We start from the raw sequence: 128654 nt of genomic DNA, 5'->3' as shown, positions 1-128654 counted from the left end.
GGGGGACAGACACACAGAGAGAACGTAAATAAGAAGATTGTGTCCTCCCACAAGTCAAATCCTCTTGCATCACGGTCGGTCATACATGTGCCACCTTACTCTCATGTTTCCTCGGCTTGTCACGCAAGATAAAGACCATTAATATCACCCCGGGCTTTTATTTAAAGGACCGCAAAAATGTACTTTCACTTACTTAGTGTCTGGCCGTGTAAAGAGATATTAATGGTATTTTCTATTTAGATAGAGGAGTTATAAAAAAAATGGCACAAAAAAGAGAGAGCTTGGGAATATTATGCAGCAGAAGTGCAGCAGGTCAGGCGTCAACACATGAACTTGTGTGATTATTTTTGTTTGCGAAAAATCTCATCGTTTTTCAATTAATTCTTTAATCTTTCAGCCTGAAAAAAAATGTCAGAAACTAGTAAAACCTTTCCATCAAGTTCTACACTGTAAAACATCCTGCAGGAAATTTTGTGGGATCAATTCATCTTTTCCTGTTATGTTCTTTCCACTGACGGCCACCACGGTTTGTCTCTAATAGACTCCCATTCAAAAAATGTCCAACACGTCGTCTTTAAGGTGTCATTCGCTAAATTCACTCTTTCTGACAAGTGTTCTGAAAATGAGAATTATTTAGATATTAGGCCTCAAAGAGAGGCATGTGTGAGGGCTTGCCTGGTTTGATTGACATGCCTGGGGTGCAATCAGGTGGGCACTATAGGTGGGCGGAGCATAATGTCAATTAGATCTACCCCTTTGCTCCTCCCCTTTTTGTGCAAATATGGCAACTTCTGGCTCCAAAACACTAAAATGGCAACTGCCAGACTGGAGGCCTCAAAACGGCAGCTCATAACGGTAGTTTATAACTGCCTGGACACTTGTAGTTTGTGGTGAACTTCAGCTTGGTTTGTACTGATAGTAGTTGTTGATAGTAGTTGATAGTAGTCCTTGGTGTCGCCATGTGTGACTGCATGTGGAAGTTATCCAAAATGTCATTATTTATCTTACCGCTCATTTAACATCAATATTTTAAAAAATTGTTTTAAGTTAATTGAGCTTGAAATATCTACTTTTCATTTTCAGACCACTTCAGAACTTATAAACAGGAAGTCTTCTGACTTCATGAGGAGTTAAATAAGTGCTTGTTAAATTCAAGAATATTAGCAGACTTCCCAGCATGCTGTTCCCACCTGTGAAACCTCATCTGTTTTGCATTTTAAAGAAAATATATATTATGGAATTTTTATCATTGTTTCTTCTTCGTAAAATCTTTTGAATTCAGTCACTTTACTCACTCTGGGAAAATGTAAATGGAATCAGATCCGTCTGTAATCGTCTTGTTTTAGGAACTGGGTGCATGTCAGACATGTTTTCTTTTGGCTCAGTCAAAAGGCCCACATGTGTATTAAACATATCTCAAAACCACATAAATCAAATTTTTATTAACGAGGTGAACTGTTCCCTTTTTAAAAAGGAAAACATCTGAAATGTTTTTGCATGTTTAAAGTGTCGTTGCTGCCAGCTAATAGAGACAAATATCAAATTTCATCTCCTGGTTATTTGACTCACTTTCAAGCTTTCATATCAGAGCAGCAAGAACTAAATCTGAACATTTAAAACTGTTTGCTTTGACTGGAAAACCCCAGGCTTTTATTGGCTCCGAGGGAGAGCTTCTGATTGTGGGAGAGAGGGAATGAGGGAGTGATAAAGAGGCAGAGGCATCGAGCTGAAGGCCCCCCGTATACCTTTCTCCGAGTTATAGCAATGAATAATTAATGCGGCCGGGCTGCACGCTGGGAGCTGCTGATGGCGCTGAGTGGGTCAGTGGAGGGAGGAAGAAGAAGAAGATGCTCTGCTTTTACTTCCATCCGCCCCGAGAGAAACCTGCCACTGCTGAATAATTTACACCAGCTCTGAAGTCCCAGCTCACACACACATACACACACACACACACACACACACACACACACACACACACACACTGAACCTCTGTGTGTGACCTCTGTGAAACCAAAGTCACGCCCAAATCCAGTGGATGTCCTGGAGATGGGACGACTCTTACATCTCTTGCAAGTTAATGTGGGACATTTTCAGGAGGGAAAGTTTGAGTTTCTGCGGGTGCCGCTGATGTGGCAGAAGTTAATCCGTTATTGGCTTCCTTTATTTTGTTTGCAGGAGTTGCAATCAAAGCTGCTGAGATATTAACCCTAAAATCCTTAATCTAGAGGTGATGATATTGTAAGACTTGCTTAGAATACTGTATTCCTCACAACCGGGGACATCGCTTAAATTTTGAGATACTTATTCCTCGAAGGGACTTTAAAGCTTTACCAGTTTATAATTCTTATACAAATATTTATTAGTGGCAGATCAACACACATTTGGCACGTTACTTTATATTTACAGCGGCAGGATGGTGTGTGTGTGTGTGTGGGATTGACTCAAAAATAAACTAGAGTGCCCAGCAGTGCTCCTACAGTCTATAGATGGAAATTAGGTTTTTAGGTTTTATAAGAGTTTTCCTTAGCCTTAGCCTGAGAACGGCAGTTTACAAACTGATGGGTGACGTCATGGTTGATTGCCACGTGCTTGAAATGTGTGTGTAATTGCAACCCGTCTTTAAATGTAACATACGTTGTAAAAAAAAAAAAAAATGTCTTAATTCGCAGTACATGCATTGTCCAAGCAATAAGATGCGTCTTGTGCTCGTGTTATTTTTTTGTTTTTTGGCTTAAGTTTCCTGTTAAGATGTTCAGTGACTGTTAAGACATCTGCAATAGTGAGCACCAAATCCACATGTATTTTGAGGAAAATGTAAAAAAAAAAAAAAAAAAGATTTATTTTCTTACAAATGTTCACACGGCACCAATGGCGCTAATTTTATGCTGCTGTCTAGTACTCTTCTCGTGGAAAAAACAAAACAAACATTTTCTAGTTGAATAAAGGATAAAACGAAAGTGTCTCTCGTTGAACTCGGAAGAAAGTTTCTAGTTTAATGCCATCACCTCCTTCTCAATATAAAATACTCCTACATCAAGCTACCTTTCAGTTTTGCACAGTGATATAAAAACAGGATTTCTGTTGTTGTTGTGACTGACATCTTACGTCACCTCACTGTTTATTCCATCTCTGAAAATGACACATTACTTTACAAAGTCACCTGAAACTGTTTCAATTCACTGATAAGAAAAATAAATTGGTACATTAAAGAGGACACTGATTGAGGACATTTTAGGACACAAATAGCTGTTGATCCAAAGTGATTATCGCGTCATTGACAGATAAGTCACTGTTTTAATTATAAATAAAACGGTGAGCCTGTAAAACTCAGAGGGTCATCTGAAAAACACCTGTTGCAAATCAAACCTAATTTCAGTAGAAAAATACTGACAGATTCATCAATATAAATTTGTATTTTTTTTCCGGCCAAAACGGCATTGACGAATAGTTCAGGCAGCCTTTTCTGAAGTCTACTGTGTTAAGCTGTGAATGTGTATTAAACCACCTTTTTAAATGAAGCTGCATTTGAATATTTGCTCTGACATTTGACAGTGATTTGGAAAACAAAATAAAACCAAAACAGCCACGCCTTCCTCTCCGGCTCTGATGAATAATACAGCGGTGGCTGTCTGGCCGTCTCTGTCAGATTGTTTACAGCTTTTCGCCCTCATGTACCCACATATCTGTGCGTTTGATTAAACAGATGAGATGAGCCTCCTCGTTTGCTCTCTTTGCCTTGGTTTGTTGAGTTTTGTTGCCGATGTCTGAGGACTGGGCTCACAGTTTTAAAGGTACAGGATTGAACATTAAACTCTTTGGCTCCACTTTTCATTGCATTTGCTCATCTTCGCACATTTCAGATTAAAAAAAAGAAAAAGTTGATTTCTCAAGGTTCGCTTATTTGTCTTTTTTTTCTGGCGCTTCCAACCGTCTCCTTCACCTGATGGAGTTTGCAGAGTTGTCATGGAAACACCAGTAAGATTTACTGAAGACTTCTTTTTATATTCTTCTTTTATGAAACTGCTGCTTTCAAGGTCAAGAACTTGAACTTTCACACTCAAATGCTACTACTGTCTAATACAGTGTGCTTCATGAGGGTTTATAAGTTAATCAATCATTTGCTTATTGTATATAGATCAGGAAGTTTTAGTTTTGAAACTTTTTTCATCAGCAGAAGAAAACAAATGACTTCTTCACCTCTTGCCAAACTCCAATTAAAAATGTATTTCTGATCAATAAATATTTATAAATCCTTTATTAACATTTAATAAACCAAACGTTGCAACTTGGGGCACTTTTTGTAAAATATTTTACCAACATTTTTCAGAACACATTAATGTTGGGGTCTTTTTTCACTGTTCAAATCTATTCCAATCAAAGTGACCTGCTGTTCTGCGTGTACAGTCTGATAAGAATAAAAGACACATTTTAATCAAGTTTACTAAACAGCCTCCGTTCTCCGTGCGTCCCGCTGGCAGCATTAACCTTTCCGAGGGCTCCACGCTGCTTCGTTCGGCGTGCAATCTGTCAGAAATTGGGCCCTAAATTGCACATGCCTGCAGCTGTGGGCGAAGGCCTCAAACAGACAATGAGCGACACAATGGGCCTGGCTGTGCCATTAGCGGGGAGGTTGTCATGCCAACGATACAAAAAGCCTCGCGCTCGGCGCGGGCAAAAAGCTTTTTGGCCCCGAGGAGATTTCATAGTGAGCGAGAGATTTGCTTGGAGGCCCTTCCCTTTGCCTCAGTGTTACGTCATTATTCATCCCGGGGTTCCCGTCGAGGCCCGCGCACCAGAGCGGTGGCAGCTACTAGTGTGTTCAAGCTGGGGAGGCAGCGTGGCAGTGGCTGGCTGTCAAGTTTTCTTTTTGGGGAGGGGGGCTTTAGCTCCACAAGCAATGCACTATTGTAGGAATAGACAGACAGCTCCTTTGTGTGAAGGAGTGTGACGACCGTTTGAACCCTGAACCAAACCAGCGGGGCCGTCGCTCAGGCTGGCGAAGAATCAGAAGCAATATGTCGAGCAAAGATAACATTTTACAGAAAACCAGCCCTCAACATGAGATGAAGAGAAACACCGACAGAATAAATAAGCTGTTGTAAAATGAACGACTCTACAATCTCAAAATATTACACTTCAAAGTAAAAGTGTCGTGACGTTCCCCGCTGGTTTGTGAACTGCCGTTTGCGAAGTCTCTACGCTGACATTTTGTCTGTCGCCCTTTCAGAGAAAGAAATGACCATATTTGGACGAGAGGGTGGAGCTAACTGAGAAAAATTGACATTATGCCCCGCCCACCTATACTCAAAACTTGACATGACAATCAAACCAGACACTTCCCCAAACATACCTCTCTTTGAGGCCTAATATCTAATCGATAATGTGATTATTTTCTGAAGAACCACCAGAACTCTGATCAGAAGGAGTGAATATAGCGAATGACACCATAATGGAAAATGTTCGTCCAGTAAACAAACGTTCTCTTAACTCCACACAGTTGGACATTGTAGTCTTCAGGTCCAACTGTTGCTAACAGAAGTAGCATAACTCGAAGCACTTTATCAGATTGGGAGGTTTCTTTCAATTATTTGCACATGTAATAATACTCCTGCAACACCTGTACAAACACGTTATGTGTAACAATTAGATCTTTTTTTAATTTTTTAATTTTTAATTTTAAAGCATCACATGCCAAGCATGTTGTTTTACCATTTAACATTTACGTTGTATTTTATTCATGAACCCTTTAAAATCTTAAGCTGATCACTAGTTGCTATTACAGTTAGATAGATTTTGGTGAATAAAAGGAACAATATTTGTCTTTAATGTCACAGAAAATGGAAATACTGAAGTAAAAGTTTCTTTAAAATGTTACTTTTTTTGTGTTACTTCAGAAAAAGGTACTTACTTGACACATTTTCTGAACCTTCTGTCTGAAAGCTTTCTAACTGCATCGAGCAGGCGTTCAGTCGACCCTCCGTCAGGTTATCTGAATGCCTCCTCCTCAACGTACACTTTGAAATGAAAAATGTACCAACGGGCTTCGAGTTCAGTTGGACCATCTGTCTTTTGAAGAAACAAAAACAAAAAGACGCCATTCATTCGGCGCCTCCTTGATTCTTCTTTTGTCTGTGTAATTTGCTTTGGATGTGCCCAGTCTTCCTCATGGCACTGGCACAAACACACACACAACACAACACAACACACACACACACACACACACACACACACACACACACACACAACACACACACACACACGCACACACACACACACACACACACACACACACACACACACACACACACACACACACTGCTCACATCTTTGTGTCTCTCGCAGCAGGCCTCTGTCTCTACACACGGCTCGGACGTATAACGATGAAGCCTTCGGGTCACACAGCATCTCGGGAAGAGTGAGTCTCTGTCTGAGTCGCGATGCCACAACAACAATAACAACAATGACGGAGGATTCGGGGCCGTTATCCTCAGAGTTACATAATATTTGGATAAAAGCATGTACATTTTAAAAGTTAAAATACATTTACAATTTTCCATATGTTCTGTGTTTTTGTTCAGTTACTTTCACTTTTATTTTTTGCATGTTTTTTTTTTTTTGTTACTTGGGAGGACATTTCAGTAGAACAGTCAAATTTACAAAGCAATGAATTAAATGTCAGTCGGAAAAAAAAAATGCATACAATACAAACCTTTGAGAAGGAAGTAACCCTCATTTCTATTTTTCTGTTATCTAGAGACAGATGGTGCTCAGGGCAGCGCAGACATCACAACATTGCAAAACACCCCCAAAAAAACTCCATGTTTTAGATGCAGGAGAGGTTTATTAATAATTCATTAATAATTCAGTCGCTGTCGTTTGGAGGTCGACGTGCTGCTGCCTGTTAGGCCGACTGTCACTCTGTCAGACTGCTCTGTCAGCACCATCCAGATCCTCCTCTCAGCTTTTAAAGGCGCAGTTTGTGAAATTTAATCTCCTTAAATCGGTTAGAAACACAAAACGGCTGCGTGTGTGAGACTGATGCATGAGGACGGTATTTGATTGTAACAAACAGAACAATGATCTGAAATCTGTGTTCTTCTGCTTTCTGAGAGAAAGATGCTGACCTGTTTTTGATTACATGCTGTTATCTTTTGACATTAGACACGATGGTCCTGAATCTAAAAGGGTGCTGCAGTCTTATCATCGTTGTGGTTTAAATTTTTGATACTCGATTTTGGTTGGTTTGTCATTTTAGATTTTTCTCGTCTCTTTACCAACTTTTCAAGACTAAAATTCAGAAAGTGAAGAATGGATTTCATACTTTTCGGCATTAAAGTGGGCAAATATCATGATACTGCACACCGAACCAACCACAGGCCTGAAAGTGATCCAGTTTGGGTCAAAATAGCACAAACCGAACTTTTTGGATTAGGTGTCGCAGTGTTAGTGTAGTCTTGTTTTTAATTTTATTTTTTTTCAATTATGCCTTCAGGCCATAAAGTCTCAAGCAGTGGCATTATGTTTTCAGGTAGTCTCTCCGTCCTATGCCTGAGGACGCAATATTTTGCTTTGAGGGAATTTCTTCAAAACTTTTAGAAACGTCCACCTCGTGGCAAAGATGAACTATGTTTTTGGAATGTATAGCTTCTTTGCAGCAACATACATATTTGAAGAATTGTGTGCTGTCAATCATCCCGTATAAACATCCCTTCAAAGTCTTCAGTGCATATATTATTACTGCAACTTGACCGGTTGCAGTCAACATATTCGGCCTGGTGTTGACAGATTGTCGATTGTGATGACAGATGGGTTGCATGCGTGCTTACATTTCTTTATATTATTGAGAATTCTCAGAAATTGTTTGTTTTTATTAGTTTAAGAAATCACGAGGTTGACTAAATGTGTAAAAACCTGGAGCGCCTGCTGCGGGTTACAAAACATCTGCAGACTGCTGCTGGGACCGGAGGGAGAAGGAAAAGGAGGGTGGGTTTGGGGGGAGTCGAAGGAGTGGTGGTGGTGGAGGAGGAGAGGTTGTCATGGTAACCACTCCTCCTTTTGCTGTGGGTGATGATGTAACATTGCTCGTTACCCCCCTCCCCCCTCTCCACCCCCTCCTCCTCCCAAAACCCACCAACCCCCACCAACCCCCACACCGACCTGCACGCTCGCCACATCGCCTGCGTGCGTGTGACACGGGAGTGGCGGTGGAGGAGACTAACGAGCGAGAGACATGCATGACCCGACATCAGCAGGGAGAGAAGGGAGCAGCCCCGCTGTGCTACTTTTATAACAACCTGCTGCGATCTAATCTCTTTAAAAAAAACAAAAAAACTTAAAAAAAACCAAAAACCTGATTACTAAACCTTTTCTGTCCTTTTCAAGACAACTGATGCTTGTAGTTTCAAAAGAATCCCCTGCTCCTCAGATAAAACGGCACCCTCTTTTCTTTTTGGTCTCCCGTAATCGCTGCTCCCCGCTGCACAGATCACATCATCAAAGCTGTGGGAGTCTGTGTGCTCCGTGCATCACCAGACCACAAAAGGTGGAAAGCCTCAGCAGCAGCTTGCAGAGCGTGATTCCTGCCACATGAGGGCGGCGATCAGCTGCTGTGCTCCAAGGAGAAAGAACAAAAGGAGCAGACGGATAAAAGACTTTATTCTCGGAGCATAGAAACGTATCACAGATTTAAAATATACACGGGTGGAAAAGAAGCTGTACAAAGTTGATTTTTCTACTTCAAGATTCAAAAAGAGAAGAAATGTTAACTTCTTTCTTGAACAATATGAGACATAAAAGGCTTTTACAAGAACTGTGTGTGACATTTTGGCCCGAACACAAACAAACCAGCAGCCCCGTATCAATACATCTGCCTCTGACATTTCAGTTCTGTTTTTGTTTTCCTCCACACACACAAAAAAAAAAAAAAGAAAAAAAGAATCCAAACGACTCAATGTCAGCTGTATAATTTTCTGATCCCGGCCCCGTCATTCAATCCCAAAGAGTGCACACAAATGCTCAGATGCTGGTCCAGAACCAGCAGTTTGTGATTGGCTTTATCTGTATTGTTGCATAGTTAGAGGAAAGTTAAAGATCGAGGTGTTTGTTCAGGCTGCAGCTTCACATCTCTGGCTGAACAGCTCCTCCACCACTTTGGGGTCGGCCAGCGTGGAGAGGTCGCCCAGGTCCTTCTCGTTGCGGGCGATCTGCCGGAGGATTCGCCTCATGATCTTCCCTGAAGAGGAAGAGGAGGCAAGTGTTAGTGACGAGGAGGGCAGAGGAAGGGGACGCCGGGTTAAATAGGTGTTAAGTCGTTACCTGAGCGAGTTTTCGGGAGCGCTGGGGCATTTTGAATAAAATCTGGAGTGGCGATTGGTCCAATTTTCTCCCTCACTAAGAGGAGAGGACAGAAATCAGTGCAGAATAACGTTTGTCTGGGCTGAAATCCAAAGATAACTTCTTTACATAACTTTACATATTTCACCGACAAAAAAAAAACTGTCTGCTTCCATACAAAGATGATTAAAAGGGCATGTCCTTTTGTGAATGATGGGGAGCTTCTAGCTTTATTTTTCATAGCTGTGTGTGTGTGTGTAGAGTTATACACAAATCATTCACATTATAAATATAGTATGATATTACAGAACTGTGGCTGTAATAGCAAAACCTGAATCTATTTGATCTCATTGTTGAAGTATTAAATGGGTAGCAGAAAGTAAAAAAATAAAATAAAAGGAAGATATGAGATAAAACAAAACATTAAAAGACTTTAAAGAAAATCCAAGTGCCCTATTTATCCCACGTGTCTTTTAGCTGCATTGAATTCTGGTCTTTTGAAGCATCTGCAGTTGATGATAATGTTTTCTCTTCTCTGAGTTTTATTTTCTGATAAAGTTGAATATCGGTGCAAAAAGTTTTTAAAAAGCCAATGTTTTAGGATTCATGTTCATAGCACACAATGGTTCATCTTAGAGGTACGTTGCTGAGTTGTTGCTCCCCTCTAAGCCCGAGTGAGTCCCGGCTCAGGACTGAAGGTGGCCCGGCTTTTACCGCCCACGCCTCTCGGCCCTGAAACTCCCTGCCGGAGAATCGGAGGCTCACAGGATCAGTGACGCTCGCCGTGTGATAGTTTGACTCTGAGGACAATCGGTGTCCAGCTGATATGCTGATGTGTTGTGTTTTAAATCATGTAAATATTGAAAACGAAAGCATTTTTACTTTTAAAGATGTGATGGCCCTTCATTCAACCAATGACTTTCTTGTACGCAAAGGTTTTCTGAAGCTTCTTTAATATAATGCTGCTCTATTATCTATTTTGGATTTTTCTATGAAAATAAGAACGTTTCCTGTCAGGCTGCATGATGAACTACAGACTTCACTCGAAGCTGTTTTTAACTGCGAGTCAACTGAGACACACAAACACAAAAATGTACAATTAAATTACACAGTGAAGAATCCTCAAAATAAGTCCTTTTTTTTAAGTGGATTTTTCCTTTGAGCTCTGAAGCGTGGCAGCCTCACCCTTTCTCTTGAGCTCCTCCACCAGTGTGCGGTTGAACTCCCTGCTGTGTTTCAGGGTCACAAAGCAGTAGAGACACTCTCCCTTCACCTTGTGAGGTCGGCTCACCACGGCAGCCTCCGCCACAGCCGGGTGCTCCGTCAGAGCCGCCTCCACCTCCGCTGTGCTCATCAAGTGGCCTGGAGGACAGAATAAAACCTCCAAAGTCATGAACGACAAAATGATGAATGAACACAAGATTTCTGGAGAGGAAAACTGACGACAGAAATGTGTTTGAGACGTTACATGCGGGACCATTTGATTTTATTCGTTTAAAATTATGTAACAGAATACAAATAACTCAGTTTGGTGTTGTTATAACTTTCTTTTTTTTCTTTTTTTTTGTGGAGGTTTTGAGAGGCAGCAGACCTCCCAGCACAGTACCTGACACATTCAGCATGTCGTCTATCCTCCCTGTGATCCAGTAATAGCCGTCTTTATCCCGCCGGCAGCCTGAGAGGGAAGACAAAACAAGTTACATAACCCCCAAGAGAGTTTGTACAGCATCTTATGCTCTCCCTCAAGAGGCACTTTGCTACTTTAGTGAGAAATCAAGACGTAAACGGTGAGTCCTGAGCGACACGTATTCTGAGTGATAGCGGGTGGAAGCTGATTTTTGTGTCTCACCGTCACCGGTCACATAAAAGCCCGGGAACTTCTTGAAGTAGGTGTTCTCAAAGCGTTCGTGGTTTCTGTACACGGTGCGCATTATTCCAGGCCAGGGCCTCCTGAACACCTGCAACAGAGGTGTTACTGCTACTACTGTCTGCTGCTGTTGATAATGATAAGCTTTATTTACTCTGCAAGTTTCAAAACAAAGTACTATACAAGAGTTAAGCACTACGATTAAATCAAATCATGCAAGTAAAAGGGATACATGTGAAAACGCGACAATTAAATAAAACTGTATATATATTAGCATTAAAAATCTGACAGTAAAAGTATAAAATAAGAAAAATGATGCCAGAAAGCAGGAGGAGATACAAAAAATAATCAAACAGAAACGAACAAAAAACAAAGATGTTTACGTACATTTAGATAATAAAACTGATGTTATAGTTGATGAATAAAAGTCGAAACTGCATTTTTCTTTTTCCTTTCCACTGCGTGTATATCTGTTGATCTGCATTAGCTAGCTGCTGCACACCGTTGGTCTTGCAGAGAAAAATGAGGTTGCGTTGAATTAAACCTCACCAGATAACCCTCCGCCTCGCCCTCCAGTTCCTCCCCGTGTTCGTTGAGGATGGTCGGCTCCACCCCGAAGAAGGGAAAGGTCTGAAATATGAATCAAGGACTTAATGCATCTCACAACTGTAATCTTCAATTTAAAACCTCTTGTGTTACTGCAGTGATCTTTAAGCTAAACACAGAAAAGCAGGCAGTGTTTCCTGCTCTGATTTTGTTAAAAAAAAAAAAAAAATATATATATATATATATATTCTGTATGGAAATGTCAGTATGAAGGAGATGCCGTCACTCACAGCTGAGCCTGGTTTCAGCGGTGTAGCAGCAGGAAGTGGCGTCAAGACATGACCTCCCTGCAGAGATATAAGAAAAGAACATTATGTTTACTGGTAAAGTGAACGCCCTAAAGTCCAGAAAACGTTGTCTGAAACTTAATCCGACCTCCAACAAACCTCCTGAGTGTAGCATCGATTGTTAATTACCGTCTCTGTCTGCCAGAAAGTGTCGACCACGGGACATCTGCCCTGACCGACCGCCTCGTGGTACCACTGCCACGCCTCCGGATTGATGGGCTCGCCCACCGTACCCAGAATCCTCAGGCTGGAGAGGTCGTACCTGACAAATCAAAGACGACACGGCTCACGTGTGCACCACTATGTGGTACTCATCATTGTTCAAGGGAAAGGTGGGCTGCAAAGGCATGAAGTCAACATGTTTGCTTTGCTTCCGTCACATCACTATTTATCAACATTTTCTCTGCTTCACAAATGATCTTAAGATGTAAGCAAAGCGATGAAGGTCTTTTGAAAATCAAAGGTGGATATTTTCATACACAAAGGCAGGAAAATCATAAACTCCTCCTGAAGCTTCTGGATTAACATTGTCCAAATATTATATATTTCTCTGAGCTGCAAGATGCATTCACTCACTTCTGCAGCGGTTCACGCCCGTACTTCATTAGTAGGCGGATGGCTGTAGGAGCCGTGTAGAACTTGTTCACTTTGTACTTCTCGATCACTTCCCAGAACCGGCCGACGTGAGGGTGAACAGGGATACCTTCAAACTAGGATAACACACACGTGTACACACACACACACACACACACACACACACACACACACACACACACACACACACACACACACACACAAACGGGGGTGAATCGGGGGACAATAATGCTCCTTAAATGTTGTTTCCTCGTGACACACCGTGCTGATTTGACTCACCAGGACACTCGTGGCACCGTTAGCGAGGGGGCCGTAGGTGATGTAGGAGTGGCCGGTGATCCAGCCGATGTCGGCCGTGCACCAGTACACGTCGTCATGGTGATGGTCGAAAACATATTTGAAGGTCAGCGACGTGTAGAGCAGATAGCCGGCGACGGTGTGGAGAACACCCTGTGCCGCACACAGAGGAGGGGGGGGGGAGGGGGAATGAGGGGTGAAGAGATTATCGGTCGGCACAGGACGCAGACAGAAAAATACGGGGCAGAAGAGACATGCGTGCATTTTTATTACTCATATTGTGGGCACATAAATATTTCATTTTGTAGGACTTGATATCCTCTTAGGGACAAAAAGTTCCAACAATCTAACTCATTAATTTTCATGGAGATGTTAGGTTTATGCCCTTTTAAGTGATGAGATCATGTCGGAGAGATTATTTCATATTATTTGATGCTCTGAGTGCTGTGGTTTGTACAATAACACACCCAAATATAAAAACACAAATGCAATTATAGTGCTTGCAGAGGACGGATAACTTTCTAGGATTTCACTTGTGCCCTTTAGCTAAACCATTAATTATTCCTATTCCACAGCAGATTTTGTAAAAGCCAGCACACTTAATGTCATTACAGGCTTATCAGAATAGAAAATAGACGCTGCGATTTGTTGAAAAGATAAAAGTTTCCTAGAGAATTTACGAGCCAAAACGCAAACATTGTTGTTGGTTTTTTTTCCCCTCTGTCCTTGTGTTTCTGCCATAAAACTCATCTCTATGTGGACCTGCGTCTCACCTTGGGTTTACCAGTGGAGCCGCTGGTGTAGAGGATGAAGAGCGGGTCCTCAGCGTCCAGCCACTCGGGCTCGCACTCGTCAGGAGAGTCTCTCATCGCCTCATCCCACCACACATCGCACTCAGAGTCCCAGGGGGTCTGAACGCAAGCAGAGCAACAGGACATAAGCCTCGTCATCACATCTGCTCACATCGTGTGCCAAATGCACCGGCAGCAACGCAACATGCCAATTTCAAGTGTAAATCGCCGCCCTTTGGAGACATATTCTGGATATTTGGGGAAAACTGTTTTTTTTGGTGATCCACTGAAAAAGTTTAAAACAAGATTAAAAAAAAAGCTCAAGTGTTTATCTTAGTTTGTGAAATGTAGGAGACACAAGGGACTGCAGTGATTTCAATAGAGTTCATGACATAAATCAATGAACAGTATCAGCCCCCCAAAAAGAGCCAAATCAAATGACTTCTAACCTGCAGTGTTTTTGCAAAGACATAAAAGGGAGCTTCATTTAAACATGCAATGATATTATGTCATACATGTTGCCCTAATTAATTTTGTACCTTAGCTGCTGTTGTTTTCCTATTTTATGACAATGCACTTTTAGAAAGTCCAGTATTTTTCGAATTACTTATGTAACATGAAAAGCTGCAGAACTTTACACAACCATTGTGAAACCTGAGAAAACATTTAAAATGCCTGAATTAAAACAAATCAAACCAACAAATGAAGTGACGTATAACACACAGCGTTATATGTGGTTAAAGTGAAGAAGTAAATTGTACCTACATTTTTTTTTTATTTGATTTAAGTGTGACATGAAAAATGTATATTATAATGGAAAACAATTTACTCAAGAAAAGCCAAATCATTGTCCTTAAACATAGACTCACTTTATTTATGATCTAACATAAAAAAAAAAAAAATCCCTCAGGGATTAATAAAGTACCTATCTACCTACCTACCTACCTACCTGTAATTTGTTGCATGCAGCTCCACTTTTCGTCCTCAGTGCATGGTGCTTGACGATGAGGCATTTGGTGACACTGGATGATGCTCTGTGAGGAAATAAAATAAAAGGTCTGAGAGGTAGTAAAAGCATAAAGTCGTTGTTTAATGGATATTGAGTGCGTGAGTTGCTCTTCTTTCAAATAATTTAAGGCGTTTGGATCATTTCTTTGCATTAGTATGTTTTATTCCTATTCCTTTTCCCATTAATCTTACATTTTATGAGAATAATTTCAATTATTTTATCCTATATCATCTTTTTTCAAATGTTTCTCAAATACAGTTTTTAATTATATATATTTTTCATCTGTATATCAGTAGCAGTAGTATGACTGCATAAGTCAAATATGGAGAAAATCAATGATGTTATTGACCAAAGAAATACATAAAATGACAAAAGTCATATAAAACTTGTAATGTTTAACAAACAATTTCACTGTATCTATTTCTTTTCAAATGATACCGCCTAACACACATGCATATCTGTACCCCTGATACTTTGGCCCCCCCCAAAGATAACCCTTCCCAGCAAGCTCACATCCCTCCCTGGCTCCCGTTGCCCGGGAGACGAGCAGTTTGGGCTTCCCTGATGACTCTAAGTGCTCCATGTTTCCCGGCAACCTCGTAATGTAAAAGCCCAGCAGTGTGTTCTTTCAACATCTCTGATAACAGCTGTTTGCACTGTTTTTGTGTGTGTGTGTGTGTGTGTGTGTGTGTGTGTGTGTGTGTGTGTGTGTGTGTGTGTGTGTGTGTGTGTGTGTGTGTGTGTGCGTGTGTGTGTGTCTCCAGTGACTCATATTCCATTACCAGCAGCAGCTCGTGTAAATACGGGCGGCTGCTGACAATTGTGAAACTGTTGGCCTTTTATTCACAACGTACTTATCCCTGCACTTCTGCAGAGCCTCGTCTGCGATCTGCTTCAAGTTGATCAGCTTCTCTCCTCTGTAAACCCCATCTGTATGTTACAAAAAGGATAGAGGGGCACACAGGGAGGTACAGGTGGATGGAGAGACATGGGATGGGGTATCTCTACAGCCGCTGGTGCTACAACACATCACATCCTGGGGCTGCTGTGTTGAAACAGTGTGGTAAAATGCTTGGCTGCTGGCCCTACCTGCGGTCACCAGAACGTTGCTCTGGGCATCCATGATCCTCTCATACAGAGACTCAGAGGAGAAACCTGCAAACTGAAAAGAGAGGAAAATTATGGAAGGAGTTATAGCACTCATTTTAAAGGATTTATAACAGTTAGGATTTACTGAGATTTTGTCTCGTTGCTTAAAAGAGGTCTGAGACACATGCAGGTTTTTCTGGTTTCCCTTTTTTTTGTCTTTTTTTTTTTTTTTACATCCATGAAATGGTTTAAATGATATTACTTACAACAAAAGGTGGCTAATAAATAAAAAAAATTGTATCCACTTGGAGACAGCATAAAAGAGTTCAAAACAAAAATCCTTTCCAAGGTGAACCATATTTATAACATCCAGCAGACATGGAGCAGCATGAGCATTTATTGGGAGCCATGTTTCTGGCCATCTGATGTGCTGTGTTCCAAATAACATACTTCCCTTAGTACACTAACAAATAGTGATTTTACTTGTTCGGACTAGTACTTGTATAGAGCAGCAATTTTGACAGAGTAGCATTATTTCAAATCGCACACTATTGTTCTACACTGACTGTAATTGACCTCAGCATGTGAACACATCACCCGTCAAAATATCTGGAGCTTTAATTATTTTACCCAGAATTGATCATGTTTTTGTGTCCTCTGTTTAACACACTCAATAAACACTGATTCTTCCGTCCAGCAGCAGCAGTGAAAAGGAAACACTTTGGTTCAGTGTTCAGGAACAGTGGCAGCTTTAAAAAAAATTCAGTGAATTATGCTTTTGAAATGTTTAAGTTTGAGTCAGAGGCCGCTGGGCTTTGACCCAACTAGCGTATGTTGCTTCAACCATAACGAGCCAGAATATTTAAGGCTGGTAGATAAAAGTATGCATCTCTGTTCGCAATCCGAGCTGTGGTGTCTTTGATATGACTGTTAAAAATGCAGCAGACACTGGGGTGCACGTTATTCCCTCTCAACACCATTCATAGATGAGTAACCTTGTTTAATCGTAACGAACCAGACGTCCATTAGTTGCTCTTTTATATGATTGCCATTGCTGCGTCCCCGGCCAGATGCTTGTTTTCCCGGCCAAGGTTAATAGTTCACAGAGCATAAAGTTTCAGTGTTGATGACAGCATTATAAATCAGGTCACTGAGGACTCAGCAAAATGTCACGGCGTGAGTGGCGTTGGCCGTCTAGCCCGGCTCCATCTATGATTGAATTGTATGCCAAGTTAATTCATGATTAATATTAACAGTCACATGAGAACCCAAATGGCTGGCTCTTTACCGAAGATCGTCATGTTCCTGAGTTGCATAATATAATAAAAACTCAAAGTTAGGAAATACAAACAATGACAAAGCACAAGACAAGGTCACTTACACTCACAGTCTGCCAACAACAGGCCATAAAAACAACCTCCAGCCGGGAGATATATTTAACAGGGCTGCTAACCTTTGCGTGGAAGGGGAAGGTTAAATATCTAAAATAGCGTTGGCTTGCTTGCCAAATTGCTGCCTTCCCGAACTGGAAACAGCCAGCAAATATCTGACCCATATACTGAGTGCAGGTGCTGTCAGTGCAGCGTTCACACACAAGACAGCTGCTAACTACTGGAGCTGGGCAGTCAGCCCTGACAGAAGCAAGAGGGCAGAACCTGCCCTCTCGCTGAACCAGCTAGTGTTTTCTTGTGGAAATGAGGTCAGAGCAGAAAACGTTGACAAACTACATGTTGATTGTCTGCAAAATGAGAAAAAAAATTAGGGCGACATTTCTGCCACACAGATGAGAACTCATCAGATATGGGTCAAACAGTTCTAGAAAACGATGTGGATGACTCTTGTGGTGATTCTCAATGTGTTGTTCTTGTTTTATTCATGCACCTTGTGAGAACTTGGTACATGAAAATTTAAATTTATGAGCTTGATTTTTTTTTTTTGCCCTATTTCATCTTTTCCAATGTTTCTCAACTACAATTTTTTTTTTATTGATTTTTTTTTTTATCAATAGCAGTAGATGATTGCATAAGTGAAATATGGAGAAAATCAACAATGTTATTGAGAAGAACAATATGAGATTAGGTCACTAGTAGCTCGGGTTAGGGTTACGTAATTTTAGGTGAAGTGTTTGGGAAAAAACGAAAATGTAGATTGATTTTTCACATAAGGCTTATAAAGTAAAATTTTTTTTTTTTTTATAAATTTTAACAATTAAAAAATAAGTATTTCTTTTTATATTCTATGCTATAGTTGTTTTGGACAAAAAAAGTAAACTGTTAATCCTGTTAAGATTGTGAATCAATAACAGAATCAGATTTATTGGCCAGGTGTGTTTACACATACAAGAAATTTTAATCTGATGGTAACTTGCTCACAATGTACTCACACACACACACAAAAAAGGACAGAAATAGATATATAGATATATACAGCTAAAAGTGGTGCAATTGTGCATAGTGCACATATAGGGTGCTTCATCAGCACTTACCACAATAGAGTGAACAGCACCTATCCTGGCACAGGCCAGCATCGTGTAGACGAGCTCAGGGATCATGGGAAGGTAGATGGACACCCTGTCTCCCTTTTTGACGCCTTAATAAAAGAAACAAACACAAATGATTTAATATTTTTAGAAAGGTTAAATTTCAGAAGGAGACACGTCTGGTCAACGGCTCAGCTCAGGTCCAACAACGACAGGGATGCTGGATACGAGCCAGACAATGTACTGTATGTCTGCAACTAGGGCACCGACACACTTACATGTTGAGTTGTGACAAGCATTATTATCATGAGCTAAATGACAACGCTATTATTACACTGTTCATGGGCATATCCTTGACTTTTGATGACGCACTTTTGCACTTGATATATGAAAGATATAGATTGCTGTTTTGTGGGTTTATCACAGTCTGCGATACAGTCTATACGTATACCGGTAATAATCTATAAACGAAAACATTATTGACTTATTTGTGAATAAATAGAAGTCATAACTATTCCGTGTTGCTTTTCTCTGACTTCTGACTGTTAAATATAAATAGGAATGATTTAGTCACATCTGTGTTTGAGCTACTAAACAAGTAATGTTTAAGAAGAAATGCTAAAACGTTTAATAATCTGTAGCTCAATAAAGACTTCTGCTTCTCACCCATTTGTTTGAGCACATTAGCGCAGCGGCAGACATGGCTCAGCAGCTGGCGGTAGGTGATGGTCATGTGATGGTCAGGTGAGTTTCCCTCCCTGAGGAGACAATACACAAAATCAGAAATACATACATGTAAATCTGTTACTGGGTTGCAAAACCTACCTGAGCGTCTATGTCTATGTGTTGTTCACAAACTTCATGTTTTTCAAAGTACTTCCTCGGACAATATGAAGTTGTCCTGTGAGATCTGAGTTCACAGGGGAGATAACCTGTTCCTGTTTTCTGCTAGGTCTATATTAGGTTTGGATGCTTGTCAGGACAGTTATTTGGACAACCATGCAGCACTGTGATTGACAGATCAGCAGCCAGCGGGGCAGAAAATCCTTTGGTGCAGGACACAAGCCAAAAGACTGGAACAACCCAACATCAACCTTATCGCCAGATGGGGAAATGGTGAAATAAGTGATTGCAGTGATGAAACTCTGCAATCATAGATGCAACGTCTATTGATTAAATGACCTGCAGATCATTGACGATGTGATAGCGAATGCTAAATTCGTTAGAATGCTGTTTTATGAGAAATATCCCTCCGACTTGTCTTTACGGTTTACCTACTTCTTTGAGTCTTTTGGGAAACGTGTATCAGAGGAACCGTAAGTGTGGACTTCCTCAGGGGTCAATCATTGGTCCTCTTTAATTCAACATGTTTGCATGTTTCTATTTGCTGAAATTATATAATAACAGCAGTTTCTGTCAAGCGTTTGCACTCAAAGTTCCAAAGAGCCACTGATAAAGCGCATTGAGAAAATCAATGATTCAGCATGTAAACAATCCAGCATTGATTAAAGATGGTTTTATGTGCTATATAAGAATTTACAGCAGAACTTATTATCTGTTGCTGAAAATGAAAATCCAAGTGAGATATCTTGGCATCGTGAAATCAGGCCTAAGTTTTAACAGAGATAATAACGTAGTAGCTGAAGAAGCACTAACAAACAAGATAATACAACTAATCAATGCCTTTGACAGCTGATACTCGTTCAGAACAATGTTGCTTTAGGTCCAAAGAAAGAAGCTGAGCACGTTCCTGCACTTCTCAGCCTCTGCACTGTCTGTCAAAGGATTGGTTCCTTTAATGGTTTAGGACCAAAATACTTCTGAAGCTCTGAGGTCAACTGCCATTAAATCCAAACGGCTGTTTTTAGCTGCAAGGCTGCAGATACTGTTTTAGAAACACATTTTAGAATATCTAAGACTCCTCGCTTAATAGTAGTTAATTGTAAACCAAAGCTGAAAATAGAATGCATGTTCATACTGCTTTACTTTAACTTTGTTTTGTAAACTTTTCAGTCTTTTTAACCCCTCCCTTTTTTTTTTCTTTTTTTTTAGATTAATTTACTGGTCTGCACAATGGGAGATGTTTTGCTTTCCCTTGCCTAAATGGGTAAAGTAAGATCACACTGAGATATATTTATTATGTCTGAAACTAACAGTTATAACAGATAATGCAAACCCATAAGAATATAACGTTGGTGCTAGCTTTAGCAATTCAAATCTGCCTTTTGCAGAAGATGATCATTTATTTTTTATCTAGTAATACTTCAGTTAATATCAAATACCTAAATACATAATGGTTCTCTCACTTTCATTCACACACACAAAAAACATGCTGTTGAGTATATTTAAAATTCAAAGTATATCTTACTTGTATATAATGGTTGGAACATGAAATATAGTATGTAGTATATTAAACCAGATAATAAGAATTCTTTCATGTTAAAGCAATACTAATAAATTGAAATAGAAGCACAACGATGTACCTCTCTGCAGTAACAGTTATCTAAGCATTGTGGAAGGCTTTACTTTTATGTTGTTCCCTATTTATTGTTGGCTTGTTTGTTAAATGAGTGAAATCAGTTAAAAGTTAAAATGCAGACATCTGACATCTGGCATCACTCGTGGCTGCAAAAAAAAAAATAGATGCTGTAACAAGTATGCAAACACATTTGATGATAAAACAGTTTGTTTTTTATCTCCACCTGCCATTCAGTTTTGCAAATTATGTTTGGGCAAGGCTTCAACTAAAGTTATATAAGTGTTTAACTATGGTGTGGTCATTGGTAACGAGCACATCAACACAGCTGAAAGACTATATCCTGATATGGTGCCCTCAAAATGTCATGGAAAACACCTGAGCAGCTACATTACATAACAGAAGTATGTGGTGCAAACAGTGAGACACTCATATGGGTGATCTCCAGTTCCTTTGAACCCCCATGCAGCTGAGCTGGCAGAACAACTTTTTGTTGTTTGCTAAGCTAATTCAGTTGACACAGCAAATGCATGACATAATATGATGTCAAAACAAGATCAAGTATAACTTTTATGATGAATTGTGAATTATATGAATTATTGACAGTCAGTCAATGAGGTTTTACTGTAAGCAGCAAAAACCAGGAAGTTGAAAATAATTTTAATACTTTAGAAGAAACTCAAAAAGATCAAATATTCCACAATATAGCAACTAAATTGAGCTCTTATTGGAGTTTTCTTACTGGAAGATTCAAATAGAAACTGGCTTTTGTATTATAACAAGATACATTAAAAAAAAAGTTGTTGGATTCAAATTGCATGAAATTTGGAGAAATTTAACAAAACGTCCTGGTAAATGTTCAGTATTGATTCCAACAGGAGGAGGATTGAAGCACTGACAGTGTGCTGCCTTCACTGAGGTTTGTTTTGGTGCACTGGAGTCGGCACAAGTGACAGAGCAAGTTATTACTGACTAGAATACCTGACACAACTCCAGCTGGTATTTCCCATCAAAGCCATTATTCCCTCTGGGGAGCATGTTGTTGCTTACCAGTAATAGGCAACCTTTTCACCGAGGTTTCCCTCCCTCACATGCCTGTCCAGGACGTTATAGCACATGTTGGTTTTGGCCCCTTCCATGCATTTGATATATATGTTTCCCTTTGTCACGTCAAAGTTGTACTGCAGCATCGATCCTGTTGCTGGCTTTTTCCAAAAGAACTCATCAGCAATCTCCTTCCAGAAAGCTTAAACAAAGTGATAGTTGTTGTCAGCGTTGCAGGTTGCAGAGTGGGCAGAAGAGCACAGAGAGATACTGTACACAGACAAGCTAGGAGAGATGTGATTGCAAGGAAAATCTGCAAGCATTGCACTAAAAAATACAGACATGTCTGACCTACCTTCTGGATTCTCCATAGACTTCCTGTACAGTGCCAGATAAGAGTTAAAATCAGGCACATGAGCATCCCTCTGCAAGTCATTAGGAGGGTAGTACATTTTGTCCTGAGAGTCAGGGACAACCATCGTGGAAGGACAGATGCAGGCAGGCCTATATCATCTGAGGGCGAGTCAGAAAATGGGTTAATCTGCAGTCACTGCTGATCTGTCTGGATCCTCCCGGGTAAGGTAAGAACACGACAAGGCCTCCTGTACTGAGGCAACACAATTCAGCAAGACCCACCCATAATCCCGATCTGCAGGCTCTGCTCAGTCTGCTTAGTGTCAGGGCAGCCAATCGGCTTACAGGGAGCGGCACTCCCACTTTTTCATTGGATGAGCCCTGCCTGGTCTGCTGATCATATTATGTGTGGATTCAGGCATGCAGAAAGAGGTTTGATCTGAGAGGGAGGTTGATGGGTGCATTCAGAAAAAAATAAAACATAACAGAGGCAGGAATCAACAGTTGTTCACTTAGAGCCAGCAAACAAAATCCCTGTTCGTCAAGGTATTTCTACTATGGGATATTGTACTATAACTTTATTTACATATATTTTCATATTTCATAAGTTTTTATTAATTTAATGTGCATAATTTTTTGTGATTGTTCTTTTGCGCAAGATTCTTGCACAACCCCTGCTTTATTTTAATTTTTTGACTGTAATAACATGACACCACAATTAGTGTAACACTTTTGGACCAGCTTTGTTTTGCATCTCACTACTTTAAAAAAAAAAAAAGTCCATGGTAATGATAAGAAAAATGTATTCACTTGCAAAAAAAACCCTCCAAAATTAACCATAAGAAGGTATAAAAAAAATAAAACACAAAATAATATTTGCCCTTTACAAATTGAATTAAATTATAATGCATCATATAATGTATCAGTCCTAGAAAAATAAACAATGCTATTTCTTGCAACTTTATAATGTTCACTGAAATATATCTATATTCTGACTGCACTGTGTTGATTTTATGTTAATTAGCATGTCGTTTTCAACTCTTGCAATTTCAATTTTATCCATAATTTACAGAGAAGGACCTTTTTGTGTAAAAGCTAAATTATTTCAGCTATCAGGCTATTATTACATTTCATAACTACACTATGTAAAAAAAAAAAAAAAAAAAAAATTTAAAATATAGATGAATTTACCAATATGGAATCTGAATCTGTCACTTGAAAACGGTAGGTCACATACAAAAGCTCAAATGTCCAGATGGCTGTTGGTGTCAGATCATCTGGTTGTTGTTTTTTTTCTTCCAAATCTGAATCTGGGATCGATTCAGTGGCGCAGCGACTGACGTACGGGGAGGCGTGCGTCGTACGTCAGACATTGCTAATCGAACGTGAGCGAACTCGCTTTGTGTTGCCGTCCCGTCCATTTGCTAAACGCGCCGGGACCAAACTTCAAGCCCCCCCGAGATGTTTCTGACGGCGGCTGTTCGCTCCGCAGCGTCGCAGGCGGTATGGTTGGGGTGTTTTGTACGGTCCAGGGTACAGATTTAAACGCCGTAATGACTAATTTGGAGATAAAACGCCGTGACTCTTGACAAGGGCACGTAGCGGAGGCCGCTAAGCTAACTGATATTGGGTAGCAGCAGCATTGCGAACTAACTCGGCCTGCTGCTGTCAAACGTTTACAAGGTGATTTCTGGAGAAATGAGCAATGTAAAGATGACTGTGACTTTTGATATTTGATGGCTATAGTACAGGAAAGCTTTGGCATTTGAATCACTGGCACTGTTGAGTGCATATACGGCAGCATTTGCATAAAAGTATAAATCAAAACACTGGATATTTTACTTTGTCGTATATCACGCTCAAGTTTTATTTATGTGTTTTGAGTTGCAACCAAAACTTGGTTTATTATTCTTCCTAAATATACCTCCCAAGAATTAAGCCTTAGTTATTTAACATGGAGGACTTCAGTCTCTGGGACTTTTCATGTCCTTTCAGGTAGTTTCCAAAAGTCTTACCTTTTCAAAGTGTCACTTCTTCAAAAAAAAAAAAATTGGGGGGGGGGGGGGGGGGGGGGAATAATTTCAAATTAAAATGTTAAAATTGATATTAGATAACTTGGTTCAACACTGCAATCAGTTTGCTCTCATCAGGTCAGCAGGTATTTGACCTGTAACCTTCTGTGTTTGCAGGTCAGGGGTCTGCACCTGTCCGCTGCACGCGCCGGAGCCGGCGGCATCTTTGTGGTAAGTCACAGTTTCTTCAGTTTCGGGCATGAAGTGTGCGGAAGATGTCAAAGAAAGAGGAGCTGCCGATGCTGTGCGTGATCAGCCGTAACATTTCAACCGCTGACAGGTGAAGCATAAAGTAAAACCAGTTCAGTCTGATTGTGAAGTTCAGATTTTTATTTTTTTTTATGGTCATTTTGGAGACTGTAAAATGCGGTGCTGTTCAACTGGACTGGGTTCTATTCAGAGGTGAACGCCTCGCAATTCGGTTTCGGCGTTGAACACAACATTGTGGGTTTCAGTGGATCATCAGTTTATCGGAACAGTTGTCCATTATTTAGTTTTTTTGTGGCCTCTGCGAGTGGGATATGTTTTTTTTTTTTTTGTGTGCAATAGTTCCCAAAACATTTGGGTTATCTGCCCATTTAACTTCGTGATTGTTCATGAAACAAGTTTTGTTTTACTCCCGTGTTTATATAAAATACCAATTTAAAAAAAAAAATCCACAACTATTCATTTTAGTCAGTTGAGTTTTATAAACTGTATTTACCCTTATTGCATGACAATATTGTTTGAAGTAGTTTTAGAATTCATTAGCTAATAATACTAATGTGAAATTTTGACCAATGCGTAATTATGCAGTATGTTTATGTTCTTGTTGGAGTAATCCCGAAGGTATTTGTTTTCCAAAAACTCTTAATTTATCCAGGGAGCTACCTTTAGAGCCTGTTGGACCCACGCGACAACATCACATTCTCGTGCAATGGAAACACGCTATGGTTTCAGAGTCCCTTGATAGTAAACGTGTTTTTGGCCTGTGTTTAGACGAATTTAAAAAAAAAAAAAAAAAAAATCTTCTGGCACTCTTCTTCAATCAGGAATCTTTGACATTTTTTAAGGTCAAACACCATTACATTTTAAGTTGTTCTTGTTCTTAATTGCACTAAGGATGTTTGCTGCTCACAAGGGGGCAGTGTGTGCAGAAGCAGAAATAATAATCATGTGTGTTGAGTTTCTTCTACAGTCGGTTTGTAGCACCTGTTTCCCTTCGGGGCTTACATGGCGGCTTATCAATATTTCATCAGATACTGTTAGCCGCTCATAAACCTGCTACTTGTTGTTAATTAAAGCTTCGAGGTTTTAATAGCTTGTGAACAGGATTTGATGTACGTCTGCTAATAAATTTTAATTGGAGATGAATTGGGGCAATTATATATTCGGTGCAAACCAATGTTAACGTTCCTTTAACGTGATGCTGTTTGCGTTTCAGCACAGAGACACTCCCGACAACAACCCTGATATCCCGTTTGAGTTCACTGAGGAGAACAAAAAGGTGGGCTTGACAGCTGTGTTCAACTGTACTTTTGACTGATGTGGTTTTTCTTTTCTTTTAAGTAGCAATATCTGATATTTTCCCACTTGTACATGTAACCTTTAATTTACATTTTTGAGTGAATCTTAATCCTTTCAGAGATGCCCTTATTAGGTGAATTGCTCTTAGGATGATAATAATTGTATTTTGTTTTGACCCTCTCTACCTTTGTTTGAGCGTGGCAATATTTTGTCTAAGTGTTTTTTTATTTATTTATAAAGAGCTCAAAGATGATACTGTCTACTTAGCACTGTACAGGAAAATGCTGACACTCACAAAGAGTTTTCTTAAAATTATGCAATTTTTCTTGCATTGTAAATGTCTGTGCAGGGAAACATTTTCTATTAACATTGTTCCAGAGTTTTAAATTGGTCTGACTTAGATTACAACAGAGAAATTTGGATCCTGAACTGCACAGTCATCGTAAAATATCTTTTTATTTTATCTGCAGAGGATTGAGGCCATCATTTCTATGTACCCCACTGGACACAAGCAGGCGGCGACCATCCCAGTCTTGGATTTAGCCCAGAGGCAGCACGGATGGCTCCCCATCTTCGTCATGAACAAGGCACAGTGATTTTTCTCCGATTTGTTGTCCAGCAGTGTGATGCCAGTGTTTTTTTTCCTACAACTAAAATCACATGTTTATGAATTCTCATACACCAGAACGTTGTTGGCATCATTTAAGTGAGCCTTAAATATTCTGTAACTGTATTAATTCAGGTTGCCGAGGTGGTGGAAGTCCCTCCAATGAGAGTGTATGAAGTAGCCACTTTCTATACGATGTTCCTGCGTCAGCCTGTGGGAAAATACTTCATTCAGATCTGCACAACAACACCGTGCATGCTCTGCAACTCCGACAGCATCCTGGAGGCCCTCCAAAACAAACTGGGTAAGAGAGTCATTTTCCATCTAACGCTGAGAAACCAATGAAGAGATGGAAACGAAGATGGAATTTTTTTTTTTTTTTTATTGTGTATGTTTGAGATAAACAGAAATCGGGAACAAGCATGTAAATATACAGTTGTCGGTGGTATTCAAACAACAGCGAGTTGTAGCAGCAAACAAGAAAACACACAACACTGAAATGAAGCCGGGAAACTGTTAACATACTTCAGCCCGTGAGACATTTAACAGAAGACGCTCATTTGTTTGTTCTTTCAATCAGGCAAATCGTGAGGTTTTACTTTTCGTCGTACCTCGCCTATAGTGTTGCAGCTGTGTCGCGTCGGGCGCGACTGCTCGAGCTGAAAATATTTGTTCTTTCTGTAACACGATCTGTAGATTGTCAGAAGGGATCAGTTGAACATAAAGCTTTTCTTCATTTGTTTCTCCGCAGGTATCAAGGTTGGAGAAACCACTCCGGACAAGATGTTCACGCTAATAGAAGTGGAATGTCTGGGTGCCTGTGTGAATGCGCCGATGGTCCAGATCAATGACAACTATTATGTGAGTGTCTGACTACTCTAAGCAGGTGGCTTCCCGACTGAACGTTGTAACTACGTTAACAAAATTAGGTTAAAGCCCTGAAATGGGTTTTGTGAAGAATGTCTGCAGAGAATACATCTCTCAGCCCTATTTCTGGAGTGTTATATATACATTTTTTTGTCCTTTAAAAGCCACTGCAGGTGTGGCACGATCTACACAAAGACATGAACGGGGTCGACATTGAAGACTGTGTCAGAAATATAACCAGCCTTACATTAATAATAATAATATGACTGGAATAACAAGTGATGTCTCGTCTATGAATTCGGTTTGGGGGGTTGGGGGGGGGGGGGGGGGGGGGATCGATTTCATGAGCCAAATGTGATGTGAAAAGTTTTCTTTTTGGATTTGTGGTGAAACGTTACGTGGAACTACTTCTACTACTACTTCTGCCCTCAATGACAAGTTACAGTTACTGCGAGCTTTGCACGAGTGAATGACCCAATTACAGCAAACATAGGAGGAATTCTCTGCAACACCTCAAACTGCTGAGGCGTGATCGTCACAGCGAGACAAGTTCGACGTGTTAACACCGAGAGTAAAGCAGCGCTGGCTTCAGCATTTCACGTGAATAATTAGCACACAGAAACGCACACAGTCTTTGGATATTGGATTAATTCAGTCATTATTACATGCATTTAGTTTAATTCGAGATGATACCGTTCGCGAATAAGCGCTCGTATGTGTGTCAGGACATTCAGGGCTTTTAAATCTGGAGGTAGAAGCTTAGGAGGAGCTCTGAGGCGGCATTAGCGTGGCTGCACAGATACGCCTGTTGAACACCCTGGAATAGAAAAGCCTTTATACACGTTACGAGATGCAAAACAATGCAATAATTGAAGCCCCTTTTTAACACGAATGTTGTCGGATGAGAGTCGACATTAATTAGGAATTTAAAACGTCGTCACAAATTCGGTTGGGTGTGAAATGTTGTTTCCGCTCTGTCATAAGGTTGATGGGCTACAACTTTAGTTGCCTGTTAAAAACAACTTAAATATACAGTATTGGACTCGGTTTTAACCTCTTTAGCACCGACTAGGATTAAAACAAAACCTGCCAAGGAGGGTTTGAACTGCGCTGACAATTAAAGCCAACTTTTTATTACCTTTTATATGGAGAACTGTCAAAAAAAAAAGTGGATCGGATAACAACCGACTGCTGCTATAAGTGATGCAGCTTTTGGAATAAATTATTGACGGCGCCGAATCATCTGCTGCTGTATGGTGACATTGCATTAGAGATGAGAGTGCAAAGCCCTGCATGTCCTATTGTCACTGACAAATTATGTTGAAATTTGAAGAAAAAAAAGATTATTTAAGGCGATTTGTTCATTTTTGTCTGCCAGTGTCAATCCTACATTCACGTCTGGATAACAATACCTTTTTTTTTTGTTTGTTTTAAATGAGCTATAATCATCGTAACCTGCTTTCATTGCAAAAGTAGCATTTTGACTCTGAAACTTCCCACTTTTTCTTTAGATAAAAAAAAAAAAAAAAAAAAGGTTTTTATACAGCTTGAAGGATGTGAAAATCATAGCGTGAGACCTGGCAGCGCACTATTCTGCTTTCTCCTCATGTATGCTGCTCTCTTCTTGTTTCTAGGAGGACCTGACACCAAAGGATATGGACGATATTATTGACGAACTTAAAGCAGGCCGAATCCCACCACCAGGACCCAGGTACATGCAAAACGTGCACAGTAGATGAATTTGTGTATTTTTCAGCTGATAAGAGTTTGGAATTTCCAGTCGTACAGTATGTACTCCCGATTGCAAATGACAACATGTTTTCTTTTTCCACAGGGGCGGCCGTTTCTCCTGCGAGCCCGCAGGTGGATTGACTTCTCTGACAGAGCCGCCCACCGGACCAGGGTTCGGCGTAAGATCGGACCTGTAGACATGTTCGGGCCGCCCTCTGCTTGTTACGAAAGCGAGTTGTCCCCGAAGCCATTGTGTTTAACTCAAACACGTTGTGTAAATAAACTGTTCATGAACCTGTTCCCTAGGTGTCAGTGTGTCACTTCCAGGGATTCCAACAAAAAGACAAGATCATAATTTTAAACAGATCTGTTGTAAAGACGATGCATCTGCTTTTAACGGTAAATAGCTACCCCTCTTCTTCTGGGGGGGAATTGACCATTTGGTCGGCTATCACAAACCTTTAGCTCATATGTGCTGCGGAAGAAGGAAAGGTTACAACACAGTTTCCATTAACAATGCCAAGTAGCTTTTCTTAAATTCTTTGTCTCTGTCTTGAGCAAGTACGGGACATGAAATGGTTCCCTACCCGTTTATCTTCCAACAGAGAAATTCTTGATAATAATTTCACACAAAATAGATTTAATATTAGTCCTAAACGCTACACGCAATGTCACAGATTACATGCAGACATTTCATCCAATATTAGCTCAACTGAATTCATATGATGGTCAAACCTTTTGCAATTTATTATTTCTGAATATTATAGTTTTAAGCATCCAAAAGCAAATTAAGATTGTTTAATTGTTGAAATGATTACAATTCAAGTAACACAGGTATATTTAGTTTTGACTTGTGTAAATAAAAACATATACGTATACACACAATTGGTATACTTAAAACTAGATTGTGGCTATCATTTAAGGGAACATGGTGGCAAATTATAGGCTTTTAAATTAAAACTTTGACCAGTCAAAATGTAATTACAGCCTTCTTCATTTAAAAAAGGTTTTGACTAGTCACGTTAATACGTTCAAGCTGTTCTACGATAAACCTTCTCGCCATCGCCTTCAACAACACGGGCCCCCCCCCCCCCCACACACACACACCCCCCCTTTCCTACAACCGCTCCTGTCATTTCATTTCCATCCCGCCCCGGTGGCGTTTTCGTGTCTAGCCGGTGCCCCTCCCCCCAACTTTCAACCCTGCTCCGCAACATAGAACATTATGCACCGTGACGCATGCGCACAAAAAAAAAAAATCCACCACCATGATGCAAATGTCACTGCGCAACCGATTTCTATGGCCGGCTCGTAAAGGAAGAAATTGGCGCGCACTTAAGGGCAAAGCAACGCGGTCGGTGCGTCGCCGAAAATGCGCCTGAAATTATGCAGCCACGCTCACGAGAAAAGTAAGGAGCCGCCATTGCTGTTGTTTAACACCCCCCCCCCCCCCCCCCCCCCTCCAACCCGAGCCACGATGTTCGAGAAAGTTCCCACTGACCGCAACACAGCAGCGGAAAAGATGACGTCAAGCGGCCATTCCTGTTCTCCCTCTCCATTCCTTTCGGTCCAAACTCGCACGCTAAAAAAAAAAAAAAAAAAAAAAAAAAAAAAGCCCCCCCGTTCAGTTGGTTAAAAAAAAATATATAATAAAAAAAACAAAAACGCCACCGACTCGCGACGGGCACAACGAATAACTCTTTAACGTTAAATTTTTTTTTTTTTTTAAATAAAAAAGTGCCGGTTTACTCACAGCTTCGGTTAATATATATATAAAAGTTAAATCGTTTTTTTTGTTGTTTTTTTTAAACACGTTACCCGTCTACGGTCTTTATCCAGCGGAACGGGAGAACCCTTATAAGCTCGGCGGAGCTTCGGGTCCGTCACGTGACTCCCCCCTCGACCAATGAGAGCGGCGCTTGCATGTTTTGCTTTCGGGCTTTTCTCGGAGAGGACGAGCGACGAACGGCTGCGATGTTTTCAAACCTCAGCGATGAACGTCACGCAGCCGTAGGCTACGGTTTAACGTCCACTATTTAGGAAATAACTCGTTAAATATCGCGCAATATTCACGTATAGCAAAGGAACCCGAATGAGTCGGTTGTGTGTGTGGGGGGGGGGGGGACGTGTGACCCGGTTTAAAGGTGAGTGCAAAACAAAAACGACAAAAAACAAAAAAACGAGGCTTGTTGTTTGAGTGCTTCGGATCATGATGATGATGAAGAAAAAAAAAAAATCCCTGTGAACGTTAGCCATCCGGCTAACTGCGAGCAGGCTAATGTTGAGCTAACGACGTGAACTGCGTGCGAAAATTGAATGTTGTGTGTTTTTTTTTTTTTTTTTTTTTTTTCCTTCCGCGTGAGCTTCGCTTATTAGTTTGTGTGCCACGTGCGTTTTACACACAATCGAGTTAAGTTTTATCTCCGCTTAACGGAGAAAGAAGAAGAAGAAAAAAAAAATGTCGTATCTGCTTTTGATAAAACTCGTCGCTTTTTTTTTTTTTTTTTTTCCTTCTCTTTTTCTTTTTTTTTTTTTTTTTTTCTTTTTTTGTGGAGCGAAGGTACAAGAAAGCCGATTGGGAAAAAAAAAAAAAAAAAAAAAAAAAAATGTCGGGGCGAAGCGAGAGTGAGCTTGGGTTAGCCCCAACCAGCCAGCCGAAGGCAGCCAGGGAAGCGAGCGAGCTAGCTAGCTCGATTTAAACGCTGGGGAGGTGTGGGAAGGGGGGGGGGGACGTTGAGGGCAGCGGAGGGGCTGCAGTGGGCTTTTGTCTCGGGCTGTGCTGTGCTCGGTTATTGCCATTAAATGGTGTGAACTTGAATTTTTATTTATTTATTTATTTTGGGGGAGGAGGAGGGGGGCACACGGTAGGAATAAACAAAATGATTTACCCCCGTCACGCGTTTTCAAGGATTTTTAGATTGATCATATATTGGCTCATTTTTTATTATTATTATTTTTTTTTTAATGTTTACTATCTAAAAACAACTTGACTTTTTTTTTTATTATTTTTTGTAGCGCTCAACAACATTTGCTTTCTGTGTTTATTGGAAGGAAAGCACGAGCGGCATTACCGCGAGGTGGGTGGTGTTGTCTGCAATGATCTTGCCAACGCCACCTTTTTTATATATATATATATATTGAGAAGCAACACAGTTCTGGGAATAATAGCTATCAAATCTAGAGTAAAAAAAAAAATATATATATATAGTTGTGATTTGCTTCATGCACGCAAGGAACTAGCATAGCTTAAATAACCAGGAGCCTCCCAGCCAGGGACTGTGACATCTTGGGGGTGTGTTGCCTGATACAAAAGCTGCCTGTTTTTTTTTTTTTTTTTTTTTTAGATGGCTGTCTGTGCAAACGACCGATCTGAATCAACCAAACGTTAATCTGAAATTCAAAATACATTAATGGTTTAAGAGCCGCGTTGCATTTAGGGCGATTATATATTTTAGGTTAACCTAATAAAAACAAAAGCACTACCAAAATTCCCATTATTCAAATGTTATTTGTCTCTTTACGTATATATTTGTGTGCTGTTAATTTTAGGTAATGAGTAATGATGCGTTTGTAGACAGTGCGTGAACAATATGGTTATCAAAAGGACATACAAAGGGTCTTTTATTCAAGTGGGATTCAAAATACAGCTGCATCAAATGTAAGATGTATTTCATGCCTTTCTGCAGGGGAGATAGAGCTTAAATGTGGATGACTGCCAGTGTAGTTCTTTCTTCTGTTTACAAAATAATTATTTTGTAATGTTAACGTAACAATTTTCCATCTTTGCAAAAAAAAAACAAATACAAAATAAATTGTGATCGCGGGACCGTTTGACTTTCTGTTGCTGAACACTCTTGAGGATTACAACATAATTACCCTCAAGAGTAGAACGCTTATATCAACAACACGAAGTAAAACGTGCCACAGTTGTTTAATGATTATTTCATCAACTAAATGAACTGAAGAAGTCGCTTACAGTTAAACATCGAAAATGAAATAACAAGAAGGCAACGATCAAAAGCACACACTCTCCGTGGCCCTTTTTATTCGGAGTGATCTGCATTTTTAGTGACATGGGGAATTGAATTTGGTCAGTCTCCGGGATACTTCGGAGTGAAAACTTAGCACTCGCCGAAGCCAACCTGTATTTGTCCGTTTCCTAATGCTAAATTCATCCCATAGTGTGAAAACGTCATGTTAGCATCAGTCTGCGTTTTCCTCTTATGAGGTTGGGTTGTCAAACAAAATACCCGGCTGGAATGCATTTAACATTTTCGATTAAAACTAAAAACTACACTTGCTCATTTCGTTCACCGTCAAACCTTAAAACAAAGAAAAGGAGCTAGTTGATCAAATTGTGGTGGTTTGCTTGACGACAACCATAAATCTAATCTTCCATGACGCATCATGTTTTCTCATTACCAAAGCTCGGTTCTGCCTACCCATCAAATTTAGTCCCTGATGATGAAAAATGCACGCGGGCTATAATAACAAAGTACTTTTAGGAGTAATCTCGTTAATTTGATATATTTACTGTTTCCAAAACTCTACAGCAATTTAGATGTTTGGGGGAGAACAAAGCTTCAATTTATGCCATGTCATGCCATGTCATGCCATAAAGGGGGTAAATATGGCTGTAATTTATTTGTTATGACATGCATGATATTTGTTAGGGGGAGCATTTTATTTTAAGTAGGTTAGTTAATCCATTATTTACTGGTTTGGTTTTTTTTTTAATCTTTTTTAGTATCCTTTTATATAGACACTACAGTAAACATGTTAATCACTGCCATGGCTGTGCAGAAACTTGACTGTTTTTATGAATAGAGCTTAGTTTTCTCATATTAGGGTAATAGTGCTTCAGGTGTGAGCATCGTGTCTGCTGCCAGGGTTTACAGTCTTCATTGCCATTTTGTAGTTAATTGCGCGTGGTGGGATTAGCAGGCTTTCCGTTAGCGTACCAGCGTAATCAGATTCATCCACTTTGCCGAACACGTTTTTGGGGTCGTTCTCAGTACGAATTCTTTTGGTGTCCGTAATGAGTTCGCGCTAATATCTCAGTACTCCACTGGCAACGGCGGAGGCATCAGATGGTGATTTGGCTGAAAATGAATGAGATATCCCGCAGTGCTAAAGGTTGTGCGACTACAGGTGGGACAGATAATTGATATTGCAGTATATCGCCGTACTGTTTCATGGGCATCCTGGCACCAGTGCCGTTGCGCTTTGGAAGCCGAGGTGTATACGTGCAGTCTCTCAATGTTTTTCTTCCTGGTAGTCTGCAATTTCCAGTTTAATGCAAATAAATACAAACCACGCGATGGTGACTAATATTTGTCATCAACTCTGGAAAAAGGGAAAAAAAAAAATTGTACGGACAGCTTTCGTTCAGTTGTATGACTGAAATGATCGTTAAAAACAACCAAAGTCAATTTTGTTATGACGGACGACAATTTTATTTAGTGAAGCGGTCGATTGTTATACGGTGGTTTTATACATAAATTGCCATGGGTGTTTATGTTTAAACGCTGTAGTAAATATGCACTCATTCACTTTGTGACGAGAAAAAGTAGAAACCTGTACAAATGTAATGCAGTGCGACACAAAAGCTGTGTGCTGACTTCAAATGTTCTGCTTTTTCGTTGAAACTACCCACTTAAATTGTTTAGTCGAAGACATGGCGCACATCAACACATCAGGATAGACCACTGTCCTCTTTCCTTTTGTGAAGTGTCGGCGGCGCCGCCGCCGGTTGCTGTACCTTGACCGCTTTTGCCGTTTGTGTGGTTCTAGTCCAAACATTTGATTTCCAACGGGGTCGCACAGCACCAAAACCCGACTCCGAAGACCCCGCCAGGTCAATTTCCTTGATGGCTGTCGCATAAACGATAAGCAAATGAACTCGTTGTCTGTGACCACTGCAAACGATATCTTCTAAATATGCGCCTTTTAATTATGATAGTCATCTGACTAACGCCATCATCAAATTTCTATGCACACCACATTTATAGGGGGAGCAGCCAATGGCCAAATATTGGTTGACCTTTAACTTGATGACTGTTAATGTCACAAGCCAGCTGGCAAGTCTTGTATTTGTCCAAAAAGTTCCCACAACAGAATATGTTATTGTCAGAACTGGCTTTGGACACGTTCATTTCCTGGTTCTCATCGTTTCTACCGGGGTTTCCTCGACTGACTCATTTATAGGTTTTTGCTGCTCCTCCAGAGCCTTTTCCTTCCACTGTTAGCCATCCTTATTTTTCTCCGACAATAGATGTGTTTGTATTGCTTATCCATGTAGCCTGCGCACAGGTTTTCATACAGTCTAACGCAGTCTGGTCTTTTGATGGTGCGTGTTGGAAAGAAACTGTGAGCCTTGGCTCTGATGGATGGATGTCCCCATTCGCGACATGTTAAACAGTTGTGAAGCCACTGGGTACCGACTCATGTTTCTTGGTGATATGATGTCATATAAGCTTTGTGGTACTTTGAGGAAATGAGCAAACCACTGGGTGGTTACTTGTGCGATTAGAAAAACAAATAAATACGTCAATTGAAAGTAATGGCTATTAACAAAGTCAAAGATATTTAAAGGTCACTGCTTCAAGTCGTTTGCGTTCTACTTGAATAGTTCAGTTTTTAGCTGCTAAGTCAGATTACATCATTTTGAGAGCATTTTATTTATGCTCTTTGCCTTTATAATAGTACTTGATATAATGTTAAAATGATTAGCCTAATAGTGGTTTGTTGCAGTCCTGATGTGGTGCTGGTCTGAAGAATTTGATCACATTCACCAAGGAGTAGATTTACTCTGGTTGAAATATTATTTTCTCTGGCTGTCTTGGCAACATCTAATGGCAGCATTCATCCTCTGATCGCACCCGGACGCATTGAGTGACAGGTCTGGATTCTCAAAAATCGTATTCTCCTCCTATTTCTGCCAGATCATGAAAATCAGTTGAGGGAGGATCTGCAGTCACATCAGTTTTACACGTGCAGTCCAGGCAAATCTTTATACGAGCACATAGAGAGGGAGAGGGTTCGCCAAAAGCAGTGCAGACCCACGTAACGAAAAACGGCCACAAAGAGGCCAATAATGGACAGTTTGATTATAAGTATATACAGTTAACGCTGTATTTACAACCTGATTGCAGATTTGGTAAATTAGTTTGAAACCTTTTCAGGATTTCCATGCTTAATGAACATAAGCACATGGAGGATTTAGTGTGTAACTGGGATACCATACCACGGCCCTTCTACAGTATAGCCTTTGCAAACAACTATAAGCCTCTTAGAGAATAGGGTATTGACCAAGGTGCTGTAATGCAGGATCAATTATACAAGAACGTACAGTATTCCCTCCCTGCAGCGTGCTGCTTTCAGAATTTGCAATGAATTTGATTTGGATTTATAGGATGGGTAAGACAACATGTTTTTCTGTCTCATTTATATTTATTTGCTTTTGCGTAAAAGAAAAAAAAAAAAAAAAAGATATTACCAGTTTTTATATTTGTTTTTAGGATTTTTCTGAATATCTTAACAAACCAGTGGGTGTATCCATCCAAAGGTATAGTGCAGTATGCATTTTCTTTGAATGGTATCCGTAGTAATTTAAGAAAAGGACAAATAAGAGGTGACAGAGTAGAGACGTGACCTTCACATGGAGGTGGTGGGGCGTAAATGCAGATCAGTGGAATGGAAAAGAAAGTCGTAGGCAATTTAGCAGTCATTGTTCTGGTAAAGAAGAAAGAACTGAAGGTTTTGGAGGAAAGGAAATTAAGGTCTCCAATGGTTTCTGAATGTTTGGGCTCTGTTAGTTTGAATCGTAAGAGGAGCCTTTATGAGTCCTAAAGGCTCAGACTTTCTTTGATATATTTGGGCCTCTGTTTTTTGTCTTCTCGGCCTAACCTTTATGTCATCACGCAGCGTTTCACCAGCAACACAACGCAGGTATGAATTCTGCCTGCAATGAAACTGTTTTACTCAGATAACACTCTGAATGCACTTCCCCTTTTTTTTTTTTTTTTTTTTTTTTTTTGAGTGATCACGTCAGGGCCATATCTTCAGGGAAACCCCCCCCCCCCCCCTAAACGGTTAGAAGGTTTGTTTTAGTCTCTCCTCCAGCGCACGTTAAGTGTTGTTGAACTGCTATTAATGGTCATCGAAGGCTGCTGAAGCCCTCCTGTCACTCCAACCGGGCCGTGTTGAAGTTAGATCAGCCTCGAAGGACGAGTGACATTCGAAAAGTTTGTAAGAAATAGGACAAAAAACAAAAGCGACCTCAAACACAAAGAGCCAAAGGCAGAAATCATCTTGTTTCCTGTATTCCATGCAGCTTGAAATTCGTCTCTCTTATTACTTTCACTTCAAGTTGTCGACTGCGTTTATTGTGTTGCAGTTGAAACGAGGCTGTGAAAGAACCAGCAGCGTTTATGATACGACGTGCTTCCAGCCCGGCCAGAGCCTTTCTGCAGTTGGCTCCATCAGCCGAGTATCTGCGTCTTCGAGAGGCCCAGCGTGTGCGTGTGTGTGTGTGTGTGTGTGTGTATCTATCTATGTGTGAAGAGGGTGGAGCCTCGTGGTTACACAACATGTGCTGGCCTTTGCCAGCAGCTGAATGTGTGCAGAGCGTTGTTTTTGTTTGGTACGTTGAGTGCAGTACCACGGTGTGTAACGGCTTGATAATCCACGATTGGCTTTTAAAGACCCACAACTTGAGAGCCCGTGACCTTCCTGCAGGACTCCGGACACGGCACGATGACACAGGAGGATGGGTAAACTGGGTTGTAATATTACAGCGTCGTAGGGGTTTCAATTATTAACGAGCCCTTAAAGTTTTCCTTTTCTGAACGAGCAGCGAGGGAGACGACGGTGTGCGCTGATAGTTTCGGGGGTGGAAAAAGACAATTTGACAAAGGGCGTGTGGTTTGCATTCTTCGTTGCTGTGCTGCTTTCACTTTACAGATGCCAAAGAAAGCGGTTGTATCCGATTTACTCTGGCTCTATTAGTGACCGGGCTTGCGGAAGACTCCCCTGCCGCAAAATAGGCTGATGAGAGTTTCATTCACAGGACGATTTCTGCGGATGTGTATTGATTGTTAGAATTAGACGTGCCGTTAATCTGACTCTGAACTTTCTGTTTTGGTGGTGAGGTGATCAGATGTGATTAATCACCAACAGTAGCCTGTTGAACTATTCGTGCTGCTCTGATACGATGCATGTCTGCGCTCGTTTCCATTTTAAATGGGTTCAAAACTAAGATATAAACAGCGCAGCCACATTCATGAAATGTTACATTTTTCAGATCAATTACATACATTATCCAGAAAATGATCTGCAGCACACAAAATCACCGCATACAATCACCGTGTTGAACATGGATTTGAAATAGGTTGTTTTTAGACTCGATGTCTTATCAGCTTTTTTAACCAATATGTAGAATAATAGTGAGGACATTTTACAGAACAGCATTATGTTTGTTTTTTTTCTTCATTAGATAACAAACACACTCAAAACAAAGAAAATCAACAATGTCTTCAACATGCTTGTTTAAATTATGTGAGGGGCCTTTGTCTTATTACAATACAGTTTCAGCAATTCAAATAGCCTATGTTTACAGTTGACCTACTCCAGTTGTGCGTTCAGTTAAAATTAGCATATACTATAGTATATTTCTCTATATAATTATTGCAAAGATCAAACAACTGAAGTGGAATAATAATAATAATAATTAAAAAAAAAAAAAAGTCTGTATAAATACATAGAAAGGTGTTAAAATGGCTCAATAAGTTGTATAATGTTAATGGTTCTTAGTTGGCCTCAAACGGACTGGGATGACACGGATTTGATATTTACACGATGGTGAAACATCATTTAGTGATGTTGACAGTGCTCTTGTTTATCTCCTGCACAATGTAGGAGTGTTTGATTGCTACGTTTTCACATGTCCAGGTAAAAGGTAGAACATCTATGTTTCTGGCCTACTGTCTGTACCGAACACAAGGCTTTAAAAAAAACACACAAAAAAAACACCCAAATCTAGGTTGAGAGCAACTTTTAATGAGAACCTGGTTAAGAGCCCATAGTGGCCATGTTTATTCAACAATTTGATATGTCTTCTGCCTACACAGTAAAAACATTCCAGCGCTGCCAATAGTTTCTAATGGCACTTAGAAATGTTTTTTTTTGTTTGTTTTTTTTTGGCTGTATATTTAGACCAGGAACATGCTGGTATGGATAGATTAGTGTTTGCTCGTTTCAGCCACTTCACCATTACACAAAACTGCACATCATCTGAAATGCCAATATAGCACTACAATGTGGAGGAGTCAAACCAGCTGTCCATATTCTGCCGTGCGTCATGCGAGTGTGAAGCTTATTGACGGCCGTTGGAATAAATTACACCGAATGTCTTTTTATGTTTAAAAAGCAGGTGTTATAAATGACAGGAGGAAGGTAAAAGCTCCGACTCCTGACACGGCAAATGTCTACAGCCTCTTTGTCACCGGGATTGTGTCCTGTCACCCGACACAGCCTCACCTTTTAAATGGAATACTTTAGAATACAAATAGATATCTAAAAAATATGGATATTAATACGCTGGTTCTGACGCAGCGCTGACTGTGGAAACGCGCAGACTCTAAAAATGCTCGTACGGCTGGAAATGTTGTCTCCGGGAATTGTCTTTGCTCCTGTTCATTGAAACCGTAGTGTCAAATAAAGACGGGTTCAGAAGTGTCGGAGGCGTTTACTAAAAAAAAAAAAAAATCGTCCGTAGGCTGTTAATCGATTAGTTAATGGGCTTATTAACGATCAGCTTCGATTGTTTGTTTGCTCGGTGAATTACGTCTTCTTGTTTTGAGCTGAAATGTTTGCATGCTCGGCAGTAAGATGCTTAGTCATCGTTTACCCGCCGGTCTCGCTGAGGCTCACTCTGGACCTGCAAAGCTGCGGTTTTGGCACCGCGCGGGGCCGCCATGCGTCGGGCCGGCGATCGGGACCGACGGCTCGTCGAGCTTAATGGGACGTGGCGGGTGCGGATGGAGTCACGTCTCGAATGTCATAACGAAAACCGACACAACGTTTCCCGCACGGGATACTTTTCAGACCGCGGCCGGCTCGTTGCTCGTACGGAAGCCAGGAGACGTTGTGGTTGTGACACCTTGTTGTCCGCGGCGGTGTTTTGTGTTCGAGTCTTTGCCTCCCAGGGTCTTTGGACGCTGCCCACAACCAGTTCGTCTGCTGAAAGGAGAAGAGGTGGGTGCAATTTGTCCAAAGCTGACGAGGCGTCTTTTATTTATCCACTTTGTGCAAATGCATGCATCGCCAATGTCATATTTTCGAGTTAATGCGTCGTGGTAGTTTATACCCTGGAGAGCAATCGTGCCTCTCTACCAAAAATATAAGAAAATGAGGAGCAGTCCTGTTTATCGTTTAGCATGCTGTCTTTACTGCACATTCCAGGATTGTGCTAATTTTGGATCCGATTTTTTTATTCTCCGTCCGTACTGTGTATTTCAAAGTTTCCTTGAGCAACAACAGTTCTCCAGTGTTCGGTTCAGTCATGTGAACTTGGCACAGCGGTGGAAATAAGAACAAGACCCACGCCTAGGTCCTAACCTTTGCTCTAATCCCTCCCTCGTCCCCTCCCTCCCGCTCCTTTTAACCCGTAATCAGCAGTAAAGGCCTCATTGTTCCTGTCCCCTGCTTGGGTATCTGATCATTAACCTACATTCAGAGCGGTGGCGGTAGGCTTCTTAAGGCTCTCAGACTCTCATCGGGCCCGTTTAATGGGCGTGTTTCCGTGAGTCCGAGGCCCAGCCTGATTCTCCTGCCAGTAAAGTTAACCCTACTCACGCCTCCGTCGTGCAAACATCAGGCTATTTTATGAGGCTTTTGATTTGTCCGTGAGCCATGTCCTGAGCCTCTCCCGTGGGAATTTGGAGCCATTCCTGTTTTTAGTGGAAGCTTTTAAGTAATGGATAAGGCTGTGAAAACATTTCAGCACTCGATCTTGCATTGGAATAAACATTTAGGACACACAAAACTATTTCGGGGGTTTTCAAGGAGCTTATTGATTGGATAATTATGAAATAAGTAACCGAATTTGATTTTGTTTTTTTGACATGAGTAAAATGAAAGCAGCCACGGCAGAATATTGTGCTCCCTTGTACTTGTACAACCGGTAATGTCCGTCAATATCACAGTTTTACTGTGGCTGGCACACAAACAAAAATGAATCCGGTTAAGTGGAATTTGGCAGCAGACTGGTTCCGGTTCTAGCAGTTACTTAATATTATAGCTCTTCTTGCTATTGGCAGTAGCCGCCCATGCTTTTCCCATGTGCAAGATGTCAAACCAGAGCTCTCCACCTCTTCCCACCAACGTGGCCGGCGTATTTATACAACCCCAAAACTAGTGGAAGGAAGGCCAGACGCTCCGGTCGGAGGAGGAGGAGGAGGAGGCGTGTTTCCTCTGTCTGGTGTTAGGGTAGCGAGAGGTGAACAGACGCCTCGAGGCATCCAGTGTCTTTTACTGTCTGTTTGTCCATGTCGAAATGTATCAGACGACCCGGTGTCGGGAGGAGAGGAGCTGCACTTCTTCTGTGCTGGAAATGTTTTGCCTTTGAACTTGGTGCACAGTTGAGTCATGAGAATGATTTGACGGCGGTATGGGAGCACAGATAGACGAGGCTCAGAATATTTTGAGTGTTTTTATTTCGTTAGAAATGTGAAGGTTTGTTAACTAATTGTGACTTCATGACATTTTGAATAGTTTTGAACTCTGTGGCTACAAATTAGAACGATGACTTAATAACCCTAACGGTTTAAAAAAAAAAATGTTTGTTGCTTAATTCAACCAGTAACGACAAATCCAAAATTTAAATTTATAATCATACATAACATATAATATACACACAACGAACTGAACCGCCCGAGGTTTAATATTTCTATCTGATAAATAATTATATTGATTTTTTTTTTTTTTTTCCTCCCATCTTTTTGAAAAATCATTTGTATTCAAAGCGGAATACAAATGGAAAGCGGAAAATCATTGTATTCGACATTTCTGGGGCACCTTACAGATTTTGGGTTCATAGTGCGAGTGGGTATTTTGTATTTTGCAGGCATATTATTTGGTTTATAATATGAACATGGAGGCTGGTATCCTGTGGGTGTGTATATGTGTGATCCCGTTGAAGATGGCTGGCTCTTCGCTGGGTATTGTTGCCTCTCCTGCCCCTCTCCTGTAGTCTCAGTAATCGGGGCCTTTGCGCCTGGCTTTGTCCTGCTACTCATTAGGAAGTCGGAGGAGAAGGAGGAGGAGGAGGGAGGAGGAGGCTGGGAGTGGATGTGCAGCTGAGAGAGACCTCCCCCATCATTTAGCCCTACGGCATACAGGACCACAACCACGTGACCGGCTGTTTACCGTTGCAGCAAGCGTAGTGTGTCTCCTTGAGCGAGTTACAGATTTGCCGGCCTCCTTTTTTGTCGGGAAATCCGACTGTAAATCGACTGAAAATGTTTACACATTCATGCCACTAATTCAGTTGGTTTTTATTTCTCCGTCCGCAGAACAATTTTTAAACCCAGCGGTGCATTCAGAGCCGGCTTTGCAGCAGGTTCCTTTGTGAGCGCCATCGTAAGTGCAGCCACATGCGGGACCGGGGGGGGGGGAAATCGCATGCATTTTGCACATGGTTGTGTGCGAGAGTTCACAGCAGGCGGTACTCTGGAAGCTGTAGTGGAATAATGTCGCTGCTGCTGCTGTTTCTGCTGCTGCTGCTGCTGCTGGCTGCGTACTCTGCATGCTGTGTGTCAGGCTCGGTGCTATTCTTAGCCCTCTTCCCTCCCCGTCCCATCCTGCAGTCAGTGGATCAGGTTACCGTACAGTGTGTGCTCTTCAACCATCCCAGCTACACCCCCCACCCCCTCCTCCCCAACATACCCTCCCCTTTGCTCAAACCCCCCAATCCGCTGCACTCGCGCAAGGACACGCACGCACCGGCAGCCGCGCTGCGCTGTCGGAGCCCAACATGCTCCAGCACTACAGGGAAATGGTTGTTATTGTTGTTAGTCAGGAACAAGTGGAGTTAGACGGCAGGAACACCAGGTTATAAATAAATACAGAGACATCTGCTTCTCAGAGGGACCAGCAGTGCAGCCAGCACACTTAACTTGGGATTTCACTGACTTAGTTCAGTCAGTGCAGACGGATATTTAGAATTTTTTTAAATCCGGACTCGTATTTTTTTTTCGTCTCAACCTGTCCTGGTTTTGAAGAGGGTAATTCAGAAACTGATGTATTTTTTTAACCATGTGAACTGACATAGGGCTGTGGAATATATTGATATTATATTAATATGTTATTAAACTAAAAAGCATCTCAGATTTTGGATAAAATATTGTGGCATTAGTGTTGTCTTTTCTTCATTCCTGATTTTAAAGACTGCATCACAGTAAAGTGATGAAATAATTTTGTCTTTATAATCCACACTACCAATGATTATGAAAACCTAATTGTGAAAATATTTTGTGAAAGGACTAATGCTCATCACAACAACACTGCTGCAGTATTGATTATTGAGGTGTTTGGTCAGAAATATTGTGATATTTGATTTTCTATGTTGGTCATCCACTGAAACCGTTACAATAATGAAGCTATTGTGGCAAACAGAGTCCGTGACATGATGTCAGTGACACGAATTGAAAGATTTAGGGATTAAAAACGGTTATCTTTTTGACTAATGCTGCTTTAATTGCATTTTAATACATTTACTATCACACTAAATAAACAAACAAACAAAAAAATCCTCTCAATCTAGAGGTTGGATTTAATGAATCTGGAATTTTTTTGCTTGAAATATTACTCGGGTAAATATTGAGTCATTAAAATAGTCGCTTAATCAAAGCTGTTAATTGACTAAATGTTACAGCCCCGCTGTTAATTGAATGTTTGACAAAGATTAATCAGCCACTCTCATTAGTTAACTGAATTAGGTGGGAAAAAAAGCCGACGATTCTCTGGTTGCAGCTTGTATTTTTTTACTTCACCTGTACCTTTGTCCCTTTGGGATTTTAATTGGGACATTTCATTGACAAAATGTTTATTCTGTTAGGAAATAATTGGCAGATGAATCAATAATGAAAACGTGATCATTAGTTGAAACTGTAGTGTAATTTGTTGTTGCTCGTCAGTGTCTCGGTTGCTGAATTATTTACCACATCGCTGATGTTGGGACGGAGGAAACCAGCCGTCCCGAGTGTCTCTGGTGACGCTTCTCTCCCCGTAGTAAATCGCTCAACCTTTTTCCATCTGTGATTCTGCGGTTTCATAGTTTATTTCACTGATATTAAGTAGGTTAGATGATTGCTGCACATGACTCAGTTTTCACTGTACGAGATCCCACGCCAAGCTCATCTCAGGTTTGGCCTCTGTGAACCGTAGCAGTCGTCAAGGCAGGGTTAGGTCGCGACTTGAAACAGCCCAAGGTTAATGGCAGAGCTCGCAGAGGCTTTCGCAGCTCTGAGCTGCTCGTGAAACGCAGTGAATGCAAATGCCAAACTGGCGAGTGTCCAAAATACCTCTGTAATTATAGTCACACCCTCCTCGCCTCGTCTCTGGGCCAGATTGGAGTCCCGTCAGCATTTGTTTTCTGGTCCGGTCCTGGCCTGTCCATACCGCTTTAATACCCCCCCGATACACGAGCCTCTTTACACCAACGTGTTCACTGTGGGCAGCTCAATTCTCCCTTTCAGCTGCCTCAATGACAATGCTGCTGCTTACTGGCTATCTGCTGACTAATGGCGGACCTCTCGCTGGCCTCGGCTGCGCTGCGGGGCCGCGCGTTGGGGGGGAAAAAAAAAAAAAAGAAAAAAGGATACCCGTCGACACCGCGCTCATATACTCAGGATCAGCAGAGGTTGTGAAAGTATCCGAAGAAACAAAATGTTGGTTTCCTTTAAAGCCGTCCTATTCCTTGTGATTTAGTGCTGCGAACAAGTGGGACTGGTTCCCGCCTGGCAAAGCAAGTGGCATGTGTAACTGCTTAAATATGGCCTACTTTCCAACGTACAGATTTGGTCACGCATTAGATTCAAATGAAAAACAGTTGGGCTGCATCAACGTGCCTCAGTGTATAGATGTTGTTTTCTTGATTAACTGTAGTATTTTTTGATTTTATTTTTTTAAAGCCCATTGCAGTTTTTCAGAGCCCAACGTGACATCTTAAAATGCTAAAACTACTCATTTTCACTATTTCAACTTTACCTATTGAGAAGCTTTAAGAACTTCAAAAATGAAGGGAAAGTGGTGTTTTGCTAAAAAAAAAAAAAAAAAGAAGAAAAATACACTTATCAAATCATTTCTCAGATTTGTAGTATATAACCAATTGATGAAGTAGCTCGCACTAAAAAAACAGTTTGTCCTCTACATTATACAAATTCAGGTTCCACTGAGACTTGAAAGTAAAGTACATTAAAAACAAATGTCAACGGCAGTTTCCTGCTCCTTCCTTCATGTGCAGCTGCGTGGCAGCTCCGTTTATGCCCGTCATGCGTCTGTCTTGAAGTGCTTTAGCTGATTAAACTTGTAAGACTTGTGGCTTTTACATAAATCCTGAACGCGCCACATAATGGTCCCGTGGTAAGGTGATGCGTACGAGAGGCCCGGACATGCCCGCTGTTTATGTCGCATCTGGATGACATCTCCTAATTGAAGGCCTTCTTCTGTTGTGATCTGTTTATCTCCAGTGGCGTGTTTCTGATTGTGCTTCACACGTGGGCGGCGGACTGATCGCTCCGTAATGACGCTGTAGTGTGTCACTGCTGATTGTGTTGACTGTTTTTGGGACCGGCATGTTTGGCTCTCGGGTAAAAAAAAAATTAAAAAAAAAATGTAAACAACATTACATTCGTATTTGGCGGTGTCTGGAGTTTTAAATAAAAATAAATAAAAGAAAAAAAGCAACCTTTTAGATTCACTTTTCTGTCAATTTCAAAGGCATTATGTACATCGGTCTGCGTAGAAAGACCCGGGCTAATCTAGCATGTGCTGCATGCAGGGTAGCGTGGTGTGTCGCTTAGTCCCAACGGATTATTGTTTTGCAATCGCTGTTGTAGTCAGAGACCCAACTGACAGGATTGGCTGCCTCAGTAGATATAAACAGTATGCAGATGTACTTTGACTATTTGTGGAAACATTGTTGGATGAAGTGGTTTGTGAGATTTTTTTTTTTTTTTTTTGAAGGGGGGGTGGGGGGGGGGAGAGAGAGAGACTAAACATGGTGTAGTTGAGGTTTCTGAGGTTTGCTTTTACAAAAAATATGAAATTGTCACCGAGGAATTTAAGAAATGGTAATTATTTTGTTTCTGAAATATTTTATGCGTCTGCACTGGCAACAGCCAGAAGCATTATGTTTTTCTGGTTGTCAGTCTGTCCCATTATCATGAACGCGATATCTCAGGAACAGCTTGAGGGAATTTCTCAGAATTTAGTACAAACGTCCATCGGGACTAAAAGATGAACTGATTCGAATATAGTGGTCTGAGGACGAAGTCACGGTAACCTGACAAAGCGTTTGGGATAAAAGGATGACGCGATGACATTGTATATCCAAAAATGTCAAGGGTCAACTTCGAGGCGGCGACATTTTGTTCTGTACTTTCCCGGCTGGTATTCAAACACTGTAACTCGGGAACAGAAGGGGAAGACCGTGACCACATTTCACATTTGTGTTGGATACCGAGTTGGCGTCACCGATCTCGGGTGTGCACCTTGAAACGCTGGCGATTTGTATAGATCGTCTGTGCTGTTGGCGTGACGTTATGCGTGAAGCATCCACGTTTTAGAATGCGTGACGTCTTTTGCGGCCAAGTCCATATTGGAAGAATTGTTTATTTTGCATGTCCACAGCTGTGACCAGAACCGGGTTCATTGGCCGAGCATGTGAACACAAATAATGAAACTGACTTTGTTTTGGTTCTTTCAAAGAATTTACGCACTAATGCAGTAGACATACTGCAGAACAAGAACAACAAGGCTTAAAAAAACAAAGTAAAGTCCAGTCAATTGTAGTTATATATCCTTACAAATTACACTTCATGCTTTTTATGAAATGATTATTAAAGTCTTCAGTACATAAAATGAGTCTTGGCAGCCAGGGATGGAAACTGCGAGGTGACATTTGACATTTAATAGTTGAAGCTTCTTTAATTTGTTTTTACAAAACTTTTAACTTTTGGGACTTACGGAAATTGAGATTGCCATTAATTTTTTTTTTTGCTTTTTGTTTTGTGACATTTTTAAGACCAAAACTATTACCTAGTAATGATGGACATCTCACTGGTATTGGTTTAGCAGCAGGCCTTGTCATTCAAGGCTGCCGGTTGCCCTTGTCCTGTCAGTTTTTGCCCCCTACATTTATACAGGCCCACAGGAAAAACACCGAGCCGTAGAGGGGGAAGGCTGAGCAATGTCAACACTGATTTTCAAATCAGGATTTTTGACCTCACTAGAAGTCATGGGCATGGCCTTGAGCCAAAAGAAATAAGCTAAGGTGGAGATCCTGATTTAAAAACCCACAGTTTTTAGAGAGTCTATAAATTTGATTGTTACTTAAGCTGCAGCAAACACACTTGTTATTAGAGAATTGATCTAATCTGTTTTTCATCCAGGTCAAACTTTTTTTTTTTCTCACCTTAAAATTACTATTAAACGCGCAAATTATGTACCAATTAATCTTCTGTTTCAGAAGCACATTACTTTCGTGGCCTTTTCATGATGTCGTGCTGAATTTCTTTGTGTTTCTGTGGATTTTTTTTTTTTTAAGTATTTAAGGATGGAAAAATGATTGGACCTTTTTCGTGATAATTTCCAGTCACACACTGTGACATCTTGCTGTCTCTCCCAGCAATGGCTTTAACAGTGAAATATTGTTGATCTAATTATGTAATTAAACATTACTAAAGCCTGATTGAGGAAACAGGGTGCTGATTGGAAGAAATCTCCAGAATAGTAGGGAAAACTACTACTGTGCTATTTAGAGAGGTGGTTTACACCTACTGGTTTCTTTGTGGGAAATAAGGGAAATACTTTAAAAAAAATCTTGGTGGTTCTTTCTTGAAATGATAGATCTTTACTATAACGTGAATTGTATTGAGTAATGGGGGCTGTCCCGCTCAATTTGGTAGCTGCATAACAAGTAATCACTGGACCTTCACAGGGAAACGGGGCTGTTTCTGCTGAATCATGAGATGCTGTGCAAGTGTGTAAAAAGGAAGTGGGGAAAGTTCATTCGAAGTACTTGAGAAAAGGGTCTTGTGACTAAAAACTGCCATGTTCATGTGACACGTTAACTGTCACATGCTGCGTCGGCTCCATGCGGCAGGTTCACCTGGGTGTTGTACTTTCTCCGGGCGCTGCAGGCACCCGCAGTGCGCCACATGTGTTACTACAGCGTCACAAACCACATCAAAGAGCTCGGTTACACTGATGAGTAGGCCATAGTGACATCACGTAGGGTGGGGGTGTTTTCCTCAGAAACCTAAGAGTCCCTAAAGCTGTGATTCATGCCATCTCATGTAGTTGTTTCCTGCCCGTCCTTTAAGGTCGTACGCAAGACGAGGAATGGAAATTTCAATAAAAATCCCTTGATTGTTGAGCCACTGGGCCGACGTCCTGAAACACAGCTGGGTTACACTTAGTGGCTTAGTATTTCGTACACTGCCACTCCGCTGCTCTCAGGGGATAAGTGACTTTTCTTTACTTAACTCCAGTTTCCTTTGTGATACAGACATTCGCTGAAAGCAGAGCCTGTGTGAAGAATTCTCATTTAATTGTACCTGCATTTAAAAACTACTTCTTGCTGTTGCCAGTGGCCGACGCAAACAACTTCCCAGACCGGTCATCCACTCAAACAGTGATGTGGCAGAGTTGAAGTCCTTCTCACTGTTGTTGTGTTCTCCGTCTCCAGGTGCATGATGACCCTGCTGCGCTGTAGCTGTCTAAGCTAGTCAGGTGCCACACCATGGCCAAACCTGGGAGCGACAGAGATGGAGCCATGGTGGATAAACAGGCGGGGAAGAAGGTATGCAAGGAATAACTGAATATCGCTGAAGACCATCTATGTCAAACCGGTCTAATGAACATTTACTGCATGAAGTTCTGTACTTTATGGTGCCATTAAAATTAATATGCAGAAGTAAATGCATGAAAATGCATTCACGGGGTCAGGCGAAGGCTTTCTATCTCGGTGCAAGTCTTGAGTTGAGGGAGGGGGGGGGGGGAATCACATGGTCAAGAAAGATGGCGTTGGCAGATAGCATTTGCTTGGTCGTTACGGAATTGTAGATTCATCTCGCTTTTTTTTTTTTTTTAAAGGAGCAGTCTGTAGGATTTCGTGGCCGCTAGCAGTGAACCACTTGAACACTCTTGTTACAAAACTCTCTCGAGAGCTCGTGTTTTGTTTTGTCCCTTCTGGGCTCCTAAAGAAACGAGCTTCCCGGAAGAGGACCTGCTCTCTATGCAGATATGAACAGCTAGTTGTAAGCTAAGAAAAACACTTGGTTTCAGGTGATTACACACTGATGAAAACGTGGACATTTATGCCAATAGAGCGCTCTGAAAGCACCACATTGAACCGGTAAAGGCCCAAAAGGAGCTAAAGTAAAGCGACATTGAGTGGCTGCTCTGGATTACCAACTCATCGTGTTTTTGAGTACAATACTTCAGCCATGAATGGTCGGTAGGGCTGTACAATCAATTGTTTTATAATGGTGATATGGATTCCTTCATCCATCCTGTCATTTCTGAATGACCCAACGATTTTGCCGCACTTTCATTCGGGACATCAGGTGCGTCAAAACAAACGCGCCTGCTCTCCGTCAACCAATAACAACCCAGTGTTATAGCATGTGACGCAGAGCAGCAGAACGGCAGGGAGGGAGATAAACTCGGTGAGAGTGAGTGAGAGACGGAAAGGAAGGACAAATAAAAAGCACAGAAAAAGAAGACAATTAAAACTGCAAGCAGTGATATGCCGACCCTCGCGTGTGAAAAAAAGGCTTCTTTTTTTTTTTTTTTTTTTTTTTTCTCAGCTTTAACATCTTCAAAAACTCATGAAACATCATAAACATAAACAACTTCCTGGTTCACGGCGAAACATCAAACTTAGCTGCATCGCCCTGGCTATACTACAGTGGGTACGGAAAGTATTCAGACCCCTTTAAATTTTTCACTCTTTGTTTCATTGCAGCCATTTGCTAAAATCAAAAAAGTTCATTTTATTTCTCATTAATGTACACTCAGCACCCCATCTTGACAGAAAAAAAACAGAAATGTAGAAATTTGTGCAAATTTATTAAAAAAGAAAAACTGAAATATCACATGGTCATAAGTATTCAGACCCTTTGCTCAGTATTGAGTAGAAGCACCCTTTTGAGCTAGTACAGCCATGAGTCTTCTTGGGAATGATGCAACAAGCTTTTCACACCTGGATTTGGGGATCCTCTGCCATTCTTCCTTGCAGATCCTCTCCAGTTCCGTCAGGTTGGATGGTGAATGTTGGTGGACAGCCATTTTCAGGTCTCTCCAGAGATGCTCAATTGGGTTTAGGTCAGGGCTCTGGCTGGGCCAGTCAAGAATGGTCACAGAGTTGTTCCGAAGCCACTCCTTTGTTATTTTAGCTGTGTGCTTAGGGTCATTGTCTTGTTGGAAGGTGAACCTTCGGCCCAGTCTGAGGTCCAGAGCACTCTGGAAGAGGTTTTCTTCCAGGATATCTCTGTACTTGGCCGCATTCATCTTTCCTTCAATTGCAACCAGTCGTCCTGTCCCTGCAGCTGAAAAACACCCCATAGCATGATGCTGCCACCACCATGTTTCACTGTTGGGATTGTATTGCGCAGGTGATGAGCAGTGCCTGGTTTTCTCCACACATACCGCTTAGAATTAACGCCAAAAAGTTCAATCTTGGTCTCATCAGACCAGAGAATCTTATTTCTCATAGTCTGGGAGTCCTTCATGTGTTTTTTGGCAAACTCTATGCGGGCTTTCATATGTCTTGCACTGAGGAGAGGCTTCCGTCGGGCCACTCGACCATAAAGCCCCGACTGGTGGAGGGCTGCAGTGATAGTTGACTTTGTGGAACTTTCTCCCATCTCCCTACTGCATCTCTGGAGCTCAGCCACAGTGATCTTTGGGTTCTTCTTTACCTCTCTCACCAAGGCTCTTCTCCCACGATTGCTCAGTTTGGCTGGACGGCCAGGTCTAGGAAGAGTTCTGGTCGTCCCAAACTTCTTCCATTTAAGGATTATGGAGGCCACTGTGCTCTTAGGAACCTTGAGTGCTGCAGAAATTATTTTGTAACCTTGGCCAGATCTGTGCCTTGCCACAATTCTGTCTCTGAGCTCCTTGGACAGTTCCTTCGACCTCATGATTCTCATTTGCTCTGACATGCACTGTGAGCTGTAAGGTCTTATATAGACAGGTGTGTGCCTTTCCTAATCAAGTCCAATCAGTTTAATTAAACACAGCTGGACTCCAATGAAGGAGTAGAACCATCTCAAGGAGGATCAGAAGAAATGGACAGCATGTGAGTTAAATATGAGTGTCACAGCAAAGGGTCTGAATACTTATGACCATGTGATATTTCAGTTTTTCTTTTTTAATAAATTTGCACAAATTTCTACATTTCTGTTTTTTTCTGTCAAGATGGGGTGCTGAGTGTACATTAATGAGAAATAAAATGAACTTTTTTGATTTTAGCAAATAGCTGCAATGAAACAAAGAGTGAAAAATTTAAAGGGGTCTGAATACTTTCCGTACCCACTGTATATACTATATACTAAATTCATTTTGGGTCACTTTTTGGACGACATGCTATCGTATGACTTTTCTTTGAATATTTTGGACAACATACTTTGGATATTTTGGATGACTTTTCATTACTTTTTGGAGTATGACCTTTTTCTGAACGGGTAAACCTTGTGTTACCTCGGCGGGTAAACCGTGAACCTTGTGTGTTACCTTGGCGGGGCTCGAACCCGTGTCTTCATGAGGTTGTTTCTAGCTCGGAGTTGGCATTGTAGACTATCTTCGGCGCCGGAGGAGGAGCTGCGGCAGGAGAAAGAGTTTCACGGAGTTCACTCAGAGCTTCCAGTGATTCAACAGACTGTTAACTCAACAGGTAAAAGATTCTACTTCACCAAGGCTCCTATTAATGGTTCAGATTCCACCTTGGCCTGTTAATGGTGATTCAACTTTGTAAAGTTGAAACATTTGGAGAAATTGAAAAAGTTTTGCATACACTACACATTACAGGAAGATATTTAATATCACTGCAGACCCCCTTGAAAACACGTATATCTACTAAGAATGTCTGTGGCAATTTTGGTCGCATTTGAATGAATATTTGTGGATGGTGGAGTTATAGGTTGCAGTGAGCCAAAGATTTGTCACAATGCTGTCTAACTCCTGGGAAGATTGGTGGCTCAGTGGTTAGCACTGTTGCCTCTCAGTAAGAGAGTTGAGGGTTTGATTCCCCCCTTTGTAATGACTTTAAAAAAGAAGTCATACTATAGCATGTCATCCAAATTATGAAAAAAAAAAAAAGTCATACTACAGCAAAAAGTGACTTTTGGGTCATTTTTTGGCCGCCACGCCACGGGCACACCGATCGACGAAAACAAATTCTTATGATAACTTTTAATTCCAAACATGTAAATAGGGCACAGACTCAATTTCAAGTCGGTCCGACAAAATCTGAAGGAGGAGTTTGTTAAAGTAAAACGTGCGAATCGCCAAAAATGGCGACTACATTCAAAATGGCGGACTTCCTGTTGACTTGACGTATTGGTGCAACGTAACTTTTTTGTTCGTCTCGGTGTGATACACACGTCCACCGAATTTCATGCATGTAGCTAAATGGAGCCGCCGGGGCATCTGTTTAGGGGGCGCTAGCGAGTCATTTGGCCACGCCCACTCGCGACGCCACTAAAATACATCATTTTTCGCCGGGAGAGATGGGTGTACCAACTTTCATGAGTTTTTGAATATGATAAAGCCTCCAAAAATGCAGTTGTTTACGGGGAATCATAATCGCTTGGATAACAACAGGGCTTTCGCACCATCGGTGCCCGGACCCTAAAAAGACCGTTTTTATGGTCGGTATCAATTTCATGAAGCTGCATTTAAGCCAACAACAAGAACATTTACAAAGTCGTTGGCGTGTTTTAGGCATCATTAGGTTCTTCTGTATAAAAGTAAATGAGTGCAATAGTGAGAGAGATTCGTGATCTCATTTCTAAGCAAAAAAATATTTCTTTTTTTCTTTTCTTTTTTTTATCCAGAATTGTGCAGCCCCAACGCAAACAATGAAATCCTGTATTATCTACCAGAGACAGTCGGGTGGGGGTGGGGGTGGAGTTTTGGAGTTTTGTTTTGTCTCTGTTGGCATCCAAAAATGCCAAGCAGATTGAGTTCTTATCTGAAACATCTCGGGTTTTTGTCTCCTTGCACATTTCTGCACCTGGTCTGCTCTTCAGGTGCTCCGTCGCGGTGCTTCCAAGTTTTTCGCTTGCAAACACGTGCATGAATGTTGCTTGATTTGAGAACTCGAATTTGTAAACACGCTCATTACCCACTCGCTGCAGCTCTGACATCTGTGCGCCGGCAGGGAGCACATCTAACCTCCTAGCTACACTAATCTCTGTACCAATTTGCACTGTAAACTTCAGCGCGCTCCGGCAGCCCACCGTGCACATGTTGACATTGATGCTGCTGCGGTAACATTTGAGATTTGATCATATTTGGTTCACCAGTAAAGATAAATCAGAGGTTTTTGGACGTAACCAATATCTCGAAGACCAGGCTATTATTCATGACGCAATTCGGAGTCTTCTCCCAAAACAGCTGACGCACTGATGTGTGTTCGCGTCAGAGAAACGACAGCGAGGTTTTTAGAAATCCGATTCCCCACATTGTTATCTAACATCTGCATTGTTTCTACGTAAATGGAGAGGCACCGTTTGTGTCTGCTTTTGTTTTTAAGGCGAAAAGTACTTCACGTCTTCGTGCTCTTCTATTTTCAACAGTGCCAGACACTTCAGCTTTGCACAGCTGGCACATTGCTTCTCTGAGATCAAAGAAGCACCACACTGCAGACATTTTCTTCCTGCCAGAAATGTATTTTACTGCACCAAAGTGCAGCTCACTAAAAGTAATGGCACTGAAAAAGCTTTGTCTGCAGATCAGAGTGCAAAAACCCAGTAACTGAAAGACTGATAAGACAGAAATGACTGGTGTTGCTGTTCAGTGCTGTTGGATATTAGTGTTTTCCTCCTCACCAACCCCACCATGACTTTTTTTTTTTTTTTTTTTTTTTTTTTTTTTCCTGTGTATTTTCTGAAGAATCAGATCACCCTTGTGAAACTAATTTCAGTTAAAATGCTGAAAACCCACATTATATACATAAAACAATTAGCAGCTGCCGGTAGGAGGGATCAAACTCAACGTCTTGTGTCTTTTGAAGTGGCTGTCGTTGTGTTTTCAGCTTAATTATGGCCCGGATCTCGGTCAGCAAAAGAAAAGAAAAAAACCTCAAGTGTGGCAGTACTTAAACATGAAGCCGTCTTCTGTAGAGACGAGATAGTACTCCGTGCATGTTCGTGACTGAGGTCTTTATTAAATTAGACAAGTAGGATCTTGACTCAATTGTTCAATGTTGTTAGACCGGTTAAAAAAAAAAAAAAAAAAAAAGATTCTAACTTTAACTTGTGCATTTTTTTTTTCTTCCCTGTATTGACATATGCTGTGAAAAGTTTTTTTGTGACCGCATGAAATTAGTGCTGCAGCTGCAATGAGAGTTTTTTTTATTTATTATTGATTAATTCGTCTTGTGTATAAAATATCAGAAAATGTTTTTTCACAAACCTCAAATATCTTGCTTTGTCTGACCTGCGAGCAAAACCCCAAATATATTCAGTGTAACAAATAAACGCATCAAATTCTCACATTTAAGATGAAACGGCATATTTTATGTATTTTTGATTTTTATTTATTTTATTTTTTTAAAGCAAACAAAAAAACCGGACTAAAATGATTATTCAAACATCAAAATAGCTGCCGCTGTTGCTCTTGTGTTTTTTTTTAGCGATTGTAATTCAAGAGAAACTCTTCTGTCTGTTAGTACTGAATGTTAATCTGGGAGAGAAACCTGAACGGCTGTAAAAAAAAAACTTTCTCTCTGCAACAAGCAGAGTCTCATAAGAATAGACTTCTTCTGACCTGCCGCCTGCATGACCCAAACAATATGCTGCGGAGTCACAACAAGGCCTGTAATATAATCATGTGCACTTTTAACGTTAGTGTCGTGTTTTAGGTAGATTTAGTTCCATGTGAAATACCACCTGCACCCTCTTTGTTGTCAAACTAGTTACCTGAGCTTTTTAAACGGGGCTGTCACGGTTACATATTCAGGCTAGCGCAGGTCTCAACTGCAGCCACACCTTCTCTGTATTTGACTTGCCTCAATTTTTTATGTTTCTTTTTTTTTTTTTTTTTTTTGTGTATGTGCGTTTTCTCTCCTCGTCACCGCTGACAGAGCAAAGACAAGTTGTCCCCTTTCACCAAAACTCCGAAGTTGGACCGGAGTGAATTGCTGGGGAAGGAAGGAAAAGCCAAGTCTTCCATGAAGCGCAAGCTCTCCTTCACGACCAGTCCGTCCCGGACGGAGGAGCGAGACTCTGACACCGGTAAGGAGCCGTTCGCTCTTCCTCCCCTCTCCTCCTCAAAACCGGCCACGCTGCTGGCTCGCTGCCACGTCCTCACACACCGCCCCCTGGTGGCCATGTCGTCTACAGAGGCTCGTAATGGGTCCAACTTGTTCGGCAACGACATCCAAATCTGACCACACTGATGAAGTTGTGGCCTGTAGTGTTTATTATGAGACCTGAGAATAGAAGCAGATGCGATCGCATCAATCTGTAGAGCAACTATTTGATATGTAGTATGTTTGAATGTTATGTATAATAATTAGGCCCCCCTACCCCCAACCCCTCTGTATAATACTACTTTACTGCCTAAAAATCCCACAGAAAAAACAGAATCTGACTGAAGGGAAGTCTGTGCAGCCAAAACTGGATATATCTTCTATTCGTCTGTCATCGAGCCTCCACTGTTTAAAAAAAAACACGATTAAAAACACATCAGTGTTGCTTTTCGTGACATATTCTTTCATTACTATGAACATTGGGACATTTTAAATCAATCCCACGTGCACTGCCCTGCTGCTTAACCCCCAGTAGTACTACACCCCCCCACCCCCCACAAACAAATGCTCCATGTAAGACCTGGTATGCCCCATTTATTTGTGAAAAGATGCGTGATAACTGCTTCACTGTAAAAACTCTTTTCATTCCCCTCTTCCATTGAAGATGTTGTCAGCGTTTTGCACCGGCCTTGAACGTCGCTGGCAGTAAACAGGTTTCCCAGTTGAAGACACAAAGCTCGCTCAAGTGCTCCGCTTCACGTTGTAGACGTCTTAATCTCACCCTCTCGCTTGTGTAAACACCGTTCGACTCACGTCATTTGGTTGGAAGTTTAACTGTGTGTTTGCATCAGATCTGAGACCTAAAAATAGTTTTGCGTATCCTACAGCCGTAATTATGATGAATAAAGTCCGTGTTTACAGACAGCTCGCCTTCATCTCCTCTGGAGAGCAAAGCCCAACGTAATGATTTTCATTGTGTGGTCCTGCGTCAGTCTCGCAGATGAGAAGCCTCAATTTTCGAAATCACTAAGTATGATTTATGTTGCACAGGTTATAAAGCTAAACTAGCTTTGAAGGTGGGTTTTTTTTATTTATTTTTGTTGCCCTCCAGCAGCTTTTTTCCCCCCACAGTGCCCCCTCAGGTTCCCTGCGTTGGGCAGCTGGAGGAAGAAAGGGGAGTAATGAGTCCACTGACCGCCTCGGATCGGATCCTCTCTCCTGTCTCCTGTGTTGCCATGACTCATAATCTGTGCGTGGAGTGAGAGTGCGCCTTTGTGCCCGTCTGTATTTGAGTACATGTGAAATGAGGAGGGTGTGTGTGAGAGAGAGTGAGAGTGTGTGTGAGCGTTAATGCAGTGCTTTCCCACCCTACCTCCTCCCCAACCCCCCCCCACCCACCTTGCCACCCCCCTCCCTCCTCCCCACCCTCTCTTGCTTTGCACTGTAGATGACTCAGACCCAGGCCAGTCGAGTGAGACCTGGGGAGAGAGATTAGTGCCTCCCTGCAGGATATACGCAGGTAATCGCTGCAGCCTGATTCCTCCCCCCCCCCCCCCCCCCTCCTCCTCCTCCTCCTCTTCCTCCTCGTCTTCCTCCTCCTCCATGTCCTCTTCGAGTCACGTCACCCACTTTGCGGTACTACTCCGCTGTTAACACACATGCACACATGCATGTGTGTGTGTTTCGCCTTTGCATCTGCCCCCGTTACAGCTCACGCATGTCTGTGTTTAGTAACAACCGACTGACGGAGACGGGGGGCGGGGGGGGAGCCGAGGAGTGCCGTCTGCACTTGGCTGCCTTAAGAGAATGCTGTCCTTTTTTTTTTTTTTTTTTTTTTAAATCCCCCTTTTTCAAACCTCATGCTTGTCATCTGTTTCTCTGCGTGCTCAACAGATACAAGGAGAGGAAGGAAAACATGTCATTGTGGCGATGAAATATGTCGTTTGGGAACGGTCAAGACTTCTTCTTTTTTCTTTTTTTTTTGGACCGTTCACCAACATCTTTTCTCGGGCTTTGTTGCAGATAAAGATGGACCAGACAAGAAGAAGGTGAAAAAGGAGGCCGGGGGCAAGAAGTCCCAGGCGCCCAACCTTTTGTTTGGGTATCCGCTGTCGGAGCGCAAACAGATGGCTCTTCTAATGCAGATGACTGCCAACAGTCCAGGTTTGTGTACCTGCCCTCTCACCTTTTTACCACATCAAGACGGCTCGGAGTGTATTTACTGTTGGATGAGTCATGCTTCTGAGTGCTCTGACATGTATATTCTCCAGTATTTGAAGGTTGTTGTTTTAAAGGAAGGGCAGCATCTAATATTTCATTTCGCTGCCAAGAACGTTATCTTTGTTCTTTCTTTGTATACTGTGCTGATGCAGTTGGCTCTCTTTGAAAATAATAGGCTTTAAGACAAGGACAGTAAATGCATATCCACTGAAAATATACCATCTTCCCAGTGAAACCAGTTTCATCGCAGTTACTTAGTCTAGTTTTGACCTTTCGATGCAAATTAAAATCCCTATTAAAAGAACGGTTTCTTTTATTAAATACCTAGTAAAAGACACGTTTAAATAGTCTTTCAGCAAAACCAGATTTGTCGGTCACGGCTCAGTCTTGTCTAGAGAGAGCAGTGGTTATCTCAATCTGTGACAGGCTTTTCCCTCGAGCACCAGTTAAATCCTTTTCCTCCCTCCTCCCGTGTCCAGACTCTACACCCAGTCACCCCTCACAAACGACCCCTGTGCAGAAGAAGGTGCCCAGCAGCGCCTCGTCTCGACAGAAAGACAAGGTCAACAAGAGGAACGAGCGAGGGGAGACTCCCCTCCACATGGCAGCCATCCGGGGCGATGCCAAGCAAGTTAAGGAGCTCATTAGCCTGGGAGCCGATGTCAATGTCAAAGACTTTGCAGGTACGATGCCGCGGGAGACGATTATTTAACAGCTTTCATTATGTCTGTGCGGTCGCTAATCACGACATGAAGCGGAGTAACAGCTGCTGATTATAAGGAGAGATAAAACGAGCGGCAATCAGTCCGCGCGTCACCGTCTTCTCTGCAGATGTTTTTGTTTTCGTGTAGTAAAATTGCAGGTTAAATTGGATATTAATTGCAACCGTCTCCTGAAAACCCTCCCTGTGCTCTCCAGGCTGGACTCCTCTTCACGAAGCCTGTAATCTCGGTTACTACGACGTGGCCAAGGTCTTAATAGCGGCGGGCGCCGAGGTGAACACGCAGGGTCTGGATGATGACACGCCACTCCACGACGCCTCCAGCAGCGGGCACAAAGATGTAAGAGCTTATCTGAAAGTTTGTCATAACAGTAGGTCTGCAGATGATAAGGAATGATAAAGATCTCTGCACTGGTGTTATGTGGCTGAAATTGACAGAACAGACAAAGAAAAGTTGCCTATCAGCGTAAATGTGTCAAAAACAGAACTAAACCATCTGTGGTTTGACAGTAATAATCTTGATGGAGTGATGTGGCTTTGTCATACAAGTCAGTATGTCAAACTTGACAAATATATTAAAACTGACATTTTAAAACCAATATCTCCTCCATCATCATGTATTCCTGTTTGCCATGTTGTCAAAATATCGAATACAAGAGGTTTATTGCCATTGATCATTTCTCATTGCATTATACAACAATTCATTCATTCAAATGTAAATTCTCCATAGCTTTTCTCAGAGTATAGTGTATGTTATTATGAGCATAAAGATACTCTTTATAAGTTGTCTGTAGAGTTGTGTTAATTGTAAAAAGTGCCAAAGAAAGAGAAATAAAAGTATTTTAATTATCTGCTTTAAAGAACTAAACTTGTCACAAATTTAAATCAAATGTTGAAGTTTTGGGATTTATTTTGTGTTACCGAGTATATTTTCCATTCAACAATCAAACGTGAGTTTTGTCTCTTTCTCTCTCTCTCTCTCTCCCTCTCTCTCTCTCTCTCTCTCTCTCTCTCTCTCTCTCTCTCTCTCTCTCTCTCTCTCTCTCTCTCTCTCTCTCTCTCGAGATTCTCGTTGTTCATTTTTACTGTGTCCTCTGCAGATTGTGAAACTTTTACTCCGTCACGGCGGGAACGCCTTCCAAGCCAACAAGCGCGGCGAGCGGCCGGTGGACGTCGCAGACTCTCAGGAGCTGGAACAGCTGTTAAAGGGAGAGGTGCCGCTGTCGGACCAGGATGACACCTCTTCAGGTAGGAACCAGGGGCTGCTGTGTTTGGTTCACCCTCCTGTGTCATGTCGTCTATTAGCGTACTAACTTTACTACTACTTATATTATTGGATGGTGTGCTGGAAGGCGCATTGGATAGAAACGCAACAATATCGTATGTTCACTACAGATGGACCAGAAGAGGCTAAAACTTCAAATGTCAACGCCCTTTTAGGATGGTACTCTAGCTTTATTTGATAAAACTAATTGAAATCACAGGATCATATTTGCGCTACAGAACATTTTTCATGAAAGGAAAGTAAGAATATAATCAAACTTATTAGAGACCTACGTTTCTGTGTTGGATACATCATGTAACCTTCAGTAATTGCGTGTATTTACATGACTCTACATTGAGCTTTATTGACTTGTGATGTATCATTTTAAAGATGATCTTCTCCGCTCCACAGAATCTGAAGACCCTCCGTCCGTCAATCCCTCCAGTGTGGACGACAACATGGACGACTCTGACACAGAAAAGGACTCTGATGGCAAACCGGTCACGAAAGCGTCATCGTCCGTGCCAGGCCTGGACGAGTACGAGTTTAAGGACGAGGAAGAAGAGGAGGATCTGAGTAAAGCCCTGAACGACAGACACATCCTCAGGCGGGAACTGCGGCAGCGGGAGAAGGAGGACAAGGAGCGGAACCATGTGGTGGGAAAGCAGAGCAGCAAAGGGGACTCCTCCTCGAAGTCCAAAAAGCAGAAGGGGTCCCGTGTCCACTGCAGCTCGGACACCTCCAGCGACGAAATGGAGAGTCTGCCGGAGAAAAGGAACTCCCCCACCTGCTCTCAGAGCTCAGAGAGCCTCAAGCCAGACACGAGGTCGAAAAAGGACAATGCTGAGCAAAAGGACAAGGACAAAGGGAAGGTCAAGAGAAAGAGCAAAAGCCAGAACAAAAATAAGGAAAACCAAGAGGATGGGAAAGAGAACAGCAAAACGTTGGTACTCTCTCTGGCAACTGTGTCTGAGAGCACTGAAAATGGTCGGGAGGAAGACTCCTTCAAGATGTCTTTCAGTCCTAAAGACGACTCATCCGTCCACCTCTTCCATCTGTCATCCATCAAATCCCCTAAACTGAACCACAGTCTGACGGATAAACAGACGCCACTCAAACAGGAAAACACCAAGATGTGCGTTTCCATCAGCGACAGCTCGTGTCCGGTGGACGGCGTCAAATGCAACCACTACACAGACGCAGACTACTGCACTGAAGGCTCCAGCACCAAAGGGTGTAAGCACAAGGAGAAGAGCAAGCACCAACAGAAGGACTCGGGCGTGGACGGAGACGACGGTCGTACGAGCCCCTACAAAGACAGCAGCATAGGAAACAGTATAGACAGCAGCGACGGTGCCTTAAGGAAGACCGATCTAGACGGCAAAGTGGTGAAGAAGCATAAACTTAAACACAAGGAGAAAGACAAACACAGGAGAGAGTACGAGGCGGAGCGGAGCCGCCACAGGCAAAAGGAGGCCAGAAAAGACAGCCACAGGAATCTGGAGTTTGACAGAGAGTTCTGGAAAGAGAATTTTTTCAAAAGTGATGAGACGGATGAACCTCTGCCAGTGAAAAAGGAAGGTGAAGACAACAGCTCGCTTCAGAGGACCGCTGACTCGTCTCCTGTCAAAGATGAGAGAAACACGAAGGAGAAGCACTCCAGCAGCAAAGACAAGCGGCAGAGAGACGAGCGGGAGAAAGACAAGGCCGTGAAGAAGGAGCGGAAGGAGGCTGCCGGTAAAGAGGAGAAGGTAAAGGATTCAAAGCCGAGCGAGCGTGACGAGAAGGTGGACTGCCACGGCTCAGGGCGGATTCCAGAGGAGTCGCTGCAGAGCAACAGCATGAAAGAAGAGACAGAGGAGAAATCCATAAGTGGGATCACAGCTGATCAAGAACAGCTGGAGCCGTCTGAAAAAGGCTCACGTGAGAAAACTGACAAGAGGCTCCCAGGAAAGGAAAAGGAATCCGATAAAGTGGAGAAAAGGCATCCTGACAAGGAAAAAAAGGTTAAAACGGAGCACTCCGACAAAGCTGAACCGCAGAACTCGGTGGATCGTTGGAAGGAAAAAGAGAGAACCGGAGCCACTTCTTCCCCCTCGCCTGGAGATAAAAGCTACAAAGAGAATGAAAAGCTGAAATCTTTAACCGCAACAAAAAAGCACGAAGACGGCAGGAAAAATAAAGATAAGTTTGATAAACGGTCTGATAGGGAGAGGCAGGGAGAGTACAGTGTTGGAGATCACAGAGAAAAGGATCGCAGCAACTCTGATAGGAAAGGAAAACCTCTGGAGAAGACCACGGATCACGGTAAATCTGATCGCCTCAAAGAAAAGGACTGTGACAGGAAGAAGAGAGACAAAACAAAAGATGGAAGTCTCTCATCAAGCTCCAATCTGAAATTACTTTTAGAAGAGAAGAAGAGCTATCTGTCCGAGAGCGGCAAGTCCTTATCGACAAAATCGAAGGAGGAAGTTGTGAGAACGCCGGAGAAGGAGCGCGACCGGCGGGACCGCGACCGAGACGCCGATAGACACAAGGATAAAGACCGGCACAAAGACCGCTCCCAGCAGGCCAAAATCAGCAAGGCCAAACCCAACGAGACGGACTCCGATAAGCCCAAGTCCAAAGCCCCTCAGGCAACACGGGACGCCAAGCCAAAAGAAAAGAGGCTCGTAAACGATGACCTGATGCAGACCAGCTTCGAGCGAATGCTCAGCCTGAAGGACCAAGAGATCGAGCAGTGGCATCGGAAACACCTGGAAAAAATCAAACAGAAAGAGCGGGAACGGCTCAAACAGCGGCCTGTGGCGGATCCAGGGAAGTCCAAGCCCAAAGACAGAACCAAAACCGAGCCGTGCTTGAGCAAGGAGCTCATGCGCTCTAAAAGCTCCGAAGCGTCCGACGTCCACAGCAGAGAGAAACCCCTGAAGGACGGCACCAGCCCCAGAACGATGTCTCTCGACGGGAAGAGTCTGCCCTCCATCAGCGCGAAGGTCATGTCGGCGGTGGAAAACTGTCTGACCAGATCGCCCCGGCCGGAGAGCGAGCGCTGCGGCCTCATGTCCAGGTCTGTGTCTTTAGTCTCCGTCGCCAGCTCAGAGGATTCGTGTCAGGCCACAACGTTAACGCCGAGAAACGTCGAATACGACTCCGACATGAACCTGGAAGCCTCCGACTCCCAGCCGGCATTTCTCCAGTCTTCCCTCGTCATCCAAGCCACCCGGTCGCCGCCCGTCCACGACAAGGACTGCAACAGTCTTCCAGATGTTCCCCAAAGTAACCGGACGCTGCCGCCGCCGGCCAGACACGAATCTCCGTACCTCAGGGCGATCCTGGACGAGGACGGCAACTCGCCCACGGAAGGGAAAGCTGTTGAAAATCTGCCAAAAGCCGGCCCGGCGGCGGCGGCGATCGCGGGGGACGAGCCGAGAACAAAGGAGACCTCGGAGGCCGAGGAGGGCCTCGGGAGTCAACAATGTTCCAACTCGGTTGCTGAATCCGTCACCGAAAAGGAAGCCGGCGCTGCCGGATGCTCGACCACGCAACTGTTAAACAAAGATCTTCCAAGTAAAAACGTGTCGCTTCCACAGTCCGGCCTCTCTCAGGGCAACAGCTCTCAAACGGGGTCAACGGAGCAGAAACCGCCTCCTTTCTCCGACGCGCCCGTTGTGAACGACGTCCCGTGTCCGACGGAGAGTTCACAGGCCGAATGCGGCAACGCCGACTCCGACCAGCCGTCGATATCGACGGCGTCCCTGCCCGACGAGCCGTCGGCGCTCGCGAACCCAAAAACCTTCCAGCAGAGAGAGACGTCTTCTGTCCCCGAGAGCGAGCAGCAGACGGAATCGGGCGCCGCGGAGGTTTCCGACCTCAAAGACAAGCCGGCGGAGAACGCCGACCGGCCGGAACAAGAAAGTATGGAAACGGTTTCAGAAAGGCCGGAAGCGGCGGAGAGTCCCGTGCCGTCCACCAGCTCGCACGTTCCCACCTGCGCTGCACCGGAGGCCTTTCCGGGTGTTGGGAACGCCAACGGCGAGTCCAAATGCTCTCGAGAGGATGCGGATGTGAATGTCCAAGACTGCAAGAAGTGGAGACCCTCCGGTGACGCCGCGTGTCCGGACGCCCAGGCGGAGAAGGAGAGCGCGCCCTGCCCGAGTCCCGAACACAAGCCAGACGAGATGACCGACGTCTCGCAGAGCTCGGAGGACAGCGGCGCCGCCGGCGTCTCTCGCGCAGCGGAGAGTTGGTCCGTGGAGGGCAGCCCGAGGGCGGAAGCTCCGTGGGAACCCAAAGCCGAGGTCCGCTCGGAGCAGACGGAGGCGACGCCCGCCGACGAGAAGCCCGAGTCGTCGTCGTCGTCGTCGTCGTACGGCACCGAGGAGCAAAGTCAGAGCTCCGTCCAGCCGGCGGCTCAGTCGGACGTCAGCAGCACCGCCTCGGGGAGTTCCTCTCCGCAGTCCACGGACCGGGACTCCGATTCCTCGGGGGCCAAGTTCAAGGTTCGCTGCGCGGACGAGGACGTGGACATGCACGTGCCCCATCCACGCAAGAGGAAGATGCCCAAGGCGTCGGGCTCCCAGCCGGGCTCCGCCGCGCAGCACGACAGGGAGATGGGCCAGCAGTCCCTCGCCGCCATCGTGGACTCGGTGAAGCTGGAGGAGATCGAGCCGTACCAGACGGAGAGGGCCAACCCGTACTACGAGTTCCTGCACATCCGCAGGAAGATCGAGGAGAAGCGCAAAGTGTTGTGCAGCGTCATCCCCCAACCGCCGCAGTATTACGACGAATACGTGACCTTCAATGGATCCTACCTCCTGGACGGGAACCCGCTCAGCAAACTCTGCATACCAACGGTGAGTCAGCATAATGTTCTGCCTTCAGTCAAAGCTGCGTCAAGAGATTCTTGATTGAGCCGCCGTCTCTCATGTTAAGATCTCTCAAGTTTGCTGATATAACAGAGCCGTCTGTGCTGCAACGTTTTTTTGATAGAAAATTAAACTGGCAATGAGGTAAAGTTTCTAACTCATTAACTTAAGATCAGGTTTTGAATAAAAAAGTTTTTTATATATATATATATGTATATATATATTTGGCTATTAGGTTTCTGGTTTTCAGCTGGCACTGATTTGTTCCTTTTGCAGATTAGAATTACAAACGTCTCCGGCAGCAGATCGTATCATTTGTAAACTAAACGTTTTGATTAATTCCGTTAAATGAAACTTTCTTGTGCTGTTACTACACTTACTGAAATACAACCCGCGTGGCAACCGGACGACAAAGAAACCACGACTCGCTTTCGCGTTAATTTCAGGAGGAAGTTAAACTTGAATTCCATATTTTGCCAGGGCTCGCAGGAAGAAATGAATCCTCGGCGTCGGTGGTCGTCGAATAAAGTGTTGCCGTTTCCCCGGAGACAAATAGTGAAACGTATAATTTGCCGTTGCTCGAAACCACAAGTGCCCGAGGTGCGAATGGTTTATATACCGATAACGCTTCTCTCGTTATCGGCGCCGCGTAAAAGTGCCTCCGCCGCAGCCCTCCGGGGCCTCGCACAGAGCCCGCTGTTGATATTTATACTATTGGCTCTAATTACTGCCGAAAGCTCTCTAGTTTGAATATTTATCGTTGAGTTTAGGTAGAGAGGGGAAAATGGATTCAAATCATAAATAATTTTTTTTTTTTAAATCATTATTTTTTTTAATTTTTTTACTGCCTAATACTTGTGAAAAATGATTCGCGTTTGGATCGAGTAACTTGTGAAAAAAATGACACGTCCAGGTTTATTTCATTGGGAGCTCGATTTAATGAACATTTTGATATCAAATGCCGCTCGTCTCATGAATTCAGCTGTCGATCGAAACCGACTGTTTTGAGCACAAAATGGAATCCGAACATTCGTTTATTGAAGACCTGAAAGTATTTAAAGCGGAACCGTGTCACATTTCAGATTTGATCACGTTATTGAACCGCGACTGGACGTGCTGACATTGTTGCCACAAGCGACTACATCCGGTGTCTAGTAAACATTTGAAGTGCGAGTGAGTGATTTGCGTCTTCTCTCGTCGGCTGTTTGAGCAGATAACTCCGCCTCCGTCGCTCCCCGAGCAGCTCAAAGAGATGTTCAAACAACAAGAGGTCGTCCGAATGAAGCTGCGACTGCAGCACAGCATCGAACGGGTGAGTAGTTTCCCCTCCTCCGGCTTCATGTCGGTAAGTTTACCTTCAGACGTTTGAAATGCTACTTTCTGTACTGATTTGGATGTTGTTTGGTTTTTTTTCTCCTCTCAGGAAAAGCTGATCGTTTCCAACGAGCAGGAAGTCTTGCGAGTTCACTACCGGGCAGCGAGAACGCTGGCCAATCAGACTCTGCCTTTCAGTGCCTGCACAGTCTTATTGGATGCCGAAGTGTACAACATGCCTCAAGACGTCCAGGTGAGTTGGATGATTCGATTCGATTCGATTTGACTTCATTAATCCCACAGAGGGGAAATTCGGTCGGCACAGCAGCAAAGTGCATTCAATATGAAAAAATTTACAAATACGTATAAGATGTAAGAAATAAGATGGATAAAAAAAATAAAAAAAAAATCATTATTTTCAAATGGATATACACAAAAAGACAAATCTTTTTTTTTTTTTTTTAAATGGATAAATGGAGAAAAAAAAGTGTCCGGTGCTCTGACATGAAATGAGATGAACAGTGCAACGATATTACAGGGTGAGGAAATTCAGTGTTTGATAAGTTGTTGATGTTTCTGTGTTCGGTTCGCAGAACGATGACGGCAAAACGTCAGTAAGAGACCGATTCAACGCCAGACAGTTCATGTCCTGGTTACAGGACGTCGACGACAAGTTTGATAAACTGAAGGTAAGAAAGAGCTGAAGAGCTTAAATTCATCCTCCAATGATTTTTATTTCTTTCTTATTTTCGTTTTAAATTCTTTTTTCTTTTTTTTCTCTTCGAGATAAATATAATTCAGGTTCAGCTTCTCTCCCGTGCTTTTCTTGTTAAATGATAAAATGAATGTCTTTTGGGGTTTTAGACTTTCGGGCAGAAAGAAGAGACTGAAAGATTTCACGTGGGGTTTTAGGAAAATGGTATTTAGAGAAATGGTGATTTTTTTTTCTTTCTTTTTTTTTCAGCCATTTAAAAGACCAAACAACAATTAATGCGATTCAGAATAATTAGATAAAATAAAATCACGCTCTGTTGTCTTTTTCACTGTGAACCTACAAAAACAAGATTTCTTTTTTTCAAACCTTTTTAAATTTAAATTTTCCTGGTTCCCACACTTCTTGTCCACATGTGGAACTAATTTCAGGCTGATCTTTTAAAGAGCTGCGGTTTTGCAGGGCAAACAATAGAAAGAGGGTTGGTAGATGCTTTTGTTTATTACAAAATAACAGTTGCACCATTTCAGGCTATTGTAGTTCATCAGTTTCTCCATCATTTTTCTAGGTCTCTATTTGTTCGGCGGAGTCCTCAGTTTTGGTTTATAAGGACTTTTATTTTATTTATTTTTTTTACACGTAAAGAAATTGCAGACGCTGGAGCCCACACACGAGCGGGATGGTGTTAAATCTAAAAGAAAAGATGCTTGTCCGATCCACTGCACCTGTTCTCTATATTTTGAATCTCCCTTTACAGACTGTTTTGAGTCTTTGCCATTAAGGCGCATCGATAAAAATGAGCCTCCATTCTGATTGGCCGACTCTTTTTTTTTGTTTTGTTTTTTTCTGGCTGTAAATGCACACAAGGTGGGAAAAAAAACAACAACAATGCAATCAAACCAAGTAGGAAGTGAATCTGCGTTCACCTGGCTCCTCCGGCTGCTGGCCGTACTCTCCGGCTCCGGTTTTATGAACCCGTGCTGGTCTAAAATTAAGCGGCCTTGTTAAACCAGATGACGTCTTTCTATCTGTGGAGTCTCATTGTTACACCAAAAAAAAAAAAAAAAAGTGTGAAATCACGCTGCCTTCAGCCACCGTCTTTCTTTTACCTGCTTCTAAAACACACACACAAAAAAAAAAAATCTATAAATTCAGCAAAACAAATTTGTTACTGATTAATGACCCACACCAAAGAGGGATTTTACCTCCTGAAGTATAAAAACTAAAAAAGTCCAATATGGTATTAAATCAGATTTCCATTTCTTTTTGATTACGAAGCAGGTTAAGGCGCTTTATAAATATTGTTAAAAGTGCTGAACCGCTCAGTCCACGGAGAAATGAACACGGCGCTGATGCCGTGTGGACTTCCGTGAGTTTGTGACGTCTCAAATTCCCGCTTGTGTTATACATCTGCCTTCAGCACGGCCCGCTGTCCCAGCTTTCGATACGGCCGAGCGGTCCTTTCCGATGCGGAGCGACAGGCTTGAAGAAAACTTGCGGTTGGCTGAGACGCGCGTCAGCCAGAAAAAAAGAAGGAAAAAAAAAAAAAAAAAAAAAGAGTCGGCCAATCAGAACGGAGGCTCATTTTTATCGATGCGCCTTAATGGCAAAGACTCAAAACAGTCTGTTCCTGGAAAAGCTGAAGGGGAGAAGCCTACGAATGGAGATTTAAAACTATATTGAGATGTTTTTGGGGGTATTTAAAACCACAAAAAAATATCTACTTGTGGATATTAATACGGCAAATAATACATCTGAAAAGTGTAACATACGGGACCTCTTATATAATTTTCTGAAGTTCTGAATTTATTTATTTTTTAAATCAACCCCTCATATATTTTGCCATCCTTACCTTGTAACGCTATAAATATTTTATAAAGACAAAAACAATCACGGGTCTGCTGAATCACTTCTACGTTGTCCTTGGATTTAATCAGAGCAAGATGCCACCGCGCACACATCGTTTCCCATGAAGGTGATCTAATTCTCCCGTTTTCTGGGAAAGTTCTCTCCTTTTATTCCACATGGAAAACATCAGTGTTTCCACCACTTATCCAATACACTGGGAGCTTCCTTTTTTTTTTTTTTTTTTTTTTTAAACACCACTTTGTGTTTTTTTTTTCCTTAAAAACGACTTCTTCCTTCTGAGATTTATCTTGCGAGGCCTCGGCTTCGATCCTCACGTTTGGAAGACGCCGACTTGGACGAGTGATTTCTGTCGGCTCAAAAGAAACAACAGAAATGATTGAAAATTTGAGAAAAACGTCCCCTTGTGTGCATTTTGAGTTTCTCGTTCTTCGACTAATTCTTTCTTGGCGATCGATTATCGTTGATGGAAATGAGAAAACGGCCGATTTGGATGAAGGTAATGGCATGATATATATATATATATTTTTTTTTTTTTTCTTCCCCCACCTCCACAGACGTGTCTCCTGATGAGGCAGCAGCACGAGGCGGCGGCCCTGAACGCCGTGCAGCGCCTGGAGTGGCAGCTCAAGCTGCAGGAGCTGGACCCGGCCACCTACAAGTCCACCAGCATTTTCGAGATCCCCGAGTTCTACATCCCGCTGGTGGAGGTCAACGACGACTTCGACCTCACCCCGATATGAGCTGTAGGACAGACGTGCTTTTTTTTTTTTTTTTCTTTTTTTTTTTGCCACAGCGGCGGCCACATTTACCGACACGCGCGGCGGCGGCCGGCGCTTTCGGGGGAAACGAGGAAAAGTTTTAAAAAAAATAAATAAATGTGAAGCACCTAGAATGTGGCGGCAATACAGAAGGGCACTTTGAAAAGAGACGATGTACTGCGGAGCTCTGAGAGTCCAAACCGGGGCCGCCCACCAGGAGGACCGGGAACGTGGACTGACCAGGAAAAAAAAACGAAGAAAAAAAAAAAACAGGGGGCGGGGGGGGGGGTCCAAGGCCACCAATGGAGCCCAGCAGGGAGCAGAGACCAAAAGCTGGGCCGGGCCGGGCCGGGCCGGGCCGGCGCAGAGAGACACGCAGCAAGGAAGCCACGCGTGGACGACATCCACCTGCTCCTCATCCAGCAGGGTCTGAAAGATTTCAATTGTTTTCAAAGTGAAGTGTTCATACATTGTGTACAGACTTGTGCTCTTAATTTTTTAACTTATTTTATACATAAAAAAAAAAAATTGTGCATTTGTAAATAGCCATGTAATTATTGTTTTAAACTTGTAAAAACAAAAAATAATAGATATTTTGATTGTAAACTCGTTCTGTCTGATGTTTTAATGGACCAAAGTTGTTGTTTTTTTTTATATCGGGTGTCCTCCTCTTCGTCCGTGATGTTCTCGTTGTTGTTGGCTTAAAATCTTAAGCACGTGTTGGCTTTCGTTGTGTTTTTTGTTTTTACCTTTTTCTTCCTTCCTCATCTGGAGTTCCGCGCCACAGCTGGTGTTTTTTGACTTTGGCAATTAAATGCTGTGCATGCGTTGCGTTGTTTGTACTTTTTTCCTAAGAAGCTGTACTGTGGACTGAATCGTGAGGTTTACTGAAGTGTTCCAGCTTTTTTTATTTTTTTTTTTTTTCTTTTTCTTTTTCTTTTTTGTTTCTTTTTCCTTGCGCCATTGTGTTATGTCCTTTTTTTTTTTTCCGGCCTCACTCCTCACGTGTTGTCCATTGTGTCTTGCGCACATTTAAAGTCTGTTGTGGCTTCCAAGGAAAAAAAACAAACATACTTTTACAGTTTCAATGTGAGATCACAACAAATCCTATTTTTTCAACATAATGCCTTTTTGAACAATAGTTCTAAAAAATGTCTATTTTAATATTTACTTGTTACATGACTTGTACATATTTGTAATATATAATTGAATAAATTTTATTTGTTGTGAAATTAACATTTTGTTTCGTGTGATTGATTTAAATCTTGATCAAATATGACTTTTTTAACGTAGGAGTCCTCTGAGCTGCTCATTATCATCATCATCATCATCATCACTCTGGGAGCAGAATTACTCTCAGCCAGTAGATGTCGCTGTAGGCAGTGCTGCACCTCCAGTCTGCTGTGTGCTGGCGAACTGTTGATGATTTGGTCTTGTCTTGTCTTTTATGATGCTGACACCATTAAAAAAAAAAAAAAAAAAAAAGTTTTAATCAGAAACTAAAGGTTTTCTGCTGCTACTGTAAAATAAGTCGGTCTAACTGCTAGATATCCAAAAAAAAAAACAAGTCAGCAATGCAAATTTAAAACTAAAAGGCCTTTAATAGTTGTTTTTCATCCTTTGATCCTTTTCAACCAAACTACTATAAAACCAGACATTTTTCATTTCCCATCATCCCTTATTAAACTTTCCAGAATACGAGAACATTTTATTTTATTTCAAAGCGTCGGAACTATTTATGTCCGAAAAATTCAACATCTTAGATTGCCGATGACGTCGGAGAGAAACTTTCCTCCTCCAGCAGATGAAGGTGAACAGTCTTCCTCGCTTCTCTGACCTCGTCATTGCTCAAATATGGGAATGAAGTAACAAGAAGCAAAACACATTTTTGAGTGGACTGGAACTTTAAACATCGTTATAAAGCTCCCCTCTCTTGCTTCAGTAATATTATTCCAAATACAAATAGAGTGTGATGAAGATCATCTGCCTGCCATGTTACACTGTAGTCTTCATACTTTAATAAAACTTTGAATACGTGACTTTAACTTTTGATGGAGCAGTTTTTGGGGGATTTTTTTTTGTGCCATTTTTACGAAAAAAATATAATACCTCCAACGTTATCAATGACAAACTGCTCATCATTGATTTATAGAGTACGTATTGTACGTTGCAGGACATTCGTGGAGGTTAAACAGTTTCAGGGGCTGATACAACTTTACTTATTAAGCTTTTATTTTGTAGTTCTTTGTTTTTTTGGGCCTCAACGGAAATCATGAAGGGGCTTTATTTGTCATTTCACTCTCCAGACATTGACATCAACACAAGTCTTAATAACGCGTTTCAGGGTGTCCAAAATGATCATAAAGGTGGAAACAGTTTCAACCAAAACTACCGAAAATCTGACTGGCAAAAGTTAATTTATTCTTGAAACAGCTCATTTCAGGTCACACAATCAGGCAGAACTAATCCGCTCTTTTAAATGGAATGTATTTCCCCGTGTTTTAGGTTTGACATTCATCTTTATCAGTGTGAAATAACAAAGCAATTACATGTCCTTTGTCACTTTTCCTAAATCTGATTGAAATTTAAACGCGTTTGCCCCCACCAACCCCACCCCCACCTTCCTGTCTGAAAGGCTGGAAGTGAGGTCTGTTGAGGCTTTGGTGACGTTTCTACAAAACCACATATGTAAACATCTGCGGAGTTAAGTGGCCCATCAGACCCTTTCTGTTGCGGCCACAAACGAGGACGGGGGCCGCGTCCCAGCGGGGAGTCCGAGCAGCTCCGCAGCTTCCGATTCGCCCTTTAGAACCTGATGAGCGCAGTCACAAGGTCGCTGATAAGAGGGGAGACAAAGGGCTTTTTTTTTTAATGGGGGGGTGGCTTCAAAAGAAAGACGTGCTCGCGTACGAGAGGGCAAACAGGAGCCCACCTGGTTTGTCCACCTGGAGTTCGAAGATAAACGGCGCCGATTTTTACGCGCAACACTTTTACGCACAGAGCTCCAAATCTCGGTTGTTTTATGATTGCGGTGAGGTAAATCATTCCTGTCCTGTACTTCGAGGACACTCGGCCCGGTGTGCGTGTGTGCGTGTGTGCGTGACCCGAGGCCCGGTGTTTTCCTCCACCGACGTCGGGAGAGAAAATGGGAGCGTGTGCCTTTAAGGCGCCCGACCGCCTGTCGCTTTGTGCTGCGGAGAGACTGACGCCCTCTGGACACAGTGGACACTTGAGCGGCGGCAGAACACCATCCTGGAGAAGTTCAAAGAAAAAAACAGCCGCCGTCCCCTTCAAAAAAAAAACGAAAACCTGCGAGTTTGTTAACTGAGCCGTGGTAAGTCTAAACCCGCGAACAACTTTACTTTCTCGCCGTTTCTGCTCTCGACTCTCTGCGTGGCTACGTGCGAATGAGACAAACTTTTTGGGGTAAAGAAAAAAAAAAAAAAAAAAGAAAGAAAGAAAGAAAGAAAGACAGGAGGTGAAGAAACGCGTTGAGGACTGCGGGGAAGCTAACGTTCCTCACATGTTTTCTCCCCGTCATGTGAAAAGGAACAATGTGCAAGCAAGTGTTGAGGTGTAAAAAAAAAAAAAAAAAAAAAAGGCAGAGCAGGAAGATCGCGGAGTGTTTGTGTGTGTGTGTGTGTGTGTGTGTGAGCGCACAAACACATGGAGGGGTTAAAAAAAAAAAAAGAAAAAGGGAGCTGATGTTGCCAGATGTGTGTGCATTGTTATTCCACTGTAAAGTAAGCAGTGCAGGCTTTGAATGAAAGGTGACGAAGGCCTTTCAGCGATGTGACGTTCGCGTGTTAAAGTTCGTGATCGCTCTTGCGTGATAAAGGACAGACTTCTCTCCTATTTACTGCGAGTTTGCTGCTAATGTTTTTAGCCTCTTGCGTTTTAGCACTTAAAAGTTATCAGACAAAATATCCTGCACTGTAAAAAGCCCACGTATAAAGTGTATTTGTGAAGTTTAAAATCTCAAATTGGTGAGAAGTTTCTAATGGATACTTTTTTTTTTTTCTTTTTTTTTTTTTTTTAAATCTGTTTTGCACCAACTTCTGTTTACTTTGTGGGTGTTGTTTCAGTGTTTGTGTTTATTTCTCTTGTCTCGCGTGGTTTTTGCTGTTGACCGCAGGTGTTTCCGGTGCCGTGCTGGTGAGCCGTCAGGATGAGGCCCGGTCAGCTGATCCTCCTCCCCGCCGCCGCCGCGCTCCTCTTCCTCCTCTCAGGACTGTCCCTGACCTCCGGCTGCAACAAGGCCCTGTGCGCCAGCGACGTCAGCAAGTGTCTCATCCAGGTGAGGGGCTTCCGGGTTTTCACAGCGAACTCGACCCAAAGACGACTAGTTCACTTACCACGACGTCAGAGTTCAGTTTCCACGCCTCGGACGTCGAGCGTGGGCGCGCCGGGTGTTGGCGGCCGGTGTCGTTAATCTCAGGTGAACCGATGCGCTTAAAAACTCCTGAACGTCACCGTGTTCTCTATGAAGCTGCAGCTCATTTCAGGCTTTTTCCATCGTCCCGCGTTTCAGCTGCTTTGCGTGAACAGATGCTCTTGATTCTCTCGACAAGAATGCAAATTATGACTCGACCGTCAGCTGTCTGATCTCGTTTTTATCGCTCTTTAAAAATTTGCATAAAACCAGCAGAACTCCACAGTAGCGTTCTTCAGACTGCTGAATTCGCTGAGGGGGGAAAACAAATATGTTTCAGCTGCCGTTTCTTTTCTCCGTGCAAAACTGTGCCGCTTCTCATAAGAACACGATTCTCCCGGCGGAGAGCCAAAGAGTCGAGCTCGAATCTGCCCGGACGAGATGGAGATTTTGGACCTGAGAACAAAGATGGAAACTGTTGTGAAGAATGCAGATGCATTCCTCCGATAAGCCAGGAAAAGTCTGGAAGGACGGTTTGTTTTTCTGGAGAGCAGCGATGTGAATTTCTCTGACCTTCACCCGACTGGTAGTCAGATTTAAAGCGAACCCTTCTGCTTGATTTATGAGAGTTTTTTTTTTTTTTTCTTTTTAAATTTCTCTTCAGTCTCTGACTTTTGACTCGTGTTGACTTTCTAACATCACTTCCTGCGTGTCACTCTTTCCCCTCTCATCCGAAGCCGGTGGTGTCGGGATGAGGGGAGCGACCCACCGGCTCGCACAGATTCTCTCACGCATACTTGTTGTTGTTTTTTTGAGGGGGTGGGAAAATAAATGAAGTGTTGGCCCGTCTTTCAGCCACCTGTCAGGTTTGTTTTGAGCGGCCGCCGCCGCTCGTCCTCCGTCCTGTGGGGTGAGCGCTGTGTGTTTAGTGGCCCTGCCTCTCCCATTAACGTCTTCAAAGTACTGTCATTAACCTCAGTGGCTATTTCACCTGTTTGACCTCAGTCGGTGTGAGAGTGAGCTGCAGGTATGTTTGGCAGGTAGCTGGATTCCCGGCACACGGAGGTTTGAAGCTTTGTATGAAGATTAAAGCTTGTTCAAATCCAACGGACAGATTAATCGTTGTTTTGATTTCGTTTTTGGTATTTTGGCATCTTTTAAAAGTCCCTGTCTAGTGTCCAACCAGAGCTGTGAATAGATTTAGGACATTTCTGTGCCAAAAGACCCCCCCCCCCCCAAGATCAGCAAGAAAACTAATCTTTCCGGTATGTCCTGCTTCCAAATTTTTGTTGGCCTGGTTAACCTGAACTGAGGCCCCTATAGGCAAAGATTTGTTGCTGGGCCCCCTGCTGTGGTAATCTGGTTTGTACAGTGCTTTATGTAGGGATATGAAACATGGAAGCACAGGGGCGCAAAATAAGCTAATACAGAAGGACCCACCTTAGATCGGTGGTTCAAGTTTCTTTTATTAAAATAATGACCCCAGAAAAAATAAAAACAAAATTGGCCCCCCCCAGTGAATCCGGGACCTGAGGGGTTGAGGGTCCCCGGTGAAGTGTCTTCATGTCCCTGCAGCAGCAGCTCAACAGCACATAAACACTCTTAAAGCTGCGACCATCAAAAACACACCAAAGGTCCAGAAACTGCTGATCAATAATCAATAAATATATTGACTGTGCAACTTTAGAGAAGCAATAATGTGATTTTTAAGGGATTTTAGCATCTGTTCCTTTTTTTTTTGAGGCCACTTCAGTCTTTGTAAGTTGACTGTCCCACAATGCACCTGGTTTTGTGCGGCACCTGTTGCTGAAAATTGGGCTGGAATTGACGATCGATCGTTTTCATTATTATTCCATACGTCAAGTAATCTTTTAGTTGACAAACATGTCTTAAAATTAGCGAAGTCAAAGGTGACGGCTTAAGTTTCTTAAATTATTGAATTTTATGATGTAAAACCGAGAAAGTTGGCAGATTTTCACATTTGGATAGTTGTAACCTTTTTCTTTTTTGACAAAATACTTGATTTTTTTTTTAATGGATGATCAAAATCATATAAAGTTGATTTAGTTGTTTTCCAGCAGTGCAGATAACCTTGTTTTTTCCCCCGTCCTCTTACATTTGCAGTCTGTTTGTTCTGAACCAAAATGGTTCCGAAAAATAAAAATTCCCCAAAAATCTTCACAGGTAATCAAATCTGTCATGATCCTTTTTTTTTTTTTTTTTTTAAATAATTTTTTTTTTAAAACAGATTATCGCCCGTGTCTTCTTGGGTGAAACTCTTTTGCTACCGAACCACCGGCTCGTGCTCCTTTTCCTTGCTTCGGTTCCTTCGGACCGTTCGTGTCGCTGCGTGTTCTTGCTTCGCTTCCAGGTGGTTTACTTTTCGCCCGATGAGTCACGGCTCGGGGACGACCGGCTCTGGGGCTTCCGCGACCCCGCCGACACCGACTCGCTAGCTGTCAAGAGAGCGAGAAGCGATGGTGCGTGTGCCGTGAAGGGGAAACTTTTCCGCCTCTCGCCCCCTCTGCAGACCCTCCGTGTTGCTTGTGATTAGTGGGATCTGCCGTCGAGACGCTCGCTTTTACGCTCTGCTGCCATCCCAAGTCATTTGCCTGAATTCCCTAAAACCCCTGAGGGTGGGAGAACATGAGGAGGGAGGGAGGGGAGGGAGGGGAAGGTCAGGAGGAGGTGTGTGTGTGTGTGTGTGTGTGTGTGTGTGTGTGTGTGTGTGTGTGTGTGTGTCTGTGGGGGGGCGGGGGGGGGGTTGGTTGTGGGAAATATACAGTTTGGGAGGCTGAGGAGTGTGCAGAGATCCAGCTCCGTTCAGCAGGGCGGGGCAGCAGATTTCAAAGCGAACGCGAGGACGAGGCAGCGCATGTTCACTTTCCCCTCCAGAGTCCTTTTGTCTCGCTGCAGCTGAGCTCTTGACTGATCACCGCGGTTACCGCCGGAGAGCGAGGGAAGCCTAATAAGAGCTCTCTTAAGTCGCGCAGATAACTTCATCCATCTCCGTGAGGAAATTGCTGTTTGTCAGGTTGCAACTGCCGCTTGGTCTGTTCGTTAGTTTCCCAATTCTTTATCCTGGAAAACGCCAGAGAGAAGGAAGAGAGCAAGTTTCCACAACACGCAGTGATGTTTTCTAACTGCTTACTTTGTCCCGACACGCAGCCGCAAAACCAAAGACTGAATTTAGTGTCGTACGAAGTAAAGAAAATCAGAAAATCCTCCGATTTACTGAGCGAGAACCAAAGATTTTCTTTTTTTTGGGGGCTGCGATAGTTCTTTTGAAGCTCAGACACTTGTTCCTTTTTGTCTTTCTACTGTTTTTAATGAAGTGAGTGTCGTTTTATTGAATTTATTTAGTTAAATTGATATGAAATCTGGCTCAGGGTGTCGCCAGTTAAAGTCCCGCCCCACAAATAGCCGTAACCTGACTGCACCACTGGCCTGTCAATCAAAAAGACACGCCTCCAAAAACAAGACTTTTTAAGGCTTGTTTTCTAATTAATGACGGGATTATTTTCAGATGGACCGCCAGAAAACTGATACGAAGGAGCAACTTTAGCTAACAACAGCGAAATAACTCGTGGAAAAAAATTTATTGACTTCGTATTTCACGAGACAAGTTGAATGGGAGTCTATGGAGCTGGAGGCTTTTTGGAGCCGACCTCTAGTGGCACTCGGTGGTATTGCAGCCGAAGGGACTTCTGCGTTGGCCTCATTTTTCAGACCGACAAGCTACGTCCACTTTTATATACGGTCTATGGACTAAACCCATATATTTACGCGTTGGATACGAGTCTAGTGGTACCAGGCTGGTCCGATATTCCTTTAAAGGAAAAGTGATGCAGCTACACTAACAGTTAGTTGTTTCCTCCTGCTTCCTCCCACTCCTAATGTTAGCCTCGGGAAAACTCCCTCCTGACTCCAGCTACTCTTCTATTTACCAAAAAAATGTTTTAATGTGAAATATGAGCCGCATGTTTTTTTTTTTGTTTGGTTTTTTTTTTCCCTCGAGCAGCTGTTTATTTTTATTTTTTATTTATTTTTTATTTTTTATAATTCCACCTTTTTGAGAGTCATAATTACTCCTGGGATCAGGTCTGGATCAGAGGTTTGGGGGGGGGGGGTTGAGAGGCTGGTGATTAAGTGAACTGTGTGTGGTTTTGCAATCCCTCACTGGTGAGTCATTGGAGAGTCTTTTATCACTGCCGGGACTGTTTACGTGGAGGAGATAATACATGTGAAGGAGAGGCAGGGCGGAGATTGAAAGAAAGAAAGAAAGAAAGAAAGAAAGAAAGAGAGAAGTAAAGAAAAGGGAAAGAGCGAACAAACAAGAGGAAAAACCAAGAGAGGAAGGGAGTCGAGGAAGGATGAGGGGAGGTGGGGTGGAGGGGGGTGGAGGTGGGGTTTTTGTGTGTTGTTATGGGGGGAGCAGCAGCCATGTTCTGTTCTCCAGGTGTTTTCTCCACCCCTCCACCCGTCGCGGTGACCTTGATGTGGAGGAATGTGCTCCCTGTTCTGTGTCAGGAGGGAGCAGAGGGGAGGAAGAGGAGCTCCTCTGGCAGCCGTCTCACCCACTTTTCAAATCCCACCCCCGCGCTTCTCTTTTAGTTTTGTTCTTCTTCTTCTTCTTCTTCTTCTTCGCCGTCGTCGTCGTCGCGGCGAAGCACGCAGGGACGCTGGTGTTTTTATGTGTTCGTACGAGAGTTATGGGATCAGCGGCGGTTTTATGTTTTTGGGATGTTTGCAGAAGCTCTTGTAATAATATTACTTTCCTTCTATAAAAAGCAACATGAGAAATTTAGCAAGAGGTTTTTTGTTTTTTTTTTCTTTTTCTTTTTCCAGCAAGCAGCACACAAACAAACCCACTGAACCTGATTCATTTATAACTGCAAAATAGTGAGAAAATTCCCTTAAAATCTTATATTATCATGTTTAGGACACTACTATAGACTGTCCTTTTATCGAAAAGTTTCATAATAACATTATATTTCTTCTTTTATTTACACAGCTGATGTTTGTATGTGTTTCGTGTCCTCTACTAACTGCAACAGCTGCAGACATCTGAGTCTGACTTTAGTCGCCGAAATGAGGACTTGACCTTGAATGGACTGCTCCGAGTCCCTAAATGCTGTACTTCAGACTTTAAAGGATACTTCTGTTTTATTTCAACTTGGCACATTTCACAGTTTATGTGTCTTTTGTGGCTCTTTGCCGCCTGCAGCTTCTTTTGCAGAGATTCGGAGAAACGAAAAGCCCATGAAACAGCAGCTTTAGGTGCAAAAAAAGTTTTATGTAACTAGTGTGCGCAGATGAATATGCAAAGTGATGAGGTCAGTGAGCAAGTATCAAAAACAAACAGAATACCAGCACTCTCTGATCCATAAATTTGAATTTATTGTGGGCAAAAAAATGAACGTGTTTCAGCTTTAAGCCATTGTTATGCTGATGATGATTTATTGCTGAAACAGTAATGCCATTATTCTGTTTGTTTTTAATTCCCTTCACAGCCGTGCACCTGGCGTTGTTCAGGATTTGGAGTTTTGTGTTTTTTTTTTTTTCTTCTTTATACAGTGGACAATTATCCCCAGATGGAGATGCTTAATACAGAGAGCAAAATGGCCGCTGCAGGCAGCAAATTTCTGATTTAATCTACCTTGAAGACAAAATTTATAACATGATTTATGGGAAAATCCTGTCTTTGGAAACTCTTGCTTTTGGCTTTGATAACGCGCCGTCTCATGAGACTCCTCCAGAGTGCAGTTAGCCTGACCCGAAGAGTCCATGGATGTATAAAGAGAGCTGGATACTGTGCTGCCACTTTGTCCCAGTGGCCACACGTGGTATTGCAACAAGAAAAAAAAAAGAAAAAAATGCCCTGCTGTCCAAAATGCATTTTTCCCCGTAGACCACCATTATGAAAGAGACATCTGTAAAACTATTACGATGAATACGACTGCAAGCGAAGTCAAATTTTTCTCTTATTATTATACATTTTGATCCACACAGGTTTTACATTTGTAAAAAAAAAAAAAAAGTTTGAAAAGTGTGACTCAGTCCGACCTTTCATCTCCTGAGTTTCACCATTGAAGAACCTGATCTGGATGCTGTGACGGTTACGTGACACGTGCACGGCTGCGAAGGGAATTAAAAACAAACAGAATAATGGCATTACTGTTGCTGCTCTGTTCGTGAATGGAAATGCCGTTTCTTTTTTCTTTTTCTCCGCGTCATCGCCGTGTCCGCGGACGTCTCACATTCTTCGATAGATGCCACCGGTCGCTCGGTCTTGCGATGGCCTGTGTCCCGTAATGGTTACTGTACTGGAAGCAAACCTGCTGTTGCTCTTTCTGTTGATGATGTAATGGTACGCCTCGTGTTCAGACAGCCCGTCTTCACGTTTTCGTCCGACCGCCGTGTTATTTACTACTGCACCTGTCAGACCTCGACCTTTTAAGTTTAATTTGAATGCACGATGAAGCATGCTCTCGTGCTCTAAAAATTATATTCATTTAGATTTGCAGGGTTGAGCCACTGAATCGTGAAAATGTGACTAATTAACCTATATTAGTATAAATTCAAGAATACTGTTTTGAATTTTTGGGGAAATGATGCAGCTTCTCTTCACCTTCTTGTCTAACTGCAATCTTTTAACAGATATTTAAAACCGTTAATCGTATTGATACTTCATGATGTTTTAAAATCTTTAGGCTGACTCTTTTTCTGAGTGACGCACGCGCAGGCAAATCGCAGGTTTTCTTTAGTCCTGTTCCTGACTTGTTCTGCGACAGAATGACCTCTCAGCGTTTTCTTCCATATAAAAGGTTGGACAGGCAGCCATGCTAAGAGGGGACGTACGACACGAGCATGAGTTTGTGACATCACAAACTTACAAAGGTCCAAACAACTCGTCTAAACATCACAGTTTCTGAAAACGAGCCGTGTGCATTTCTCTGTGGACTGAGCATTTTCATACTGTTCGCGTTCTTCATAAAGCCCAGAGGACCTGCCTGGAATCGGAAAACAAACAGAAATCTGAATTCATATAATACGGGCCTTTAACGCCAACATCAACAGAGCACAAAATGACTTCTTTAGGGGCCCAGAAATGCTCAAATATACCACGAAGGCATCAAGTTGACATGTAACACGTCCTACATCTGCTCCTTCTGAATCGCTGCCCGTGTCTCTTTGTTTTTAATCATCAATTAAAATATTGATAAAGTAAAAACAAAATGTTCAGGCTACCTGGCAGCATTAACTTTTGAGGGTTGTTGCAGATGATCTGTACTGGATGTCCTCCGCTTGCAGGCGTTTTTTTTTTTTTTTTTTTTTTTTTTCTTTCATGCCGTTCTGTTTTGCTGATTCGTGTTTGTGTGTGTTTCCCGCAGGAGCTGTGCCAGTGTCGTCCGTCTGATGGGAACTGTTCCTGCTGTAAAGAGTGCATGCTGTGTCTGGGGAATCTTTGGGAAGAGTGCTGCGACTGCGTGGGTGAGTGCCGGGGACTCATTTATTAGCAACATATTTCAGAGCTGACAGCATGTTTGTCAGCATTATTTTGAACTCGGAAAACTTTGCCGTTCAGCCCACGCTTTCTGTCCGAGTGGATTTACGCACTGAGCCGGTTCTGACAGCGGCAGGGCTGGCGATGACTGTGGATCTGAACATCTGGAGAGGACATTAGTGTCAGCAAAGATGCATGCAAATACGGCACATTTGTACTGGACTGTTGGTGTTGAATTTCATGTTAATGTTTGCCACAAATTTTGTTTGTTGGGGACCATGAACAAAATTAAACATAAATGTTGATGTATTTTACCAGAGTTGCCATGATGTTAATTTTCATCTGCAGTCCAGTTCAGTTCGGACTTCTTCATCTAGTGCTGCTGCTGGAGTTTTTCTATTTAACTATAATACTTCCTGTAATTGATCGTATTCTGATTGTGACATAGTTCAAATAATTCCGGTACACTAATCTGTATCCATACACTCAGTTGTGTTTAAGTGTTGTTAGTCTCTCAGTTGCCCTCCCCCCCGCCGAGCACTTTCCCCTAGTAAAAAGCCTGTGAAACATGAGATTGAGGCCGTAATGCACTTGACAGCAGAGCAGCACACGGGTTTAAAAAGCTCTGGTTCCTTCTGAGCGTTGCTGCCGCGATACGAGATGAGTGTGAGGTGAGCGAAGCCAGACGTCGGACGCGTCTCTGACTCGGCGTTAAAGCCGAGTCAGAGAGGAAATTAAAGGAACACCGTCACCAACACGCAGCGCCTCCACACACGGAGAGGGAGGATCGAAGTGCTCCAGAGGATGAAAGGAGGAAGAGGCCGGAAGAAAGAGGGGACAGAAAGGTCAAGCTGCTCAAATGAACTTTGACTTTCAGCCTCTTGCCGAGGTGTGTGTGTGTGTGTGTGTGTGTGTGTGTGTGTGTGTGTGTGTGTGTGTGTGTGTGTGTGTGTGTGTGCGCGTGCGTGCGCAAGTCCGAGGGAGACCCAGAACAACCGGATTTATGAAACGAGGAAACGCTGAGGTGGTCAATCAAGGCTTCTTCATCTGTAACCAGCTGGAGGTTAGAAGGAGTTTTCAAAGGATGGAGGCAGATTTTTTTTTTTTTTTTTTTTTTTTTAAACACAAAAAAAAATAGTTTAAGACCTGGACGCAGGCACGAGAAGGCGTCCCGCCTCGGCCTCGTGGGAGCAAAACGCCAAGACTGATAGAGACGAGCAAACGACCACAAGCAACACGCCCCTTCGTAGTCGTACTGCGTCTTCCTGTGGCCAATCTACGTCTCATCTTGGTGTCTGTGGTCCTTTTGTCTTTCTTTCTAGTCGTTTTACGTTTTGCTTTTGCGTCTCATTTTGTGTCCGTAACTTTGTCTTTTGTTTATTTTCTGTCAGTAGTAACTTCACATGTCTTTCAGCTGTTTTTCATTTCTTTTAGTTGCCTTTACATCTTGTTTTCGTTTTTAATCCTCGGTTGTCTCTTTGTGGTCATTTTGCATTCCTTTTTTGGCGTTTAACATCTTGTTTTGAGTCCCGTTTAATGATCTTTGTGGTCGTGTTACATCTCTTCTTTTTCTTTTTTTTCTTTTTTTTTACTCATTTTGCATGTTATTTTCTGTGTCCTTGGGGTTATTCTACCTAAAGTAACTTCACATTTCTTTTAGTTGCTTTTGCATCTTGTTTAATGTCTCGTTTTGAGTCTTGTTGTCTCTGTAGCTTTTTTAAGTGTTTTGTGTGTCCTTAGTTGTCTCTTTTCCTCTTTGTGGTCATTTTGTATTCCTCATTAGCCGTATATTTGTTCTTTACGTTTGTTTTACATCTCTTTTTCGTTTCGCCGGGTTTTTTTTCTGTCTTTGTGGTTGTTTTGGGTGTTTCTTGTGTCTCCTCGGTCGTTTCCTTTTGGTGTCTCATTTTGTGTATGTGGTTGTGTTGTATCTCTTTAGCCTTTTCAGCTTTTGTCGCGTTCCCTCTTTTTAGTCACTTTTTTTTTGTGTGCGAGTGCATTTTTTGCATCTTTCGTGTCTCCTTGATGTCGTCGTTTTGCATCTGTAGTCATTTCACTTTTCTTTTTAGTTGTTTTGCATCTATTTGTAGCAGTTGTGCGCATCCTTTTTTTTTTTTTTTTTTTTTTTTTTTTTTGTAGTCATTTGATTGAATTTGCAACAAGAAAATCGCTAGTAATGTGTCGATGATACCGATCACCGTCTCTGACGCAGGAAGAAGGGGTCACCAGGTTCGGTCCCTGCCCCCTCTGGTCCTGCCCCTGCAAAGCAGTAAGCTCTCAGATCAGTTCTGACAGACAGATATTGCTGCACGTGCTGACAAGGACACTTTATTAAAGCCCTTTCATGTGGAACACAAATTTAAGAATCTGACACTGAGCACTGAACTCGCTGCTGCTGCTGTTGCTGCTGCTGCTGCACAGATGTTACGGCGCTGTTTTCCTCCTGGACGGCCCTTTAACAAAACACCGAGGAGAACTTGTAGCTTTTGAGCGAGTAGATATCCCTCATTTCTGTTTTTATTTTTTGCTCCTTGCCTTATGTCCACTTTAAGCAAGTTTCCACTGTAAACATGTTATCTGTGCCAAACGCCGACTACTTTGAAGAGCGGCCCAGCAGAGGAGCGGTGGGGAGAGGACAGTTTGTGTTTTAGGAGGAAGGGAGTAGGAGGAGGAGGAGGAGGAGGAGGGAGGAGGACACAGAGGGAGGACCCATGTGTACGTTTTATCTAAAACAGCTGCTCTGGCTCTGCTTTTAGCATCGGTTTGTAATCCAATTCCTCTGTCAAACTCCGCTCCCCATTAAATGATTTACTCATTAGCTATAATTCACTTTGACTCATTTAAAGGTTTAGAAAGATCATATCTGAGGATAAGGGGACTTTGTACGAGTGATTACTACTGTATGTGGAAATTAAATGAAGCGTTAAAAAGACCTTAATTGAGAAGAGACACTTATGACCGTGGTGTGGTTTCACAAAACGGCCCCTGTGAGTTGAAACGATTTAACTGTTAAACGTGTGTATTTTCAGTTTGCCAGCTGGGTCTTGATAACGTGGTTAGAAGGTCTGTTCACCCAAATTACTGAAGAAGATCAAACCTTTAGTGGAGAATATAAATGCAGATGTGCAGATAGTTTTGGTTTTGTCCACCCAGATTTAAAGATATCCATCACTGAGATTACTGATTCGGTAGCTTTGTGGCTGCCATGGTCATGTCTTCTTCGGTAAAACACCTTTGAATAAAAGTAATGTAAAATTGAGTGTTCTTCACCATATTTACTGTGCATGCAGAAAACAACATTTAGACCATGATGTGCAGGAAATTTATAGAAAATATGTCTGAACAGTAAAATGAGTAAACTGAAACTGACTTTTTTTTTTTCTTTCTGATACTCAAACATTCAACACAGTTTGGTTTGTAGTTTGTAGAAATCTTTTGGTCATGGTCTAAATCTAATAGAGGCAATCTGAACTTGATTTACAGCACTCACTTTAATGGAAATAACATCAACACAATCCAATAATGTCTAATATAATTATATATAAGTAATTTTATATCTACAGATACAGTGTCAACATCACTCTGGTTCAGCCACAGAATTTATGGCCACTGTTTCTTTGGTATAAATGAATGAAAACTGTTCTCAGTGATGTCTGTGGATTATCCAGATCAATAAGGAAATTGTTTCTAGAAATAGCGCTGCTGATGCTGTGAGGTAATTTCCATTCACCTCCATTGTATTGGAGTGGCTTCAGAAATCTCTATGACTTTGAAAACTAGAGCAAATAAACACAAAACCACCAAAAGTGAGGAAAATATCCATCCACACGTGGTTTTTTTTGTTGGTTTTTTTTCCAAAATGATTTGCGTGAACTGACCCTTTAATGTCCCCCTCCCGTCTTCTCGTTGTCAGGGATGTGTAACCCGAAGAACTACAGCGACTCTCCGGCCACGTCGAAGAGCACCGTGGAGGAGCTGCACCGTCCGATCCCCTCGCTGTTTCGCGCCCTCACTGAAGGCGACGCGCCGATCAACATGATGGTCGTGTCCTTCCCCGTCGCCGAGGAGCTCTCGCATCACGAGAACCTGGTGTCCTTCCTGGAGTCGCTGGACAACCAGCCCCAGAACGTGTCGGTGCCGAGCAACAGCATCCACGCCAGCTACGACACTCAAGGTAATGCTGTTCTTTATGCAGGACCAAATGCTTCAAAATAGACATGAATCAATAAAAAAGTGCTCCGTCTTATCATTTAATGATGTACGAAACTGCTGTAGGCTACGAATCCACATCACCAGTAAAGTTTCTGAATGAGAAATACGACATGAGAAATGGCATGTTTTGCTCGCATGCCGTGTCATTACATATGGTCCTGTCAGATCCGGTCAAATTTTTCATTTACATTCATGCACACTCACTAAGACCCGTGGTAATAAAATCAGACCCGACCCAGAGCTGAAGAGGACTACAAAGTCTTGAAGTGGGACCAGTTTGGGGTTGGGTTAGATTTTCAGGGAGACGGCGCTGCCAAAAGATCTCCAGTTAAGGGAATCGTAACTGAGCTGAAAGTGTTGTCCTGCTGCCATTTTTTTTTATTTTTTTATTTTCATCTGCGGCTGTTTTGGCTCTCGCCCTCGAAGCCAGCGCTATTCGCTATAAAGTAATACGAGCGCTCCCACACAGCCGAGCAGTTAACTCATCAAGCTCACCAAAACACATGGTCGTACTTAGTCGCAGCAAATTCATTTCACCCCTCGAGTAAAAGTAGGAACATCGAGGGTTAAAAGGTAATTACTTGTTTTTGTAAACCACGTTCGCTGGATCTGTGACTCACTTCATCCTTTTCTATTTTTTATTTCAGAGAACATGTGCACAGTGGTCTACTTTGACGACTGCGTGTCCATCCGTCAGTGTAAACTATACTGTGAGTCAATGGGAGGATCCAAGTACCGCTGGTTTCACAACGCATGCTGCCAGTGCATCGGGCCGGAGTGCGTAGACTACGGCAGCAAGGCTGTGAAGTGCATGAACTGTCTCTTCTGAAGTGCGGGGCACATGTTGGTACCAAATGTCTGGGAGGACTGAGGGCAGAGGAAACGACGACCGCTATGTATTATAGCATTCCTCAGTTACCTTGTAAAGAAATACCCCCCTTCCCCCCCCCCCCCCCCCCCCCCCCCGCGCAAAGTGTTTTTATTCTGCTGGTATTGTTTCACTGTATATTTTTTAGATATGTTTTCAATAGTTTTTGTTTTTGTTTTTACTAGAGGTGTATATGAATAATGTATTTTTACAACTATGGTCCACTAAATCCCAGTCTCATGCCAAATAAAGAAAGGTTTGGTGACATGGACTGCTTTGTCTCACAGAGAAGGCTCTTCTTTTTTTTTTTTTAATGATATCATCTTCTTTATATGATTTTCTGATCCCAAAAAAGAAAAAAAAAGTGCAGAGCATGGGGGAAATGCTAAATGTTTCTCTTCCCAGTCTCTAATGGGTTTGTGGCTCTAATCTTAGCCGAGTGCGGCCTAAGTCAGGAAAGGCATCATTTCCTGGGGAAACAAAGCTGTTATTATACCATTCTGGTCCGCAGGTGTTCCACCGCTCGCTGACCGTCTCATGCAAGCGAAGGGGAAAAGGGAACATTTTTACTGATGCCAATCTCGCACACACAAATGCTCTTTGTAATGCCCGTGCATTTTCGGCAGCGGGGTGCCCTATCGCTGATTATGTTCCCAATTGGCATGCAACGGCAGTTTTGCGCAGACTCATCGAGCAGTCGCACAATGAGACCTTGTTTGTCTTTCATTTTTCTTTTTTTTCTTTTTTTATGATATTGAATCATGACCTCATTTCAACCACCGCGAGCCGTGTGGTTTGCAGCGTACGGTGCCAACGAAGATCAGAGGACTAATGTGTTTCATATGTCCGGATGACCACCGGTTTTCTGCGTCCGACCACATGCTCTTGGGAAAGTACGCATAATTCAAAAATAGCAAGTGGTTACACCAAATTTAGATTATAGCTGCTTTTTTTTTTTTTTTTTTAAACATTGTTTGACAGTTTCTGTTGCACGAAGGCCTGAAAAACAGCGAACTTGTGGCTGAGATCAAAATGAAACCCCAGTCTAAACAATCTCCATTAACTCCAGACCATCGTTGGGCCAAGAAAACCTACAAAGACTACACGTCTGCGGGCGAGATCTCCCAAACAATGGAAACCACACGCCGGAACTACATCCCCCAGCATGCACTCGCGCTTCCGCGCAAGCGCAGATGGGTTTATTTAGTATACAGACAGCCGGAAGCTCCACTGTGAAACTGACCGAACGGGATAGCACTTGGTAAAGTTTCTCGTCTTTTGTGTTTTGCTCGTTCAACGACAGTACAGCAGTCGCGAAATGGAGTCTAGCATCCGTAGCTCACTACATATCCGTGGTTGGTTTTTGTCTGGACGAGCTCGGCGGCTTTTTTTTTTTAATTTATCGTCACGGATAGGCTTGGCTAATCGGCTAACTTAGCAGGCTGGCAGCTAGTTAGCATACGGGCCCTTCCATTCAGAGGACGGCTTCACTTTTGGGCAAAAACACATTTTTCTTTTTTTTTTTGTTGTTGTTTAAATGTCAATACGCATAAATTCACTGGTACAGAAACTAACCCAAGTCAGCAAACTGATGATATGTGACGAGTCGTGTTGAATAAATTGTCTTGTGGAAACAGGCAAAGAAAAAAAAAAAAAAAAAAAAAAAAATGTGTTGAGGTTAATTTGCCCAAAAGCGAAGGAAGATTAATATGTCAGACGGGGATTTATGAATATGTTTTATACCTAAAGTTAAATCAGGATAGTGCTAGTTAACATTTGGCTTGTAGGTTTACGTCATTTATCACATTTCTGCAGCGTATTTTACTGAGAAAGAAAGCATCACATCTGACTTGTGTTTCTAATGTCTACACGAACGACGGTTTAAAACAAAAACATCTTACAGTGGCTCGTTTTCGACGTTTTAAACCACATCTGCAAAAGCACATCATTTCATCCACTTCCTTAAACGTGAATTACTCGGGACTGCCGTTTTGTGTGCTTAATTTAACATCAACCAATCAGACGGATGATCGAACAATCACGTGATCAAACATCTGGTCATCTTCAGTGATCAGTGATGGTGTTTTTAAGATAAATCGCCATTAGTGTGTCTCAGTTGATGGAAGTAGGATTGTGGGAAGATGTGATTGTGCGAATGGCAGAAGCCCCATCTGGTGGGAGGACATTACTGTTACAGTGCAGTCATCATCTAAATATTCAGAAAGAAAACAAAGCAGGGAAGATTTACAGCTTGTTTTTTTTTATTTTGTTTTTATTGTGCTTTTAACTTTCAAAAATGTTTTGATTTTCAGCTCGTTTAGATCGGTTACAAGTTTGCGAAACCAGAGCGGAGACCGGACCGCGGTTTGATCATGTTTATACCGCGGTTAAACTACACACGTGTTAATATAATGTGATGTGATGTGACACGGAGATGAGCAGGTTTTAGGAGAGAGTTTTTTTTCCTGATCTGGCAAAAATAGTTCAATCATAAAATAACTGAGATTGAGATCTCTCACATACAATTCGACAAATGTAGTTCGTTCGTACATGCCGTTGGGGCTTTCAGTGAAATCATCACATGATGCATCAGAAATTATTTGAGTTGGTCCTGATTTAAAAGTTCAAAATCACCAAATGGGATGAATTAAGTTATATATGCTCCATTTTTTTTTTTCTTCAAAGTTCTGGTTGAACTTTTTTTTTTTTTTAAAGAAAAAAGTAAACAGTACAAAACCTTACATACCGGCCTGTCAGTTAAATAAGACATCAATAACACCTCGATGACAACAGAAGTAAACTTATTAACGTACGGTAAATAAATCGTGAAATGAGTCTGCGATTAAAACTTGAGAGTTCGGATGCTGGTTTGTGTTGTGTCGGCAGAATCTTACGTTTGTTCCCGCTGCAGGTGCGATGGAGAGGTGATGCGCCTGCCAGAGGAGCGATAAGGCCGGAGCAGCCATGACCGAGTGCTTCCTGCCGCCCAGCAGCAGCCCTGCGGAGCAGCGCAGGGCCGAGCACCCCGGGGGCGTGGCGCGCACCCCCAGCTCCGAGGAAATCAGCCCCACCAAGTTCCCCGGGCTGTACCGCACCGGCGAACCTTCGCCGCCTCACGATGGACATCACCACGAGCCGCCCGACGCCTACGTCTCAGACGACGACAAGGAGCACGGCAAGAAGAAGAACAAGTTCAAGAAGAAGGAGAAAAGGAGTAAGTCGCTTTTTTGTTGTTGTTGTTGTTGTTGTTGTTTTTTTGCCCTGGCGGTGCAGTCGACAGTTTTAGAGGCAGACAGGAAACGTGAGGTAGAGAGAGGGGACGTGAGAAACACAAGAAGAATTAAAAACGGTTATGTGGCATCTGCTGTCACCATTTGGCAACTGAGACACTCCATAATTGAATCATGTAAGGTTCACCGTTGACCTCGGAAATAGTTTGGCAAAAGTTGTTGGCACAAGGTCACTTAGTGGCCTTCGGGAGTTACGAATACATGTTTGCGAATAACAAAACAATGGGCGTCATTCTGCGTCTGTTCTTAAGAATAAATCTTTTCTTAAAACCCATTTACGCAGTTTTGACAGATTATAGATTACAGATTCTGGCATTGACCAATGTCTTCTTATTTGGGATTTGTTCTTAGAACAAAATCTACGCACCCTCAGGAGCACACTTGCGCACATTTGAGTGCTGACATATTTGTGCCAAACAATTAGTGAGCGCATTTTCGTCAATTCCACAGTTGTATAAAAATCTGATAATTATTTTCGTGACTTTACGGAGCATCACGGTTTTGAATACGCATCGCACAAACACTGCGAAGACCGGACAACGGGCTCGCCGTCCAGGTTTGACAGCAATAAAATCAATTTGATAATGTGATTCTTCACAATTAATCGCACGAGGGAAACACGTCACTAAAAAAGCAAAGAGGTTTCCGTGTATCTTTATTTATTTTTTTAACTTATATCAATTTCTTGAAGGATGTCCAGGACCATCTGAGATCAGACGTGGCAACAACAAAATATAATAACAAAAAAACAAAACAAAAAATCTTCCTCAATGTGGGAATAATAATCTGTCCTACCAATGTCCTTGAGTGTGGGAATATTTCAATATGTTTCCCAGTAAAAACTATGTTGACGATGGCCAGATTTGACTGGTTAAAACCCACTCTGGGATATTTATTGATCGGCAGAGCCGACCTATACTGGATTTTTTTTTGGGGGGGGGAAGAAATACTGATATTAGAGGAGTAAAGCGATTCAGATTTTGATATATGGGCTAATACTCTTTATAGATATCTATATATAGTATACAGTGTATAGCATTTTTGCAGTGATCCTTAAATGTGGATATAAAACACTTTTGATACTCGTAATAAAGATATGTAATGGAAGCAGGATATTTGACAGTTTACTGCCCACACTGACCTCAGTGCACTTTAACAAGCGGAATTTAATCATGATTAATAACTGTAAAGAAAGAAATCTTGCCAATACGACCATATCTAATTCACCCGAAGCTTTCATGTTCTGTAAAGAAAGTTTTCATGTGGGCGCATGTCAAGCTGACATCCACGCCAACACTGATATAAACCGTAGTGACGCCGTAGCACCTCACTTATGATGACAACACGGCATTTTGTCAAACCCTCCGCTGGTCGGGGAATGGTTGAAACGCAAATGAGTCCCAAGCTGAAGAATGGGCAGCAGCAGAAGAATGTGATTTTTGTTAAGGAGCTTGAACAACATCCATCCATTCATTCAGTCAAGGATTTCTTTGGCCGAAAAAAGGAGATATTTTCCTGGTATTTGCGGACGAGCTGCCGACCGCGAGCGGGTCGTCCAGTTGAGGCCGGCGAGTTCCAGCTTTTCGCGGCGCTGCGATGCCGCTGAGGGACTCGTCGCTGCGGCTTGTCGGTTCGGAGAGAGCTCCCCCGCGTCCCCGTCCCGCCGGCTGTCGCCGCGCGCCGCCCTGAGACATGTTCCTCTGCCGGGTACGCTTGTTTTTCACCATTGTCCACTTTTGCATCCGGATATTTTTTTTTTTTTTTCCTTTTCCCCGTGTCTGTATTTAGCTCCTTTCCACCGGAGGTGGGAGAGAGGAAGAGATGGACAGTTTCAGGTTCACGCCCACAGAGCGCGGAGTGAAGGTGTGCCTCGGCGGTGTGGCGCACGGGGCTCGTTCTAGGTGGGGGGGGGGAAAACCCGGAGTAGATATAAATAGAAGATATTAAAACTGCTAAGAGGCCACTTACTGTCTTTGAGACTTTCTTGTTTGCTCTGAGGAAAAGTGCTTAAACTACGCCTGTCCTGGAGAGGAGAGTTGTAAGGTGCCGTGGGAGCTATGCTAAATCGGTGGCTGACCTCTTTTCCGAGTCCCCGTTCTGCCCCTCCTCTGCTATCCTTTCTCTCTCTCCTCCCTCCCTCCCTCTCTCTCTCTCTCTCTCACACACGTTTCTCTTCCTGTTTCTTTTTCACCGCTATCATAATTGTATTGTAGAAGGGAGATTAGAAAACGCCGGCGTTTCTCTTCCCCCCCCCTTTAGATTTAACCCTCTCTCTGTACTTTCGCAGCGGAAGGGTACGCCGCCTTCCAGGAGGACAGCTCAGCGGACGAAGCGGAGAGCCCGTCCAAGATGAAGCGCTCCAAGGGAATCCACGTGTTCAAGAAGCCGAGCTTCTCCAAGAAGAAGGAGAAGGACTTTAAGGTGAAGGAGAAGGGCCCCAAGGAGGACAAAGCCAAGGATAAGAAGTCAAAGGACCTGACGGCGGCGGACGTGGTGAAGCAGTGGAAGGAGAAGAAGAAGAAGAAGAAGCCGCCGCCGCCGCCGACCGAAGCCGAGCCGGTCCCGGTGGAGACGCCCGCCTTCAGGCCCATCTTTGGAGCCCCGCTGGCTGAAGCCGTGAAGAGGACAGCTCTGTATGATGCCATCCAGCTGCCAGCCATCTTCAGAGAATGCGTGGACTACATAGAAAATTATGGGATGAAGTGCGAGGGCATCTACCGGGTCTCGGGTACGACGCAGATTTACGTGAAAGCGAAGCAAAAACATCCCCAAACGTGTTCGTCTCGATTGCTCACGTCGTCCTCTCTCCCCGTCTCCTCAGGTATGAAGTCCAAGGTGGACGAGCTGAAAGCAGCGTACGACCGCGAGGAGTGTCCCTGCCTGGAGGAGTACGACCCCCACACGGTCGCCAGCCTGCTGAAGCAGTACCTCCGCGAGCTGCCGGAGAACCTGCTGGGCCGAGACCTGGTCCAGAGGTTCGAGGACGCCTGCGGTCGGCAGGTGGAGGCCGAGAAGGTGACGGAGTTCCAGAGGCTGGTGGCCGAGGTGCCGCCGGAGAGCCGACTTCTTCTCTCCTGGCTCGTCACGCACATGGACCACGTCATCGTCAGGGAGGCGGACACCAAGATGAACATCCAGAACATCTCCATCGTCCTCAACCCCACCATACAGGTGAGACAGAGAGAGAGAGAGAGGGAGAGAGGGAGGAGATGACGACGAAATGTTTACGGAGAACGTCGGTTCAACAGCAGCAGGCATCAAATAGAAAATATAGGACTTTGGCCGAGGCTCAAGCGTGTCTAAAAAGATAAGAAACCTCCCCTTAGCAACGAACCAAGCGAGTTTTTATTGGATCAAACAATCAGTTCATCTCTGAAACTCTGACCCAGTTTGAGGAAGCTAATTTAATCCCGTAGGGGACATCTCCGAGGCTGCTCCACTTCTTCTGAACCAACAGCAGCAGGAGCCACAACATCAACAAACACTCGCTTCAATTAACGAGTGGAGTCCGAGGTCAGTTTAATCAGGCTGAGAGCCAACGTGCGGGAATCTGGAGAAACGGGTGGCGACGCAAAGACGAAGAACCATCGGAAGCGTAGATGCGGTTTCCGTACCGCTCGATACAAACGGTCCGCCCTGTGTTCATTTACCTCTGCCGATTCGTCTACGTCGCTTTCAGATTGGCAATCGTGTCCTCTACATGTTCTTCACCCACGTGAGGGAGCTGTTCGGAGACGTGGTCCTGAAGCCGGCGGTGCGGCCGCTCCGCTGGTCCAACATGGCGACGATGCCGGCTCTGCCCGAAACTCAGGAGAGCATCAAGGAGGAGATCCGACGGCAGGTGGGTTTCAATCGGGATTCAGGGCCGTCAGCTTTTCTCCGTTTCACGCCTCGCGTTGCACGTCTCAGGGAAACATGTCAAAAGATTGCCGCTCCAACATATTCACAAATGTAAGAAGGTGAATCGTTTGTCGGAGTTTAAAGTGTCGCAAAGTCGGAGCTTTGTAATTCAGCAGTAATTCAGCCAAGTAAGCTTCTTCTGTTTGTGGTACATTGTCTTGTCAGCAGTGCACATGTTTCTCCTTGTGACCCAGAAGTTTGTTTAGTTTCTGCCAGATGCTGCGTGACGCTGCAGTATAAACAAAAACACGACAAACCGATTACCTGGTTCAGCCTTTAATTTGACATCAGCAACCTTTTTTGACGTGATTGTTGGAAACAAATGATTTTCGTGGCGTTTTGTGACTCCAGCTCAGTGTTTTTTTTGTTTTGTTTTTTTCCCCTCTGCTTTTCTCAAGAAATGACATGGGATGGTTTTGTATGTTAAAATGCAAAGCATGCTTCTCTACCTGCCTGTCTGCCAGGCTCAGTTTGTCCCTGAATACCGTGTCTATTAACCGCTTTGTGATTACAAGGAATTGAAAACTGTTTGTCTCCCGACTGTCACCGTGACCTCGTCGCCGTTCAGTAAATTTCCGCCTCGTAATAAAAAAAAAGGTGTTTGCGTTTTAGGAGTTCCTGCTGAACTGTCTGCACCGAGACCTGCAGGCCGGCGTAAAGGATTTGTCCAAAGAGGAGCGACTGTGGGAGGTCCAGAGGATCCTGACGGCTCTCAAACGCAAACTGAGGGAGGCCAAACGTCAGGTAAAGTTTTCAATGTTTATTTCTTAAAACGGTAGTTTTAGAAATTGTTTTTTTTAACAGTTTTTTTGTTTGTTTTTGTTTGCCTACGCAATGTATGTCAACGAGTTGAAGCTAAATAACTCAGACGTCTCTCTGTATGACGCGACAGCACCACAAACCGCAGCAAATATGAATGAACACCTCATTGTAACTTTCCCTAATGTTGGATCTGTTGCAGGACTGTTGCAGTAGTTTTACTGCCGGAGGCTGAAAGATGAAAAGGAGGAGTCTTTATTTCTGGACTGTTTGTATCAAGGAAAAAGCAGATGTGTTTGACTTTGTGTGCTTTATTTCTGCGTCTCCCCTCCGTGGGGCTGCAGGAGTGTGAGAGTAAGATCGCCCAGGAGATAGCAAGTCTGTCGAAGGAAGACGTTTCGAAGGAGGAAATGACCGAGAACGAGGAGGAAGTCATCAACCTCCTCTTAGCGCAAGTGAGTCATTCAGGCAAACGCATGGAGGTGCTTATACCGATGAAATAATAACAAGGAAACACTCATTTTAAATGGCCCACTCGAGTGCCCCCTCTTCCTCGTTAGGTATAATAAAAGTTCTTGAACCCACTTCCTCTCCACAATCAGGAAAATGAGATCCTGACGGAGCAGGAGGAGCTGATCTCTCTCGAGCAGGTGCTGCGTCGCCAGATAGCCACCGAGAAGGAGGAAATCGAGAGGCTGCGGGGGGAGATCGCAGACATCCAGAGGTAAGAGAAGACCAAAAAAGGTCGAATGTGCCGCGCGGCGGCAAGTGTTACGCGTCGGGTCCCGTCTGTAACCCGGCGTCTCGTTCGCCCTCAGTCGGCAGCAGGGTCGCAGCGAGACGGAGGAATATTCATCAGACAGCGAAAGCGAGAGCGAGGATGAGGAAGAGCTGCAGATGATACTGGAAGATCTGCAGAAGCAAAATGAGGAACTGGAGGTGAGGAAGCATCCGTGGAGTTTCAGCATGTACCTGAAACTTTGACCGCAGTGTGTTGGGCGTAAAATCCAAAAGTACGACACTTTTAATTTCATTTTTGTTGATTCAATACTTCCTCCTGAGTTTTTTTTTTTTTTTTTTTTTTTTTTTTAAGGCTAGAGTGGAGCCACATAGAATCAAATTATGAATATATAAGCAGGTGAAGTACTTTAATCACTTCCATCCATTTTGTTGCCCCGCAGAACAAAAACACCCACCTGAACCAGGCCATCCATGAGGAGCAGGAAGCCATCTTGGAGCTGCGCGTCCAGCTCCGCCTCCTGCAGAGCCACAAACTGCAGCAGGAAGTGACCGTCCAGCCGCCGGCCGAGCAGCCTCCTCTCGCGCAGCCGAGCCCGGAGGCCCGCAGCGAGGAGCAAACCAAGCGCCCCGTCGTCGTCGCCGCCGCCGCCGCGGCACCCGCCGCCGTCGCCGCCGCGGCCGCCGACGCTCCCGCCCCGGCCAACGGGAAGGCGGCTAAGGATCCCTCGAAGCCCTCGCCGAGCAAAGACAGGAGAGACGCCAACATGTGAGGTGTCAGCGCCGCGTTCGGCGGCAGCTGCGCCGACGTACGTCTCTACCGCTGGTCAGTTGTCCCCGTAGTGTCACTCGTCATCCACTGGAGATTTCATTAGTTCGTCGTGGCAGCCAAGGATACATCTGTTCTAGCGTCTGTGGCGTCCTGACCTCGTTTCTCGTTCCCCCGTGCAAACACACACAACAACAACAACAACAAAAACCAACCTGGAAACAGAGTAGCTGCTGTAGCGGACGACTGGCGACCACTGAGGGACGAGGTGGGACCATGTTTTCAAATCTGCAGTGCCAAGCCTGTATGAAGGAGGATGAGGTGGGGGTGGCGCGGGAGGGAGGGAGGGAGGGAGGGCGGGGGGGGGGCGGGGGTGTATGAAGTGACTCCTGAAGCGAGTTGGAGGGGTTTGAAAGAGAGAGTAGATTACAGAAAGTTTATTTTTTCACTGGTAAGCGAATCGAGAAACGATCGCGAGACCAGATATGATCTCAGTCCCCGTCGTCGGTTTCGTCCCTCGCCCAGATGCAAATTTGACATGTTTGGATGGAGACCACTGTGCCATAACTGAAGACGCCAGACTGGACGCGTTTCCCCACAGAACCACTAACACAAAAGCTCTTTGAATAATGAAGAATTTATGATTGGTCTATCTGTATATTATATATTTAAGCAGTATTCTGAAGAATACGGATGACGATTCCAGAAATGCGTTAATTTTAAAGTTAGATCTTTTCAGTAATATATGAAAAATGTATAAATATATTGTAGATGCTTTTCTTTTCTTTCGAACAGCAGACGCACGCGAACGCGGTTGGCGTTGCACCTCCCAACTGACCAGTGGATGAAAAAAAACAAACAAACATGAAACAGCAAATATAAAAAAAAAACGGCAGAGTCACCGCTGCTGGAAGCAACACTTTGCTCTGTCGTGCAATCATCGTCCGTTATCGCTGCCTCAAACAAGGAAACCTGCAAAGTTACATTTGTCCCGTTGTACGACGACGTAAAAGATCTGCGGTGATGATTTGCGTCTCCAGAGACTCGCAGGAGGCTCGTTTTGTTGTGTATTTGTTCATGTTATTTTTGAACTCATGACGTGTAAAGTTATTCGTGGCATCAGCTAACAAAAAAAACCTCGATATCAGTCAATCATTTCATTTCACAACTGATCCATGACTATTGCAGAGTACTGTCATCGTTCAGTGGTGTTTAAAGCAAAGGCCCGACTTACTTACAGTTTCTGTAAACTGTTGTAAAATTGCAAACAAGCTGTATTTTCAGCTCTTGTGTTTTGTCATACGTTCTTTTTTTTTTTTCTTTTTTTAATTTTGTATTATTAATGACCTGTATGGATTATGCTAGTGTGACTGCCCCCTGCTTTTGGTCACGGGCAAATCGAAGCAATCTCATCTGGACTCATGATTTGACATTAATCCTGTGACTCAAACGGATAAATGCTAGATTGGGGCTCAAAAGCTTATCATGAGGTTATTTTCATATTGTTCCGAGCTTTTTGTAGCTGATTGTTGCAGACAGAATAATGCTGTGAAGAATAAAGTGTCAATCTGAACAATTAGTTTGACCCTCTTTCTTCTTCCCTTCCTGCACAGCCTGAGGTTTACCTTACGACTTAACTATGTTTGACTGGAAGTGTTTTCCATATTCGGTGCCTCTCATTTTCCATTACACATTACCTGAAAACTGCTGCCTTTCCCCTTTCCAGCCTAAACAAAACCTGTGCATCCATTTTGAGGTAAGTGGAAGATGGGATGTTTTGACTCCAAACTAAAGCGTCGGTCTTCAATAGATAGTGGAACCACCCAACTTGTTTTTTTCTTCTTCTTTTTTTTTTTTTTGGTCATAATTAAACTGGTTTCCGATTTAGAAAGGAGCCCATCAAATAGAACAACTACAGCGAGAAAAGACCGGATGTAAGCAAGTTCCGTTTCAAAATTAAAGCGTATTTTTAATTCACTGCATGATGACTTGTTTTGGTTGTAAATATTCAACACATCACTTGTGTATGTTACGGTCTGTACTCCACTGAATTTCACTAGTAATATTGAAGTATTTTGTCCAACATATTTAGTTCAAGCTCGCTTTTACGTAACAATATAAACATATGTACTTTAACATTCAATTTGATTTGTTGTTCTATTCCCCACTGGTATACACAAAGGGGGTAAAAAAAAAAAATTGCCACCCGCTGACAAACTACAACAGTAAATATACACATACATCAGTAATAATTCATTAACATCATGATTGGCCCCACAAGGGCTGAAATCTTGTTGGATAGAAGAAGAAGAAGAAGAAACTTGGCCTAAGTATGGTATGAATGATGACCCAGAGTTATTCCAGATACACTCTCCCAAGTCTGGGTGTTCAAACGTGTGCCAAACATGTTGGGTATGTTGCCAAAATGCAGGTTACTTCGCGGTCCATAGAAAGTCCAACGTTTGCTCAAATGTGCCAATTCTCAGCCCAAACGGGAACAAAACCCACAAACCCTAAACCCAGATTATTCTAACAACCATTTCTGGACACTTAAGCCCGAATCACACCGATTCAGCTGGATACCTGGCTTTTTATGCGACTTTTATTTTGAAAAGTCACCGGAAGTGGCTTTTTTTGTTGTTTGTTTTTGTTTTAGCTGCACAGCTTTGCCACTCGTTTTGGGTAGATGGTCAGTCTGTCTGTCTGCCTCGGATCTCAGGGGCTGGGTTTCTCTTTGTATCCACGAAAAGAGGGCGAGAAGAAGAAGAAGAAAAAAAAATCAAGCAATTTCAAGCATGACGAGACAAAGACACTGAGTGAACTCTGACAAAGGATGATTTAAAAACGTTCACAACTCACCATGGCTATAAGGGAGCTCAAAGTTTGCCTGTTAGGGGTAAGTAGCAGATGTTGTTGTTGTTGTTGAGCCGTTTTGGGGGAAAATTCCGTTAAGTCTGCTGCGAGTTTAACTAAATAACCGACAGCTACGTAACTAACCGATAACATGACCAGTTTAATGTTAAAAAAAAAAAAAAAAAAAAAGTATTGTAATGTTATGCCCGCTTTGGAAAGGTTTTTTTTTTTTTTAAAGATGCTTTTACTTTACTTACTTACGTCAGAAAAGTTGTTAAAAAAAACCAACAACCTCGTCGACCCAGCGGGCGCAGCAATCTTTATTTATTTTTTCTTAGACGTGTTTTCTTTTACATCTACGTCTTCCTTTTTGAACTGTTTCACTGTAATTTACTTTGTGGTTTGTTTTTTTTTGGTTTTTTTTAACGGCTCTGATAGTTTATCACCCATTACGTCACCATCCGCTACGAGCCGCCCGTTATATTTCCTGCTGCGTTTGCAGAACCCGCCAGTTCGTCTCTTTTTAGAAACCGTGACAGGGACGGGAAGACGGGAAGACGCGTTTTGGACCGCGAACTGGCACTTTGTCAATGAAGTAAAGGGGGTTACTGGAAACTTGCACGAGCTCCGTCACGTTTACCGGGCCCTTTGCACGCCGCCTCGGGCCGACCGACACGCTCACAGAGACATCCTTTTGACTCAACCCTGTAACCACACACACCTCAGCTTGCTGTGACAGCAGATTTTTTTTTTATTTTTTTTTTTATCCCTACTTTAGCTCATTTAAGAGCTGCCGTTGTGCCAGATTCAGCAGAAAAAAAAAAAAGGGAGAAAGGAGCATTAATAACATGCAGCTAAAGGCCTTTATTTTCACTTTAATCGACTTGTTTTTGGGGATTGACAGATGCGGCATGTTGTCCTGCACAAACAAAACATTTTGTACATTTTTTGCACAATTGATGGACTAACAGAAAGCTTTCTGACGGGATGAGCGTGTGACCGGAGAGCTGCACAATCAATTCTGTTCAGCAGTGACCACCTGGACTTGAGTGCCTGTGCTGTGACTGACGTGTTGACCCCCCCCCCCCCCCTCTGTTCGCAGGACACTGGAGTTGGGAAATCCAGCATCGTTTGCCGATTCGTTCAGGATCATTTTGATCACAACATCAGTCCGACCATTGGGTGAGTTTTGAATTCGCAAAAAGACAGCAGGAAACAAATCAATCCAGCGTGCCTCCGGAGGTGGGGTGGTTTGCTGCGTTTGTTCCTTGAAGCGTCAAACTGGACACTGAAGTTCAATCAGCGACTCGGTGATTCGATCAAACCAGGAGTCACGATCTGTCTGAATTCAACGATGTGTAAGGTCAAGTTAAGTGAATAGTTTTTAAGTAATGTCAGGTTACACTGATGGATACGTTGGTAGACATACTGATACCACTAATACTAATTATATAAGTTAAGTGCCACAAAAACGAACCATCTATAACTATATATAATTTGCCTCAGTTCCTGTGACTCATTTAGCCCCAAACTAAAATTTATACATATTTTAAAGGAATAATTCAGGTCACTATTACTCCCAGATTTAAAGCTTAAACCTCGGAGTTATAATTTTTTTATAGTCTTGACATATTTGTTTATAAAACCTCGTGCATAAACACAAAATAGACTCCACTAGCAGAACTAGCAGATTAATGTCGATAATAAACGTGTATCAAATGCAAATTAATAGACAAACGTCAAACTTAAATGCAGTAAGGAAAGGACTATAGTTTATGAGGGGAAACTGAGATGGACATGAAGTCATCGTTTAATGAAGTCAGTGTTTCACGCCAACCGTCTCCACAGCAACAAGGACTCTTCATCAAACATCTTATCTCTCAGTGTTGCTTATTTCCTGTTGACTTGAACCGATATATATATATATATATATATATATAGATTTTTTTGTTTTTTTTTGCTGTGCTTTTAAAAGAATGAGCGCTGTTGTAAAATGCACTGAATCCTCCACAGAGCGTCATTCCTCACCAAGACGGTACCGTCTGGAAATGAACTGCACAAATTTCTGATCTGGGATACGGCCGGACAGGAACGGGTGAGCGCGTCCAGCACAGAAACACCTCATAAACTTCTCATAAGTTTGCAGTTTGCACACATGACTCCGTGAACCACGTTACACTTTGCATCAGGGAGCTATGGAGTGACACAATCACCTCACTGTCAGCGGTACTCATGACATGGCGTTATTATTAGGTGTGAAACGGGATGATTAATACATGGTTCAGAGGTCAGACATCTTAAGTGATTCATTTGATGGGAGGAGGGGGAGAGAGGGGGGGGGGGAGGGGTGGAGGAGGATGGTGGCTTTGCCAGACTTGCTTACTGCATGGAAAAAAAAAACTAGGGGCAAGTATTTCCTTCTTGTGCGCGACAACTACATCGCGAGACCTCTGCTGCCGGGGTTCTCTTGTTACAGTCCGCGCGGTCGTCGAGGCAAACATCTGTAAACGACACAAGTTTTCTCGTCATTGAGGTTGATTGGTGAAGACGTTGTTGTTGTTATTATTATTATTATCATCAGTGGCAGCGTACAAATCAAAGATGTGGAGTTTTCTGAACATTCGTGCCACTGTAAACCAAAAGGTTTTCGTGCACGGTTTATTTACCACGAGCACAAGTATGGTACGACACGCACTTCTGCCGACCGCAGCAAGACACTGACGCGTACCGACGGTTGGCGTGTAACGTGTCATACGTGTCGCAGTGTGCCGGCAAAAGAGGAGAAGGAGAATTGGACAAGGTGACGTAAACAGCGCAGCTTTTGAATATCTACAGATGTCGACGCTGATGTCAGTATTCGAGATGATGATAACAGATAAACCTGTCTGGGTTTGAACCCGCTGGGGCCTCTGTGTGGAGTTGGTTGGTTCTCCGGCTTCCTCCAACAGACGAAAGACGCGCACTTTAGTTTGATTGGTGGATTCTGCGTAGGAGTGAATGCGAGCCTGAACGGTCGTCCGTCTTTCTGTGACGTCTTTCTGTGACGGACTGGAGAGCTGTCCAGGGTGAACTCCCATCTTTTGCCCCGCCTGGAAAGGCTCCAACCGCCTGTGACCCTCTGTTAGGATAAAGCTGGTATAGATAACGAATAGATAAACACAAAGCACAAAGAGTTTTTATACCGAGCCACCGCATTAGTCCACATCCAGATATATGCTGAGTCTGATGTTTTGCAGTTGTCGTCGGTGCTCTTTGTTACACAAACTGAAATGTAGGTGTTGTTTATGAACGCTTTCAAGCCTAGTTTGTCGTCTCCGCGCTGGAATTAATTTGTTGTTCCCAGACGGACACGTTCACTGATCGATTATCTGCAATAAGATGCTCGTTGACTGTGCTGAGAAATGTTCAGTCCACTGGAAACAAATGCGTTCAGCATTTTTCCACCGCAAGATACCAAGTTTGTTCATTTGATGTCGTAACTGTAAAAGGTTCCTCTTAACTCGCCTTCACGAGGAGTTAAAAAGGGCTGAGGCTTCTGAGGAAGTAACTTTTTCCGTCGGCGACTCATCCTTTAAGAATGTACTGTATGGGCATACAGTGGTCTACTCATACTGCGCGATACTGCGCGTGTCTTTTATGGGTCGACACAACATTTGTAATGTTATGACCCAGATTTAAACTAAAGTGTCATCTTTAGTAATTAAGTCACCTTTATGAACTACCTTGGCTGATATTTACGTATAACTGTGCCATCCAAACAGAAAGCTCTGATTTGATATATTGACTGATAACTAACTGCTCTAAATATGTTTGTCTTTTTTTGTTGTTGTTGTTTTTGTTTTAGTTTCACTCATTAGCTCCCATGTACTACAGAGGATCGGCTGCTGCTGTCATTGTCTATGACATAACTAAACTGGTAAGATACAGGACGCTCGTCATCGTTTCAAATCACCAGACCAGATGACAAATGTACTTTAAAAATAAAAAAAATAATAAAAAAAAAAAACTCTTACTGCCTCACCTAACTTGTGACGAGGGGCTCGAGCGATCCCTGCTGAGGTTCCTTTTCCGTCACTCTGCTTCATGACCTATGAATGCCATTCTTTCCTGGTCTGTTCATGGAAACTTGTCTGAAAAACACCAGCGCAATGAATATGTGACACGGGTTGCAAAAAATGTTGGGCATATCCTCGTGAAAAGAACCTATCCCAGAGTTGACCATGGATGTGTTGTTGTTGTTGTTGTCCAGGACTCTTTCCAGACACTGAAGAAGTGGGTGAAAGAGCTGAAGGAACACGGTCCGGAGGACATCGTTGTAGCTATAGCAGGGAATAAGAACGATTTAGGAGACATCAGGTGGGCTGATTTTTTTTTATTGTGTCTTTGTTGTAAAAGCTTCTTCCCCAGGATATTTAAGTGATACTATAGGTGGTCTGTGGCATAAACACAAGAGGGGTTGTTTTTTTTAATAATGATAAGTCGATCCCGCTTTTGCATAAAAGTGCACGTGAACCATAAATCACCAGCTTCTTTCATGTTCAGGAAGATAGGCTGTGCTTTATAATTCACCGCAGACCCAGTCGTAACTCGGGTTTTACTGTTTCCCATTCTTCAAGGCTGTCTGCACACTAAACTCTTACAGGTTTAAGGAATGTGTCTGTCTTTGTCCACCGTTTCAAGAATCTGTACGAGTTGAAAAACGCCCCGCGCCCAAGTCACGCTGATTTATCTTGTTCCTTGTATGATCTTCAAGAGCCGTCCAGATCAATCCAGCTAGAAGCGCATTTGACGAAAGTCCTTGATGAAAACTTTGATTTGCCTTCTCATCCTCCCCCACACTCACTTCACCGATGTTCTCATTCACAGGGAAGTTCCTATGAAGGAAGCGAAGGAGTTTGCTGAATCGATCGCAGCTATTTTCATCGAGACTAGTGCCAGAAACGCTGTCAATGTCGAGGAGCTTTTTCAGAAAATCAGTAGGTTTTCATGCCTTTGTGTTGCATCTGTTTCACATGTGTCAGTACACGCTTTGTTTTGTCCGGCAAATACGTTGCTCCCTGTCCACGGCGGTAATAACGAAGCATGGCCAGAGTCATCGCGGTGAAACAGTTTGTAAATCTGCCATCACAACTCGCTGTTGTTTCTGTATTTCCAAGGTAAACAGATTCCTCCCCTGGAGAATCCCGAGGTGGAGAGCAACGAGTCCTTCAAACTCACCCGGCAGCCCGCTCCGTCCACCAGGAGGTGCTGCTAGTACCGAGATTACTCCACCTCAGCACCGAGGAGCCCCGCCAGCACAGCACATAGTCCACAATGCACACAGTGTCTTACCTCCCGGGAAAGACAACACAGTGGACGGACTAAGGTCAGCTTGAGCGTGTGGTCAATTGCAACATGAAACAAACAAAACAAAAAAAGAAAAATAAGCCGATGCACCAATTTTCAAGTATTTCATGTAAGTGCAGCAGTTCTGTTGAAGCCAGGAAGCAGAGAGCCTTCGGTTTGTCCCCCTCAGGTGGCGATTTGACTGAATTACATTCGGATTTCTGTCTGTGGTGTAGGTCACACAGCCCGTTTTATCCCATTTTACATAGTCTAAATTAAGCAAGTGATCCAAGCCGATGTGCTTTATAAAACCAGGTTCTGGTTGTTTTCATTTCAAAAGTTAACTGTGGCAGTTAAATGACACGCATTGAATGAAAGGTTTTATTATTCCTTTTCTTTTTTTATTTGAATTTTTTTTTTTTATACCAAGTCTCCGCTCTCCACTACTCGTGGAGCTTTCGTGTGCATGTATGTATCACCCTAGAATTTTATGAGAATATTTGAATGAGAGGTTGTTGAGATCGAACCTCGGACGAGCATTTCCCTTGTAGCTCAAACGCAGCGGCTTTACATTCCTCTCCGTCACGCGTTTTCACGCACATTCTGCTATATATGGGTTTAACTGTAATGCTGCAGAATGAACAGCTTGAACGGCCTAAATCGCAATTACAGTATGACGTCTCCCCCCCCCCACCCCCCTGCTGAAACACTGTGACAGATACTAGAATTGTTTACATAGTGATTTGTTGAAGATGTTTTCTACATGCTGAAATGTGTTGTTTGAGATTTCACTACAGGGAATGACTGTATTTCGACTGCCGTACATGAGCTTTCCATGTATTGTTACCTGAACAGGGTTACATTTTATATTGTAAAGAGAAGACAACTGCATGTATTTTACTCTAAACATGTCTACAGCTGTTACGTTTCCAAAAACAAAAAAGTTATGTTGTACATACTAACCCAACTCTAAAAGAAACTTTGGTTTGCATAAAAGTGGTATAAAGGGTAGATAGTTGTCAGCCCACGTGCAATCTGTGTTATGTATCGCGCTGGCTGCTGTTTCCTTGCCGGTAGTGCTTTTGGATTTGACCACTTGAGAAATTTATAACAGCACTTTTACATTAATTTAACACAATATTAGTATGGAGTTACTTTAAAAAAAATAAAAAAAAAGACTATTAGTGTTCTCCATAATGTCAATATTTGATAAAAGATTAAAATGACCATGCAAATTAATTTAATAGACTTCATAGTTTTCTATGAAATGAATATTTTTGGTTCTGAATTTTCATATTTTTTAAAACTTGTTTACATTTGTACTTGTATTTAGTACAAGTTAACAAATAATTTCAAAGTGTATCAGTCTTACCAACATGTATGACAGGATAATAGCATTCATTTTGTAGTATGTAATGCAATATGTATGCTGATATGTGCAGATGTTTAGATGGAAAAATCACACCAGACTCCATTCAAATGTCTGCCGATTAGTGTGGCCTTGGTTATTGGAAAACATAGTGCATTCCTTCAGAAAGAAGACCTTTTTTTTTTTTTAACTCTCAGTTCTCAATGAGTAGATACGTGTTGCGCATATACACTCAGGATGTTATATTTCCAGCGAATGTCCGACATGTGGCTTCAATCTCCCACTAAACTGTCACACAGTAATTTACTTAAGAGTGTACCCAAATTAAGAAGAAAAAAAAAAAAAAAAAATGCAGATTTTTCAATGGACTTTGGTATGAAGTTCCCTCCCACATCAGATGAGATTCCTAACAAGCGTTATGTTTGTCGCCACACATGTGCCTATTAAAAAAAAAAAAAAAAAAAAAAAAAAAAAATTTATAAACAAATGTGTGACATGGCTAAAAAGTGAAAACTGCTAGAACGATGCATGAATTACTCGTTTTAATCAGTGCAGACCAACTGTACACATAACAATCCAGTTTAAAACTACCAGTCCTTTTCAGCCATCCTCATCATGTATGCCTCCGTCATGCCTCCCTGTATTCTCTGTAAAGCACATGAACTTCTGTATATTAATCAATGCTATGAAGTAGTAATTATTCGAATTATCTCGTTTGTTTTGTGCTAATTAAACCCACTCTAAGGATAAAATATGTTTTAAAATGCTTGTAAAAAAAACAAAAAAAACAGCGTGTCTAACTTTTGTTTTCTCAAAAAAGGTTGTTACTAGTATCAACCTCCTGATGTCGTGGGGAAACTTGAGACGCATCTTCTCTGAGCCACCATCACATGTTTTGGTTGCACGCTACTCTGTTTCTGAAGCATTATTGCAGTCATTACAAGGTGCATTGTGGGAAAAAAAAAATAGGCCTTACTTTGTTTACTTCACTCAAAGCAACCTAAATGTACATGTTTGCTCTCTTTCTTATGTAAGAAACTCTTAAAAAAACAACTCTTTTACTCTCCCTCAGCGTGTTATTTTTGCACATAACGTGCACATACTTTGTGAAAATCTGTAAACGGCACAAATTACATGCAGCGTGGAGCGTTTCAACAGGGTCCTATTCAGTCCACTAGATTACACCCATCAGCAGCTTACGGAGGGAAGGTCCTCACTTCGTGTCACGAAGATGGATTTAACAGTGACCGCATTTTTCAATGGTCTCTGAGACGGCAAGACATCGCTCAAAACCGAGCGTGCACACCGTACGAAACATCAGGATTCGTCTCAAATTATGTCTCGGAGAACTTCCACCCTCGTCTGTCCCACATTATCAGAGAAAATATGTTGAGTTGGTTTCTCGGGAGGACAGGTCGGGGATTTTGGTTTTCTTTAGAGTTTTTCTTAAAAGCTGTATTAGAAACAACCTGTAGTGCTCTTTTACAGGAACTGTATTCTAAGTCTTTTCTGCGTGCACGCGTGGCTGACTGAAATTTAGACAAATCTGAAAGTTATGTTACAGTTTCACCTGGTTTTACAGGAGTAAGCTGAAAACTGTGTGCATGTTGACATCTCTTAATAGGTAAAATCACTTAAACTTCACAAAGTCTCGCTCTATCGCAACCAGCATTTTATGAATAAGCTCACCACGACGTGTGCCTTTGAACAACCTAAAAATGATGTGACGATAATGCATAGTTTGAAATTGATTGATCAATCTCTTGCTGTTACAAAAGGGTAACTTCATGTAATTATAATTGGGGAAAAAAAAGAATAGAAAAGAAAAACTACTCAATAAAATATGAGGTTAGTGACAGAGAATGGGTAGAATCACAATAAATTTGGCACTTTGTAGTTTATTCTAGTTCATCTCAACTATGTCTTGGAGCCTGATCAATAAATTGTCATTATCATAGCTGACAGTGTATTTATCAGCACTGACATATATGTTCGCTGATATTTTTTTAAGTCATTCAGAAAGTGTCACTGCTGAGTTCACCCACCAGAACACACTAATATTTAATTCGTTTTTTGTTTTTAACTATATCATGCTCTGTATATATATATTTGTCACAATTATTGACTGGACAAACTTTATGGATTCTTATGACAAATATTTACTCGTGTTTTGAAGAAAAAAAAAATAATTGGACAAAATATTCGAGTTTTGAAACTCTTATCACAAATGGATGATAATTTTATTGATTTATTTGATTATTAAAATAGGTGTTTAAAAAAAAAATCTTTTCTGAAAGAACAAACCACGTCCCGCATAAAACGCATGAATTCAGCTACAGTTGTGATTGTGAAAGTAGAAAAGTCCTCGCACGCAAAATAGGCTGATATTCAAGCTCATACTGCCACAAAAAAAAAAAAAAAAAAAAAAAAGGTAATTTAAATTAAACCAAGAACGGGTCAGCCGGGGATTCGTGTCATTTGATTTTAAAAAAAAAAAAAAATAGTTTGCCTGCCAAGTATTACCAGCAAAGTAAACTAGTTTACTCCACCGTAATCACATCAGTCGCAGAGCCACGAGGGCGCGCAACAGGGTTGTGCACTCGCGCGTTCCGGTATTTGTACCCACATGCTCGCTCGCGGAGCTCAGTCAGCGTTTGACTCAGTTCGTGGCGGTGGGTCTCAGGATTTCCACTTGTCACGTTACTCTCTTCCCCCCCTCCCCCTCCGATTTACCGACGCCGAAAATCAAGCGCATCCCTTCCCTCTGCGAGCTAAAAACATGTCCAAGTTGGATCAGATCCTTATTCTTGACCCTCCCGTCGACCTCAAATTTAAAGGTAGGTGAATGGAATATATATATATATATATATATATTAAAAAAAAAATGTCCTGCGAAGTAGTCGAGAGGTGGTGGAGGAGGGTGGAGGGTGGTGGTGGTGGTGGTGGAGGAACATCACCTGGACTGAGATGATATTTCAGCGAATTTCGTTGCTAGTAAAAAAAAAAAAAAAAAAAAGCTCGATAGCGTTCACCGCCATTTTAAGTGAGCCGGAGGAGGGGGGGGGAGAGACAGGAGAGGGGAGGACGGGAGAGAGGAGAGGGGAGGACGGGAGAGAGGAGAGGAGAGGGCCGCTGGAGCACCGCGCTGCAGTGACGTGGGAAAGCCGGCGTGGCGGTGGCACCTTACCCCGGGGCCCCTGCTCGCCGACAAACACCCGGCGAAGTGGCGAAACAACGTGGCCGCCAGCAACGGCTGCAAAACGGAGCGCACACAAAACAAAAACAAACAAACAACAACAAACAAACAACAACAACAACAAAAAAAGTCCGGAGTTTATCACGCGGCGTGTTTTATTAAGCGGTAGCATTTAGCTGCTATTGCTGCTAGTAGCGTTAGCAGCAGCAAACTTGTTTGTTTCTCGCCGCTCCGCAAGTCGGAGCTGAAAGGGAATTAAACTTCTTTTTTTTTTTTTTTTTTTTAAGTTTGGACGTTTTCGTAAGGGGGAAAAAACCAAAAGTGAGCTCGCGGGTCGGAGGCTCCGCCGCTGATTTAAACGTGATAAAACACCCGACTGTTTATCTGTCAGTTGATCGTTGGCTAACGATGGCTAGGTTAGCCTGCTAATGCAAAAGTTGGTATGTAGCTACAACAACAACAACAACAACAAAACAACAAACTGTGGTTTCACATGTCAGACTTAAGAAGCCCTTTAGACACGGTGCAAGGTTTGTGGTGTTTCGTTTACTCCCAACTTGTTGCTCTTGTGATCATTTTACAAGTAAACGAGGTGACAGTAAACAATAAATACATCAAACATAAACAAATACACAAAGACAGTAAACACAACTATAAATCTTCACTATTATTAATTTTGACCCTGAATATTCTTCCCTGCATTTCTTCTATTCGTCCCAGTTACTAAATGTCTCTGCTGCAGGCATTGTCACAACTTGAGACACTGTTGTTGTTTGTTTGTTTGTTTTTGTTTTGCTGAATGTACCAAGCGCGTCCTAGAAACCAGAATATCTTGTCAGCCCGTCGTCTCGCCGAGACCGAAAGGCCAAATTGTCTTGCTCGGACGAGGCGCGAGTCGACACCGGTTTGACTTGATGAGATCTGTCGGGAAGGTCAGCGGTTCAAATACCAGCTTCGGGTTGGGTGTTGTTTACGAAGACGTTCAGACCTCCACACCTGAAGACCGCCAGGGTTTTTCTTTTTTTTTTTTTTTTTAAAGCCGGCCGTTAGTTATCTGGTTTTAAAGGTTGTGATTTGTTTGCGCAACAGGTTACTGGAACTTTAATCGTTTAAGTCTTGGTTAAAAAGCCGACGGTAGAAGTCAGTCCCGGGCCGCGCCGGTCTCCTCAAGTCGGGTCATTTTGGACGCGTGGTCGGTCGTAATCTGATCACGGATTTCCACAATTTTCCCCGATTAAGAAATTCTGGTCTAATTGGACTTGTACTAATTGCTGATCAGTCACAGGGTTTACGTTTTTTTCCCCCTCGTGAGATTAAACATTTGCCCTTTTGTTTACTGGATTAGATGCCGGGCTAAATTGTATTGTTACGATTGACCAGAATCGATCGGTAATCGCAGAGTGCCGAAGCATCATGTAAGACGTGTTGGAAGAATATCCCAATTATTATGTAAAATATTTGCAAATACATCGGTATTTATTCTCAATCGAAAGGTCATTCGCAAGTTGATTCAAACTACACGAGAGCTGCATCTGCTCCGGTGTCGCTCAAAAAAAAATAGCCCTTTGAGTTTTGAACCCCTCGTGTGGGGTGACTCGGGTCTGAATACATTTTATTATGCAAATAGGAGGAGGGGAAAAAAAAATCAAATAAAAATGCAAATGTTCTCGTTCTTCTGCCACTGGGAAGGATGATGACCACAGCTCCTTTGCTGTCACAGAGACTGGAGCTAAATCGGTCTGCGTATATCTGAGAGCCGGTCTTGTTTTAGAGCCTCTGCTGGGAGTCCTCCGGCGAGCTGGAGGGAGGGAGGGGGGGGGGGGGGGGGGCAGCCCTCCTTTCCTTGGCTGGTATTTTTAGAACAGGACCGGCCTGGGGGGGGGACCCTAACTCGGCGTACATGCAACGAGATGAGAGAGACGGCGCTCGAGCGGAGGTGGCATCGCGGTAGCTCGGCGTTGGACGCGGGCTACGTGGGCGTCTCCGTCTGATGCGCGCCACCGTTCTCCGATGTTTTATCCGTCTCAGCTTGGTTTTTTAGGAAATGCTCACCATGTGCAACGTAGACCCGGTGTACTTTTTGTGAAAGCAGTTGCTCGGTCGCCTTAAGTCCGTCTCCTTATTTAGTCACTGTTAAAGCAGAGGGATTAATAAATATAGAGTCAAGGTTTGAGCCTTTTTTTTTTTTTTTTTTTTTTAAACCAGCATCCATTTCCAGTTTGACCCACTTAGAAAGTTCAAGCAGGCTGAAAGTCAGTCGGAGTGACCGACGCTGCTGTAAATACTCACGTCACACCGTACTTTCGAACATTGCCAAATCATGTTTACTTTCCTTAATTCCTCAAATGTCATAATGCTATTTCGTAATTGGTTTGCATTCACGCCGCTACTGCGAGTCAACCTTCTGAAAGTTGATTTACCGAGCATTAAAGAGGCACAAATGGCGACGACAAACGGGGCGGAAACTATAACGGATTTAACAATAATCAATATTTATGGTTATCATACAACTGCAAGTTGACAAAGACGGCGTTTCTCTGTTACGGTGACCTTGTATTGTGACGCCGTTCTTTTTACACTTTCTAAAGCGCAGCGATGAATGAAAAGTTAAGATAGTGGAAGCAGAATCTGCGTATAGAAACATCAGGCGTCACACCGTCGCACAGATGAGGTTTTTCAGGTTTGCCTGAATGCCTTTGTGACACACCCGTGTTGAAAGCCATACCTCGGTCATCACCATAACTTTACATGGTAGCTTAAGCCGGGTGGAGCCTCTCCAATCTGGTCACGCACCGCTTCTTATCTCTCCGAGCACTGGATGTGAAGGAAGGCTTGGTGAACTGCAGAAGTCCAACCAAGCAGTGAAAACCATGGAAAGTAGAAAGACTAATTTGACTGTTTATATTTCTTGGTAGTGTCCGATATATATTTTATGCATAAAAATATATATATATATATATATATAGGAAATTTGATGATACTGTGACGAGCTGAAGGAAACCGTATGTATTTGCTTTAGTAACTAGTTTAGGTCAGGACATTAGAGATCAATTATACGTTTATTTAGTTGTATTCTATTGGTTTTAATGAGAAATTTGAAGAAATACATTTAAACATTAGAAACCTGACAGTTACTGAGTAAAATAGTTGATCATTCTGCACATAAATCCACCGTGGGATATGTTTAATAAAAGCAAAGCTGAACCAGTGCTTTCTCTCCAAATTCAGACCGTCGAGCCCCACGGTCAGTTCCAATAAAAAATAAAATTAAAAAAAAAAAAACACCAACGTAAATTGCATTTGTGCTCTCGCTTGGAGCTCGAGATCCAAAATGATCAGGTTTATCATCGGGAGGTTGTTGTGAAACGGTTGACTGCTGTCCCCAGTGGTAACCAGAGACATGTTCCATTAAAACACTTGGACAACCTGCAAATAGTGTAGCAGGTAAAAATCAGTGGACACCTCTCCACTCTCCCCTCCCCATGTGAAGGATGTCAACTAGTCTCACATCATGGGACATGTTTTTGTCCCACGGGCTAATTGCTGTGATCGAGTTTGGGGTACCTTTGACTTGGCATCCACTTGTGTTTTCGACATGCCATGGCTGATCAAAGCTGGATGCTGCTGGATGCTGCTGACCGCGGTTAAGGACCTAATTTGAAACCTCCTCTGTCACAAGATGGCGAAGCTAACTATTTATCTCCTGATATATGATTTGATTAGGCCAGGACCTTAATTTCCAATGTCAACATGGGACATCTGTATGAAATTAGCCGTCTCGGGAAAAAAAAATAAACCGTATTCTTTCAGCTGGTGCGGCCCGGCCCGTAGTCCGCACGGATGGTCTTGTAGACGCTGCTCTTTGTGAATGTCTTATGCTCAGCTTTGCATTTATAGGTGGTGATATCCCACCATCGGGGTTATGGAGTTGTGAAAATGCTTTTAATATGTCGGTTCGATATTGGAAAACACTACAGTTTAAGGGAGGTTATTCTAAAGCTACACACAAAATGTCCTCTTGTCTTTACAAGTAGGTTAGACATCACTAAAAAAAACAACACACCAAGCCAATCGTATACTCGAGAGCATATTATTTGAATATGTCGCAACTCAGGATCGATATGTATATCTGCAACTGTTAATAAAACAGTCTCACACCGCCGGACTTTTCTTTCTTTTTTTTTTTTTATATCCATCTCAAATCAAAGATCTTCTGAATCGTGTAGTCTAATTGAGTTGCCCGTCAATTACTCTTTTTAAAGTTGTTTTTGAGCATTGGCGGCCAGGGAGGATACGCCATTTGAAAGATCGGAACTTCTGCAATCGCGTTACGAAAACACGCAACACACCGACTCTGGTGCGGTGAAGTCGGACAACTCGCCCGGAGAAGCGCGTCCCCTTCGCGCTTTCGCGCAGCAGCCGAACGTTTTCGTCGCGGCACGAAACCAATGACGCTCTTGTGTTTGTTGTTCTGCGTCCACCAGGTCCTTTCACAGATGTAGTCACCACCAACCTCAAACTGAAGAACCCTTCTGACAAAAGAGTGTGTTTCAAAGTGAAGACGACGGCGCCGCGCCGGTACTGCGTACGGCCGAACAGCGGCGTCATCGATGCCGGCGCAACCGTCACCATCTCTGGTGAGTCTCCATTCATCAGCCGTCTTTGTTTTTCATCAAAATTCGTTTTTTTTTGTTGTTTTTTTTTTTAATTCACACGAGTCGGCAGAGTGCACATTTGACTTGTGGCCTGTGTAGTGAAGTGTCCACAGGACAGAAACGTCCCCGTGTTACCGTTGTAAAGCGGTGCTGTAACCCGGATGTGCTCTCGGTTAACATTTCAAATGAACAAATTCAGTTACCTGTGTAGTTTTCTTTTCTTTTCTAAAAAATGTCCCGCTATCCTCATTTCATTAGTCGGTTGGTTAAACACTTGCAAGCGGTTACTGGCATTCAACATTTCAGTAATAACAAACGTTAATATCCGTATTATAAGGCCAAAGTAACGTGCGGCGTAATTGATTTTGCGGCGAGATGGCGTTGGATTGTGTAGAAAAAGATGCATTTAAAGATTTAATGTGACGGAAATGTCTGTAAATATTAACTTTCCTTTTAAAAGTAACTGGAAATTTGCAGTGGACACAATATTTCCAGGTTGTTGTGATTCTCCCGTTGGTTCAGAATATTCATGACGCGTGCGTTGGGCGATTATCATAAGTAATAGGTGTAGCAATAGCACCGGTGTCCTACAGCCAGCCGTTGGTGTATCTGCTAAAACAGTCATACAGAGATTTGCCACAAAGGTCAACCGCACTAGTGATGTGACCGAAAGATTACATTTGTGGTTAGATAGCGCCTCTGCACGCCGACTGAAGCGTGAAACACGAATGATTGATGGAGCAGCCCTCAGAGCAGCCCGTGTAAACATCTTGTCTGTAATCATCTCCGGACTGCGTTCTCTGATTAGTGGTGAGAATCTGATGTAAATGTGGTTTAAATTTTAGCTTCAATCTGGCTACTGCCTTCTTCTTCTTCTTCTTCTTCTGCTGGTTAATCAGACCAAACAGTCGAACAGGTCCTTCAATCGTCCGTCGCGATGCTTCATGTCACGGGTAGCATTAATGAAATCACGGCTGTTTTTAAAAATAAATAAAAAAATCTGCAGAATCTGTAGAAAGCTCAAATCTAATTTGAGCTCCAATGTACTTCAGCGATCACGTTTTCACCAGCGGAGGAAAAATAATTAGACTGTTTGTTTAGTATTAAATGCACTGCTTCCCATTGTAGGTTTGTGTAGTGATGAAGCAGCTGCTTTGAAAACATATTACCATTATACATGACATGAATTCACCAAGCCTGGAACAACCCACCTGCCAAGCAAGCAAAAAAAACCAAACAAAAAAACAACCTCTAAAAGTGTACAGAAGTTTGCTGCACTTTGTGTGAAGCTCACTGATGAGTAAAAACTATTCATGGTGTTATTTTTATTTTATTTATTTTTTTCAAAGCGTCCTCAGTTTACTTTTAGTGTTTTTAAAACGTTTTCCCTGCTGCTCATCAGGAGTTCAGTATGCTGAACGTCTCGGTCGTCGGTTCTCTGTGTATAGAGATGCCTTTGTGCAAATGTTTTACCATTGTTCCTCGTTCTTTTCCAGTCATGCTGCAGCCCTTCGACTACGACCCTAATGAGAAAAGTAAACATAAATTCATGGTGCAGACGATTTTCGCGCCACCAAATGTTTCTGACATGGATTCATTGGTAAGTGATTTTTTTTTTTTGTTTTTTTTTGTATCCATTTATTTCATTTTGCTTCAACAAGATGTGGTTTAATAGGTTTGAGCTAAAAAAAAACTAAAAAAAAACACACCGTCACTGCTTTTTATTTAGTGACTCATAAGACATTTAAATATGTAAAGTGGGAGCTTGACGACAGTGATTTGTGTCCATCTGCACCAGATATCAGACTTTATTACTCGGCTTGCTCGCGCCAAAACGTACAAACCGACGCAGCAGCAGTTAACACGGAAGTCCATGTAAAAACACTGTATTGATTTCTTTGATATAAAAAGAGTCGCTCAGTTTAAATATTTATATTTTTAAACGTACCGACCGATCTAGATGTAGACAAAGTTCACACTGTTTAGCACCGACAGCTCAGTATATTCTTAATGTGATAAAACATCAAGATGTATAATCCACTTTTCAAGTGGATATATATATATATATATATATATATATATATATATACTTTTTATATTTACTGCCAAAATCCGAACATGGTCATTGACTGGGTTGTTGTCATCCTGCTGAGTTACGTGGACAAAGGCCATCAAGGCAAACCATTGAACAAAATTGAGCTGCGTCCTCCAGTTGTCCACCAGAGGGCAGCAAAGGCTCAGTCAGCCAGGACAACATGCACATACTTTGTGGTTGTGTTCACGAAGTGGTTTGTCTTGAATGAGTCTCAAAGTTCAGCAAGTGCGGAGGAACAAAGGTCTGACGGATTCTGATAAGTAGACTGGAATCTGATATGGTTACTAATTCATAAAATACATTTCCTCCATTGCATTGCACAACCCAGCAATTGCAAATCTGTTTTACACTCCTCACTTAAGTTTTTTTTTTTTTTTCCTTCATGTTCAGCAGTTCTAATGTGTAATAGTTTTGGAGATGACTTTATGGAAACGTGTCATTCTTAAAATACACACTTTAAAATCCGTGAAAAAAAGATGCACACAGGAGTTCGTGGGAATGAGACTGAGGTTGAAACAGTTTTTTTGTTTTTTTAAATGTTGTGCATGTTTTTAGTTCATGTAACGTCCATAGATTCAAGGTCACATTGCATATGAATATTTTAAAGTAGTGTGTGTGTGTGTGTGTGTGTGTGTGTGTGTGTGTGTGTGTGTGTGTGTGTTTTCACAGAATTCAGCTGTTAGCAGTTTGAGTTATATAAATGAATAACAAGCCCATTTTTCATCTCCACCAGTGGAGAGATGCAAAACCCGATGATCTCATGGATTCCAAGCTGAGATGCGTCTTCGAGCTGCCTTCTGAAAACGATAAAATGGTAAGAGGCTGCTGTGCATTTAAAAACAGTCTATTTCCACATAAACCAAAACCTGAAGCATCATTTGGTCGATTCAAGGTCTCGTGTTCAATGCCGAACTCTGAAAATAGCCCCAAATACATAACTTTCCATAGACGCTTAAACATGGGGGGGGGGGGGTCCTTATGTCTAATGTGACTCTCTCCATCTCGCTCTCTAAACTCGATAAATTATTAGCCCGTTTCCTTTCCGAGCCTCATCTAAAATAGTTCATTATGTCACGCTCTTATCGTATTGTCGGTTGTGGAAATGGTGAAAAATGTGTTTTGGCTGGCAGATCAGACAAAAGTCGACCGAGTTGGCAACAGCAGCTTTTGTGGTACCGTTGGAAAACGCCGGGGGAAAAAGCGCCAATTGAATTGGATTTCCATTTTTAATGTACATTTATGTGGAATTTCGCCACTTTTCTACGAAGGTCAACGTGAAAGTCACGAACGACACCGACATTCTCGAGCGCAAGAGAAACGGGGTCATAATCTATCGTCATGTCAATTTTCTTATCGGCGCAGAAAGTGTCACGATCCGGCTGATTTACGATGGGACCTCCACATGTTTGCTTATTCGGTACCTTTAGGTCTAAAAACTTATCGGAGTCTGAATGGACTTCCTAAACAGATGCTTTCCTTGGATGGCGGCAGCGATAACAACATCATATCCTGCCTCCGGATCTGTTGTCAACCTTCATTCACAATACTGTAGTTGTCTGTCCCCATAATACAGCCCTCTGTCCCCCCCGCCGTCCGGTTATCTCACAAAACAAAGCCACATCAAACATCTTTCTTTCGATTCGGCACCGTGACCCTCCGGGCCCGCGGACAAGGGGGGGCCTTTCTTCGCCTCGGCCCGGGGCGGCCGTCCCGAGGCCGACCTTCCCCTCTTGGCTCAGGGCAACGCTGGCCTTCACCCCGGTCACCCTCTTCCTCTCTCCCCGTCGGGCAGAATGACGTGGAGGCGACCAAAGCGGCCCCGGGGATGAACTCCACGAAGGCCGACTCGACGGCAGCCGGCGCCTCACAGGACGAGACGGAGATGAGGAAGGTGGTGGAGAAGTGCAAGAGGCTGCAAGCTGAGATGAGCAAGCTGACCGACGAGAATCGGCAATTAAAGGTCAGATGTGTTGACAAATTGAATTTCGATTTTTTTTTTTTTTTTTTTTTTTTTTTTTTTGAATGCATTTGAAGCCGGATGAAACTAAAACCAAACGTGATTCACTAACCTTTGTGACGTTTAGCAGAATGAAACTCAAAGATGACGTAACTGTAACTGACGTGGACCGAATCCACTTTGATGTCGTACGGCTCTCTTTCGGTGTGTTGCTGGGTTTGCAGTAAGGACGGGAAAGCAAAAAAAAAAAAAAAAAAATACTACTTCCACGCACGACTTTCTGACGGCCGCCGTCGTCTTTGCGCGTTTCTGCCGTTCGCTCCGCGTCGTCCGATCTCGCGGTTTTACCTGGAAGCGACGTCGTCGTCGCCGTCTTCTCCCCCTTGCGTTGTTTAATGGCGGCTTCCTATCCAGTCGGTCTCAACTCTTGTCAAGGCGGCGAAGCGTCGCTTTTATCGGAGGGCCGTGTTTTGAAGGACGTGCGTGTCTCTCCTGAGTGAAGAGGCAGCTGAAAAAAAGTGTCTCGATCTCTCTCGTGACAAAACAAACACGAGATTTACTGGGAGACATTAGAAAAATAAATAAAGTCGTAGGGAAACGTTGGAATGCCAAAAAAAACAACAACGGTTAATTAAAGTTAACGGTGTTTGCCAGATACATCCGCGGCGTTAACGTCTCCGAGGAAGTTCTCTGATTGGCTGAGATGAGGGAGAGTTTAATTTCCGGGGTGTTAAGACACTTATTTTTCAATATTTCAGACCTGATCGGATGAATTGTGTTGGAATCTGTACAGAAAGAGGGAGAAAAAAAAAAAAAAAAAAAAAAGCGAGTACGCCAGGATGTCTCGGTCCCGATCCGGTCAACGGGAGACGACGTCCCGTATTGTGTTTTTCTCTGATAACTCCCCTCCGCTCAGCTGTCGAACACTTTTCCTTCATCCCTCCTTCTTCTCCACAGGAGGATGGTATTAGAATGAGAAAGATGCCCCGCTCAGACCACATGACTTCAAACTCAACTTCCCTGGTCGGCCGAGAAGCCGGCGCCAACTCCCTGCCCTCCCTCGTCGTCGTCATAGCAGCCATCTTCATTGGATTTTTCTTTGGGAAGTTCATCTGGTAGACTGGGAGATGCATGCCAGCCGTATCCCCCCCCCCCCCAACCCCGCCCCGCCTCGCCTCGCCTCGCCCTCCTCCACACCGCCCCCCACCGGCTCCGGAGTTAAAAAAAAAAAAGAAAAGGCCTGGGAAAAAAAACCAAGAAGTCTTTCTGTTGACTTTGCCATATCATTGGTCGTGTGCCCTACAGTGAACACATCTGTACAGCATCATACGAAGGCGGCGCCTTTTTACAATCTCACAGTTAGTATGCACAGAGTTGAGTAAACAAAGGCTCCCTTTTCTTCTTCTTCTTCTTCTTCTTCTTCTTCTTTTTCTTTTGTTTTCTGATGGCTGGAGTATACAGATGTTGAGGTGGGACAATGAAAAGTTGTTTACCAACAGTCCACACGGAAGCTGCACCTAAAGTCAACCAACGGGGCATGAAGCAGTCAAAACATTAGATTCTCTCTTTCTCTTTCTCTCTCCCTCTCTCTCTGTTGGTTTTTAATAGGAATTGAATGGAATGTTAGGTGTCTTGTAAATGTTGTTTTAAAATCCTTTTAAACAAAAAAAAAAAAAAAAGGAATGACTTTCCATCAAAAAAGACCTTTGCTACCTGTTGCTGGATTGCCTCTGAAGTAAATCTGTTCGGTTTGTAATTTCTTACTTCTTGTGTTGGAATGTTCAGGTCCAGCTGGGGATATATAGGTGCCTCCTTCTTGTACATTTGTCCTTTCCTTTTCCTCACAACACCAATGCAGACTTTATAATATTATTATTATTATTATTATTATTATTATACAAAGCATATATTCCTTCTGAGGCTAATATTGACTGAAAAAAATAATAAAAAGATTTCCATTCTTAAAATCCTGTTCCATGGTATTAAACATTGAAAACAAATAAAAATGAGAAATGTGGTTTTCATAGCCGTCTTTTCATGTCTCTCTCTCTCGCTCTCGCTCTCTCTCTCTCTCTCTCTCTCGAACCCTGGTATTTATTATTTAACGAGCGCGCCGAGCTTTTCCGTCACGTTGTCGCGAACGGGTTTTTTTTTTATTGTTTTGTTTTTTTATGACACACGAGGACAAAATACAACATCTGAACGAACCGTTTTAAATACGCCTGACAACTCGGCTAACGGGTTCGTTCGCCTTCGTGTTGTTTCTTGCCGAGAGCGACGAGATATCTGCGCCGTTGAAATGCGTAAAAAAAAATAAAATAAATAAAGCCCGCGTCGCCACGGAAACGGGTCACGTTACACACTTCAATTTCACATGAACTAAAACGACTCGTGATGGAAGTTTGGATTCTACTTTTATTAAATTGAAAAGAGCATTGATTGGTTTTTTTTTTAGTTTTTTGCTGTTTGAGTTTAGACAAAATAGCCGCTCGTCACCCTTCGAGGTCGTTTGTCGGTAATTTGGCGCGTTTCTTGTACGTTACGGCACGCCGGATGACAAAATGTGCTGCGGTCATTTTTGTTCCTAAACTTAACTCATTTCAGTCTGCCGGGTTATAAAAAAGAAAAATACAACATGCAAAAGTTTTCCACAAAACTGAAACCCACAATCATTTGATTGAAGCGTGAAGTAATATGATTCACATAAGGACTCCGGCAGGACAAAGCAGCGTGGGAAAAACCCATTGACATTTTTTTTTTTTACAATTTTTTTTCTTTCTTTCTTTCTTGGCAGCACAGCGAAGGAGAATTACATGTCGAGCTGCGGCTGAATGGCTGTCGTGTCGGTACAAATTGAATGTTGCATAATTGTATTCATAAGGTGTTGGCTGATGTTAGTGTTGGTGTATACTGTGTGTGTGTGTGTGTGTGTGTGTGTGAGCTGGTAAACGATTAGAAAGTGTCAAACAAAAGCGCTCAATGTCCAAGACGGACCGACATGTTTAATTCAGGAAACTGTTTCCAGGATTTTTTTTTTTTTTTTTTTAGGACAAAATCAAAATGATCTTTTCCAACGTTTTTTTTTTGTTTATTGTGCTTAGAATCTAATACTGGTTGACAGATTGTTGCTGGATTTTTTTTTTTTTTTTTTTTTTTTTTTTTTAATGTATTTATATTTTTCTGAAACTGCCGTCGATCGGGATCTTGTGGAAAGTATTTGCTCAGTAAACATGTTAAAAATAGGAGAGAGATGTGCCTCAGCTTTTGGTGAGGAGAACTACGAATGGAGGGGGGGGAGGAAAATAGTGCACAATCTTTAATCTGTTTGCTCCTTTATAAAAAAAAATCATTTACAACTTGCCAACGTGACTTTGAAGTGTTCCCGCTTATCAACTTCACAAAGAGAGAGAGAGAGAGAAATCAAAATTAAAACCCAATTTGACTTTTTCCAGCTGTGAGCGGCTCCTCAAAAATGTGCAGTATTTAGTATTCACGCTGTAGCAGTGAGAACGTGCTTCGTACTGAAAACCGGCTTAGAAGAAGCATGTTTTAAGGATGAGGGATGATTTGTCTGTTGTTGTTGTTTTTTTGTTGTTGTTGTTGTTGTTTTTTCGCCCACAGCTACAGATGTAAGGAAAAACGTTTATTTTAAAAAAAAAATATATATATATATATATATTTTTTTTTTCTGCCGTTGTTGCTAATTATCCACAACAGAGCGAGAGAACCTTCTCGCGTGGCTTTTGTGGCTTATCGGAGGAAATGTAAAAAAAATAAAACGGTCGGACAGAAAACGTGCACACTAAGAAAAGGAAATGCAACTTTTCCACAAAACCCCTGAACGGCATTGAATTTGACAAAACTGTGATTTTTTTTTTTTTTTTCTTTTTTTTTTAAACATACAAAAATTTCAAAGTGCGAACAGCCGTGAGGATGAACTGCCTCCCAACAGCTCCTGTAAAAGCTGCTCGGTGGCCTCCAGCACAGGACTTGTTGTCCTTGGCAGCTTCCCTGTACAACTCCCTAGAAACGCATCGACTCCACAAACCTATTAAAAAAAAAAAACGAGGCGTTTTAAATGCTCTGTTGGGCGCCATCAAATTCTCACGAGGGGATTAACGATTAACTGTATGTATACAGTGGGTACGGAAAGTATTCAGACCCCTTTAAATTTTTCACTCTTTGTTTCATTGCAGCCATTTGCTAAAAACAAAAAAGTTCATTTTATTTCTCATTAATGTACACTCAGCACCCCATCTTGACAGAAAAAAACAAATGTAGAAATTTGTGCAAATTTATTAAAAAAGAAAAACTGAAATATCACATGGTCATAAGTATTCAGACCCTTTGCTGTGACACTCATATTTAACTCACATGCTGTCCATTTCTTCTGATCCTCCTTGAGATGGTTCTACTCCTTCATTGGAGTCCAGCTGTGTTTAATTAAACTGATTGGACTTGATTAGGAAAGGCACACACCTGTCTATATAAGACCTTACAGCTCACAGTGCATGTCAGAGCAAATGAGAATCATGAGGTCGAAGGAACTGTCCAAGGAGCTCAGAGACAGAATTGTGGCAAGGCACAGATCTGGCCAAGGTTACGAAATAATTTCTGCAGTACTCAAGGTTCCTAAGAGCACAGTGGCCTCCATAATCCTTAAATGGAAGAAGTTTGGGACGACCAGAACTCTTCCTAGATCTGGCCGTCCAGCCAAACTGAGCAATCGTGGGAGAAGAGCCTTGGTGAGAGAGGTAAAGAAGAACCCAAAGATCACTGTGGCTGAGCTCCAGAGATGCAGTAGGGAGATGGGAGAAAGTTCCACAAAGTCAACTATCACTGCAGCCCTCCACCAGTCGGGGCTTTATGGCAGAGTGGCCCGACGGAAGCCTCTCCTCAGTGCAAGACATATGAAAGCCCGCATAGAGTTTGCCAAAAAACACATGAAGGACTCCCAGACTATGAGAAATAAGATTCTCTGGTCTGATGAGACCAAGATTGAACTTTTTGGCGTTAATTCTAAGCGGTATGTGTGGAGAAAACCAGGCACTGCTCATCACCTGCCCAATACAATCCCAACAGTGAAACATGGTGGTGGCAGCATCATGCTATGGGGTGTTTTTCAGCTGCAGGGACAGGACGACTGGTTGCAATTGAAGGAAAGATGAATGCGGCCAAGTACAGAGATATCCTGGAAGAAAACCTCTTCCAGAGTGCTCTGGACCTCAGACTGGGCCGAAGGTTCACCTTCCAACAAGACAATGACCCTAAGCACACAGCTAAAATAACAAAGGAGTGGCTTCGGAACAACTCTGTGACCATTCTTGACTGGCCCAGCCAGAGCCCTGACCTAAACCCAATTGAGCATCTCTGGAGAGACCTGAAAATGGCTGTCCACCAACGTTCACCATCCAACCTGACGGAACTGGAGAGGATCTGCAAGGAAGAATGGCAGAGGATCCCCAAATCCAGGTGTGAAAAGCTTGTTGCATCATTCCCAAGAAGACTCATGGCTGTACTAGCTCAAAAGGGTGCTTCTACTCAATACTGAGCAAAGGGTCTGAATACTTATGACCACGTGATATTTCAGTTTTTCTTTTTTAATAAATTTGCACAAATTTCTACATTTCTGTTTTTTTCTGTCAAGATGGGGTGCTGAGTGTACATTAATGAGAAATAAAATGAACTTTTTTGATTTTAGCAAATGGCTGCAATGAAACAAAGAGTGAAAAATTTAAAGGGGTCTGAATACTTTCCGTACCCACTGTATATATATATATGTATAAATATATATATATATATATATATATATATATGTATGTATATGTATGTATGTATATATATGTATGTATATATATATATATATACACACATATATATGTATATATATATATATATGTTGAATGTTCTACTGTGGGAGCAGAAATGTTGTTGTACAGAACGGATAAACACAAAGACGAGTATCGAACCCTTTAATCTTATACGTGGTATCCAGTTATAAAGACATTTCTTGAAGCCCGGTACAGGTTCTTTTAGTCCGGCACGCTGAACAAGATGTTCAACAATAATAAACCGTCTGTCAACGATATTGTTCCTTAACTTTTCACGACGGAAACAGAATATGCTGCGGCGGTCCGTGAGTCTTGTTTTTATGCCGAGTACAGTTTTCAGAGGTTTTATGTGACTGAAGCATGCTGGCAAGCTTCCAAGCAGGTCCGTGATCCAGAGGGTGATGATGATGATGATGATGACGACGACATCCCTGTGACTTCCATGAAGAGTGAAATCCCGTTGGAGGACTGCAGCGTGTTCTACGCCGCACGCGAAGGACGGGAGTTCCCCAACGCAGGTATTTAGAATGAATTCCAACTTCTGAACCACCTGAAGGAAGCAGCGAAACACTCGCCTACTTTTCTTTGGAATTCACTTGATTCCTCACGGGAAGACCAAACCGGATCGCCACATGATTGACGGGTGAGGCGGCCGACTGCGTCTCTCCAGACACCGCTTGTAAAAAAAAAAAAAAAAAAAAAAAAAAAGTGTATACTGTGGAAAAACAGATTGACCTCACGGTGATCGGCTCAACATACGTTGCGTGAACGCGATTGGCGAGTGCTATAATGTCAACTGACTTTCATTTATATGTCAAAGTCCGTCACCAGAGGTTTAACGACCAAATCCTGTTAATGTAAAACGAATCATGACATTAAACACCACTACCAATTGCTATAATTGCTGCATGTTGATCAACCTCATTAATGCCGTCTTGTTTTAAGTAGAGCCGAGTTATGACCGATGAGCTGGGTGTAAAACATCGGGCCGAAACGGCTTCAGGCGGGCGACGGCGTCGGCGAACTCCTGAACCGTTGAGAACGTCAATTTTCCTGCCGTACTTTCCCACTCCGATAATTACGCAATCTTAAAAAACAAAAACAAAACAAAAAAACTCATTGGAAACGAGGTCACGTGTCGGCCGGCGAAGACGCAGCAGTCCGAGCGGCGAGGGAATTAAATCATTTCTAGAATACGTAAGATAATCGTGTGCACATCAACCAAGTTTTTATTGCATTCAAAACGACGTCGCAATCGTTATTTGGATTAGAAGGCTGCAGCTGAGTTTATAATATATAAAAAAAAAAAAAAACTTTAATATATGTACTGTGGATCCCTTTTACTGTAAACAGCAACTCACGAGCGTATGTCCTCGAGACAGGAAGGTCCGTTGTCAAGAATTCACTGTAGAAAACGTTTCCACGCATCAAATTGTCTTTTTGCGGAACAAAACCATCGATCGTTATCGGTATATACACTGTAGAAAACATCATCTCGGGTCTGTGTGGGTACAAAGTCGTCTTTGTGGAAACGCGGGACGGGTCGGTCTTTGGTTCCACTCTTAAAGTGCAGTTTCTGTGGTGCAGCAGTGTCGAGTCTTTGGCAGCCGGAGATCAGGATCGGAGGTACGGAGACCAGTTTTCATCCTCCTCCGCGTCGCAATGTAAAAGTTCACTTATTTTTTTTTTTTTTGCTATTTTAACAAGAAGGTCTCCCTGTTTTCTCAGACTTCTCTTGTAAATCCACACTCTTGTCCAGGTGTGTCTTTTGTGAAAGAAAAAAGAAAAAAAAGAAGCCCAAACGGCTCTCTTAACTCTGCCCGAAGAGAAGCAGAGCGGCGACGACCGCGGCGACGGTCGCCGCCGCCGCCGCCGCCGCCGCGTCTCTCCAGCCGCCTCCGTGCCGTCCCGCGCAGTCATTGCGAGACCCGTCGTCGCCGTGGCCGCGATCGGACACCTGGCTGCACGACGAACACTGGACCAGGGGCATCTGGTAGGACGTGGCCCGCTTCTCCGGGCGGTCCGGGCTGGAGCCGTCGCTGGGTCGCTGGCCGTTGTAGAGCAGGTAGCGGCCGTGGGCGTCCTGCTCCATGCGGAAGAGCTCGTACTCTGTGTGGGGCAGTCGGATGCCCAGCGCCACGCAGCCGTTGGTTAAGGTGACGTCCTGCTCCACCCCGACCTGCCAGGACCCCTGCGCTCCACACTCGTTACCGTTGAAGACGTTGAGGAGGGAGGTGGTGGCGAAGTCCATGGGCGTCACTCTCATGTGGTTCACTAGAGGAGGAAGACACGAGAAGACCCGTCGGCTCCGATCTTAAAGATCAACATTTGGATCACACAGTATGAATTTTTTTTTTAATTTTTTTTTTTTTTATATATTCTGGAAAACATTCCTTTTTTTTTTTTTCATATTTTGGAAGTCATACTATAATATGAACGACTATATGACTATAGTATATATATTTGCCACTGACGTTACGGCTGCTGTGCACATTTTGGACGACATACTATAGTATGACTCTGTATTAAGTATTTGTACAACATGTATGACTTTATTTTTGAACTGATGTGCACGTCTGAAGTGGGAATCAAACCCAGGAATTTCTCCATGTTCTTGTAACTGTTCTAACCACTGCACCACTGTGCCATTTGTCACGCAGGAAAAAAAAAAAAAAAGTCATATGTCAAAGTATGTCGTCCGAAATATGAAAAAAATTCATACTATAGCATTTTGTCCGGAATATTAAAAATAAAACATACCATAGCATGTCGTCAAGAATATGAATAAGTCATATAGTATATTATATATATATATATAATATACTATATTCAAATATGATAAAAAAAAAAGTCATAGCATGTCGTCCAAATATGATAATAGTATGACTTTTTTGTGATATTTCGGATAACATGCTTTCGTATGACTTGTTGAATCACCAATGAACCCGACGTGCACGTCTTTTGGAGGAAGCCGGAGTACCCGGAGAGAACCCACGCAGGGAGAACACGCAAACTCCGCACAGAAAACGCCCCAGGGCCAGGATCGAACCCAGAACCTCCTGGCCGTAGAGGCGACGGCGCCAACCACTGCGCCGCTCTGCCGGTACTTGGTACTCAGCACCAGTCCAGCACAATAAAAAATGAGGAAAATACCCCCCTCCCCCCCGAGTTACCTTTGAAGACGAAGTCCGTCCCGCCCATCACGCGGGTGGAGTGAAGCCCTCGGCTGTAGCGTCCGCGGGCGTAGATGGTGAAGGTCGGGTGCTTGCAGACGGGGTCGGAGTAGTGGTAGTAGTGGCCCTCCCAGGTGTGGTTGTTGTCGTGGAAAACAAAGTGGCGGGTGAGGAAGAGGACCTCCGGTCGAACCTCGCAGCGCTGGCTCACCCACTGGCCGTACAGCCCGACGGTCAGGTCGGCCCGTGGCGGCAGGATGGGAGGGTGGAACTCGTCTGAGCGGTAGATGATGCGGCAGGCGATGCAGCCGTGGTCGTGGTTCTGAAAAAAAAAAAAAAAAATTTTTTTAAAAAGGGTACAGAAAATATTGATATTGTCCGAGTGGTTTATGTAGTGGAAGATAATGGGGGGGGGGGGGGGGGGGGGGGAAATTACAAGGAAAATAATTTTTTTTTTTTTTTAAGGGAACCAAGTACTGAAAATATTCATTTCTTTACATGAACTAAAATCAAAGATTTCTTTACGAGCTTTCCTCAAAAGGTACCTTGTGGCGTTTCTGACCGCTGGCGGTGCACTAGAACAAATGTTTTGATGCGGGTGTCTCGCACAGGGATGCAAATTACTGCCTCCGGTTTAGTGCCGTTCCACTAATTGGTGCTGATAACGCACAAAATAGCTTTCCAGTAGGCCGACGACATTTGTGAAAAAAAGGAATCGCTCGCAACAAAAACGTGGATGTAAACACTTTTTTTTTTTTTTTTTTTTTTTCCTCGTTGCAAACGTTTGAAGGGGAAGTGATTCAAGGACAACGTGTTGCGATGAGCAACGCCGGCTGTAAAGATAAATTGGCTTTTGAAAATAATTTCACAGCTGAAAAATAAACTTGTCAGTATCTTCTGTCGGACAAACCACGAGACAGACCCGATTCCAGCTATCTCAACATGTACTTGATGAAATATTAGGCGGACATTTACTTTGATACAACTGTAATAAAACTAAAATTGCTGTTTTATGACACTGGAAAAAAAACAAAAAAACATGGGGAATAGAATGAATAAAAGTAAATTTGTTCATGAGGTCAGAAAATCCCCAAAGACCTGGTCAATCAATCGTCTGCCGAGGCTGCACTTTGTTCGCAAACTCGGGAGTTCGAGCTGCCACTGAACATCACGCAGAGGCATGTTCATCGAAAACTTGATCCATCATCAGTACACCGTGTTGTGAAAGTCACGCAAAAGACGGCTGGCGTCCGCTCAAAGGTGTAGGAGGAAAAACAATTTCCTTCGGTCTGAATCTGGAGAGCGTTGGAAGCCAGACGAGGCTGCAGCCTTTTTTTTTTTTTCTCTCTCAAGAGTGAACTCATCATTTTACTGTAAAAAGACAGATGTCTGGATGAACTGCAGCCACGACACGGTGAACAGTGAGCCGAGCTTTCATGCTTCTTACAAACCAGGATGCCCCCCCCCCCCCACCCCCACTACAAAAAAAAGGCTTTGCAAATCCATAAATGGCACATTAATCATATTCAGTTGAAATCACGTCTGGTTTAGTGGAGCAGCATGTAATCATAATGACCACGTAAAGGACAGCTGCGGCTCTCGGACCGGACAAAAGACTCGAGGACCTGACGGATTTGGAGCTGGAAGCCTTCGTGCAGTATTCCACAAAACCTCTTCCAAAGACTAAACTCCTGGGAGGCGGTTCAGTTTTTTTTTTTTTTTTTTTTTTTGTGTTATTTGAGGGTGGTCAAAATGTAAGACCTAACCTCAACTCGATCACTCTTTTCCCAGACAACATTACGTCTGCATTCGATTTATGGGGAGTTAAAAAAAAAAAAGAAAAGAAAAGGAGAACAGTGAAAGACAAAAAACAGGAGTATCACTACATCCTGTAGAGGAGAAAATCCCAGTGCAGCTCCACAACCGCCTCAGAGTGAGAGGTTAATGGGACGACTGGATCACTGTGTGTGTGCGCGTTATTTTTACGGCTGTGTACCTCAACACTTGTGCGTCTGTGTTGGTGCGTATTAGTACCAAATATATATGGAGAGGGAAAAAGGAGAAATAAATACAGTACATTTTAGTGTGTATATATATATATATATATGGACACAGGAAAAAAGAGCAGAAGTGGGTGGAGTTTCTGAGGCAGGTGTGGAAAACATGTCCCAGATCTGCACACTCTAAAAAAAACGAGTCAGTGGCCAAGTAAATATCACAAAAATAGACAGTTAGTTCTAATCTTTACACTGTACAAACTTTTCTACAAACATTTCATTTGCGCTACTG

At 42.7% G+C, this 128654-nt stretch overlaps 8 protein-coding genes across 11 annotated transcripts in view; 6 read left to right on the top strand and 2 right to left on the bottom strand.

The window, feature by feature from the left end:
* Positions 1 to 8638: 8638 nt before the first annotated feature.
* acss2l (acyl-CoA synthetase short chain family member 2 like) lies at positions 8639 to 22496 on the bottom strand. Its single transcript, XM_069157918.1, has 18 exons — positions 22228 to 22496; positions 21879 to 22074; positions 19019 to 19110; positions 18359 to 18462; positions 15874 to 15946; positions 15639 to 15714; positions 14725 to 14809; positions 13758 to 13895; positions 12967 to 13137; positions 12670 to 12803; positions 12223 to 12355; positions 12037 to 12093; positions 11750 to 11830; positions 11183 to 11291; positions 10940 to 11008; positions 10519 to 10695; positions 9316 to 9390; positions 8639 to 9232 (listed from the first exon to the last, which is right to left on the bottom strand). Exons 1-18 carry the CDS (start codon positions 22349 to 22351, stop codon positions 9105 to 9107), a joined length of 2022 nt encoding a protein of 673 aa, XP_069014019.1. The 5' UTR covers positions 22352 to 22496; the 3' UTR covers positions 8639 to 9104.
* A 1108-nt stretch (positions 22497 to 23604) lies between these two features.
* On the top strand, positions 23605 to 29310 carry ndufv2 (NADH:ubiquinone oxidoreductase core subunit V2). The gene is made up of 8 exons (XM_069157919.1): positions 23605 to 23729; positions 24416 to 24469; positions 25722 to 25784; positions 26275 to 26391; positions 26547 to 26715; positions 27163 to 27272; positions 28913 to 28989; positions 29113 to 29310. Exons 1-8 carry the CDS (start codon positions 23688 to 23690, stop codon positions 29204 to 29206), a joined length of 726 nt encoding a protein of 241 aa, XP_069014020.1. The 5' UTR covers positions 23605 to 23687; the 3' UTR covers positions 29207 to 29310.
* A 1612-nt stretch (positions 29311 to 30922) lies between these two features.
* On the top strand, positions 30923 to 70732 carry ankrd12 (ankyrin repeat domain 12). Of its 4 annotated transcripts, none has more exons than XM_069157913.1 (13): positions 30923 to 31153; positions 48982 to 49095; positions 55606 to 55756; positions 57221 to 57292; positions 57796 to 57936; positions 58473 to 58676; positions 58912 to 59054; positions 59815 to 59962; positions 60390 to 64831; positions 66057 to 66155; positions 66267 to 66410; positions 66751 to 66846; positions 69293 to 70732. In XM_069157913.1, exons 2-13 carry the CDS (start codon positions 49036 to 49038, stop codon positions 69476 to 69478), a joined length of 5886 nt encoding a protein of 1961 aa, XP_069014014.1. In that variant the 5' UTR covers positions 30923 to 31153; positions 48982 to 49035; the 3' UTR covers positions 69479 to 70732. The 4 variants fall into 4 exon arrangements, with proteins under 4 accessions (XP_069014014.1, XP_069014018.1, XP_069014016.1 ...); XM_069157914.1 differs by lacking the exon at positions 30923 to 31153 and adding an exon at positions 37351 to 37783; XM_069157917.1 differs by lacking the exon at positions 48982 to 49095.
* Positions 70733 to 72699: 1967 nt separating this feature from the next.
* twsg1a (twisted gastrulation BMP signaling modulator 1a) lies at positions 72700 to 86535 on the top strand. Its single transcript, XM_069158060.1, has 5 exons — positions 72700 to 72830; positions 73632 to 73793; positions 81263 to 81362; positions 85289 to 85549; positions 86235 to 86535. The coding sequence occupies exons 2-5, from the start codon at positions 73665 to 73667 to the stop codon at positions 86414 to 86416; spliced, it is 672 nt and encodes a 223-aa protein (XP_069014161.1). The 5' UTR covers positions 72700 to 72830; positions 73632 to 73664; the 3' UTR covers positions 86417 to 86535.
* Positions 86536 to 87657: 1122 nt separating this feature from the next.
* On the top strand, positions 87658 to 96237 carry ralbp1 (ralA binding protein 1). The gene is made up of 10 exons (XM_069157912.1): positions 87658 to 87716; positions 89367 to 89669; positions 92033 to 92473; positions 92567 to 92916; positions 93425 to 93586; positions 94258 to 94389; positions 94749 to 94859; positions 95007 to 95128; positions 95223 to 95343; positions 95586 to 96237. Exons 2-10 carry the CDS (start codon positions 89420 to 89422, stop codon positions 95913 to 95915), a joined length of 2019 nt encoding a protein of 672 aa, XP_069014013.1. The 5' UTR covers positions 87658 to 87716; positions 89367 to 89419; the 3' UTR covers positions 95916 to 96237.
* A 2361-nt stretch (positions 96238 to 98598) lies between these two features.
* Positions 98599 to 106524, top strand: rab31 (RAB31, member RAS oncogene family). Its single transcript, XM_069157910.1, has 7 exons — positions 98599 to 98807; positions 99867 to 99946; positions 100778 to 100859; positions 102609 to 102680; positions 103014 to 103120; positions 103631 to 103740; positions 103921 to 106524. The coding sequence occupies exons 1-7, from the start codon at positions 98772 to 98774 to the stop codon at positions 104016 to 104018; spliced, it is 585 nt and encodes a 194-aa protein (XP_069014011.1). The 5' UTR covers positions 98599 to 98771; the 3' UTR covers positions 104019 to 106524.
* Positions 106525 to 108090: 1566 nt separating this feature from the next.
* vapal (VAMP (vesicle-associated membrane protein)-associated protein A, like) lies at positions 108091 to 119383 on the top strand. Its single transcript, XM_069157911.1, has 6 exons — positions 108091 to 108295; positions 113139 to 113291; positions 114806 to 114909; positions 116138 to 116218; positions 117197 to 117364; positions 118319 to 119383. Exons 1-6 carry the CDS (start codon positions 108238 to 108240, stop codon positions 118478 to 118480), a joined length of 726 nt encoding a protein of 241 aa, XP_069014012.1. The 5' UTR covers positions 108091 to 108237; the 3' UTR covers positions 118481 to 119383.
* Positions 119384 to 123335: 3952 nt separating this feature from the next.
* Positions 123336 to 128654, bottom strand: part of LOC138203189 (protein APCDD1) — an 18588-nt gene continuing 13269 nt past the window's right edge. The window contains exons 4-5 of the mRNA XM_069157909.1: positions 126366 to 126687; positions 123336 to 125466 (exon numbers count right to left, since the gene is read on the bottom strand). Of these exons, the coding sequence (XP_069014010.1) occupies positions 125003 to 125466; positions 126366 to 126687 (786 nt within the window). The 3' untranslated portion in view covers positions 123336 to 125002. The remainder of the gene's footprint in view (positions 125467 to 126365; positions 126688 to 128654) is intronic.

Source organism: Embiotoca jacksoni, unplaced genomic scaffold, assembly GCF_022577435.1.
Source record: "Embiotoca jacksoni isolate LCO1_2020_lvr unplaced genomic scaffold, fEmbJac1.0.p SCAF_22, whole genome shotgun sequence".
In the NCBI taxonomy this organism is placed as follows: Eukaryota; Metazoa; Chordata; class Actinopteri; family Embiotocidae; genus Embiotoca; species Embiotoca jacksoni.
Note: the sequence above shows the minus strand (reverse complement) of the source record. Positions and strands in the feature narration are given on the sequence as shown.

Bases quoted from the DNA above. Each gene is read 5' to 3' on its own strand.
- acss2l (XM_069157918.1), bottom strand. From the start codon at position 22,351: ATGGTTGTCCCTGACTCTCAGGACAAAATGTACTACCCTCCTAATGAC. The intron at 22,075-22,227 runs GTAGGTCAGACA...ACTTTGTTTAAG, and splicing joins GTCTATGGAGAATCCAGAAG to CTTTCTGGAAGGAGATTGCT. The intron at 11,292-11,749 runs GTGAGGTTTAAT...CCTCTGTTGCAG, and splicing joins GCGAGGCGGAGGGTTATCTG to GTGTTCAGGAGGCCCTGGCC.
- ndufv2 (XM_069157919.1), top strand. From the start codon at position 23,688: ATGTTTCTGACGGCGGCTGTTCGCTCCGCAGCGTCGCAGGCG. The intron at 26,392-26,546 runs GCACAGTGATTT...GTATTAATTCAG, and splicing joins CCATCTTCGTCATGAACAAG to GTTGCCGAGGTGGTGGAAGT. The intron at 28,990-29,112 runs GTACATGCAAAA...CTTTTTCCACAG, and splicing joins ATCCCACCACCAGGACCCAG to GGGCGGCCGTTTCTCCTGCG.
- ankrd12 (XM_069157913.1), top strand. From the start codon at position 49,036: ATGGCCAAACCTGGGAGCGACAGAGATGGAGCCATGGTGGATAAACAG. The intron at 55,757-57,220 runs GTAAGGAGCCGT...TTTGCACTGTAG, and splicing joins GGAGCGAGACTCTGACACCG to ATGACTCAGACCCAGGCCAG. The intron at 64,832-66,056 runs GTGAGTCAGCAT...CTGTTTGAGCAG, and splicing joins GCAAACTCTGCATACCAACG to ATAACTCCGCCTCCGTCGCT.
- twsg1a (XM_069158060.1), top strand. From the start codon at position 73,665: ATGAGGCCCGGTCAGCTGATCCTCCTCCCCGCCGCCGCCGCGCTCCTC. The intron at 73,794-81,262 runs GTGAGGGGCTTC...TGTTTCCCGCAG, and splicing joins TCAGCAAGTGTCTCATCCAG to GAGCTGTGCCAGTGTCGTCC. The intron at 81,363-85,288 runs GTGAGTGCCGGG...TCTCGTTGTCAG, and splicing joins AGAGTGCTGCGACTGCGTGG to GGATGTGTAACCCGAAGAAC.
- ralbp1 (XM_069157912.1), top strand. From the start codon at position 89,420: ATGACCGAGTGCTTCCTGCCGCCCAGCAGCAGCCCTGCGGAGCAGCGC. The intron at 93,587-94,257 runs GTGGGTTTCAAT...TTTGCGTTTTAG, and splicing joins AGGAGGAGATCCGACGGCAG to GAGTTCCTGCTGAACTGTCT. The intron at 94,390-94,748 runs GTAAAGTTTTCA...GTGGGGCTGCAG, and splicing joins TGAGGGAGGCCAAACGTCAG to GAGTGTGAGAGTAAGATCGC.
- rab31 (XM_069157910.1), top strand. From the start codon at position 98,772: ATGGCTATAAGGGAGCTCAAAGTTTGCCTGTTAGGG. The intron at 100,860-102,608 runs GTGAGCGCGTCC...TTTTTGTTTTAG, and splicing joins ATACGGCCGGACAGGAACGG to TTTCACTCATTAGCTCCCAT. The intron at 103,741-103,920 runs GTAGGTTTTCAT...TGTATTTCCAAG, and splicing joins GGAGCTTTTTCAGAAAATCA to GTAAACAGATTCCTCCCCTG.
- vapal (XM_069157911.1), top strand. From the start codon at position 108,238: ATGTCCAAGTTGGATCAGATCCTTATTCTTGACCCTCCCGTCGACCTC. The intron at 108,296-113,138 runs GTAGGTGAATGG...TGCGTCCACCAG, and splicing joins CGTCGACCTCAAATTTAAAG to GTCCTTTCACAGATGTAGTC. The intron at 116,219-117,196 runs GTAAGAGGCTGC...CCCGTCGGGCAG, and splicing joins CTTCTGAAAACGATAAAATG to AATGACGTGGAGGCGACCAA.